Source organism: Rhynchophorus ferrugineus, unplaced genomic scaffold (assembly GCF_030347505.1).
Source record: "Rhynchophorus ferrugineus isolate W39M unplaced genomic scaffold, kcgeb_rfMv2 rfM5, whole genome shotgun sequence".
Taxonomy (NCBI): domain Eukaryota; kingdom Metazoa; phylum Arthropoda; class Insecta; order Coleoptera; family Curculionidae; genus Rhynchophorus; species Rhynchophorus ferrugineus.
Window position 1 is genome coordinate 18,347,707 of NW_027472584.1, and position 144,179 is coordinate 18,491,885.

At 30.2% G+C, this 144,179-nt stretch overlaps 2 protein-coding genes and 2 long non-coding RNA genes across 34 annotated transcripts in view; 2 read left to right on the forward strand and 2 right to left on the reverse strand.

The window, feature by feature from the left end:
- Positions 1 to 1,640: 1,640 nt before the first annotated feature.
- Positions 1,641 to 108,185, reverse strand: LOC143197042 (sodium channel protein para). 28 transcript variants are annotated; one of them, XM_076405105.1, is made up of 30 exons: positions 107,680 to 108,185; positions 79,098 to 79,142; positions 48,694 to 48,870; positions 46,743 to 46,775; positions 41,896 to 42,051; positions 38,435 to 38,640; positions 35,809 to 35,937; positions 33,162 to 33,253; positions 32,883 to 33,095; positions 28,046 to 28,251; positions 27,826 to 27,990; positions 27,536 to 27,766; positions 24,711 to 24,951; positions 23,719 to 23,918; positions 23,541 to 23,637; positions 20,541 to 20,606; positions 15,469 to 15,761; positions 15,240 to 15,413; positions 14,276 to 14,438; positions 14,030 to 14,217; positions 13,734 to 13,968; positions 10,184 to 10,567; positions 9,811 to 9,864; positions 7,852 to 8,417; positions 7,669 to 7,791; positions 7,420 to 7,614; positions 7,218 to 7,355; positions 7,041 to 7,148; positions 6,369 to 6,944; positions 1,641 to 6,310 (listed from the first exon to the last, which is right to left on the reverse strand). In XM_076405105.1, exons 3-30 carry the CDS (start codon positions 48,838 to 48,840, stop codon positions 5,531 to 5,533), a joined length of 6,159 nt encoding a protein of 2,052 aa, XP_076261220.1. In that variant the 5' UTR covers positions 48,841 to 48,870; positions 79,098 to 79,142; positions 107,680 to 108,185; the 3' UTR covers positions 1,641 to 5,530. The 28 variants fall into 28 exon arrangements, with proteins under 28 accessions (XP_076261220.1, XP_076261218.1, XP_076261212.1 ...); XM_076405103.1 differs by having other exon boundaries at positions 24,711 to 24,969; XM_076405097.1 differs by having other exon boundaries at positions 20,550 to 20,606; positions 27,479 to 27,766.
- LOC143197048 (uncharacterized) lies at positions 31,194 to 32,616 on the forward strand. Its single transcript, XR_013005915.1, has 3 exons — positions 31,194 to 31,378; positions 31,821 to 32,102; positions 32,265 to 32,616. It is a non-coding gene; the product is annotated as an uncharacterized LOC143197048 (long non-coding RNA).
- A 28,526-nt stretch (positions 108,186 to 136,711) lies between the features above and the next one.
- SK (small conductance calcium-activated potassium channel) overlaps positions 136,712 to 144,179 on the forward strand; it is a 237,333-nt gene continuing 229,865 nt past the window's right edge. For 3 of the 4 annotated variants that reach the window (XM_076405132.1, XM_076405134.1, XM_076405135.1), the window contains exon 1: positions 136,718 to 136,918. The gene's annotated coding sequence lies outside the window, so the exon portion shown is untranslated. Of the gene's footprint in view, positions 136,919 to 144,179 lie in introns of all 4 variants that reach the window. The other variant, XM_076405133.1, reaches the window with a different exon arrangement.
- LOC143197056 (uncharacterized) lies at positions 139,819 to 143,837 on the reverse strand. Its single transcript, XR_013005916.1, has 2 exons — positions 143,040 to 143,837; positions 139,819 to 142,839 (listed from the first exon to the last, which is right to left on the reverse strand). It is a non-coding gene; the product is annotated as an uncharacterized LOC143197056 (long non-coding RNA).

Below are 144,179 nucleotides of genomic sequence, written 5' to 3' on the forward strand. Positions count from 1 at the left end.
ATTATTTAAGACATTTTAAGTGTGTCACGTGTTCTATAGCATGTGACAGAGCACTGTTTTTCTTTAGCGATTTTAAATGATGATTTTGTTCGGTTACTTAAAGTAAATTATATACTAAATCTAAAACAGGGGAATGGTGCTAGATATATTCAACTCTATTGATGTAGTTTGACGTTTGGTTTTGTTACTCAGCAATTTTCTTCTATTATGTATGGAAAAGTTCCTAAACTGTATATTTCGCCGAGATTACATTGAATCGTGGTTAAACTTACATTTTTAATGATATATTGATGGATTCATGTCATTTGAGCAGAGCTACCTATCCTTTCCAGCCTTGGAATCAATTACAAATTGGCACTGTTCAGAATGATGAGGTTAAATTCCTCGGTGTCACTTTGTACAGTTCATATCCTTCTTGTAGTAATAATACTACAAGTAATAATACAATAGTATCCAAACAATTGAAGAAACAGTACTTGGAACATTTGCCGATGGTACAGTCATTTTGACAGAAGATATATCTCTGTCTAGGGCTATAAAAAAGAACAAATGACAGTCAATAAGATATACAAATTGACTATAAGTATATGTTATGGAAAAATCTCAACAACATAGTTAAATAAACTTGACGGATGGCTAATTCTTGAAGCTGAATCAGCGAAATACATTGGCATCATTGCTATGGTAGGTTAAATTGAAAACATCACATTAACTGAAAAGCTGAGTGGATCAACCTTAAAATTAAAAAAAATGTACTGGTTAGTAGGAAAATAGTCCCAACTTGGCTTAAGATCAAAGAGATTAGTTTATCAGTTAATTATAAAGTATATGTGGAGTGCGAATATATGATTGAACCAAAACAAAGTTCTTCGATTAATTAACAATGCTTATCGTTATGTAACAAATAAAGAATTGCATGATAAAATGAAGTTATCCAGTATTTTGTTGTAAAATATGAAAAAAAGGTTACAGCAATGTGGAAGCAATACAACGAACCAAACCACACGAACTTTTGTGGTGTATCAAGTGTTACTCTTAATTTTAGTTTAAGTTTGATATTTTCACTAATTTGCCTTAGGAACTCATCTTGCTTGTCTATTGATGCAAGTATAATAGAAAAATAAGAATAAATTCATTTGAAAATTAATATTGTATTGAGCATATATGACGTAAGATGTAATAAATGTTTTAATAAAATAAAAATAAAAATTTAAAAAATATTTAGTTTTCATTATTAATATTTATTTTATCATGCTGTTATTCATTTGTTTTACTAAATATTTGTTTTTGTATACATTTGAAATACATATTCAAATATATAGTAACTATTTAGTAATTATTTGGTTTTATTTGCAATTTATATTAACCTAAAGCTAGATATTAGGGTTATATTATATTATTAGAGTCACCCTTGCAGCAAAAGTCGTCTTAATGTCAATTAAAATTTTAAACGTCAATGTTACTGCAGAAACTATATGTTATATTTTAGAACGATAGTGTTTTGTTTCATGAAGAAAATGTTAAATCAAGATGCTCCGTTGGTGGTAGACTTGGAAGTGTTGAGGAAAATCTTCATCGTTGAGGGAAGAGTTGACACACAAGCAAGTATTACAGTTTGGTGTTAAAATAAAAGAGGGGTATCATTTTTTGTTTTTTATTCAAATTGATAACCAACAAAACAATAGAAATATAACAAAACGGTAGATGGACAATTCAATTATGTTCAAAACCGAAACCGCCTTAACTTCGCAAAGCTTACAAACTAAATTTTCTTTATATGTCAATAGCTACCCTAAAACAACGATTGCTTAGAAAAATTATATGTATATATTATGTTGTTTGTAATACTATGATTATTCATTACATGAATGAGTACGGTTTTAAATGTAGATACATTGTAATGAACACATATATAACATTAATAACGTTTGCATTTCATATTACATGTATCTACACGATGAGAGTTGAATGCAAAATTAACCAAAGCGTAATTCTTATACAGTCATATACGTGCAAAATGTATCTTTTGTGTCACACTGGATGCGTTTTAGTTTGATCAGTAAAATATTGTTGAAAAATTCGATATAATATGTGGATATCATATAACGACTGTATATTCTTTAATAATAGTACTTTACCACAATGTATCGACCAGTTACAAATCTGATTCTTAACATTGGTTGACTAACAGTATTCTTATATGCATAGTTAAAGAACATAAGCTTATATTTTTCGCCACATCAAATAAAGAGATTTTTTTTTCATTAAGGATTCCACTAATACTTAGTTACGCGATCATTTCATTACATAAACAAATATATCTATATATATATATATGAAAAAACTTTTAAATGTAATCCAAATATTTAAGAATCAAACACATTTTCAACTGATGACACAGACCAAGAACGATTATTTGGTTGTATAAACCTGCTTTCATTATTATTATTATTATTATTAATATTACTTTTGGAACGGTATTGATCCTAATCTTAAACTGCGTAAAGTAAACTAGGATTGTTTTGAAGCTAAAACATAACACCGATTATTCATTCAAACCATATTAGTCCATTTCATCATCGTCGTCATCATCGTCATCATCATCATCATCATCATCATTATCATCATCAGTTTTTCCCGTACCGCATTGATGAATTTTTAATTGATGTGTTGATGTTTCGGCTTTATAGTGATATTGGTTGTTTTTTAAAAATCTTTCATTAATATTCGAAGCCGTGCGCATTTATATTTTAAATTATTTGTAGCATCAGCAGGTATAAATATATGTTATCACTTTGCATATAGGATTTTGGAAAGCTCTTGACATTCAGTAATAGAATCTCTCTCAGATTTTTCACGCACATTTGACGGGCCTAGCTCGCGATTTTAATGAGTTTATGTCCACTTATTTTTATCCAATCGGGGTTAGCACTCAACAATTTCCAAGCAACGAAATTATTTACACTTTGGTCTTAAGCATTGTTTATTTGTTTTTACAATAACTTATTCTATAAAAAAATCTATCACAAAAAATCTGAGTAGATAAATTTTGTCCAGAAAATGGGTTCGAGTATTATTGAGTAGTATTGTTCAATCAGCTTCAGCTGTAATCAACGTATATATATTTGGTATCCTCATTATCTGGACACAATAATGAACAAAATATCCTATTTCTAACTACTGCTTGGGAATGACAATAGTTTCAAATAGGATATTTAAAATAAAACGTTAATCATTTAATTTGTTACTAATATCATAATCTTCCCAAAACCTTAATATTTATTATAAAATTTTAACAATATACGTAATTATATTAAGTAATATATAACGAAACTATAAAGAGCTCTTGTTCTTGAAATTTTGGATTCTTGTTGAGTATGGGTGACATTTCGATAATATTCGAAGCAAAACAGGAATGAACCTTGAATTTTGTTTAAATATACTTATTTTTGATGTGTGTTAAGGTGACGCAAATAGAAGCACATCTTAAGTTAAATATGATACAGTGTCACCACCAAACTAATCTCACTAAAGTCAAATAGATTTCGCTAATAATTTTTGTGCAAAACATTCAGTCAAATTTGTTTTTAGAGTGTCAAATAATCAACTGTGTTAATGAAGGAATTTAATGCTATTTTCTTATGAGATTTGGGTGGTGGATTCACATTAAAAGGGGTAAATTATTTATTGTGCTTTTTTATAGTTAAATAGTGTTTTTTGCATAAAAATGTCACACATACAGTGATGCGTAAAATTTGTTAAGTATTACACGAGGCATACAAAAATTTTATTTTATTTTGTTTTTTTGCGAAAATTATCCCTTCGCCCCTCCCAGCTAGCGGTCCTTGTAGCATGTGAAGTTAGCTTGAATATTAGCAGTTGAAGAAAGCACCATTTTTTATACACAATATTTTATAAATAAGTCCAGTGTATCATTTTATAAATTTAATATTATTAACTTCAATTTGTCGAAGCAAACTCGATATATTCCTTGCAGACTTGTTAATATTTGTGCGAAATTTTATATAACGCGAGAACTACACGATTTAGTTTTCTCTCATTTAGATAAACGAAACGTTATAACAATCCCAGTTGTACAATTGTTATAAATTCAAAGAAATATATATGAAAAGCTATAGCGAATATCGGGATAAACTTTATCGAATAATCACAATTTGCCTCGACTCATAAATCTTCTTTTTAGAATACTTTTCAACTTGACAGATTATATCGCAATATCTGCTAATTTGTGCATTAGTTTTTTTTTCCTCGAAAAAATGCCATTTTATTTAACTTTGAAAGCTGTATTCTTGAATCGGTCCGTATATAAACGGAACTTTATTGATGTTTGGGGATAATCTGGGAACAATCATCCCCAAAGGTTCTGCCTGGAATTTGTACTTTTTTCTATCACTGAAACAAATCGAAATTAAGCTGGACCGGTTCAAGATTCTTATTTAAGTGCTGTAGCAATAAATACCAAACAGTGCTAGCTGAACATATTCTAATCTGGATTTTATTAACAATATTTTTTTAATTATTATCAGTAGAATAACTCCTATAGTGATAAAACACTTTTTAGGAATATTTAGGTTATCCTCATAATTTCAAAGTTTTATATACTCTTAAGGGACACAGAGCAAAAACCTGGTGTGTCGTTAACTTCAATAATATCGTGTAAAATAGAACGGAAATATTTAATAACTGTAAATATCAAGTAAATATTTAATAGTTGTGCGTTTAATCCTAACGAACCAGCATTATTGTTTGAATTGAGTTTTTGCCCTGTTTTGATCCCTTCTATGATAAAAAGTAACAATAATATTCAACTAGATTTTTGTTAAAACTTAAGTAATGTATCTAACAACACTTTTCGTGTGAGTGTGTTTTTTCTTTTAAATCTATGTATAAACTCAGATCGACATGATTCTATTGCTATATAACTTGAAGCAAAATATAACAGAAGGTATAATTGCCTAAAAAATAATCAGTCTTCTAACAAATCACTTTGAATGATCGGTAAACGAAACGGTTAACATTATATTTTGAAATTAATAGGACACGTTATTATAAAATGAAGTTAATCGTCAACCGACAAACTACGAGAACCCAACTCTGAAAATGATCACTGTAACTGATGCGAACGTGAAAAGAACCATGCTGGGATCATGTTCCTTTTTCTAATCATCGGCGAGTGAGGCATTTTCGGTCGAGCGAGTTCCCATTGTAGCGAACAGCTCATACAACTCTAAAACTATCGATTGTAGTGTACATCTAAGCTAATACCAGTCCGTTTTACAGTTTGTATGAACGGCCTTGTAGTTGACGCATTAAATAAGATACCTTCTCCACCAAACTACACTTACACAAGCTGATCCACGAGCCCGTTTATCTCGATACTTTCACTAGACTATTGCGATAGTTCTCTAGGTTCAATTAAGCAAAAATGAAATGCCGAGATAACGAACCGCACCTTGTTCCATAGCCCAATTGATTGCTATGGCGATGTTAAGGGGGGGCGGGGCCAATCTCATACGTCAGCCGATCGTGAGCTGATGCTGGGCGTCCGACTGTGGATCACCACTTTGTGTCCGTTCCGTTCTACCAAGACCGCCGTCTGTCGCGCCTCCAATTCTCCGTCACCCTCACCGGGCTCCCCCTCATCGCCCGACTGGTCCGGTGCCCCTCTGAGCCTCTTGTGTTTCCTCCAGGCGTTCTGTATCAGCCTTGCGCAGTACTCCTCTCTTTGTCTCCATAGCGTTGAACTCACCGGCTCGTAACCGACCTCGTTCGGTTTCGGTTGTACCTCGCTCAATTCCGCTGTCTCGTCGATAGCGTTGCCTTTGCGCGCGAAGAAATCTTTGGTCAGCGCATCTAAGATATCGACGCAATACATCAGGTCTCCTTTACAAATCGGTATATCCATCGACACGATCTTGTACTTGTTCGGCTTGTGGATCTGCAGCGGCGGTTCCAGGACGTCCAGGAAATCGGATAACTGGTCGTAGCGGATGTACTGGGTACCGTCTGGATCGAACTGTTGCCAGATCTCGTAATACATATCGTAATCATCGTCCGTGAGACCCTCCTGGACGTCTTCGGTAGCCTGCGAGTAGTTCTCCAAGATGACAGCGATATACATGTTTATCACGATCAAAAATGATATCACCAGATAGCTGAGAAGGAAGGCTATTCCTATAGTGGAGTTTCCGCAATTCCCGGTTTCCCCGATCTCGTTGTTAGGCTGTTTACAGTCTTCCTCGTTTATTATGCCATCCAACACACCGTCCCAACCAGCTGACGTAGACATCTGCAACAATAACACGACAATCACCATCACGCCAACCTGATTTCGACGAATACTTTACCTGGAAAAGTAGAATCATGGATTGTCCGAAAGTCTTAAAGTTATAGACGTCATCAAGACCGCTCTTGTCCTTAACGTGCATGAAGAAAGACATGCCGAAGATGGCGAAGATGAACATAACCAAGAAGAGCAGCAAACAAATGTTGAAGAGAGCAGGCAGTGACATAGCGAGCGCGAATAACAATGTACGTATTCCTTTCGCTCCTTTTACTAAACGAAGTACTCGACCAACTTTAGCTACGCGTACCACCCTGAGCAACGTTGGCGATACGAAATATTTCTCGATGATATCGCTGAGTACCAGTCCCAGAATTGATAAAATTACTACGACTAAATCGAAAAGGTTCCATGGTTCAGTAAAATAGTGATAACGTAACGCAAACATCTTCATCAGGCACTCGGTAGTAAATATAGCTATGAAAATCATATTCAGACTGTCCAGAACTTTTGTAAATGTCTCTTTTTGTTGATAATGATCCATGGTCATCGTCAACATGTTCAGTCCGATAAATAACATGATGAACATATCGAATTTCTTATTTGTCACTATTTCGAACACTATTGCTTGTGGTCTCCACTGTAAAAGAACAATATAAACATTAATACACAGTTAATTATTATAAAGGAGGGTCACCAATACTACTAGTGACCCCCCATGGCGTCTTTCTCATACCCTTGGTCTTGGAATCGCTTTCATAGGCTTTTTAGAGCCCATTTTCTTCATCGCGTTGTAATATTTCTTCTGATCTTCAGTCATGAACATTTCCAAAGACCCTCCTGCTTAAAATAGAAATATTTCCGTTAGTCTTTTTCTTTCATATCGCTTGTTATCTAACAAAATAATACTCATCTTTTTCTTTTGTTCATTGAAGTTATCAATGATTACTCCTATGAATAGGTTAAGGGTGAAGAATGAACCAAATATAATGAAGAATACGAAATACAGATACATGTATATGTTGGTTTCTCTTATAGGTTGTTTGTTAAGCTAGAACAAAATGTTATAATATGTTAATTCAAATGGTTGAGTTGATATAACAATAGATAAATACTTCTCGCGAGTCAATAGCATCATTCATGATTTGTATCCATCCTTTGAAGGTCGCCACTTGAAACAAACACAGGTAAGCTTTACCGACATGATCGAAATTCATTCTCGAGTTATCCCATGTGTAATTCTCTGCTTTACACGCGTTATAGTCAGGTATAATTTCCCAGCTGAGGGTTGTCTTGTTGTTGTCAACGCACTGAAAAATATATGTTGATAATGAAAGTTTGAGTCGAACACCTTCACTGTTTACCTTGTAATATTTGCCAGCAAATAACTGTACACCCATGATAGCAAAAATTAACCAAAATATTAAGCACACTAGCAATACATTGAAGATAGATGGAATAGCTTGAACCAATGCGTTAACTACCACCTAAAAAGTTGATGATATGTTTTTTAAAATTAATCTAAAAATGTTTGTGTTTTAACTTACTCTCATTCCCTGCATTCTCGACATAGCTCTTAAGGGTCTCAAAGCTCTCAAAGTTCTCATTGTTTTAAACGCTTGAATACCACCGGCGCCACACAGCGAGGCGATGAAATTGATCAAAGACACCATTACAATGACGAAATCTAACCAACACCAAGCGTTTGTAAAATATTTTTGAAATCCTAAAGCCAACCATTTGATTAACATCTCGAAGAAGAATATTACGGTAAATATCCGGTCCATATAATACAAGATATCCTGTAATATCGGTCTCGATTGAAGATGGACATCCTCCAGAGCCAGAGCCAGACTACTAAGCAGAATCATTGTTATGACGGCAGTTTCGAAATACTTGTTCTCGATGAGTTGGAAGGTTTTATAGCGCAGATTGCCCCAACCTTGCCAGAATGGAGAATCTTCATCGCCAGCGAGAAACGGAAACTTTTTATAACACGATTCCGGGAAGCAGTCGGCTGAATACTCGTCTAAAATGATATCCTCAGTAGCAGCGTCAATGATTAAGTCTTCGTCCAGTGGTCCTTGACAGTCACATTCATCTTCCTCTATTTCTAAAAATAATTCTAGTTAGATATTTTGTTTAGTTCAATAAATCTCATTATATGAATCAAAGCAAGTTCCATACATTTCATCATAACAACAGAGCCAATTTTATTCTTTATATATATATGTCATATCACGCAATTGACTAGGTCCTGGTTCTTCTTTCTGTTTACTTCGTTCAATAACAAGTAGTTTAAAGTTAATTAAAAATATTTGATGTTTTAAACCTTTCACATTTTACAACTGGTCTTTTGAATTCATTGAATTACTTGGAATAAAATTGCTTATCAAGAAAAGAAGACAGATTGAATTGGCAATAATTCTGGAGTTAGTTGAAGCATTCCTTGGTGAAGTTCGGACAAAAGTATCGCAGCTGAAATTGTTAGATCACAAAAGGTGGATTGAAGCTGCTCAAATATCCCTAGCCGTAAACTATTCAAATTAGGAAACTTATATGTTTTGGAAAACATCCCTAGTTCGTGGATTCCTGATACAAGCATCACAGTTTTAGCGAATTAAAGTTTCCGTGAACTAATACAGTCCTCTGGAATTTGGACAGAATCTTGCAGTTCAGGCTACTCGGCCACCAAAGGTAGATTGCAGTAGTTCAGTTTCTCAGTTTTAGATTTGGACAGCAAAACTTGGAGGTATTTTATGGAGATTTGGATAAAAACAGTGCTATTCAGGAGATCATCAAAGACAAACTGGCGGACAAAGATACATGCAATGCTCACAAATAATTTTAGTACAACTATAAGCTGTTCAGATGGGACAATGACCATGTATATTTCTTTGGTCTTTTTTTTCAGCAGGGAAGTGTTATATCACTGGTTACGAGGACTGTGTCTTTATGTTGAAATATATGATGAGTGAAATGTCTAAACAAGGGGATTTGTTTGTATTTGAATGGGCTTGAGTATAGTATCTTTTCGTAAAATAAAATAGTAGTGTTGGGAACTATCGACTGAAATCGACTATCGACTGTTTAGTAATTGACTACTTTTTACTATCGACTGATTCAGTCGCTATTTTTGGTTCGACTGATTTTACTATTTTTATAGTAACTAAAAGTACACGACTGAAACAGTCGATAGTAAATAGTAATAAAATCAATCGGACTGTGCAATTGAGTGAAAATTGTAATTACTATTTTCATTCGCTAGTTTTTTGACTATCGACTGTTTCGACTGTTTTCAGTGGATAGTTCCCAACATTATAAAATAACTTTAAAGAAAATTAAACGTTTTTATTTCTTTAAACCTTTCACATTTTATAAACTTATATAATAAATATATAGATGGAATTTGCTTTATTATAATTAACAGTAGTACCGAATTGGAATGAATTAACTTGATGGAGAAAATTTTGAGATAAAAATTATTTTAGTTAATATGTAATTACTTTTTACTGCTACAGTAGATGTTGAATGTCCCGAATGATGGTCCTTGTGGTTAACTATTAAAACAGTTTTATTGATATTAGTTACCGATATTCTTTATTGAGCAAAGAAAGCCAAAATTTGATCTGGTGTGTTGTAAGTGAATAGAAGCACTAAATGGTGGCGGAAATTTGAACATATTGAATATACGTGGTTGAATTTTGAATAATAGAATAACAAAAAAGGTTTTTAAGTAAGTGAAGCCATCAACATGTTTATAAGGCAGTAGTAGTAACATGCAAAAAGGGTAGATTATTGAAGAAATAACGTGATTTTTAGTTGATATAAAAAGTCGTTGTTATTATTCGTCTATACTTTATCGATCTATAACTCTACCTTCGTCAATTCCCAATTCTTCCTTGCTGGCATCCCGTTTTTCCTCTTGGTCGTCCAATATATCGGCGCTACCTTTATGACTCTCTTCCTTAAACCGATTTTTGTGACTGCCGTATGACTTATTGCTTATCTCGTCATCATCTAAATGCCCGATATAATCTCCATGATCCAATATGGAATTTCCGATGGTTTTATTTTTATTGTTGATGTTATTCATGTTTTTGCCACGTTTTAAATTCGTTTTCGAATCACCGTGTATGGTGAATTCCATGCCGTCACCGATGGTTACTTCTAATTTATCCTTCGGACTCTTTTTGTCTTTAAACATTATGCCGTCAGCTAAAATTTCATCATCCGGTATATCGAGAACGCCATCTCGAGTATCTAAAATTGAAATTATGTTAATATGATCGATGATGTTCAACAGATGATTATATTGGTTTCATAAAGAATATTTTGAGATTTCTCTATATATATAGAGAACATGATTGTTGTAGATTCTTGAACTTCTATCATAGATGTATAGAAAAATCCCAGAGAAATATTCAAACAGTATTATAATTCATTGAAAATTTACGGAAATCTACCAATAAAAATAACACATAATATATTTATAATCAATAATTACCACCAAACTAATAAAACATTAAGGTTAATAATTCATTTTGTAAAATATCTATATCTTCGTTTAGATCTCATTAGTCCAACCAAAGGTAATTAAATAAGGGAGATATATATGTTCAAATTTGAAATAAATTGTGTGAAGCATTACTGGAAGGCGTGAGTGTATGTAAGTACAACAAGAAATAGGGCGTGCAGCTATATTTTATTTTATGAGAATCAATAGGATATAGCAAACATTAAATGTCTATAGGACCTACATACGCTACTATTCAAAATATTAAAGAATACTGTGTTTTATTGGCGGATTTCAGATTAACTATATATATAGCCCGTCCCATAAAACAGCCAATGTATGTCATGGATGACGTAAAATATACCACCAATTGTAGTTTGTAAAATTGTAAAATTCATTTTAATCTCGGAGCAGATTTTTCTTTCTCATATTATTTAGAATTAGTCTCAGAATCGATTCGGGTCGGTACTGGTCGACCATATTTTCAAATATTTACAAAAATATTAAATAGGTGATAATTTGAAGTTATAAATCAGACTCTCTAATCAATCACTTCGAGTAGGATCAAGATAACGGGACCCTCTTCTTTCCATTAAACTGCGATAGAGAGATAAGTATTGGTACCATTAAATATTGAGTTGGGTGTTTGTTGGAAATCGTTTTAGCGTGTTGCAGCTGCAATACTGAATATTAATATATCCACTGTAGTTAAAATCTCTCAAAAAATGAAAGATGATATAATGTTAATGATTCAATCAGCAAATAAAAGCGCCCTTGTTGCTCAATGTATGAAAAAAGCGAGTAGTTTTATAGATATAAACATAATTTAATACAATTATTTCAGATAAAACTGTTAGTCTGGGAAGTATGCTGCTCTGGAAGTATCCACCTCATTGAGGGATGTAGATCATCCCTTTATACACTGTTAGGAATCATAGTTTTTCAAATGGTGTAAAGAACGAAGAGGGCTAATGGACGTTCCAGACATTGCGGAATACAACTAATAAAATTAAAGAAGACACGTTATCTAAATCTATGTATCTAGATGAAACTTGGATATTTCAAATTGGAACATTGGACCAGTCATGGTAAGATGCTAATAAAAAGACTGTAAAGACCATTAAAGTTAGTGGAAAAAGGTAAAGGTTAGGATAACATTTGATTAGATTCATAGCCATAATTTTTTTAATAATTCGTTGCAGATATATCATTCTTCCTGCTAGTAAAAGGAGTGATTTTATTCCTGGAGCAGGGCTGGCGTGAAGACCAAGAGAAGACCATGAGAACCAAAACATCTTATTGTTCTGGTTGGAAAATCAACTTGGAGGAACCATCAGTTATTGTTAGGGATAATGTACAATATCATAGCATACTGGTGGAAAAGATCCCAACAAGTGGACGTAACTAGGTTTTGAAAGTACCATGTTGAAGAATGAACTATTTCGAATTGTTACTTGGTAAATGTAAATAAAATGTTTAATTGTGTTTTCTGTAATTTACTTTTTTAGAAATAGGTCTGCAAAACGATACATTGGTAAGGAAGTGTTATGCCTTCCTCCCTATCATTATATATTCAATTTAATCAAGTACCTATACCAACTGTGGCAAGAAATTACTACAACAGACCTGCAGGCCAGGAAGTATATAACAGTTTAGGGGAAAGAAGCATCATCTATAATAACATCTTTGATCTGGATGAACTCCATCAGACATGAGGAAATTGACAAATGGTGTAATCTTGAACAACTGTTATAGAGATTGGAAATTAACAGTGAGTGAATGAAAATTTCAGGATGTAGGTTTAAGACCCGATGACAAATTCATCAGGAGAATTTTATGGAAATATATTTTAGGGAAATGTACACATATAACGCAGGAAAATAAAGAGATGCCTGGATATTAAAATGACTAAAGTGACAAGGAAAGTAAGTTGGAAACACAGCAGCCAAGGAAATAAGAATTAAACGTAAAAAGGTAAATATTTTCTTTAATGAAATTAAAATACATTACTTGGATATATAGTTGTTAATTAGATGGATTAGGCTTTTAGCATATACCACTAGAAAGTGTTCAATGTTAATATAATAAAACAGCTCTACACTACAAATTATTGCAGTTGTATAATTAACTGTAGTTTAAGTCCTTAGATAGTAGATAGTTAAAATAAATTAGGTATTATTTTCTTATTTTATTTTGTTATATGCCAGAGTCAAAATAATCCAAAAGTCAAATTTGATTCGGCAACATTGCGGTGTGCTGACGTTATAAGATTTATGACGTGCATTGACTGTTTTATTGGGCGAGTTATATATATATATTTTTTTTTTTTGTTTGGTTATATAGTATTTCCAACAACAGTGTGTGACATCAAGCTACATATAAGGATATAGGTTATTCTGTTTGAGTCCCTAAATGCACCAGTTTTTATTCTATTAATATTTTCAGAAAAAGTTAGGTTATATTATGTGTGAATTGAAAATCTAGAGAAATTCTAATAGAGTAGTTATATTAAAATATATATGGTGTTGTAAACATTGTTTAATGTTAATTTAGTTTTATACTTATCAATTTTTGTTGTATTTTGTTTTATAAATTATTTATTTATGACATTATTATGTCCATTTAAACAACTTGTTAGTGATTTGTCTCAACACCATATCATGAGAATGACGTTTAAAAGACTAAATTAATCAAACTTCTACCTTTCCTTTTAGAATACGACAAACAACAAATAGTACTTTGATCAATGTGGCGTTATAATTTACTGAGAACGATTCGAAAGTGTAAACATCAGACAAAATAGATATCTATATTTTATGGACATGCCAAGAGACAATATAAAACTGATTTGCAAAGCGCTACGAATTTGGCTCAAGCAAGAATCAGCGAGCTATCAGATTGTTGGATAAAAACCTTGGTTCCAACTGTTGGACGGTCCCTCACCTGGAGGCTGATCAGATATTTGGTTCGTCAGTTTAAACCTCACTAATTTAGCGAAGTGCATGCAGTTCGACTTGATCCAGTTTATGAAGCGTCCTATCCGGTCGAAGGCTTCAGCGATTTTGTTCGTGTCGTTATCCGCGGTGGGGGCAGACAGACTCGATGAACCGAAGTTGCTCAAAAGCAAGGCCAAGAAGAGATTCAACACCTGTTCCGGGATAACGTGATGGCGTATGCTCCATTTGGTGTAGATTTTCTGCTTTACTTACCACAAGATTTCCTATGACTACGGTAGCCAGGAAGAATGGTATACAAGAGACGTCTCCGACGTGCATACAATCCCACATAGATTCTATCCATTCTCCACAAAGTACTCTGAATACTATCATAAAGGAATGCATAAAATCGGTGAAGTTCCATCTGGGCATTTGGTGGTCAGGGAAACGATCGACATTATCTGAAAATGTTTGGCTCTCATAGGGGATAGAGTTACAACAAAACTTCGTAATCATTACCCCAATAATTTTTTCCAAATAGTTGCATACCCATCACAGCAAAGATAAATATAATGATACATAACACAAATGTTAGGTTACCCAAGGCACCCATGGTTCTTCCCATGATAGATATGAGTAAATTCAACGTTGGCCATGACTTAGCTAGTTTAAATACTCTTAGCTGAAATGAAGATTAACAAAAATATGTTAGGTTATGTTAAAATATTCGCGAGAACATTTACAATAGGCATGTCGTGTTGTGCATTGATTTTAATTAAGGGGACATTCTAGTATAGAAGTTTGAAAAAATTCGAAACTTAACCCTTTAAAAATATATGCCCTTAAGATGATTTTTTAAAGGAGATATAACTGTTTTAGTGACTCGACATTTTAAAAAGGCGTTTTTCTCGATACTGCTTTTTTTTTAAATCGTTGATATGATATCTCTAGTTTTAATTCATTACTGATGCTGAATTGCTTCAAGTTGAATCGAATCAACTTAAAATTTGGCGAGAAGTGGTATAAACAGTAGAAACAAAAAATAATGGTAATAAAATCGTTTTGATCTTTTGGATTCCGTGTACTAGCCTTAATCTTCATCATCGGCCTACCATCAGAATACTTCATCAAAATGTAACTTTTTGGATTTTTAATGTGGATAGTAAGAACAATGTTATTTCACTTGAAAAAATTACGTAGTAAAATAATTTATGCCTCTATAGTAGACTACTCCCTTAATTTTCTATAGACAATAAATAGTATTTCATTAAGTTTGTACTATGATTCTGATTACAAACAAAATTAAAACGAAAATAGTCTAAAATTAATATTTCGCATAGTCAACATGCCTATTCTCGAAATTTTACGAAATCCCACAGGCCATCACACAAGAATATCTGTGGAATGAGAGAATATCAATAAAGCGGCATAACGGGAATTACATTATCGACACGAGGGTTTTTCGAAAAGTACTTAAACTTACCAATCTGAATGATCTCAATACGGATAATCCTTGAACGCCTTCTAATCCCAGTTCCAACAGTGACAGAGCCACGATAATAAAATCGAATATGTTCCATCCTTCTTGGAAGTAGTACTTCGGGCTCATTGCTACTAACTTGAAAGTGGCTTCGATCATAAATGTAGCGGTAAAAAACTGTAAATAAGAAATAGTATGATGTTGTCCTGTAGTTATGAACGAGGGCTCTTACATAATTTCCACTTTTCAGGGCCTTCTCTAGATCCGGATCCATGTTGTGGTGATCTAACGCCATGAACAACGTGTTCACTACGATACATAGAGTAATAAAAAGCTCGACGAATGGATCGAACACAATTAGGGCAACATATTTTTGGATTTGCAACCAACACCAACAGCAATCCCACACGCAGAATATGTCGATTATTTTCAAGGTGTTCTCTAAAAGGCGCTCTCTTAAGGTGGGCTCATCCGGCTCCTCTGGGTTGTTCTCATTATTATTGGCTGAGAAATAATAAACAGCCACTGTATAAAAGATAAGCGGGGGTGAGATTGACACACTCTTTTTTGGGGAAAGAGATTTTGTGCAAGATGCGACAGTGCGACTATCCTTAACCGATGCCTTGGTTAAGTTAAAAACGTCTTGTTCGGTTTTTCTTTATTATGGTCGCTTATAAAGCTGATTTATTTTAAGTTATATTCCAAAGAAAAATCAATATTTATATAAATAGTATTATGTAAAACTTAAAGCATTAAAATAAGTATTTCATGATACTGTAGATCGTTATGTTATGTTAATGTAAAAGCTGAGCCATCTTTTCGTTTCTTTTTAATGATTATTGCTTTATTTAAGAATTTATAATTTCCGATAAATTATACAAAATATATTGCCAGTAACTCATTCTTTTAATAAAGTTGGACAATATCAAGAATCAACTCAGTAACAGATGGGCTGAAAAATCCCGTGCGTAACAAAGAATATGCGTTTTTTTTTTCTTCGGTATTGGCTTTATTCATCATTATTCAACGAAATCTCCATCAAGGGCCTCACAATCATTTCACACATTCTCTTGATATTTTTATGATGTTATCTAACTGATACAACTTCAATTCTCGACCATTAAAAACCATTTTGTGATTTTTTTTATGTTTTCTTGTGTTACCAACTCATTTGGACGTCCACTACGTCCTGCATCATATAAGACCACGTTTGAAGTCAGCAAACCAACCTTTTATTGTTGTTTCTGATAGAGCAAAGTATATAATACTTTTAAGTCTTCGCTTGGACGGTATTTTTTCCCATCAAGAAGCAGTATAAATTAAAACACGAAATTGTTTAAGCAATAGATAAAATGTTTTGAATTAATAACAAAAGTAGTGTCACTCTTATTACAATAAATCATAAACGTATGAATATCATTAAACTTAACATCGTTCTTTTGAAGGTTAGTACTAAGTGAAAAGCGGCGAATGCAATAAAACTAGCGCTATCATCAAGGGCCCCAAAATCATTTCACACATTCTCTTGATATTTTTACGATGTTATCTAACTAATATAATTTCAATTCTCGATCATTAAAAACGATTTTGTGATTTTTTTTTATGTTTTCTGGTGTTACCAACTCATTTGAACGTCCACTACGTCCTGTATCATCTAAGACCACGTTTGAAGTCAGCAAACCAACCTTTTATTGTTGTTTCTGGTGGAAAAAATCATATAATACTTTTAAAGTCTTCGCTTGGACGGTATTTTTCCCATCAAGAAGCAGTATAAATTAAAACACAAAGAAATTGTTTAAGCAATAGATAAAATGTTTTGAATTAATAACAAAAGTAGTGTCACTCTTATTACAATAACTCATAAACGTATGAATATCATTAAACTTAACATCGTTCTTTTGAAGTTTAGTACTAACTGAAAAGGGGCGAATGCAATAAAACTAGCGCCATCTATATGTTAGGCCCGGGATTTTTCAACTTCTCAATGTGTTATACAAGGTGTTTCAAATGAAACTTTATAATTATTTAGCTTACTGCGTGAATGTCAATCAATTTTTGTCATTCGGTACCTGGCTCTGGAGAATTCAATTACTACGTTTCTCGAAGCATAGTGCATGAGAGATCTTAACGAAACGATGAGAGCTTTCCTTTCATTCAAAACTGGACCAACAAGTCTCAAGAAAGTGGTGCAATATCAGAGAAATCAAAGTACGGATGACCAAGGTCGAAGATCCAAGGCCCACGGTCCGAAGCTTCATCCCAAAAAATCAAATACAATCACAAAAACCCAAAGCTGCACTCCAATAAAATTTAATTGGCAAGAATTGAAGCCCCAGAATGCTAGTCAAAGACTTGTTTTTGTAAACCAGGCAGTTCAGCACTTTTAACAGTTATCAAAGTCTTGTTTTTGGAAGAGACTTATTTTCGTTTTAATAGACACGTAAATGGAATGCTACGAATTCGAAATGCAAGCACCGGAAAGCCAACAGTGAGGATTATTTAATTTTGATGTCACATCTTTTTCATTTTGATCTTCAGCCTCGCGTGTTGTCTTCAACCAGCTTGTTTATATGCTGTGTAAGTCTCCTCCTATTTTATGATATGCTGACTTATTTCCTGCTTTACTGTCCTGATGTTGAGATCCAGGTACATATATCTATTGCTCATGTTTGGGAACATGGCTAGATGTGTTTCTGTCAGGTTAATCTACAATCGAATGTGGTTCAATGTCAAGACCCAAGTATTTATCATGTTCTTCTTGTGAGATGTCTTCGTTATATACGTTTACCGACGAACAAGGGTCTCTTTTCAGTAAGTAAATGATATGGTATGACATGACAACATGGGTTGGCTTGCTCAATAGGCTAGAAGGCTATTTTTGAAAAACCATTTTGAAAAAAAAAATCTGAAAATTCTAAGGATTTACTTTAGCCGGAATAAAAGTTATTTCTGCAAAAAAAATCGATTTGAAAGAAAAATTGACGTTTGAAATAATTAAATGTCCAAATCTGCGCATGATCTATCTGTTTTGGTCGCACTGGACGGTTTGTACGGATACAGGTCTTATTTATACATTATTTTAATAATTTTGTGTTACAATTAGATATTCTGTTGTGCGTCGATAGTGTTAGGGACCCTATTGTAAATATACATCGTTAAAAACCCCAAATAAGTGGTGTATTTTCGTTCCAAGGCAGAAAAATATTGCAAGGCGGGAACCAGCCAGTACAGTTGAACATTCAACTTATTCACAACAATAACATCATTCTAACGTAAGTATTTATCTTTAATTTTGTGTTTGTTTAGTTTTGTCTGAAGTATAATTAACGTAATATCGAGGTAAAAACATTTTAGGTTAGGCATCATATGTTTTGTTTATTATGTATCTGATTGTCCAATAATTTTATTCTTTTTTAAGGTGCCTAATAATAAACAAAATTATATTCAGTACAGTGTGGCTCGTATAAGTGTATATGAAATTAATATATGTTTCTAAAATATTTCAAGAATGCCAACTAGATAGAAGAACATAGGTTTCTAACTGAACTCATTGAACATTCACTGTTGTTCCCTATGGGCCACATCAAATCATCGCCATCATCATTAAATTTATATAATTTAAATCTTTTTTGTGGTAGAGTAAATAATACTGTTTATATATTTGAGGGTGAACCTCATTTGTTTTCTTTATTGTGTATGAATATTTTAGGTAGCCCAGTCAAATACATTTGCATCTGTATCTTCAAATATTAAAAAAAAAATGTTTTAGTAGGTTTCATATCAAAACTATTTTTCAAACTGCAGTATATAAGATAAATAGACCAAATAAAATCGAAGCGCGCTAAAAAGTTCAAATGTTGGATTGAGGAAACGATGGTTAGGTAACAGTAAGTGACGTCAATATTTCGTAGCTGATATGTGTGTGACTTAGAATGGCGGATAATTACTATTAATTAATATTTCTTTGATTCATTATTACAGTCATCTGGCCTATTGCTTCAATTACTAATAAAGAATCTTTCTGATATACACCTTTTTATCATTAATTAAATAGAAACATTCTTTTGAGACACCTTGTAACCATTTGTCTTGGAAATAATATTGTATTTCTTCCTAACATTTTTCAAGAGTAAATATCGATCTTCCATGGTGAATGTTAATCACTAATATATGAGGGTCGAAATCATCTGTATTTAAAAAATTAACCAGTAGATGGCACAACCTATACATTATAAAATGTTTATGATATTATGGATTATTATTGTCTGTTGTAATAATTAGATAAGTAAAGGGAATATAACTTTAAAATATAAAAGAAAAAGTAGAAGAAAAAAGAGTTCACTTAAATAAAAATAATTACACCATCGGAATCGCTTGTAGTCTAGTGTAATAAAATTTGTATTTAATATTTCCAGGGACGTTATGGCATTTTTAAGCCCAAATATTTATTTTTATCGTCACTAGACTATTAGTATTCGGTTAAGAACAAGTGAAGCGGTGTCAGAGCTATGGTGCTCTAGTATACCTACTAGGCATCATGCCCAATTACATTTAATGGACACATTTAACTAGATGGGTATTTTATTCCACAACAATTTAGTGCGTTCATCTAATATTTCATCCTAATTGACGGGGTTTTGTTGAATGGGTAAATAGTTTACTTTATATATTTCGATTTGTTTCAAATGACACATGTCAAATTATATTATAGAATTAATATCGGTTTATATTTAGAGTTGTTAATGGTAGATTTGCGCATAATGAATCGAATATCGTTTCCATTAAAGTCATAAAATTAAATTAGAAATATTAGATGAAGTATTCTACTTGACACATAACGGTAATTCAATATACGTTTAATAATTTATAATCTATGTGATATATTCTAAAATACGTTATGAATAATGGGTTATATATATACGGGTATCACCGGGAGTAAATGATGTCGTAATATATCTGAAGAAGCAATATGGATCAATATTACCGTGCTAAATCAAAGCCTACTGTAGTCTGATACGAGGTTCTATATATCCAATCTATTTAGTGCTCTATAAACATTTAGAAAATCGGTGCTAGACGACAAATTTGAACATCATTCTATTTACCTAATTAAAAGTTTCTTGTTATTTTATCCTCCGAATGTTATAATATAGCAAAATATCTCGATTAGTTCACATTCTAGCAACAGTGCTAATTGCTGAGTTGCTAGTCGTGTCTCGAAGAGAAGCGTATTGCGATGGTGTGTTTGATATTTATAGTGAATATAATGAATGGAGATGTGTGTGGTAATTTTTATTAACTTACCGTGCTCACCATCGTTCATTTCTCTTCCTGCTGCTTGCTCGATTATATCGTTCAGTACCATTACATCTAATAGAAAACTTGATGTTATAGAGATACGTCATGGATTTTCGTTTTGGTGATTATGCAACTAGATATACTTTGAATTTATGAAAACTTCAATAACATAATTATAATATTACTTACGTAGTTCCTATATTATTTCAGTTTTTAGTTTTGAGGAATGTTTAAGCGTTAAATGTTGGATATACGAATTAATTTTTACAGATTTTTTTCGGAATATTCCAAAACTTTATTTGAAATAGAAATATTTTAAAAAATTGGTTGAGTTTATTTTGACATTAAGTAAAAAATGATTCTAAAGCGCGGAAATTAATTTGTAGCATTCTTGTTGGTTCTTGGTGTCTTGTGAAGCGTGTAATAATTGGTAAAAATGTTTTAAAAGTTATAATTTTGGTCTAATCCTTGTTGGGTAAAGACTTGGCGCAAGAACAATAAGAAATGGTAGGCTAGCTAGTAGTTTGTAAAAGTAATTGATAAATTATTGAACCAGAAAAGGTAATTTTCTCAACAGGGGAGTATAAATTACTTAATTTTACGTGGTTGTGAAATCTTCCATCAATTTAGGCTGCGAGCTTCACTCGCGTGCGTCATATTCAGCAGATTTTGCGCTACCTGACTATCACTTTTTTTTGTGGTATGAGAGGCTTAACAATTTTGATTTTATCTGCTCGAAGCCTACAAATTTTTCTTGTGTTACCAGACAGATAGCGTAAGTTCATAGAAAATAACGGACAATATAGGAGGCTTCCGGATCGGAAACCCGCTTGATTGACTAAAACAATTCACGGTTCGCAATCGTTGCTGATTGCGTATCAGAGCCGCCACCCTGAAAATGCAATCTGTAACAATTGCGAAACAAACAATGACGTGAGTCGACAATATTTCCAGGTTATGTTAATTGTAGGAATGCAGAAAAAATATCGATATTATTTAGACCGATGTATTCCGATATTTGTTGGAATGAAATCTATCGGTAGTCTTATAATAAAGTATTGAACTTTTTTTGAAAATTCTCTTCTTCATGTCAAAATAATTTTGTGTGAAAAATTAGGGTTGGAGTGAAGAAATATCGATCGAGTTTATTAAAAAGAAGTATTGTGGAGTTATCTGATATTTTTTGTTCTTCGCTATATGGATATTTAGTTAATTTCCTAGTTAATTGTTGCCTATTTTTTATATGAAGTACGAAAAATATCGTAATATATTTATGTTAGTTAGGCAACTTAATATACACCTAAGGTATTCGGATCGTTAAAGATGACAGACTGAAATAGTTTTATCATTTAGTTCCGTTTAAAGGAATCGATTGTAGTATTAAAACTGAACCTGGTTCTATAATTTATTTCATATTTTGAATAACATAAAACTAACTGATCTCATAGAGGTTGTCCGGTCTGAGCTGTTAATATTAGATTCGAATTGGAATACATATTTCTTAACTACCATAATATTTCTGTATAACTATGTTTATCACGTGTTAGTATATTAAAACTTATTAAAAATCGATATTAAATTAACAAAAAACCCATTCAACAAATTCAAAACTGGATAAACGTTCGGATCGGATTAACTTTGCACTATTAATTTAATATATATATAAATTTTTTATATACAGTTGTTGAACCATATTTGTCAAACTGTCACTGTTAAACGCGCGAAGTTTAAATATTCGTTATCCAATTTTCTTAATTTTTCTTTCCGTAGGAATATTCTACGAGGTATTAGAAAACTTAAAAAAAGAGACGAATGAAATCGGTAAAGTCGTTCTGAAGTTATGGCATGACCAAGGGAAATAGGGATTCATTTATATATACGAGGGCGGTCTGATTAGTACTTAGCCTCACCGCCAAATGGTGCTAATATCACTAGAGAAATTTACTATCGTGTAGTACATTCTCGTAGATGGATAGTATCGAAATTATAGCCGAATCGAAGTGGTAGTTTTCCTTTACCGCGTACTTTACAAAAATTGGAAAGGAACAATATCGGTCGGTGATCCGTTTCTTGGTTTTGGAAGGGAAATCGTACAGGGAAATCAAAGAGCACTTGAATGCTGTGCACGATGACTTTTCTCCTTCGATGACGAGCGTAAAATATTGGTTTAACGAGTATCAATGTGGTCGCACGTCAGGTTTTGATGATACATTCCCAGGTGACCGCCGACTGAAGGTGTGCGAGATAGCTGAGACGGAGGTATCTCAAAACACTGCGTGGATCATATCCTGTATGAAGTTTTGGACATGGGAAATTTATCGGCGAGATAGGTGTAGCTTTTGCTAATTTTGGACAACAAGCACAACCGTCTTGCACAAAGCAGTCTTTTATGCTGTTTAAGTGCAATCCGAAGGAGTTTGTGGGTCGTTTCGTGACTGTCGACGAAACATGGTACATGCGAAAGACCGAGGAACATTATAAAGAGTAGACTTCATCAGGTGAATGTGCTCCGAAGAAGGCGAAGACCGTCATATCGACCGGAAGGTGATGGCTACCATTTTCTGTGATTCATAATGTGTAATCTACATATAATACATGGAGAAGGGCAATAAGGCTACAGGGCTGTATTATGCCGAATTATTAGGCCGATTCGAGGTCGAATTGCAGAAAATCGGCCTCATTAGACGAAGAAAAAGTGCTCTTCCACCATGACAACTCGCCACGGCTAAATTGGTCGAATTGGGCTACGAACTGAAGCCATTTTCTGTATCCATGTATTTTCCAAATTTGGCCCCATGCGACGTATTTTTCAGACGGGTTAAAGAAGTTGGAGTATTGGTGGGTTAATCGTATCGAGCTAAAAGGAGACTCTGTTTAGAAGTAAATCGCTACTTCTCCAAAATTTTCGTTTTTCTTTTGTAGACTAAGTATTTATCGGACCACCCTCGTATGTAGATTAAAGAAAGAATGGATCAGTAATTAAAAAATAAAATAAAAATAAGTTACCTTTCATGTCCACTACTGTTTGTCGTTGGGTAAGGTTCTCAACAAACGGATTGTCCAAAGTTTTCACCTTTTCACAAATCTGGCTAGTTGGTCCATCCTAAAACCAAGACAAATACCCCAGTTATTGTATCAGTATCGTAGCTAAACTGGTACTAACTAATAATAAGACAAGACTTACATAGTCTCCCATTTTGGGTTTATGCGTATATTCAGTAATATTATTCCCTGTGATCGCTGGTCCATTTCTCATCGACCGCATCAGTAGTTGAGTTTCCTTCGTCATTACTTTTCCATTACCCCCGAAACCGCCCAAAAGGTCTCCGTGTGAGGTGTAAGACATCCGTGAAGCGTGCGAAGTGTACGATGAATGACGTGATCCTAATTTGGAATATCAAAGTTAAGAAACGAAAAAAAAAACAGCCGTTGAATAAAAAAAATCCTTCAGATATTTTTTCTTGTTCGAATTCATCCCCTGTTTACTTTTGGACGGGCTTTTTTGTTCGTCCGACTCCCCTAGCATTAATTTCTTCCTTTTCACACATTCCCCTATTATTAACCGTCATTCCATAACCAATTACGTCAGCTTATATTGCTCGTTCTTGAACGGTCCTGACAAAATGGCGGATGATGATTTAAATGTAATCATTCATTTCGAAATTAATACGTATATTAAATCGACAAATGTCCCTTTTCTCAATAATATTCAATACTGTCGGATATATTTTGATCTCACATAAAATTAACTAATTAATATAAAATATTCCGAAAATAATTCTTGGGAAAATTGTCATAAATTATGCTTTATATTTAGATAGTTATAAATAGAAGTTTTATTGATAAATTTAACGGTTATATTATTACTGGTAATAAAGACTTAATAAAATGTATTTATTAACAATTGTCGATGTTGTTTATAGTTTTTTCGTATAATAAAATTCAACTATTTTGTATTTTATTTCATAGTTTATTTGTTTTTGGTGCTTTTGATTAAATTTCCTACTTGAAAATAGTGGGATATAAAAGAAAAAAAAACTGATGGATTGTTTTTTTGTTATTCAACGACAAAGTGTCTTGTGCAAGTGAAGAGCAGCTCTGTCGATAATAAAAGCTCGACTTGAGATCGAGTTTTGATTATCGAAAACCAAATAAAATGTTCAAAACGATACGTACCTAGATTGGCATAGTACATGGGTACGACCATAGCGCCATTCTCTTCACTCATTGGTGTTACTGCGTTCGAATCGTCAGCATAAGGCAGGTGTTCCTGGGCATCGAGATAAGTGGAAAGTACCAGCGGTTTACGGTCACCAGGTGGTGCCACCATACGGCGATTGTTGCGCGAGGTGAACTGATGGGACCCTCTGGAACCTCGTCGAAGGTTGAACGGAGATCCAGGGAGACTCAGACTTGCCTGAACACGGGACATGGTCTATACATGCATGAGGCTTTTAAATTCGGATGATTGTATGTTTAGGCAAAAATACGTTCTTTTATCATCTGCCAATAATCGGTGTCTCATTACTAATAACAACTTTATTCGGTTTTATCGGAAACTAATTTTCAATGCAATATTGTCATCGTTATATGCGATACAATCTATCGCTTGATTTGAATTAATTAAAAATTAGTTACAAGTGTTATTGAAATATCCTATATCGTTTTCAAGAAATATTATCATTCCTATATGTATGTTTATTAATATATGTAATTCTATCAGTTTCGATTCAGTATCACTTCATTATTTAGCATTCCCGTCATCGAAAATCTCTGCAATAATGTTTATAAACTCTAAAATATACATGGTGTCCATTGGGAAATAACATTTAAATTCCGTGCCAATGTATAATGCAGGGCAAGGTTTATTTAACGCTCTGCCGTATTAGATACTATTAGAATGGAATGAAATCGGTAATTTAAAAAATTAGTTACAAGTGTTATCGCAATATCCTATATCATATTAAAGACATTTTAGTATTCGTATATATAATGTTATTAAATTAATACGATTATGTTATTCTCGATTCCGTACCACTTCACTATCTAGTGTTTCCATTAATAAATCCATGCAATATTATTTATAAACTCTCCAATATACACGGTGTCCATTGGGAAAGTTTATATTTTTTATTGTGATTGCGTGGAAACAGATAATGGGTCGTATTTGAGGCTCTCGGTTTGATATTGAGGGATATTTTGAGAGTGTTTATTAAGTACTAGATGCCCTCAGTGATAATTTGCTACAAGATTGGGTGAAACATTTAGGGTAGATTCTACATCTTTATCTCCGAGATAGTATTCGAAATGAAGTTACTTCTTTAATATGCGACAATCATTGCACAGTTGATAAACAAATTCATTGACGTAGATTACAATGGTTTGGAAATTTTTGTTCAATGAAAAACGAACCTATTCCTCACAAACTTCTGTGGCGAAATCGATCTTTTGGTTGAAAGATGCGACTTCCGAAAGACACATAGATGAATATCATAGAAAGCTATCTGAATAACAGAAGATTAACTTTGTCCGAGGCTAGAGCAGCTGCGCTCGATCTCCAACTCTGGCGAAATATAGTGAAGAGTCTTCGAAGTCCTCCGGTACCAACAGGGGAACGGTGAATTGATGATAATGATGATGATTAACTAAGGCCATTGATATTTCACTTAATTATAAAGAAAAGGTTCTATATACATTCTTAAAAAATCGCGAGTTAATTATTTAGACGTAATGTCCTAGACGAATTTTGGTACTCACTGAATAAAGTAACACATCATTCCAGTCAAAAGACTTAAAGACAAAAAGTTTTCTTACGTTTTAAGTTCGGTAACCTTGAAATCAGTCACACTGAAGGCCACGATCATAGCTCTGGTTGATATCGTTGGACTATTTCTTCAATGATACTTTCGTTTCGTTATTATTTCTATTATGGACAGAAAATGAAAGGCTTAAGGAAAATATTCACCCAATTATATGTAAAAGGGTACCACAAATATTGACTGAAAAAATTACGAGTCTGAACATTATCAAAAATAATGAATGTTATGACCCGCCCTATATATATTTTCGCATAACCAGTTATCGTATACATTTAAGTTATGATAATAAAGTTTCTTAATGTATTAAATAGTTTTTAATTGAGTTAGTTTTGGAGTTGTTTCCATACAGTTCCCGTGTTGTATCAATTATACATGCTGGACATCTAGAAAGTTCAAAGACAAGAAATGTCCTTCCTCCATATTTCATTAGAGTTGACCCACACCAGGAACATTTCATAATGCATTCAATTTAAGCGTGTTTCTATTCGAAAAGCCTTCTACAGACTACAATGGGAAATGTATAGAGTTAATTTTAGATATATCGATTCAATTTACGAGCTATTTTATCAAATACGTTAGCATTTATAGATTTCGCTTGATAAATACGAATAAAGTTGTTTTCGAAATAAGTTCATCTTACCATCCTTAGCATTGTAAGTGCGTGAATGTTTGCAAAATTTCGGATTAGTTTTCATAGAAGAACGCTTTTTGAACAATGAAGCTATACAGGCATAAAAAAAATTGAGTTTGTTTAGAAATCCAAAGTGTTACGGTCCAAATTCTGACAATTGTCTGATTATGATTAATGCTGTTGTGGGCCATGTCACGTGTTATATGTAATGTAACGAAACAATGCATATTTTGATGATGTATGGCGACTACTCACTAAGATAAAGTGGGCTTGCAAATGAAAGATACTTAAATGATATTGCGAAAACTAAAAGTAAAAGTGCAATGCGTTTGCTAAATACCATCCTGGCAGAGGCTTGGTGTTTATCAAACAAAGTCTGAACACTATAATTGTCATGATTTTTATTTACTTTTGGTCTTTCTGAATTTGGGTTTATCATTTGAAATAGAAACAGTATCAATCATGGGGCTCAAAATAACAATCAGGACACTTACAGCGCTGACTTTCCTGATCTTGGTGGGATTAGTGGGTATTCTTCTCTGCTCACTCACAGAATCTAGTCCTTCAGATCGGATGCTCATCTTTTCTTTGTTGTTGTCGTCTTGTCCTTTCGGTTGGTTCACGAACAGCTCGTAGCTGTGACAAGAAAAGTCGGATGGGGACTTGACGATGTCCGTGCTCCCTGCTGCAGCTCCTGCCGCTGCTGCCCTAGCCGCTTCTTCCGCTGCTGCGGCTCTGGCATCAGCTCGATCTTGTTTCGCTTGGGCTGCTTTCTCTGCTTCCTGCAAATTACAGTTTATATAAATTTATTGTCCACGCAGGAATATAATAGATAGCTTACTCGTATGGCCTCTTCTTCTGCGGCTTCTTCTTCCTCAGCTTTCTTTTGTAACTCATCATACGACATAGCGACAATAGCTAAGATCAGATTAACTAAATAAAATGATCCCAAAAATATAATCACAATAAAAAATAACATATGCCAAGGACCAGCCGATCGTAGAACCTGGAAAATTCAGCGTCGTAAGTTTTGAATGATTGAAGATTTTGTGATAACGTACTAGTTGGTAGAGATTTTCCCAATAATCCTGAGTCATTAATCTAAAGGCAGATAGGAAGGCCCATCCGAATGTATCAAAACTTGTGTAGCCGTAATTAGGGTTATCTCCGTAACCTTGCAGACACATGTAGCCAGGTCTACATTGGCCAGCGCCAGAAGAGTTACCGCATAATGGTATTTCACCATTTTCATCGTAATACCAGTTAGCTGAAAGAGTTACAGTGATAGTGTCTATATTTTTCAACACTTTTTTGCCCTAGACATTGTGATATATTAGTTTTGAAAGATTTTTTAGCGGAATTGAAATCCTTTAAGTCAAATTATATGCCAACGTATATTTGCTATAAGTAGACATATGTGGTGAACGCAGAGATATTGTTCATTCCGTTAGTTTACAGAGGAACGTATCAGATAGTTGTTATTGATTTTTGTTCTGCTTTCAACTATACGAATTATCCTATATTATTTTGGCCAACTCTGGAAGCTGAACATGTTTCCTCAAAATTATAAAAATCCTTCACGTGTCTTAATGATGGTTACGTTAGCTGAGTACGAGGGGAGAAGTAATTTTTTGAATACATTTGCGATCTTTAAACTAAAAGAAACGGTAACTGTAAAGAAGCCACCGAAAATGTATGACCTACTCCATAATAAAATGACCTATGGCTAAAGCATAAACCAAAACAATCAAAAAGAAACAAAGAAAAAAGTAGCAACCACCAACGGATTGTTGCTAAAACTCATAGAAAGGTGGGAAAAATCGAAAAAACTTATTGCATCGTTCTCTGAAGGAATTCAAAAATTAGAAAACAAAAAGCCTGTGGCCTCAATAACAGGAAATGACAAATAAAGACATTCAAATGGTAATTTGGAATATAAATGAAATCTAGCAACATCATGCTGATCTACAAGTATTCCTGGAATTGCAAAAAATGGATATTTGTCTAATACATGAAACTCACGTGATAAAAGAATCCTTTATGAAATTTAGAGAATATAATTTTTATCTCACCTTCCTGCTAACATTGCAAGGGGAGGAGACCCCATAATAATAAAAAAAAAGCACATTTGCCACTATCAAGAATCCGGGATCAGTTTAGAGAAAAGCAAGTAGCAGTAGTAACTGTTACATCAAGCAGCAGGATAACATTCATTGCAATTTACTACCCTCCAAGGTACAATCAAAAGAAGGATAATTATTTGATTGTCCTAAATAATCTAGGTGAAAAATTTATAATTGGTGGTGATTTTAATGTAGAAAATATAAGATGGGGATCTTGAATAACAACTAAAGGTAATCAACTTCATAAAGCGGTTGCTGAGCTAAGATGTATTTACATGTCAACTAGAAAATCCACTTATTGGTCGACTGATCTAGAGAAAACCTCAGACCTGTTAGATTTCTTCATAGTCACAAACATAACATCCAACTATATGGAAGTCGAAGAAAACTTTGACCTAAGTTCAGATTACATACTAGTGATTCTGTCACTTAGTGAAAACATAATAAGAAAGGAACAAAATCTGATGTTAACAAACAAGAGAACAGACTGTGAAATTTGCTGAAAAAGTGAATAATCAAATTCAACTAATGTACTCCTTAAAACAGACGAACAATTAAATTTGAAGCAGAAAAATTCCAACAGGCTGCTTGGAATAATACTCTAGAAATTAAGAGTACAATAAAAGAAATTGGAAAGGAACCTGAAAGAAATCAACAAAAAGCTACGACAACAATAGCAACAAAATAAAACGGCTGAAAATAGAAATATTTTAAACAATATAATCTTAAGGTTGAAAAGTGAAATACAGCAAACTAAAAACAAATTTATAAAAAGTATTATTTCAAAAATTTAACAGATTACAAGCAAACAGATTATTCGCTCTGGAAAGCCACTAACTACCTAAACTGTCATATCTACCCAGTCCAGATGTAAGAGCTACGCGAACATTGGGTACGTAGTTATCAAGAAAAATCTGAATAATTTGCTGACCATCTAAAAGAACCTTTAAACAAAACGAAATTGATATTGAATATAATTTGCCAAACATAGAATCTGAAAACTCAACGATGATGAGGATAATAATGTATTGATAAATTTAATTTCAGTATTATTTAGGATATAATACGCATTGAACGACTAACATATATGGCTTGACTATAAATGAAGAAAAGTCCAAATTATTGACAAATGAAGAGCAGGATTTCAAGAGAAGATAAGATGGTGATAATTGACATTTCTTCTGTATGGCTCTAGTACTTAAACATTGTCAGTTAGTGTTGAGGAATAAATCCTGAATAATGGAAGAAAAAACGAGCAGCAATATTTAAAATCCTGCGGCATCAACGGTTGATTATAATGACGGTAAATAGAATGGGTAACTTGGCACAATCCATATAATTACTTAATGATAACTGGCGTTATCAAAACATGTCATGTTGCAAAGCCACTTTATGATATTACTACTTGTAACTATTTTAGTTTCATTACTTCTAAATTATACTATTTATATTTCCTTCAAATGAGACGTAATGAAAATTGAAGTTGATGTTTTGAAACAATTATCTTTCTTTTTATTTCCAATGTCACTTCTTTAACGTATTTCAATTTATTTTACGGTATACGATATCATCATTTAAATTTAACATTGATAATAAAAACTTTGGTAAAGTTTATTATTTGTCTTACACGGATACCAAAGTGGGAGAGAAATATGAATTTCGAACAATTATTTAGAAGTTATGAGAAAAAACCGGCAAAACATTTGTGTACGCGTAATACTTTGCATAATATCTTTTTGAGGGAGTCTCAAAGAAAAGTTTAGTCTCTCTTACGTAACTTCGAATTTCTATTTTCATATCTAGATATTCGAAGACTTGATAAATTGTTGATATTCTACATAAAGTACATATAGTCTATTCAAGCTTTTTTTAGTAGTGTGATATTTGTGTCGTCGAAATATTACAATGTTGCCACACCAACTATGAGTTTTAGGTCAGTTTGGCTTTGCCATACAAAAAAATCTAATATAAAATAATTGAACAAAAATGTTATCAAATATAATTTATTTTAACATTATAGTATACCTAAAAACTACAGTTAATTATACAGCCACAATAATTTATAGGTAAGAGTTAAAACCTTTTATCACTGTTGCTTTCAAGAATTCTGCATACATCGTACAACTGGTCGCCGTCCGGTTGTCAGATAGAAAGAAATAGAATTAGAAAGAATACTAAGAAAACCCGTCTACATACAAAGTGGGTAACGAATCTTGACCATCTGCCATATTGGCTCAATTCGAGACCAAATATACGAAATGTATAAGAACAGTAAGTATACACACTATTTAATCGATATAAACATAATTTAATAAAATGATATTAGAGAATGTTTGGAAAGTACACATAAAAAAATTAGGGACACGCAGCTTTTCGAGGGATGTAAGACATCCTTTCATACGCTCTTACAGGGCGTAGGGTTAAAATAAATGATGTAAAGATAACCCTCGGAGAGGTTTAATGGAACTTCCAGATATTGCCTTAAAAATAATTCAATTTTTAAAGATAAAAATTAAGACCAAGGAAGATAAGCTATTTGAATTTGTGTATCTTGATGAAACTTGAATATTTTAAAATGGTTCATTGTGGCACTCTTGGCAAGACAGTAACAAAAAAGTGTAAAGACAACAAAAATGGATGGAAAAAGATAAAAGTTACAATAGCATTCGATTAGGTTTTGTTGGTTTTTATATTTATTGATAATTAATTGCAGATATATCGCTGGTCGAGACGGATTTCCATCAAAAACTGTTTGGATATGTGGAAGGAAGCATTGTCAACCATAACATCTTCGGGTTGGATGAACTCGATAAGACATACAGAGGAAGTAATTAATAAATGGTGAAGGGATTATAAATTAACAGTTTAGTGATTGAATTGGACAGTGAGTCGGAAAGCGACAGTGACTGAAGGAAACTTTCAGGATATGTGATAATGCTGAGGAATGCTGGAAATTCCTTAGACAGAGTGATGAAGTGATTGGAAACAACTAAAGGTATGCACATAATTTATTGAATATAACTGTAGAAAATAGTATTGTAGGGCGTGAAAGATTTGTGTGCACAGAGATGATTGTAATTGTTCAAAATTAAACATGAGCATTTAGAGCATTAGGCTAGAACGTATGAGGAGAGAATGAGTACCAACTGTTTTGTAGATATGGTAAATACATTAGACATAATTCAGTGATTAATTTTATGAAGAATGGTGTACACAGATAGTAGCAGAAGAAATAAAATATGCAGTGATACCAAGATGACACGTAAACACACCAGCTAAGGAAACCAGAACTAAACGTAAAAAGGCAAATATGCTCTCGAATGAACGTAAAATACGTTTCTCAGATATAAAATTGTTAATTAGGTGGATTAGGCCTCCAGGGCGATACCACTACATAAAAAAACGCGCCTAGAAACTCTACCTCATGGGTGGTGTGGAAAAGAGTTCAATGTAAACAAAACAAATCTAAACTACAAACTATTATACCTGTGTTCTTAATTGTAGTTTTAAGCCCTTCAATAATATATGTATTAGATATACTATAATGTTAAAATAAATTATATTAAGATTTTTGTTTAATTATTTTATTTAGATTAGAATTTCCTTGTATGTCAAAGCCAAACTAAACTAAAACTCAGAGTTGATGTGGAAACATTGCAATATTTCACAAATATCCATGACGCATTACTAAAAAAACTTTTGATAGGTTATAAGTAATATGAAAACTGATAAAACAATGTCTAGGGTTGAATCTAAATTTGACAAGAGTCCTTACTGTCATTTTGATTAAAGCGTTCCCAGTTTTCATCTGTAAGGTTACCCCATGAACCGTCCATTGGAAAATTCTTAATACATTTCTGCGTCAACACGCCCATGTAAATTTGTAATCCCATTAGAGCGAATACGGAAAGTGAAAACATTGTTAAAATTATCACATCTCGAAGATTTTTAACTGATTCTATTACAGCTCCTACAATGGTCTTCAAACCTGTAATGTACGGAAAACCATCGGTTTATTCTGGTCAGCGTGATAGGTAATAATATTGTTGCTTACCCGGTACAATAGCAACAGTTTTTAGAGCTCGTAAAACTCTAAACGTTCTTAAGGCAGCTAAATTTCCCAAATCTATACCCATAGTAACATAACTGAAATTTAAAATCGTTTTTAGATATCTATTGCGTAATTCGAATAGCATTATGTTGCTACTAAGTTATCTAAAAAGCATTAAAAATATTAGTAGTTAAACTAAGTAACGACAGAATTTATACCTAATGCATAGTTAATGATAAAATAGTGCCAAAAATGTATATTTCAATTTTAACGTCAAAAGTTAAGAAATAATATACTAAGAGGTATAGGTAGGAGGAATCTATAATTATTCTAACTCAAATATTATATCTATCGTCTAATCTAGGTAATTAAAATATATAAGGTCCTTTATATCTATCATCTGACTAACTTTATCAATTACATCATTAACTACTCACTTTATATCTACGATAATAAAACAAAGATATAGATAACAAATTTTCTTGAATAACTCACATAGTTTTGATTGCATTTTGCCAAAGAAAAAAATAACAAATAAAATATCGTATAGTTCTTTTTGCCATAGCTGTGGAGTAAAAAAGGGTAGTAAATTTTTAAAGTTCATTTATCGACTTTCACTAAAAGGCAGCAAAAAAATAATCGAGAGGAAGTTCAAAAGGAAAATAATGTGGCTACATTTTCCCAATTAGTGTTCCATTTTTATTATCAGATTTATAGTGCGTCGGTTTCATTTTTTTTTGTTCACTATCTCGAAAGATACATTTTCCCTTTTATACGTTGCAAGAGATTTTACGTTAAGAATTAGTGATAGAATTATAATAATGGATTAAAGCAATTGATTTGAATTAAAAAAATTCTAATCCATTTTCTTTCAAAACTTTTTAATATTAAAACAGTCATATAATAATGTGATGTATTTATATGTAAAATAAAATGGAGGAGGAGTTTTTGGTTTGATAAGTGATGTCTAAATAAACCATTAACTATCTTTCATCATGTTTGGTTGTTATTTAGGGGCATCTAGATATAAGACATGCTTTATTTTACGGTTAAATTATGGAGAAACCAATGTCCATTTTGGTACACCAGCTAATCTCTAGTAATAAGGTCCTTGCAATCTAAGGTTCTGTAATTTAAGTCTTAAATCTCTTAATTGATAAATTTGGTAATGATGTTGTTATCATAAGACATTATCATAAGCAGATATGAGATATATCGCTGGGCAAAAACATTGCATATTTATATAAGAGACGTTTTCCTGTAAGTTTATTACTTTATAGTGTTTTATAGTACATATTGCTTCAACTGGATGAATCAATGTGCATTTCGAACTATAATCCATAATATGCATTAAAACTATTAACTGTAACGTAACCAACTTAGAGACCAATTCTGAAAATACCCGGTTTACTCTTGCCTAGGGGTGTGCCTAGGGCTACCGAGAAAAATATCGATATTTTAAAAAATGTCGATATATCTTCGCAAAATATATTGATATATATCGCAATTTAAACAGTTTATAAAAAATATTAAATGGTTTTTATGATGTTTAAGAAATATAACTAATTTTTTTTAAATACTTAACTTAATTTTTGTAACAGTTAGAAGACTAAAGAAAATTGATTTCCTACTTCTCACATGCCAGAAAATTCCTATAATTTAAACATGAATTTGATTCAAGAATAATTATTTTCATTTTAAAAAATATCGATAGATCGTGTTTAATATTAAAAAAACCTATCGATATATCTATATATCGCTGAAAAAAAATATCTATATTTTTTTGCAAAATATTTTGATGTATACATCGCAATTTAAACAGTATATAATAAAACTATTAAATGGTTTTTATAATATTTAAGAAATATATTTTTTAAAAATATCGAAAAATATCGACTTACAAAAATATCGATATATCCATATATCGGTCCAAAAGAGATCTGCCTATTATATCGATATTTTTTCAGCATCCGTATTCCAGCCTAGTCACTGGAGGCAGTTTTGTAACTTAACTTTTGTAACAGTAAGAAGCCTAAAGAAAATTAATTCCCTACTTCTCACACACCAGAAAATTCCTATAGTTTAAAAATGAGTTTGATTCAAGAACAATTATTTTTCTCAACCATATTAATGCGAGTCTAGTCAAATACTACATGAGGTCAAAAATGTTTGGTAAAAAAATACATCATCACGTATCAAAAATACCTCATATACGTACACTAAAAATGCAAAATTTTTGTCCAGTATTTTAGAACCATTTTATGTGAAACATTATGGTTAAATATAATATAGATTTGCCATATAATATTAAAATAATGATCTAGTGATGAAAACTATCGAATTTTAGTTACTTTTTTGAGAGAAAATATTTTGCTGATTTTTGTTATATATTATCTAGTTTTGAGAATGTATGATGAATAGATTGTTGTATGTTATTGTTATTCTTGTTATTGTTGTATAGTGATACATTTTCTGCTTATGTTATGTACTAACGCGTGAACGATTTATTGATAACCAATACGTGTAATATACTAATATAATAGTCTATCACTTTTTCTCAAGCTGTACTCTTGCAATGTCTTAGCAGAGAGAAAAATAAACAAGAGCCTAGTCTAAATGAACTATCTAGTTTTCTAGCTAATCTACTCACGCTAAAGCTATGACTACGAAGTCGAGCCAATTCCATGCATCTCTAAGGTAGGTGAACGGTTGAAGAATAAAACCTCTCGCCATCACCTTCACAGCTGATTCGAAGGTATAGATGCCAGTGAATATTACTCTGAAAATCACAAATCGATCTTTCTACTCTAAACACACACACCAATTAAAGCTTCTAGCGCTATGTTGTTTTAGTTTTCTTCATTCGAAATGGAATAGCTTGGAAATAATGCTAAATATCTTGATGTTAGTGTCGGATATTGGTTTGATTAGAACCCTCTTTTTGGATTAGCTAAAGAGCAATATTAAAATAAAGCAATAAGATTGATATTGTTCTGTTTACTTTAATATTATTAAAATGATTTAGATAATTTCTCTGTATGACTGTGATATGACTCATCTCATGTCTAAAGGTGCAGTTTGAATTTTGATGAGGCCTTTGTAGAAGAAAAACTGGGAAAGTGATGTGAATAATGAGTATCTACAATGATAATCCTCATCGATTAAGAAATCTGGTGGAGAATGTTTAGCTGCAACTACAAGAGTGAAAAGAGTTGACAATGACATTCTTCCTCAGTGTCAGGCTATGGTTAAAGGAAGAAGAATATAAGAATTGATAAAATTTATTCAACATTATACATTAGAATATTTATATATCAAACGACGAATATTATATTTGTACTAAATTATTATTACCCTGTAGCAAATCCAATGTAAATCTTCTGCCAAAGCAATACATCCAATGATATTTTAGAGCGACTCGCCATACATAATTATTTAAATCTTCCCATGGAAAGTTAAATGTTATTTCTCTTCCTGTATCAATCGAAAGATAGAAATAGTCGAATCAATGTGTTTTGTTATCTTTTATCTTTTGGTTTGGTGTTTGGTTAACAACTAGCGATATGTTTAAGGAGATATTCTGGTCTAGAGATATAAATATAGGTGTTATATTTTAGGTTATTTATATATCTTCAAGTTTTCTTGAACTTAAAACAAATAAATATTAATTGGTTCACAGTTTCGTGAAACACCAAGCTAAATCAGTAGTTTTTGGGTCAATTATTTTTTCCATGAGATTCATAGTATTTTAAAATCAATATAAAGTTTTTAAGAATTCAAATATTCATTATTATTAGCATTGGGAACTATCGACTGTTTAGTAATTGACTACTTTTTACTATCGACATCAATCGTGTACTTTCAGTTGCTATTTTCGGACTTACTAGTTTCACTCGACTCATTTTTAATGTTCTGGCTTTGCCGTCCTAGCCGCGACCTTGAAAGTAATGTGCCGAATTTATGCTTACGCAGATTTATATGTAATATATATGGTTTTATGTTTTGTCTGTGGTTTGATTGTAAATAACAATAACAATGTACAATATACACTAATATAGCAGAATTTTGGAGCTCTATTTTTCAAAATTATTTAATAATGTAATTAGGTAAAATGAACAACATTTTAATTGATAAATAGAAAAATAATTTTTACTGTATTTATGTTGTCTTGGCAACTATTAGCCTTGGTAACTCTCGGCATCGAGCCTTTTGAATGTTAAAACTTCTTTTATTCAAGTTTCAACGAATAATAATATTACTAATAATAAAGTATTCCTTATTAACCATAAATAAAATTATTATTGTACTTAAAAAGGTTGCGATGGTTAAATCGTTAAGAAAGATTTATTGAGAAAATACGATATAATTATTTAGTGGTCATTACTCCATTTCTTTTTACAATCATATCAAATATATAAAATATAAGAATAATTTTGCATTCAGAATTAAATTTATTTTGGAGGTAATCAATTACGAATATAATACGTACATCTCCATCTCGCTCATCGTTCGATTGAAAAAAACATTCGTAATAATACGTTGGAATGATGTAAAAATAAACCAATAATTTTTATTTTATTAGGTCATTGTTATATACCGAATACTAAAATGTTATTAAATATATTTGGGATCATTATTCTATTCCTTTTTCACACTGACCCTTGCTAATTTTAACTAAAATCAGTTAATAAAATTACCTTAAATTAACTGATTTGAACAGCATATATAATCAAAGAATTATCTCCGTCTTTTCCTCTCTCAAAATTTGTATGGAAAGGAATTCGTACATATCCATCTGTTATTGTTAACTAGAAAAATAGTCGAAGTTTGCTTTTGACTGGAACAGTAATTACTATTGTCATTCGCTAGTTTTTTTACTATCGACTGTTTCTACTATTTTCAGTCGTTGTTTCCCAACGCTAATTATTATGTTGTGATTCTAAACCTAAATGTTCACGTAATAGGCAGTAATATTAAGACAGGTAGTCATATATTTCCAAAACTAATTGAGATTTCCAAACATACTTCTAAGAACATCTTTTTAAACGTTTGAACATGATGAATATATATAAAAAATAGATTTTTGTAACCAAAATTCTAGACGGGAATATCCCCTTAATTCTGATGATGAATCTTCAAAAATAAGGAGCTATATCTTTGTCAGTGTCACACATCTAGCAAACTATAGCTTTCACAGAAGATTGGTAGATAGGGTCTAAATATATAGAAAACTAAAATATCGAATAGTTCTTTTTAAGAAATAAGTTGGTACTTACTCTGTTGATTCTACGGTTGGTGTCGTTGGCATAATCATTAGGATACAATTGACTAGAATGGTAGTAATAATAAAAAGTGAAAATAATGGATGTACTAAAATATAAATAGCCACACGACGGATTGGGTTAAAAGGATCTAGTATCCATAGGGCGTTAGTTGCGCTGAATCGAAAAATATCTTTTCCTTTACTTATAACTACAAAAGTCTGAAACAAAATTACAAGTGTTAAGTTTATATAATCATACTATACTCTATTCATATTAACAGTGAACTCACGTCATCAAGGTGTATAATGCATTGCGTGCCGAAATTTGTAAATTTGTTTGGTTGTCAAATGTTTGCAAAATTCTTCAAAATATTCATTATAATAACTACAGCTTATAAATCGGCAAACGTTTTCACACTCTGTTTTAATAAATTTCAAATCGCTGTTTATTATTACTCTTATTAAAAAATGCCGAAGCCAGTCAGAACAGATTGGGTCTCTAACCAGTTACTTCGAACATGAATGAGATAATGGAAGCCCCCTTTTATCAGTAAAAATAGTTAGAGGTAAGCATTTTTACTGTTAAATATGAAGTGGCTGCGGTTTTTATTGAACATATTTTTATCCTGTTAACGGACGACGAATCAAGATCAGCTTGATGTTGCCTGTATCAGATACCAGTTATATGGAATGCATGAAGCAGTGAGTAGTTTTTTCATTATAAACATACTTAAATACAGTTATTTCAGAGGAAACTGTTAGTCTGAAAAGTATTCATAGAAAACTTAGAGATATGCAGCTCCTTGAGGGATGTAGCATCACCTCATACACTGTTGGGTAGTATATGATTTAAATGGTGTTTAATGGAACTTCTAGGCATTGCTTTTAAAATGATATAATTTTTTAAAGCATACAATAAAATCAAGGAAGACCTATTGCAATTAGTGGGGCCAATATACCAATGGTCACTCATGACAAGAAGATAATAAAAATGGTGTTAAGAAAACAAAAGTTGAAGGAAATAGGCAAAGTTTGGAATAAAAATGTATTAGGTTTTATTAAATAGTCATAACATTTATTGAAACAGGGTATGGTTGTCAGAAATCTAACTCATAGGTAGTATGGAATAAGAGTTCAATATAAATATAATGAAACACAACCTACAAATTACTACAACTGTATAATTAATTGTAATTTTATGTCCTTCCATAATATATGCATTAGATGTATTATAATGTTAAAATAAATTATATTTGACAACAGTATTTTTGTTAAAATATTTTATTAAGATTAATATTTTGTCATAAGCAATTCAAATGACGCGAGTTCACTTTTTTAATGATCGGATTATATTCTAATTTTGTTCCTAATTAATTAGTTATTTTAGGTATGGTGTTTGGTTTTAATCTTGAATGGTTTTTGGAGCTAACTCGTTATCCTGTTTGGGGTCTTATATATGAATATCAGACCTTCAGCATCATTTATTGATGCATAAGGGTTGCTACTTTTCACTAATGTATGTTTAGTGGTCTTTTACTTATCGCAGGCTTGTCAAATGCTGTGTAAAAGCGACTGAGGAATTCTTATTTTTTGAATCGGTATAATAAGAGTGCGTATAGAATGTGACATTAAAAATTGAATAACTTGTCCAATTGACCACTTTACGATCTATTCATTTCATTATCTTGAGACAAGTTGAATTTGACGAACTAATTGTTTAAGAGTTCACATATTCTCTTCTCTAATGTTGAGAACCTAAGGGTATTGCATCAGGTGACTATGACGGCGAATCTAGTAGATCATTCATGTATATGTTTCCACTTTCCATAGATGAATTTTAGGCAGATGGAAATAGTCTTCTTGCTTCAGATGTGGTTTTCAGGCTGGTACCTTAATTTCAGATTTAAGCAGTCTTCCTCCTTTTGGTCCTTTCTTCCTAGACTCTCTTAACCTCTTTTATCTTTTGCTTATGATGTAAGCGGCCACACCAGCTAGTTCCTTGTCTTCTATATATCCTTCTAATGGTTATATATCGATTGCGGGGTTTCTCATCGTTTGTTATTTTTCTCGCTCTTCTTGGATATTTCATTTCCACTGTCTGGATCTTTTTTTGGTAGTATTAATTTCAGGGAAGTTCGAATTATAATTGTTTCGTTATTATTTTACATAATTTGAAGTTAAGGGTCAGTAAATATCTTTTTATAGAATCATATGTCATACTAATTATTATTATTGTTCTCGAAATCATTTTAACCACGTAATTCTTTGTTTCTTTTACATCAGTCTTTGAATGGCTTTTAATTCTTCATGTATTTTGCATTCGCTCAGTATAGTTTCTGTCCATTTGGATACAATATATCATTTTCTAACAAAGTGGAATAATCTTGAAAGATAACTAAGACAGTCACACAAAACATCACAGTTTCTATTTACAAAATATCGGTAAAGATGCCTAACCAGATTCAGTATTATTTATTTTTTGTGCGTTTTAACTCTTATACAAAACAGGTTTATAAAAACAAATGGGGATTCAGAAGGAGACGTATAGATTTTTACAATTTTTGATTTCAGAGCGTTATTACCTTTTTTTTTGTAACAAATTACTTCATACACTTTTTCACATATTAAAGTTATGATTGACTGATATCACAAAACTATTTTTAAAAAAATCAATAAGATCTATTAATAATTATTTATTAATGTATCATAACGAATTATTATATAAAAATCTTAAGCTATGTTGACACTTCCATTTTTAGTTTCACTATATTGTTATAATGTATTCCGACAAATGCTCTTTTATAGATAAAAATAGATATGAATCGATTGAAGAAGTGTGGGATATACAGGGGAAATAGGGAATTATTTCCCCCCCTTTTTGTCTGGTCTCTGGAGTTTGCATCGATGCTTTAGGTACTATCTATTTCCTCGTCCAAATACTTTCTATATTATTTTGTCTGTGTTATATGTTAATGCGAAGTATATTGGTTGTGTACTCAGGATTAGTTCAATTTATTTTATAGGATGAAGTTTCCCCAACAATTTTTTTTGTTACATTTTAGAGTTTCCTTTATATTAACTAGGATTTATCTGAATTGAACCTATTACTTAACTTGGGCTCTGACCTTGGTATTCGGCATTAAGCTTACGGACTGGCGAGAACTTGGATAACATTCCATAGGAGATCCAGCTTGGTTACTGGCTTGACTGGGATCATTTTCCTTGTCAGATTTTGCATTCTTGCCTTTTCAATAATTGTAATTATGAATAATCACAAACATAAGTTTACGACCATACCCCAGCAGGATTCGAAACCGTGACTATAGCAACAGTAAGAGGACCGTCCTGTCGCTTTGACCACTGTGCCAGTCAAGACGGCCAACAACATTGTCAATGTTGTTAATGAATGTGTTAATGGTGTTTGATATGTAATTTATATTATTTATCAGTTGTTGTTATCAAAAATGAACTTACCATTTGGTTACTATAAAATGGGTCGATGTCTTCAAGTGGTGTACTGGCAAGTTCTGGAGGAAAATTACCCTGGAGCCGAACTGGCAGGGGCAAACCTTGCTCCAGAGTCTGGTCAGGTTGGGGGCCTTCATCTTCGTCCTCGTCTTCATACCGAATCTGCCACATTTCAAATGTCAGTCATGATCATTTCACAAGCATCGGTTTTTTTCACGTTGTTGAAAAGTGTTTTGAAACGAGTTAGTATTTTCTAGGTAAAAACGTTCAAAGCTGGTTTTATAATACAAGCTTAGGTACTATTGAAAAATAACCAAATAAAGTACTTTTAACATGAGGACACTACAGTAGTACTTTGCTATATAATGCGATGGATCATGGAGTTTATATCAATTGCGTCCAAAAATAATTTGATTCACAATCTCCAACATCTTAGAATTTATTTAATTTAATTTAAATACTAGGTTTATGACTTAATATTTACAGATTTCCAGCTTAAGGTTATGCTTAAGTGAGTCTAGGTCCTTCGTATCTCTAAGTGAGTTACGTAACTTCAGAAATAACAGAGTTTAAGCTTAAAAAATACTTGATTGATTTGCAAGTGTTCTTGAAACCGACAAGTGTTTTACAAGAGGCTATTGCAATTTTTCTCAATTCAAAAACATTGAGATGCGGAATTACACGCTCTGTTGGATGAAAATTCTGCGTAATCGTTTCTCTTCTCTCTCTCTCTCTCTCTCTCTCTCTCTCTCTCTCTCTATAATTACATGGATTCCACAAAGGTAACAAGTACATGGTCTCACAGGCGCATGGGAGAAACTGGAAGGGAGAACATCCATAATCGCCATATGTCCATACCTCACACAATTCGGTAAAGTCGAGGTTCTACCTGTTCCGCAACGGTATTTTGACAGAAAACAGAGAATATTAAAAACATGCTTCCAAGTTTTTATTTGATCAGCAGATGAAAAAGCTGCTTTTTAATCGGTTGAGAACTTAGGCGTGATAAAGACTAGCTTAAAAAGGACAATCTGATAAGGAAATCATCAGTATTAGAGTTCACGGCCTAAATATACGATCTATAATGATGAAAGGTTGAATGATGAACATGAAATTAGTTAGTTACAGTAGTATTTTATTACAAAGTTACAGAAAGCATTGGGTAATATTTTCTTGATTAAGTTTGTTTTATATTTATTTTATTTATAATATAAACCTGTGATATAACTTGATGATTTACAATCAACTAACTCTGGAAATACTGGGAGTTTGCCATCAAACCATGTAGAAAGTTTGTATCTATATTGGGTTGTGCGTTACTTATGTGTTCTGTTACTTCCAGTGAATTAGCAAAATACTAAATATTTATTGGAAAATTAAAGTTTTATGATACAAAGAAAAACGTAGTAAATCAGTGCTTCTCAATGTTCAAGCATTATATTAATAATTTTCCTTATTAGTCATATACTTAATAATTAAAATTAACTTTAGGAATAGTTCAGTATTTGTGTGTGTTTCTTAAATTTATTTTTGGATACAAATTTTGATATCCACCACACCCTTGCTATTAACCTACCTTGAAAAAGCAATCGCCAAATAGACATAATAAAATATTTTATCGCCCATTCAAAATATATCAATCTACATTGCAATCAAATAACATTTTATGTTAGAACAATAATCAATTGAACTATACATTAATTAATTAATAAATATACGTTAACCGTTTAACACATTTAAAAACGATACAAAAGAACATAATACAAAAAACTTTTCATGTTTTTCGTTGAATAAAGCAATGAACTCTTAAGGGGTTAAAACAATTCAAAGAAAACGTATTGAGGTTAAGCTACGTATTTTACCGAACAATATATGCACTTGTTTTATTGTTCTAGATCTGATTCCAGATAAAACGTTACAAATACGTAGGAGAATATATGCAGTTGTTTTTATCTCTTTATTCCAGATTACGTGAAAATAAAGAAATGGCGACCATGTTTTTGTGAATCACGGAAACCATTATAAAGAAGGAAAATATCCCCGTACAAAAGAACCGAGGAGATGTTTTGATTTCCGTAAACGTTACTTTGTTCGAATTAGGGCTTTATATTATTTTTCGATATACAATACTAACAAATATCATCTCTTGATAATATGTCGATATATTCATGTATTTTATTGCTTCCCTTTTATATAATTGATGTTTAGTAGCAATTTTCTAAATTATGATTTTGAACTGTCTATAATGTAACTAATAAATAAATAAAAAAACGTATTTTTTTATTGATTTTTTATCACTATTATATATTTTTCTTTTTTGAATTAGGATTTTGATTCTAGTAAGTGCAATTCAATTTAATTTTACCTTTTTAATTTTAAGATGTCAATACAGTATGCAAATCGATTGCTTCTAATATTATCTGACTTAAATGAAATAAGTTGTCGTAATTGGATTCAAAAGTTAAAGAACGGTGTATTTGAAATCCAAGCACCTAACGAAAGTCCCAAAGTAGAGCAAGACATATAATTGAAAGTTTTAATCCAAGTTTGAGTCAAGCATTGAAGATAGATGGTCATAATTGAAGCAAAAATGGAAACGATGTTTTGCAAAATAAAAATGCGAAAAAATAAGTGAGAAAACCTCTTTGTTCTCTATATTTAGCAGATGTTGCTCCTTCTGATTACTATTTGTTTTGATTGATGATGTATGGGCAAGTATATTTTAAGAAAAATTGATGAAGCTAAAAATGTTGATTCGACATAGTATAGGTATGCTGTCAGAAAGTAGTGATTGACATTTTAAAACATTTGATAAATAGAGCGTAAACTTATTTGTAGCCCCAATATGTCATTTTATAACAAAGTGATGATATCAATAATATATAATTTTGTAACAGTTAATTTGATATTTACTATTTATCAATCATGTTATTAATTTTTGATATTAATAATTGAAATTTTCGGTCTAAAACTATAACACAATATCAAGAAATAATTTTTTTAAAACTTTTATTCAAATGAACACATATATTATTCATTATTCACGTCTTGAAAATACTAATGCCATAAGAGACATTAGATTTATTATTAATATTCGCGATTTGAATAAATGAATATTATAATTTTATTGTAATACTAGAGAACATGCCAAAATGTCAATATTTAGGGCTTCTTAAGGATGTGGTTTGTTTTTGACAGTTGATCCAGTATATATTTGATAGGCTTTATTGATTTTTCGTCTCCTTATCAAGTGGCCTGGAAACAAAATTATTGGCGATGCGCATTTTTACTTTTTTTGTATATTCTAAAACTAGGCATTTTATGCTTAAAAATTATTCTACACTATTTCTATTGTCTTCATTTGTACCTAGAAAACACTATACATTTTGTATTATTATAGATTCTTTTGCTGTAATAACGAACCAGTTACGACAACATTAACCCTAGAATAATACAATGGAGAGTAAATTTAATAAATCGTGTGTTAGTGTTGATATGTGCCAATATCTTAATCCAACGAACCTACCATTTAAATTAGTAACGTGTATCAGGTATCTCAGTAAAAATCTACAGTAAATTTGGTAGATTTGAAATGTTATATACATCATGCATAATTCATCATAGCAATATGGTGTGTGTAATTAGTTTTGCACTTAATTAGTAGTCTTAACTGAAAAAAGAAAACAAGACAGTACACTTTCGATTCAAAATTAAATTTTTCATAGTTTGTTGAAATATGAAAAAAGATTCTTAACGTAATTAATTATAATGGGTTTTTCAATAAGGACACTAACTAGTTAGCGTCAGTTGGAGTCTAAAAGAATATGATACGTGGATTACCCACAAACTCGTAAACCTTTTATACTAATTTTATATATAGATAGTTTATAGATCAAAAATATTAAAGAAATAAAAATAAACCAAAACTGAGGCCTGAAGATTTTATGAAACATTGTAGCATTGAACAAGAGTGCATTAGTTTAAAATGATGTAACAGAGTATATATTAGGTGAGTTGTGAAGTAGTTGGAAGTAATTAATGAAAATAGAAAATTATTTTAAAAGTTGTCTGGATGTTTTAGTGTCCTCTAAGAAAAACCATGTATTGTAATTAATTTCTAGTTGATAGTCATTTAGTTTTAGATACAAAAAAGATATTAATAATGTGTATTATCTTTTCCTTTTGTCTGAGCTTGACTTTTCTAGGTTTAACATAATATACTTACGACTGATTACAGTTGAATTTTTATAGATAAGCTATGGTACTACAATATTTTACTGTAGCTTTTTTAAGTGCTTGAATTTGATTGTGTTGACTGTTGTTCAATACAGGTGTACTAAATTGTGGCTATCTACCCAAAGAATGGCAGTCATATCTAAGATATAAAAGCAGCCTTGAATATTGTCTAACAGATCTAGCATACAAAACATGAATTAGTTAACAGTCTAAAGAAAGTCTATTGTCTACATTGCCTCAAAAGGTTCGTAATAATAAAATTTGAATAAAAAAATAAAGTGTCTTCTGTGAAATATCGTTGAAGTGGTCAGTGTACGAGATATTGCTGTGTCTAAAACAGCTGTTGAACGCCAAATGGCGCTTGTTTCATCAATAATCTAGATATTGAATGTGTTTATCATTGTGTCAAGCTGATTCAAAATGCACTAGAGTGGCTTAAGCAGCATAAAGTAAAAAAGGAAGCTCGATGCGACTGACGATATGTCGAGATAATTTTGATTTGATTCACTTTTCCATATACACAAGACGGAAATGGAACAGACACACAAGATCGTCAGAGGCATGATTAACGGCTAAAAAGCAATTTTCTGTGAGCATTTTTATTGGAGAAATCTTACTTCTTTTTTCTTTTTCCTGCGTCCAAAACCGGGCTGTAAGGAAGTTTATATTTTTAACATTTATAAAGCCACATTGCCTTTACATTACCTATCTACTCACATCACAAGATCCAGAAAAAAAAACCGTATACATATAAATAAAGGGCTCGTAGTTATTAACGAATTGTTTCCGATTATATTCAATTTAAATTAAAAATACCGAAGAACGGGAATTTATTAGGAATATGTTACATTCTTGTGATATGTTGGAGAAAATGTTTTATGTTCTATGGAGAAATAAAATGTGGGAATATCGTTGTTTATGAATAATGTGAAAATCAAAACCAATGATGCTCTAATAATACATTTTATCGTGACATATTTATTATCTTGGTCGAAATAATATTATGAATGTTTAGTATTTTATGACCGCCAATGGTAGGGTATAGCCTTCAGTCTGTATTTGTCATTCTTCTTATAAATATACAACACATAAATAAGAGGCATATAATAGTTCATGCAAAATATCCTCAAGCAATTATTGGCAAAAGATCTAATCCCTGAAAGTATAAAATCTGTTAAAATTATAATATATACAAAACATAATGATATATTCTCATAATCATTCAACTAGAATAGCCTCAAAAGTATTTTTTTTTAATATAAAATAATTTAATGTAGCAAATTTGTTCCAGATTATATTAAACGTTATATTATATATATATATATATATATATATATATATATATATATATATATATATATATATATATATATATATATATATATATATATATATATATATATATATATTATATATATATATATATCTATATATATGAGACCGACATTTTAATATCCATATTACAAGGAAAAAAAGGTCAAAGACATTTTAGATAGAAAATCACGATATAAAGCTTTTGACAAAGTTATAAAGGTATATTAAAAGTTACAAATTCTTTTCAAAATTATATTCGTTTTTGATGAACAATTATTATGTAATTTTTTTTTCAGAAATATTTTGTTAAATTAATTAAAATGAAACGAACGACGCAAATTTGATTTTAATTTTATTATATGGTTATTATAAAAATTCCTTTTTAAAATTGTTATTTTTTATGGGGTATTATTAGGTAATTTTTGGGGGAGATATTTTATTAAATTAAATTAAAATGAAAAGCCGCTAATTTGATCTTACAAATAAAATTGTATAATTATATATTGTTTTATATCATATTTATAATTACGGTATGTTTTGATGAAAACATCTTTTGAAAACTTTTGTTAAATTAAAAAAAAAATAAAGCGAGGTAAGCCGGGTTTTAATTTTATTATATAATTGTTTAAGAAGTATATGTTTGAAACAAAAATTATCCTCGTGAAAGAACAGAACACAAACAGAAAAAACAATGAATCTGTATGAAACAAATTTGCCACTGTTGTACTTTCATATAAAAAAAGTTCAATAAATTTCATCCGAAACAATAACAAAGTCTTTAATTTTTAATAAAAGTTGATGTTGCCAACAACGGTTCTGTTTTCTGCTTTTATGAATTTCGCATAAGCGAAGGGATAAGTAAGACCATTCGTAACTTTTTAATTATTTAAGAAAATAACTTGTGAAGAATTTATCCTACGAAAAAACGAAGCTCTTTCGGAAATTGTTAAGGCTTTTTACTGAGAGCAACAATGCAATAATGTCTTACTCTAAATCAACAGAAAATAATCGAGGAATACAAAAGAAAATATATGATTGGTGACGAAATGTAGATATTAACTAAGAACACGACATCGATAATGAAGCAATAGAGGAAGAGGGGAGTGAAGTGTGATAGTAGAGGAGATAAATGTTAACACACATTAAAAAGTTTACTGTTAGCAACTGTCTTGGTTTTTATTGATATGAAACGTGACACAGTAAGACGGTTGGTGTTAAACTTTTCTTGTGTGATCTACTTGGTGGACTACGTACTTCTCCTTCAGCTCTCTTCTTTTCGAGCTCTTTCTGCTTGGCATGTTCTTCGGCAATTCTAGCTTCGATGGCGGCCAATGACTCGCGCGTGAATGGACGGAATAAGCTGCGCTCCTCCTCAGAGAACGAGTCAGAGGCGACGGACATGTCTTCTCGCGCCTAGGCCCCCACGATACCCTGAAATCACAAAAAAACCTCTATATATTAAAAACACTCACTAAAAATAGAACAATAGAACAAATTCTACTCAATATCTTTTAGGATTCTTTATAAATCAAATGTTAAGGTCCAGGTTTTTCATTATACACTTTAAGTCATCCTACCTTGATATATGCAAAATATTTCTTATAATAAAGCATCACTAAGTTTTTTTTATGACAAAATACTATATATAGAGCAAATCTAGAAAGCAAGTGTTTGTTTTAATACCTTACAACTGCTTCTAAACAGTAAAACATCTTTTTTAACATGTTGGCATACCACAGGAGAAAGAACTAATCTAATTAAAGCAAAACACTAATAAACATTCTATTTATGTGAACATTTATACACTTTAGATTTATAAGTAATGAGAGTAATGATTAATGTTTAGATTTCAGAGTAATGCTAGAATACAAAAAACCCTTTGTATATTAAACGCACTTACTAAAAATATAATAAATTCTAGTCAACATCTTTTAGGAATTTTTAGAAGCCAAATGTTAAGGTCCAGATTATCGTCATATACTTTAAATTATTCTACTTATTTATTATTATGAAGCATCACTAGTTATTTTTTTATGACAAAAATTGTGTCTAGAAAGTAAATATTTGTTTTAATAATATTATTAAAGAAAAATAGATGGAAGAAATGTTACGAGAAGAACACTCTTAAGGCAGATGATAATACGTGTAGTACTTAGCTGTATATTAACAGAAAGTTGTAAACAAAATCCGGCCGGCTTGGTGGCGCAGTGGTACTGTTGCGATAGCCGCGGGTTCGAATCCTGCTGGGGCATGGTCGTAAATTTATATTTGTCATCGTTTGAAATTTGTGAATGTTCTAGGCAAAAGTGTAAAATCCGACAGGAAAAATAGTCCCAGTCACGTCAGTAACCAGGCCGGATGTCTTCTGGGATGATTTCTAAAGTTGGTCACTCGCTAGTCGGTAGGCTCGTATTGCTGAGGACTATGGTTCGGAGCCCACGTTAAAATTTAGGCCCAGTCGAGATAAACCCATAGTTGGTAAAAGGAGACTTTAAAATATAAAAAAAAGAAAAAGAGAAAAATCCATTAACAACTTCTTCGAATCAGAAATTCTGGCTATACATGTCCAACAAGACTGAATATATGCTGAAAAATTTATGAAAATATTTCAGGACTTACAATTATGATAATATTGACAATATAACTAAATTATCAATATATATCTATCAGTATATCTCCAATTTATATCTAATATAATTTTATACAGTTTACACACTGTTATTGCCATTAAAGTTATCGAAAAATCAAAATCAAAGCTTTTGTTACTTAGAGGAATTGTCACAATCAAACGAATTTGGAATATTGAATGTGAAAAGTACACAGAGAAACCAGAAAGCCATTAAAGTGAAAAATTAATATTAAGACTAAAAGTCTAAAATGACTAAAAATTAATCAACTATCCTTATACATTCTAAGTATCTTCAAAATAGTATCTTCTTTGTTGTAAGAGAGTGTTTGAAAATGATGGAGAAAACCATTATATATAATAACAATACAATTACATTTTTAATATATATATATATGAAAAACATTTACTGAGATTTAAATAATTACAATTACTATTTTTCAACATTAACATTTAGTGCTTTAACAAAGAAGAACTTTTTAAACAAAATTTGTTAGAATTTAGAATTTATTAATTAATATACAATGTTTTCAGTTAGTTGCCAAAAGAGAAACACCCTGTAAGCATAATTAACAAACTTCCGGCAAAACATCTTGGCTAATATAATATTTTAATTTAAAAGTTTGTATTCTGGAATATATTAGATATTTAAATGAATTAATTATAGTTATCAATATCAATAACAACAACGTAAACATGGCATAGAATTTGAGATACTTTACTTAAAATTATAATCGAATATCGATCCACGAACAAAAGTAATATGCTAATTACTTCATTAGCATAGACAGCCTGCAATTAATAGTAAATATAATTTCTTCACTATTTGGTTAGACTCTATTTACACATTTCTTTGTCTGTTGATTTTAATTGTTACAGAGAGATAATTAATATATTTCAGTTAGTTGGTAATGAAAATATGCTTGTTAGATGAAATGATAATATTATTGTAGGCTTTATATTATAATTAGAATACCGTTGACAATTTTGTACTATATATTTGATGTACAAATAAGTCTTCATTGTCGAAGGCACCAAAACACAACTAATAAAGCGTCACAAAGTAGGATTATGGCTCCAGCAACATAACCTTCAAATATTACGATTTCTTTAGCAGCATTAGTATATAAAATTCAGCAATTGTTCTTAGAGGTCTGTGCTAATATTAAGATATAAGTGAAATAAGTTTTTGTGACTGGTGTAGGCAAAAAGGTAAAGTTAAAAGCTCAAATTAAACAAAACCATCATGGAAGATTGCTGTATGTTAAAATTGATACATCTCAGTCAAGAATCCAAGACAAACATGTTGCATTTAACTGTAATTTGTAATTGCTTGATTAACTGGTATCATAAACACTTTCTTTAGTTCATATTTCATAGAGACTAATTGAATCGAATAGTATTGTTCAAGAAGCTCGGGAATACGTAGTGGAGTTATTATTTCGTTAAAACTTATAATAGTATCATATTTGTTAATGTTCGTCTTTATTTCGAATGAGTTTTGCTAATCTGTGTTCATATTCACCAAATATTTCAGTAATATTTTAAAAACAAACCCAAAAACCTATGGTGGGATTTTGGATGGCGTTACAGTGCGGTACTGAATCTTATTATCAGCTGTTAGATATTGTCTATTCAAAGTTTTTTTTGTACATACGTCATCAAGATGTTTAATGCATTGCCTTCCGCAATTTGTAAAAAATTCGTTTCAGAATCAGATAATATTTTCCTTCTCCTTTTATTGTTAAAAAGAGACACAATGCTGTTTGATAAGTTCGAACATGTAATGGAACCAGCCTGTCAAAGTCGTCCGGTTGTCAAACGTATGAAAAATTCTTGAAAACAATATAAACAACTTATAAAGTATTGTGGCTTTATAAATAATTGTACTTTTTAAGTGTACTATAATCTTAAAATAAATTATATTTGTTTCATTAGTTAATTTAGATTAGAATTTTGTTATAGTTCAAAGATAAAATAAACTAAAACTCAGAGTTTTTGTGGCAACATTGCGACGTTTCGATGTCACAAACTTTGGTTGGTCTCACAACGTGTGAGCATTCGGTATTATTAATTCCGCATAATTAAGTATTATCATAATTGTTTTGATTTTTTTGGAACAATAAAAAGATGAAGGAGTTTTTGCATTATAAAAATCTATACGGTATAGCATAGAATTTCCTTCAATATCTTTTAACACCTAAGTTGTGGGTTCTTCTAAAGACGACTGATGCATTTGAGATCATTAGTTGTAGGAAAAATAATTCAATAATTGGAACAAAGAAACGACAAAGTAATTTTCGAGTAAAATAATATGTTGTTTATTGGTTTATCAAATGTATATAGTGTAGCTAATGTGTTAGATTCACTAGATACTGTTACGACTTTTAAACTATAAAAACGACTAATTTTTCAGAGATATTATTTAAAAAATAACATTCTTTGATTGATTTGATGGTCTTCAGAAAATCGACAGAAAAAAAAACTCAAAATTAATTCGCAATTCTAATATAAAGTAAAAAGTTCATTTATATTATATTACTCAAATGAATATTTCAACGAATAACTTAACAAATCCCATTCGGTGTAATCGAGGCAAATTACGTAGATGAAAAAGGAATTAATATTAAATTCCAGTGATATTTTCAAGTGTGCTGGGCACATATTTCTGATTTCTGGTTCCGGGATATTACGGTTTCGCACAGGAATTATATTGATTAAAAGTTGTTTTGATTTAATTGAGTGTAACATAATTCGAGGCCCTTTTTGGAACGGTCAGAATGAAAATTATTATCTAATCAAAATCCATTCGATTAACTCCGGTAAAAGTTCGTTTGGAGTGGCATTGTTTGCTTGGAAGAATTCGCGGTAGGTTTGAATGTGATAATTGCGTATTCTAGAATAAATACCTTTTATAGATTCTGTTTGGATAATGGGTTTTCATTTTAAATAATAGTATTTTGAGGATACATTGAAATGATGTTGGTGTTGAACGTTGAGTCGTGTAATAATACTGTTTAATTTCTGTTACACGGTAAATACAAGAGAAACTAGGTTAATTAACGAGTTATCTGTAAATAGTTTATTCGATAGAAATAGCATATACTCTCTGCTAATGTTATTCGATGTTTTCGACTGTTGTTATCTGCTATAATTTCGAATAACTATAGAGTAAGTTAATACATAGGTACATTCAAAAGAAACAATATATTTGTTATTAGTAAATCTGGAGAAAATACATGCTTTGCTTTATTTAAAATATAAATTACGATATATTACATTACATGTTTTGAAAATACAAAATTCAAGATATTTTTAAATCAGTTATTCCAAATATACAACACAAAATACAGCCCAATAATATTTTTTAACACAGAAATGTTGATTACAAATTACAATCAGGTGTTGGGTAATGTAACTAGAATAGAACTAACCTAGCCTATTAATCAGTAAAAGAAGAATTTATTTTCCCGAATAACATATTTGTAAATGCACTATTAAATAAAAAGCATTTTCTCGGAGACGGAATAAATCCTGCTAATTAAACAATCTTTCTACAGATCCTGATGGTATCAAACTTGCATTATTTTGTATGAACATATTTTATTATTTGGATAGCGATTAAGAATAATAAGCTTTATGGTTTTCTCCTTTAGGAAGCTGACTAACTCTAATTCCATTTGTAATGTCTGTGGTTTATTATTGTCCCTGTTAGCAAAAACATTAAAAACACCTTTTTAACTACTACTGCTATTTCTTTTGCTCTCAGGCATTATATCATGTTTGTGTTCCTATGACTCCAAAGCATGGATTGCAAGGATTGTTTCGCTATATATCATATTTGGATTTTGCAGCATGGTATGCATATGGATCCATTTATTTAAGATAGTTTAGAATAGTTACACTAAATCTTCTATAAAAGCTTTCTTTTATTTGTGATATTGAAGATATATGAGAACTTGGACAATTTGACGTACAGTGCAGGTGTAGTTTTTAACTACAACAATTACAAAATGTTTTACATTTATTTATCTTTAAAAATTGACATAATTAGAGATCGTCGTTTTACTTACCATAGCTATCGAACGTTATTTTCTACAAGATGCGCCCTTTAATAAGATCTCTAAATGTATTTTGAATCTATATGTAGTTGAAATACTAACTACAAAATCCCTCAGCGTCATTTCAGCACTTGAGATAATAATTACAATTTACACTAATCAAAATTTACATGTTATTCAAATACTGCACAACCCTGATTATTAGTAATTTTAATATTTCTTGTTTATGACAGAATTTATCATTACCATGTTATTTCAGTTTACCTTCTCGAATATTTTGATGTTTCGATATTGTTAAAAAAAAAAGACCTGCAAATATGGAACTTTCTGCTGCAGGAATTGGCAGTATTTCAAAATGCAGGGTATTTCAGAATTGCGGTGGTTGTTATTCGGAATTTTAAAACAACAAAGGGATACGGAAAAGAGGCGAAAACCTAAATGAATTGCTGGGAAATGTTTGCGGCTTCTATCGAATTTCAAAATAAAATTTTATGGTTTTGAAATTGTCAGGTTATAATCAAAATTATTTCTTAGATATGGCTAAATTTGCATTCTTTCAACCTTGGTTTAATTTAGCCTTATACATCATGCAAAATATAATTTTAAAATAAACTGGAAAAATGGCAGCATTCGTTGATATTTCAACCAATTTTACAAGGTTTTAGTCGAAAATAATGTATACATTTGTCAAACATAATTTATCGTAGTATTCCCCTTTTCTATTTTCAATTATTGGCGATTGTTGAAATATCGAAGAATATAATCAAGATAATACTGAAGATAATCGGGAGTCCGTTTCGTTAAATCATCCTAGAATATCGAGAAATTTCGAAACAAATGTACCAAAGAAAACATTTAAAGTTAATTAACATTTTTAAATTCATAATTAATAGTTATATTTACTACAATAAAATATTTTATTTATATATACATTAAACAGACAACTCCATATTGACGTACATAATAGTTAAAAGGATATTGTGAAATGTCCAACGTAATATCCATTCAGTAACTAAGTTTCCCATTTCTTATTATCTGGTTACGCCAGACGACATGACTACAAAACGCATTCTCATTTGGCATTCTCGAATTGTCGGATAAAAACTATCGTGGCTGTATATAATACGTTTCAAAGGGCTTTGACAGCCAGTATTCATAATTGTAAACTTGGTGATATGAGTGTGCATTTCACTAAATTCTATTGAAATCATTTGAGTAAGAATTATTTCATTATTAAAGTTATATAAACAATACGAAAGGTGTATTCTTATTTACACATAAAATAATGTTTGTATTTTTATTATTTTAGGTTATCCTTTGATTATTACAATATTTTCATATTGTTATTTTACTTGTTATTTTCATTCGTCATATATCTATAATTTTTTGTCTTTCTATTTAATATAGATTTTCTTATTAAGTCTACACCTTTATTTGAGTAAAATATTTACTAGTTAGTTTAAATATGTTTAAAACTGAAATAATTGATTGAATAATACAAATAATTATATTAGTATGTATATATTAGATGTACAAATGCATCTACTGTTTTCCATTACTAAATTATTTTAAAATTGCCTTTACAAAATAACTTTGAAATATTAGTCATTTTTGTGTCAGAATATTTAATAAAATCATATTGAGTTAGTGTCAAGCCTCACTCAATTCTCTTCTTTAATAAGAAGAATTCTGTGTTCGAACAAGCATGAATTAGTTGTAGAAATATATAGTTAAAGAACATGGAATATAGCGTCGAAGACATATATTATAAGAGAGGATCAAAAGTGTAGGAAGTCGTAGAATTTAAAGTTCATTTGGAATGAGAACATTATTGAAAATCGCCCTAGATTATAACTGAATCGAGCATTGAAAGCAATAACCATTTTTCTTAGCAGAAATGGGATCATGTGGTTTTAGAACATGACAACCTTTGACTCCATATTGTAAAATTTATGAAAATTTATACGGAAATGTTTAAAGGATATGTCCTACTATATTCTTCGGGAATTTCACTATTTGATTTCTATTGATCTCAGCATTTCATTACATCTAAAGTTACCAAAAGAGTCTAGATATTATTATGACAAGAGAAGATGATATTTGTCATCGAAAGAGGCTGTGAAACTTTGTAAAAACTTCAAGGCTTTGATTCTAAATCTAAAAGTAGCAATGTTTAAGCTTATATACATTAAGTCAATAATTTATGTGCATCATTAAGAATAATATCGTCATTGTTGTTATGATTAAAATATTTTTAATAAAATATAATGTTTTTTTATAATGTCTGCTCAATATTTTATAAAAAATATGTTAGATGATCATAGAGTATTTAAAGCATCAATTAAAATATAATTGCAAAAAACAACTTTATAAGCGTAAATAGTACTTTCTATTGCAATGCATTTTACAAATTGCTAACTACTGTTTTCCATCCTATTTTAATTATAGTTGCGTTGGTGATAGTGTTGACAAATTAGAAACGATGTATTAACAATGTTTATTGTTCGTTATCTAAATATTTTGGCTTATAGCAGATAAAAAACTATACAATAAAAGCGTTACACATATAAAGCAATAAATGACAGATAAACCATACACTAAAAATCCTTCCACAATATGTGTAGTTGGGATGCGTAGTAGCTACAACAATGACTAATCGATGTGAACCTACAGTGAAAAATAAACCAAAATATAGGATATATCTCGACATATTGTTATTAAAATTTATGGACGTTTGACAAAATTATATATGTTTAAACGTTTTACAACTAGTTATTTTAAATATAGTTGGCAGTAAACTAATTTTAAACACATGACAATTAGCTGTGGCATGATATAAAAAGGCGATTTTCACATATTAACATCAGAACAATTGGTTATTAAAATAATAACGCAGTAAATAGTTTATGATGTAGTTTATATACTAGAGTTATCATAAAATGACATTCGAATATCTGTGATGAAGCAATTAAAATACAGAATGAGTCCTATTACTGCTCGATATCGAATTTGCCATTGCGATTGCTTGTTTAGAAATCAGGCATAAATATTTATTTGGCACTCTGTTGAGTTTGAGGAACCGCCTAAAGGAATTTCCTTTGCCCTCGCACTTTTCTGAAATAAAATCAATATTACTTGACCTGATTGAGGAAGACATTTTCCTTTTACCAATGCGTTATATAACGGATGTTTTCACACTTGCTAATAATATCATACTAACAGTACATAATTTATTTATTGTACTTTTGTAACTAATTTAAAAATAATTACTTTCAATTTATCATTTTATTTATATTAATTTCATGATATTTCATTAAATATATTAATATAGATTATATCCTAGACATGATCTTGTTAGAATCGATGAAAACTCTAAAAAGAATTTTGATTAGAGTTACGAGAATAGTTGTTTTAAAAGCTGATTTGGTCATTAGATATTTAGTAAGATATCAATATTTTTATATACTCAATATCACAGAAGCCTCAAAAGGAAATAAATATGCAGAAAAATAGTATAATGTATTAAAAAGTGAGATATGATATTAGTCATCAATATCTTCAATCGAATAAAATTCACTAAAATGCTAATTTCCTTTTCCTAACGAGGGTTTATTTGGACTGGACCTGCAGTTTAACGTGGGCTCCGAACCACGGTCCTCAGCATCAAGCCTATCGACTGGCGAGTGACCAACTTAGAAATCATCCTGGAAGACATCCGGTCTTACCCAGCCTGGTTACTGGCGTGACTGGGATCATTTTCCTTGTCGGATTTTGCACCCTTTCCTAGGACAATCACAAATGTTAAACAATCACAAAAATAAATTACAACCATGCCCCTGCAGGGTTCGAACTCGCGACTATCGCAACAGTAGGTGGACCGTCCTGTCGCCTTTACCACTCTGCCAACCAAGCCAGCGCTATATAAATGTGATTTTATAAACAAAGTTCTATATATAAATGTGCTGTATTCTAAATTAAATGTTAATAATTTTGTCTTAATAAAATCAGTTAATGATAATAAATATAACAAGCGAATTTGGAATCTATAAAATAAACATACATATTTGTGTAAATATATATTATCAAAACATTTCTAAACAATTAAAAGCCGATACGTTTTATTCCACAACATTATATATTAAAATTTGAAAATAGCAGTCTCTAACATTCAATATAGAATTAACAATATATTAAATTGTTGTCAACTTAAATTATTCTGAATGAATGAAATCAAACTAATTGACTTTTATTCTATTTGATTTAATATTACGTGAATAATATATTTGATATAATGAATAAGTTTTCGGTCTATTACATTGAGTTGAAATGAATTAAATTATGTTTTCTAGATACCAAGTAAATGAAAAATAATTATCTTTATACTGTCGTATTATTATTATTGTCATGTATGAGTTAAAATAAATATCTGAAGACATTTTTAAAGTATATTGCGTTTTATAAAGGAAAACGCTCTTTTCATTCCAGCTTCGCGATATTAAAGGAATGAGTATTGAAGGATTTCAATGAATTTATTTCGATATTTCCGCGAGAATTTCCTTTTAAAAATATCAGTTTTATAAGAAATATCGCACTGGTTAGAAAAAAAAAATTGGCAGAAATAATGGAAACTTTGTTATACGCCAATGTACGAGTCCAATGGCTGGTCTCGTTTGTTGAGTCCTGCGGAATAATAAAAAATTGAAGGGCTTCGAACTACTGTACCCACATCAAAGTTATATAATAGACTGTGTTCGGTGGAATGTAGTAAATTTTATTTTTTGTGACTTGACAGAGATTGTGTTTATCTATATCGGAATTTCGTTGAGTTTCGATTTTATTACATTTTCCAGAGTATAAATAGATTTTATGTAACATTTTGCTATACTGTTTATAATAAAATCAAATTCCGCTGAATTCTTACTGCATACTTAGTATCAGAATTTCCATATTTTTTCTTTTTAAAGCATTTTTTTGATAATCAACGGTGACTAAGGAATAAAACAATTTTCCTGGCATATCTTAGTTGAATTTTCTTTTCTTATCAAGCCAAATCAAAATATGGACTAAACAGGGCCGTAAATTAATTTAAGGGATCTATAATATTTGGTGTAACTTCTAAGTTTTTTTATCATGTATTTTGTTATTTAGCCGAATTATAAATAACATTTTTACCTATCAACAACACTATTTGTAGACAGTTGGTATATTTGTGTAAATGACTTTGTTTTGTCACAAAATATTTTTAATAATTTTTCGCATGATATTCGAATGTATTTTTGTATCATTTATGTATACAGCTTTTTTTGAAGTTTCATTTAAAAGAATGTTTATTAAAGATAGGTCTGATATTTTTGCAACCAGTTCTAGTGTTTTTTCATGCTGTATTTGGGCGTAAAGTCCTCTTCAGTGCCTACTACTTTTTTTAAAGAAACCGTCCTACTTATCGACCATTGTTTTTAAATAATTTAGTTACTGAAAATTTTCCATTGTTAAAAAAGTACTGTCAAACTCAAATGTCCTATTATCAAAATGAAATTTTGGTTATGTTCTTATGAAGGATGAAGATAAATTACACCTAATTTTTAGTTCTACGTTGATGAATAAATGGTGCTCTACGAAATCATTGAATATTATGGTAATATTTTTTTGATATATAAAATTAATGCGGAATTCTTAATAACACTCCCCCATTTTCATAAATTTAACTTTACCAACACAGAAAACTTTTAAGAGGTATATAAAGCCAACGAAAATGCTTTGTCGGATTTTTATTCTCCCACAGCTATGCAACAAATTTATTTAAGCTGATTATTGGAGATCGTAAATCAATAAGGCTTATTGCTTATTTTTAAATAAATCAAGAATAAAAAAATTGAAATTTATTATACAAAATTTTATAAAGATATAAATAGAATTGTCATTATTAATTAATTTTACGTGACCATAATCAAATGTCCTTGATATTAATTATTCACTTCATTTCTTATTATAGAAATTAAGACATAATAAGACAATAATTATTATTGAGGGGAATTACAAACTTTCGGCCGATCTGTGGCTAGCTAATCAATAAAAGTAAACTAGAGGTATATATTGTTTTGGGGTAAGTTCTAAAGCGCAGGCTCATACATTTTTTTTATTATTTAATTAATATATTGTTACTAGTCGTTTCCGTCTAACCTACAATTTGTCTTTATGCTAACTTAAATCTAAATATATAACTAGGAGGATCACTGCTGAATTTTTTAATATATGCACCTCACTACACAACACTACACAAGATCAGATGGTTTGGTTCTTTTGAGTTTGTGTCCTGTTCTGGTGGTATCCAAAAGTTGCAATATTTCAATATTAGTATGAGAATGGAGTCTTTCCTCATGCCCCTTGCAATTCTCTTGATTTCTTGACTGACTGTGGGTATCTGAAGGTCTCGATGTAGGTAATCAGTCCTATAGTATTTGGGTTTGCCCACAATAACTCTCAGGACATTGTTCTGAAAAATTTGTACTTTATTAATGTTACTCTTTGCAGAACATCCCCATAATTGAACTCCGTATGTCCATATAGGTTTCAATATTTGCTTATATAATAGCAATTTATTATTTACTGATAATTGTGATTTTCTTCCAATTAGCCTGCACATTTTCCTATATTTCAATTCCAGTTCTTTTCTTTTCTTCTTTATATGTTCCTTCCAGCGAAGTTTTGTATCAAGATTCATTCCGAGATATTTAGCGTTGTTGCTATATGGAATGATAGTGTTATTTAACGTTATTGCTGCTTGTACGGCCTGTTTATAGGTGAACTGCACATGTACAGATTTACTTTCATTAATTCTTATTTTCCAAGCTTGTGTCCAATTATTTATATTGTCACTTGCCTGTTGTAATTTTCGTGAGGCTTCTTCACTATTGTTCCCGACAGCTATAATCGCGGTATCATCAGGCTCATACATGTCAGGCAATTGTTTCTTTTTTATTTTCGAGTAATCAAGTCAAAATTCCTTAGAATTAAGTTAACAGAAAAAACATAATTGTAATTACATACTTATGGAACCACTGGGAATTTCGTAAATGTAAAAAATTTCCTTGAGGATATTGTGTTGAGCCGATTGAGGAGATTAGAGCCGCGCAGAAGAGCGCTTTAACAAAATCGGACTCAGCTAGTCTCGAAAAAAGAAAATAAGCTTTTGCCATAAATGCACTGCATATCCAAGAGGAATTTCTTAAAGAGGATGAACTAAATCGAAAAAACTCATAACCCGTATACGTTTTATTCGCATTCGTCTTACTATATGCGTAAAACGTATTTTGTTTCCTTCAATGTAACTTCAAACATACACTCGATGTTATTTGTAGGATCTTTAAGGACTAACTTTCATTTTATTTTCTTTAAGCATTTTATTTTGAGAGACATGAAAAAATCACACGGAGTCATGTCAGGTAGGCGGGACTATTTTGTCAATTGTTCATTTCACATCACACCACAGCTGGTTTTATGAATTAGCTTATGCCCAAAATATTGGTTGGAGAAAAGTGAGTTCGTTCTTTTTTCTAATGGATACATTTACGCCGCATATTTCTTGTAATGCCTAGTCAATGAAGTCATATTATAGAGCATTTGAAGAGTAACATTCCATAGAACATTGTAGACGCTAGAGTTTAATTAGTCCAAAGTATCAAGTCAAGAAGTAATTTTCGTTATACTTTATTTATCATAAAAAGGTCATAAAATTGAGGGATGATTTATGGTGAAGAAATTTTAAGTTAATTCCTATGCCAGAGTTGGTTGGTTTTTGTTTCGACCAATCGTTGGAAAAATCGATTAAATTCTTTAAAATATCGATGTAGACGGGCCATGAAACGGATTAAGCTAATTTACTTGTATTTTATATGTACTTAATTTTTCCACTCTATAATAGTTTTTCAGGGGATACATTTCAGAATTTTTTACTTCTAGATGAATGTAACAGAAGAAATGCAGAAAAAATCATAAGAATTGATATGTTAGTATTAGATTTATCGAGCTAATGTTAATAATCGTTAATTCTCATTAACGCCCTTCATGTTTTATTATAATTATTGTTAATTGGAACTGAACAAGTCATTTAATAATATTTATGGTCTGGGATCATATTCGAGGCAATCGAATAAATTAATATTGATTAAAATGCGAGTTTGTTAATTTTCTAAAGTGATTTTAAGTCTTAATTGCCGCCTGCCATATAAATTATTATCAAAAGCATCAAACCTGCGCGAATATTTCATACGATACGGTCGAGCAGTAAAATGTTAAAGAAACTTTTCTGACGGTGAGCGCGATTACTTTCAGCGTAACAAAATTGCATCAATAAACCTTCTGTTTATGGATATTATAAAACTTAACTAGCGAGTACTTCAAAATTGGGTCAAATCATCAAATATTTTTGTTCTACTTATTATATACGTACGTATATTAATCAAAAAAAAACTACGGACTGGTGAGATTGAGAGAGGCAAATTCAGAGACGTAGATTTGTGACAATGGTTTGGACATGTCGTTCGAATCAAAGGTCTTCACAGACTTTCGGAAAAAGACATGGATCATTCAAAACGATATGAAAAATAGGAAAAATACAGCTGTGGCTGAGATTTACTGAAGTCCCGCAACACCGGCAGCAGCAACTGTTGATTTTAGAGTTTCACAAATTTACATCTACTGATGATACCATCCAGTATAAATCACATATATCTATAGTGTATTCAAAATAACATTTAACTCACGTCATCAAGATGTTTAATGTAATACCTGCCGCAATTTGTGAAATAATTTTAGAATCAGATAATATTTCCCTTTTCATTTTATTCTAATTAAAAAAAGACATAATGCTTTCTGATAAGTTCGAACATGCAACCGAACCAGCTTGCAAGTCCTCCGGTTGTCAAACTTTTGAAAAATTCCTCAAAATATTTATTATAATAACTACAGGTTATAAACCGGCATATGTTGTTTTAACGCTTGACTTGTTTTATAAATTCGCTGCTTATTATTACTCTGATTGAAGGACGCGGGTCACTGAAACGTTTCAAAAAATTAAACATATTATCTTGGATCCACCGAAAAGAAACCGTCGTCATACGAAGCGGGTGAGGGATCAAGATCAGCTTGATGTTAGTTCTATCAGAGATTAAATATATGAAATGTATAAAAACAGTGAGCAGTTTTTTAATATAAACATATTTAATATAATTATTTCAGAGGAAGTATATAATTAATAGAGTAGAAGGGAGTAAATAATTAATATACGATAACTGTAGGAAATATTATTATAGAGAGTGCACCGATATGTGTGTATTTTTTCAGAATATAGTATTTGGTTAAAATGTGTGACGAGAGAAAGAATACTAACTGTTTTGCAGATATGGCAAATGCATTAGGGATAATGCAGTGATGAAACCTAGCTTTATAATGAAATATATATACAGGTAATAATAGAATAAGCTAAGGAGAAATAGAGTGAAATTAAAACGACATTACAAGGAAACACTGTACCAAAAAAACAAGAACTAAGTGTTAAATGTAAATATGCTTTCTAATGAAAGTAAAATATATTATTTTAATACTACTAGGGGATACTACTTTAAAAGAAATGCACTTTTAAGTTTAATTCATAGGTGGATTGAAGAGCTCAATGTAAATATAATAAAACACAACCCTAACCTAGAAAATATTTTAAGTGTATAATTAATTGTAGTTTTAAGTCCTCCGATAATATATGTATAATAATTCTTTTATTTAGTTTAAAATTTAGTTGCATGTCAAAGTCAAAATTAACTAAAACTCAGAGTTGATGCGGTAATATTGCGAACTTTTGATGTCAGCAATTCAGATGACGTGAGTTCACTGTTTTATTGAACGGAATATGGTAGTACTTATTCAATGAATTCATAGTTTAACATATGAAGTGATTATTAAGTTATATGTGTTATAAGTAAGATTTTATATATTCCTATCCTATTATAGTCTCATTTGTTTGTTCAGTGCAAAGGTATTGTGCTTGAAAAATTGAAAACTTCCAGAAAAACAAAATGTAGCTCACGTTTTAATATCGTAAAGTTGCTTTTAAAAGAGGATCCTTGCATTTGATTTCATAATCACTGGGCTCTCAATTTCGTTAAGGCATCTCACATATTATTGAAAAACAGAAACAGAAACAGAAATTATTTTTTCCCCAACACATTTCATGGCTAACAATGTGATGTAAATTTCACACCACTGCAAAAAATAGTTTCACTCAAAATGTTGGAATTTTTACTGTTTCAAATAAAGTTACAGGCATTTAAAGCTCTTTACTGGTATGGTTTCAATAGGATTATCGAAGAAAACAATAGATTGCTTACCCTATATAAGAAATCTATTTTTTATAATGAAATGGCTTTCTGTCACCATCTTCCTTTTGTTTCTACAAAAAAAAATGTCTACGAAAATAACCCCTGATGATCATTTGCTATATACTACCGAGACCGATTTATTCTTATATATAGACAAGGATTTATTGCCTGTCGATAATGTCAATATTTGCCATCATATCAAAGTATATTTGTTACGTGGAAATATATTTGAAACATTTTTGAATGGATACATTTCGCTAAGTTATATTTGATTTAGTTTTACGCAATATAAATCAAACATGAATGAGATTTTTTATGAATTTTCAATTAACATTTTATTAATAACAAAAGTATTATTTATAGTTTGTATGTTGTCGTTTTTTTACGAGAAACTTCTGCAGTTTTAACGTAATTGTTTCAGCGCGACCAAGTTTAACCCTATTTCTAAATACCTGTACCTAAATATACACTCATACATCAAAAACAGATCACTCAAAGATTGTTGTTTTAAACAAATTTCTTCGACCTCGAAACTTTCTTCGAAATTGCATGAAAATGTTGTGAAAAGTGAAATCCGCCTAATAACAGGGGTTTGTATAATAATAGAGAAATATTTCATTCAAATTTAATTAGCGTACAAAGAAACGTAAAAAATATATATTTTTGTAGAATATAAAGGCACATGGGACATATATTTTATATTATTATATTTATAAACAACTTTAATGTTTTCAGATGAGAAATATCCAAAATGAGAGGCTATCATACAAGTTCATTAAAAATTTTATTTCGAACAGTTAGAATATCATGGTTTCATTACTTGAATTACTTGAGTTTTCTATGGCGTAACGTAACTGGCGATAGAAAATGAATCTACTACGTTAATCTAAGAACAAGAAGTCATGGATTAGTCTAGAGAAGGCACCCACATCGACATTGAAGCGGATTATCTATGTCCATAAGGTCTTGTTCTGCGTATAGTGGGATCAGCCAGACCTAGGGTATCATGAACTGTTAAAACTGAATTAAACTTTCACTGCAGATGTCTACTGACGTCAGTTGAACAAATTGAATGATGCGTTGTTGAAAACAGGCCAAAAATTGCGAATAGCAGTGGCAAAATATATACACTATTGTAGTTTGAATGGGAACTTCTGCTGCACTCAGCGTACTCCCCAGACAGAGTGACTAGTGATTATCATTTGTTGAGATCGGTGCAGTATGACAAGCACTTAATAATTGGAAATATCCATAAATATCCTTACAGCTGTTCTGATAATGGTTTTTCATCATAGTGAAAACATCTTTGAATTTACAAAACATCTATTGAAACTAATTTAAAATATTTATATATAGCGTCAAATGTTAAATTGAATTTCATGTTTTGTTTATATTAATAATAAATATTACATAAGTAATAACGTATTTATATAAAAAACATTTTCCATTCAAATGAATTTATTTATCAATAATTCGTTAATAAGAAAATCTTTTCCATATTCCGAATTACAAAACACTCACAGAAATTAAATTGAAGCCCACTCAATTGATATAATTTTCGTATAAAATAGAAAATCTAGTTTACAAACGAAAAATATTTTATCTGTTAAAATATAAATGTTCGTATTTCTGTACAGTTTCGCTAATACCAGAACTAAAATGAAAATATTTGTTATATCGGCAAATTCGAAACGAAATTTGATGATTCAATTTTGTTTATATTTAATTAAACATCAAGTTTAATTAAATTTTTAAGAAATATTATTAGTTAGATTATAAATATCAATTAATATAAAAACAAACATACGGATAGAAATAACTAACTATAACTAATTCCAATTAAATTTGAAATAAAACCTCTAAAATATTTTATCTAGCTTTAATTTCGTTCTAACATATAATAACTTTCACATAAACTACCACCATAATTCGAATTACCTTTTGCTATCCGAAACTAGCAACTAATTTTGTTTTTCGAAGTTAAATGAAGCAACTTCTAATTAACAGCGGCTCTGTTTAAAATCGGAAACTACGGAACGCTTTAATTAAAAATAAAAATTCTACCACATTTTATGGTACGAATTGAAAGGCTTTTCGAGTTTTATTGAATTAGTTTAGAATCACACCATTAATTATAACAATATTATAACTATAATTATAAGTATATTTTGTTATATATATAATGTAGGATTGTATATAAATATAATAATTATACAGATACTGGTGTTCTGACAAACGTTTCTGTATCGATATAAGGAGGCAATGTCTGCTGAATATAATGTGTAGGTTAGGACTTTCATATAGGTTTTTACAAAATTGTGATGTTGCTGAATATTGTTATAATTGTCATATATTGCCTAATAGCTTTGTTTCATTTCTGCTTTTACAAGGACCCCTTTAAAAAATGCATTTTAGTATCAATCAAGTGGTATAATTTTTATATCTTTATCAATCTTTTTTGTTATATTTGAGCAGTATTTTATCTTGTATTTTAGTCCAACTATAGTTTATCTGGACTGTTTAACGTGGGCTCCCAACCTCGGGCCTCGGCATTAAGCCTACCGACTGCCTAGTGACCGACTTGGAGAACATCCCAGAAGACATCCGGTCTTACCCAGCCTGGATACTGGCGTGAATGGGATCGCTTTCCTTGTCAGATGTCACTCCTGCCTAAGGACAAGCACAAATATTAAACAACTATAAAAATACATTTACGAACATGCCCCAGTGGGATTCGAACCTATGACTATCGTAAGAGCATGAAGATCATTTTGTCGCCTTTACCACTGCGCCAACCAAGCCGGCAGTATAATTTCTAATTGTGAGATCAATAATCACACGTTTTTATTTATGGATGATATTCACAGTTAAATTTCCATCACCACATTTCTTTGAAATATGTAATATATGAGATGTTAAAAAGTAAAAGCAAATTGGTGGGCCATACATAATAAAAATTAAAACAATAAGCATTTGGAATGGTGCTGGTAGTTATAGAATAGATAGATTGGTAGTTAATAGAACCAATAATGTGTCAGTAAGGCATGACCTTAAATAGCAAGATATAAAATTGTTTAACCAAAAACATGAGCAGTTACACTTCAATTTCAGCGAAATATATACAGAGCATCATAAATTTCAAAGACAGAGCTAATCGGCCTGTTATAGTTGTAATGTATTGCCGAAAATATAGAAATTAATGTATAAATCAAATAAAGATAATAATAGTTAAGAGAAAAAGCTAAAATAACCAATTTATTTAAGTAAATTTGCACAGTTTTATTACTAAATTTTAATAAACTATATTTAAAGTTAGAACTCATATAATTTGCATATTACAAATTATTTTATTATCATAATTTCGTTTTCAAACGGAATCCTTTTATTGTTGATATATAATGAAATACAGTAAACAAAAAGGTGTGTTATTTTATGCAACCGTTCCAGAATTACATTAACATATTTTTGGTATTCGGGATAAAAGCACAGAATACATCTCAAGACCCTTTTCGGAAGCATCTCACAACCCCCCATCTCTAAGGATATTCTCCCTTTTTACTGTATGAATATATATGAAAATGTATTAATAACCAGAGTTTCCAAGGTGCCACCATACAAAATAATTAATAATTAAAATGTTATAGCGTTTTAAATTTATTCAGAATTCGGACATTTTTAATTTGGTATTCGAATTTCTGCCTTGGTACGAATTAAGTTCATATCATGCTTTAACGGGCCCGTAACTGACAAATTTAACTGACATTGCTATGTCCTAAACGAATATGAATTCATCCGCCTGGTGCCATTTCCAAGATAATTGGTTTACCATAGCTGTTAATGCTCCACATGGTTTATTAACCAGATACAAGCGGCGTCAGAATTTAATGGGTTTACTTTTTTCTACCTTCGAATGACCAACGTGATAACTCAGAGTAGTATTGAATTGTTTATTTATTGGCTTATAGAACATTTGGAGTTACCCATTGTTATTATATATATATATATATATATATATATATATATATATATATATATAAACAATTCCTATATAAAATAATAGTAATAAATAAATAATAGGACAGGCTACGAACAAAACCAACACAAAGCTGTAAATATAAGATGAATCTTTGACAGTAAAAATTACATTTTAGATTAAGGCTAAAAAGGAAATACAAATAATATTAGCATAAAGAAAACTCTTGATTTCCGGGAAAATATTAAAGAAACTTTCAAGAAAAGTACTAATTAAGATCACGAACCTAATAAATACTTTATTCGGGTTACAATATGGACCATAACTGTGGAAGGTGGTTGATGTAATTATGATTCCTAAACCATGAAAGCCACTTTATGAAACAGCGTCATATCGGTCAAATTACTTGTCCAAATTATTTGAACAAATATCTTATTTCGGATCATCAATTTGGTTCCAGAAAACAACATACCACCATTGATCAGGTTCGCAGAATCACCAAGGTCATAAAAATCACTAGAAGAAAATAAAGTATGTTCTAAATATTGAATATAAAATATTTTTATAAAATATGTTGCTTAAGATTTCGATAATGTTTGGCATGAGGGTTTAAAGTATAAGCTTAAAATTAGTGTTGGGAACTATCGACTGAAAACAGTTGAAACAGTCGATAGTCGCAAAACAGTCGAAACAGTCGATAGTCAAAAAACTAGTTATATAATTACTATTTTCAGTTAAATGCACGGTTCGACTGTCATTTTCAATTCGTGATGCCAGACGAAGATGTACGAATCCTCTCCTGTATAAATTGTGAGAGAGGAAAGGCCAGAGATAATTGCTTGGGGCTGTTAATTTTATATGTGGTTATATTTTCCGACGGTAGTATAAACGAGATAGAGATGTATAAATTCCTTGACGAACTAACTTTAACAAAGAAAAGGAAAAAAAAAACTGAATACTACAATAATAATAATATATAACATGTAATTTATAATTTAATTTTAAACGAAGTAGAATTACTTTTACATTAGAATATTTTGTGGTTCTGTAAAAAGGAATGGAATAATACGCCACAAACGTTTTATTGTATTTTAATGTGTTAATTGCTATTTTTAAATGATTTACAATACAATAGAACTTAAACAAAACCTAAAAACTAAAGATGTACATTAATCATAAATAATATATAAAAATTAAACATATACCTAATCATAGAAAAAAAATCCATGACATAGTTAAAAATGATGGAAATATTTTTTAACAAAAGTCAAGAGATTAATAGAAATATTACCTATTATTGCCATAAAAACAGACAAAATATTATATATAATTTATAACTAATATACGACAGAGCCAAAAATAGTAACTAAAAGTACGACTGAAACAGTCTCTAGTAAAAAGTAGTAAACTCAGTCGAACCAAAAATAGTGACTGAAACAGTCAATAGCAAAAAGCAGTCAATTAGTAAACAATCGATAGTCGATTTCAGTCGATAGTTACCCAACACTACTTAAAATACTTCTGATTGGCCAATATTCCGAAGTTTTTGGAGTAATACATAACTCCTGATATTCTGATATAACTTCTGATATTGATACTCCAGAATCGAGCAAACAAGAAGAAGTTTACTCTGACTTCAGAGAAATACAAGCAGGTGTGCCACAGGGAAGTGTATTGGGACCAGTCCTTTATCTGCTATGCTTACATGTAACTTGCTTACATTCAACGAAAATATTGTAGCTAAATTTACAGATGACACTACAGTCATAGTGAAGTCATAAGTAAACTTCAGTGCACATTAAAGGCACTGATATAGATGCTAAATCATGTATATCCTTGAATACGTATTTTGTAATTTTAAAACCGCGATAAATTAGGATAAAAACAAATAAATTATTAGTGTTCATTCACTAGATTGTTATAATAAATAATAAAACAAATGTTGAAGCCAATTTACTTGAGAATGTTTGAAGAAGACAAGAAGTATTTTCCAGGTTAGAGGAAGGAAATATATTTTCTAAGGACGGGAGTAGGTTAAAAGCACCTTGTAGTTGGATATAGGAATACGCAAGTCGACAGGACATGCGAAACTGATAAGGGGTCTACACAATAGGGGGCATAATGGTCTGTCAGTTTGGTTCATAAAGAAATCATGTGAAGACATAGTATCCAATCAGCAGTCTATATAATTTGACCTGTTTTTTTTATCAAAAGATAGGGTGATTGTGTCATTTATTATAATTATCATGAACATCTCAGTCCAATTGTATAGGTTGTATTATTGTATAGGTCTATATATATATATATATATATATATATATATATATATATATATATATATATCCAAAGGAAGGACTGTCTGTATTGACTAGTTTAAATAAAGGTTAACATTGCTAAGGGATGTAGGAGAAGAGGGCTTAGATGGGTTTTAAGGAAGATTAAAGAAGGCAAGTGTAAGATAACAAATATCGTGAAGCAACTTTTTTAGATAATCTATTGAAAATTAAAAGTGAGGAAAGACTTATAATTTAGCGAACTGTTGTTTTATGATTTTTTCCTGTCAAATATTAGAACGCAGCTAATTAAAAACAATTACAAATGTAAACTAAGTTTATTATTATAAAAAATTTTCAGTTATTTTATCTTTAAAATGTTTACTTATATCATGAACAAAATGATTAAATTTAATCATCAAGATAGAAGAAAAACCATAACCATATTAAATAAATTCGCAACGAAATTATAATGAATTTAAGAAATTAGCTGTAGTCGTTGACTCTAGACTATGCAAATATAGCCTATCGTACCTCTTATAAGCTGACAAATAACATGCAAATCAACTTTCCATTTTAATTTTCTAGCTTGTTGATGAGGGTCGTATTTAAAATGATAGGGCCGAAAATGTCTGGCTTGTCATCTTTGAGTTTCCCCTTGAAAGGAATAAAATCGAAGCAAAGCGTTATTAGATTATTTATTACGATTATAGTCACGCTAATTTGGTTAATATTCAATTCAACGCGAAAATATTAATTAATTTTTTGATTAAATTAATATTTTTTAATAAACTAGTACGGAGATATAGATTTATGACTAAAGAGGTAAAAAGTAGACTGACTGACTAAACTAAAGATAGAAGACCCAAATGAATAAATGAAGATAAACTGGGAGAATTACAATATGGATTTTAAATCGAAAGAGATATTAGAAAGGCACTATTGCAAACAAATTATATTTATCGGTGATTTATTGGCTTTGAAATGTGAAATTTTTTATCAAGAGAAAATATGAACGAAATATTCTGAAGAACACCATTGAGGTATGTATATTTTTTTAAAGAAACTTTCTAATAATAATGTGAAAGGAATCAGTATGGGTTTGGTTTTTATTCCCCTTTGTCTTTGGCTTTTTTTGTCTTTTTATTTTTATCTTTTTTCTTTTTTCATTCTTATATTCTCTATCCCCTTCTCCGATTTTCACTCCTTACTGCTCTTGTATTTATTCTGACATCGACTCCTCTACATTTATAATAATTTTCTTATTTTTACTTCATTTCCTTGCCCTCTGGTCTATAGTAGATATGGTTTTAGTAATTTCCTGATTTTTTAAGTTCTCGGATTTAAACCCAAAAAATTCTTATTTCCCTTTATTTTAATATTTTTTCTTAAATAAATGGATTCTCTTTAGTTTTGCTGTTTTCTTGATCAGTTGTCCTCTATTCATAATTTTCTTATATCTGCTTCCTCACTTGAGAGGTCATATTACCAATATTTTTATCTATGCTAAAACGTAGGAACTCATATGACACATATAACTTGTTCCATTTATTCCTATTATTTCTTGTCTCTGTCGCTTTTGTTTTCTTTCTTTATTTATTAATTCTTACCTTACTTTTATAATATAATTATTTTACCTTATTTGTTACGCACTTCTACTAGTTTTATCTTTTCTTTCATTGAATTTCTATCTTTTATTCGACCAACATTTGCCACACCAGATTTGCAGAAGTTGATATTATAAATGTAGAAAAAATTAGCAACAACAATTTTAACGTTATAATATAATTTTAACAATAATAGTTTGATTATATAATAGAGAATAAATTTGAGGTTCTTAAAACAAATAGGTAGTAAAAAATAAAAAAATAATATAGAAACTTATACAATATGCTTTCAACCATTTTACTTTGAAAATATGATTAACAAATTTATTTGTTAATTTAAATAGGTTTAACAAAATCAACAACAAAATACTTAGTCAAAGAGCCTTTGAGTTTGTGAAGACACAAACGGAACTGTACATTTATCAATGGGGATTAGTCAGGTCGACTAGTATAGCAGGGTTAGATCAAACTGCTTTGAAATAGGTCGAACAAATATGTCTAGTAGTTTGAAAGCTTTGCACAATATATTATAATAAGCAAAATAGAATCAGTAAGTCTGAATAAGTATCGATTAATCATATCTATATGTACCATATGTAACTATAAATAGTTCTCCTCTCTATTATATATTTCTCTTTGTAAAACATGTTTATATGGGAATATCCCTGAGATATAGATTGTATTACAGAATATCTCATGTTACTAAATGATAATTTTATATATTCTAGTTTTCTGATGAAAGTTTATATACTATATTATAAACGAGTTTGATTAATATCATGAGGGTTCAGATACAATTATTCAAAGTTATAAAAGAGTTAATTGTACTCATAAATGAACATGTTCGCATAAATACTTATAGATATAGTAATGTATAAATTCTGGTTATTTGGCGAAGTCAAGTTTGTAAATTTATATCTATAATTTTTCCTTTAATAATTTTTGTTTAACCCTCGTATATACATTTAATATATTAATTTATAATAATGCCGATTAGTCCCATTAATTTCTAATATTATTTATAGGAGTTTTTTTTTTTTTTTTTTTTTATAATTATATACATTGTTACTAGTCGTTGCCGACTAACCTACAATTTGTCCTTATAATAGCTTAAATCTAGGTATATATCTAATAGGACTCATCAGTCCTACATAGTCTCTAACATAATAATAATTGTTTTAACACTTTGAGTTTTTTCTAATGCACCTCACTGCACTACACTACAACACACTACACAAGTTCAAATGGTTTGGTCCTTTTGAGTCTGCGTCCGGTTTTGGTGTTGTCCAAGAGTTGTAATACTTCGAAATTAACATGAGAGTGAAGTCTCTCCTCATGTCTCTTTGCAATTCTTTTAATTTCTTGATTGACAGTCGGTATCTGAAGATCTCGATGTAAATAAATGGTCCGGTAATATCTGGGTGCACCTACGATGCTTCTTAGGACTTTGTTCTGGAAAACTTGTATTAGATTTATGTTGCTTTTTGCGGAACATCCCCATAATTGTATTCCGTATGTCCATATAGGTTTTAATATTTGTTTATATAGAAGTAATTTATTATGTATAGTTAATTGAGATTTTCTTCCAATTAGCCAATACATTTTTCTATATTTTAACTCAAGTTCTTTTCTTTTCTTTTTGACATGTTCCTTCCACCGTAGTTTTGCATCAAGTGTCATTCCGAGATACTTAGCATTATTGCTGTATGGTATGACAGTGTGGTTTATGGTCAATGGTGTAAGCGCGGCCTGTTTATAGGTGAATTGAACATGCACAGATTTGTTTTGGTTAATTTGTATTTTCCAGATTTGGGTCCATTTATTTATAGCGTCAGTAGCCTGTTGTAGTTTTCGGGTTGCTTCTTCGCTATTGTTTCCGACAGCAAGAATAGCAGTATCATCAGCAAATGTAGCCATTGTAATGTTTTCGATTTGTGGTATATCACATGTATAAAGTAGGTACAGAATTGGCCCCAGTACACTTCCTTGTGGTACACCTGCTTTAGCTTCTTTTATTGTAGAGTAAGCTTCCTCTTGTTTCACTCTAAACATTCTGGCTGTGATGTAAGATTTTAATAGTTCGGTGTGTTGCTTCGGTAATATTTTCTGTAGCTTATGGACGAGGCCTTTGTGCCATACCTTGTCGAAAGCTTGTGCTACATCTAAGAATACAGCTGAGCATACTTTATTATCTTCATAGGCTTTTTCAATAACATCTGTTATTCTATGCACTTGATCAATCGTTGAATGTTTGGTAATAAACCCAAACTGGTGTGTTGGTATTAGGTTTTTTCTCTCTATAATTGGTTTTAATCTTTTCAAGAGGAGCTTTTCAAATACCTTAGCTATCATCGGTAACAGTGAGATAGGTCGATAAGCTTTTATATCATTTGGTGATTTTCCAGGTTTTGGAACCATTATTATTTCAGCCATTTTCCAAACGTCTGGGACATATTTCAGTCGAAATGCTGCATTGATTAAGTTAGTGAGCTTTATAATACCCTTTCTTGGCAGATTGTGCAGCAATTGCCCTGTTATTAAATCATAGCCTGGTGATTTATTTGGCTTGATGTTAGTTTTAATAACGTTGGTGACTTCTTTCGGAGTTGTTAATTGAATTGTCGAATTTTCGCCGTCTATGTCCGGTAAAGTATGTTCAATTTCACTTTCGTTTGGTTTGAAAGTTTTCTCTAAATGGTCAGCGAATGCTTCTGCTTTTTCCAGGTTGCTGCGTGCCCAACTTCCATGCATGTTTCTTATCGGAGGACTATGTAGACAGGATCGTTTTAGGTATTTAGTGGCTTTCCAGAGCGAGTAGTCTGTGTTCTTGTCATCTGTTAAATTTCGTAGATAGTTATTTATGGAATTGTTTTTAATTTCCAAAATTTCCCTCTTCAACCTTTGTGTTATGTTGTTTAAGATATTCTTATTTTCAGGTGTTCTATTTTGCTGCCATTTTTTCCGTAGTTTTCGTTTTTCAGCTACCATTTCCTTGATTTCTTTCGGGTAATTTATTCCTTTGGTTGAAGTTTTAATTTCTGGAGTGTTATTCCAAGCAGCCTGTTGGATGTCTGCAACGAATTTTTCGGTTTCATAATTTAATTGGTCTTCTGTCTTAAGGGGAACATTTAGTTGAATTCGATTGTTTATTTCTTCAACAAATCCTTCCCAGTCTGTCCTCTTGTTGGTTAATGTTGGATTTTGTTGTTTTCTTATAATGTTTTCACTCAGCGTCAAAATCACAGGTGTGTGATCTGAACTTAAGTCAAAATTTTCTTCAACTTCCATGTAGTTAGTGGTTATGTTTCTAGCTATAAAGAAGTCTAACAGGTCTGGAGTTTTCTCTGGATCGGTAGGCCAATAAGTTGGTTTTCCTGTCGACATGTAACTGCACCCTAGCTCAGCAGCTGCTTTATGTAATTCATTACCTTTAGTTGTCGTCATTCTAGATCCCCATCTTGTATTTTTAGCATTGAAATCACCACCGATTATAAATTTTTCTATTTATAGGAGTAATGCATCAAAAATGTACTCAACCTATTTATAAAATGTTATGTCATCAAGGGAGTTATAATGGGAGAAATACTGTACTACTAGAAAGGAATTTTTCAAAAGCACATACATACGTTATAGAAGATAAAATATGGTTGGTGTCACAATGAAAAAATAACACAGAACTAATGGTCCTGTAAAAATGGCTATCCCTTTTGAAAATGTTTAATTAATTTATCATTTTATTAGAGGTTTTTCTATTTTTATCCTTCTATTACAGTTTACTGACTGGACGAAATAAAATCGATAAATGAACCTTTTACGTTATTGGTATATTTATGTCTGTTTGAATTCACCTAGCTGTAAATGCGTCACTATATACAACCTATAAAAATCGAAGAACTATGAAAGCTAAGAATATAATTACTTTTTAAGTTCATAAAGGTTCCGTTGGATCGGTACAATGTTAATATTATATAAATTCAACAAAAGCACTTGGGATACATAATAAATTTCTTTGGGAAACTGGGACCTTATTACTTGAATAATAACGTTTCAAATTATATAAAATAAATATTTTGAAGAAAAAATGTATACAAGCTTTAATATTGTTATTAAAATCCTCTTATATAATAAACAACCTTTAAGGATCTCTCGAGGGAAGAGAAGACAAAAATTAAATGTATTTTACGAGACTTTATTTACATAAGAAAATTATATTTGACCCAATAATTATACAACTCAGTATATAAATTACATATTTGTTCGAAACGTATATTGTTTCTTACTTCAAATGCCAGAAATGATACTTGTTGCTAAATGAGCTCAGAATCACTTGTCTCGTTAATATTCTAAGAGCGGGTTTTGACAACTTTAGCCAAACTTCTATTTGGGGTTTTGACAACTTTAGGCAAACTTGTAAATTTCAAGTTGGCGAAACTGTTGAATCAGATTCTATTTCATAATTAATCAAGTTACTTTGTAATACCATTCTAAAAAGATGAAAGGAATATTGCCCGTATATTTTAAATTTTCATTTAAAAGTACTGATATATAAAAAATATATCTTTATTTTATAAACTTGGCGCATATTTATATCCACAATATTTTATTGTAAAAATAAAGCTAAAATTACAAAAATATTCTGTTGAAGTATTTTGAACCTTTGTTGTTGAACTAACAATTGCACGTCAATGAAAAATAGGACTGGAAATATTTACTATGCTATTTCAAGTATTTTTATACAAATTAATGAAATAAAATAATTGCACTTTGCTAAAAATACAGCTGAAAATAGAGGTAAACCAATATTGTGGATGTACAGTTTGTCCATAAATAATTTTATCCAATGCGAATAAAATATATAAATTTAAGAATTCTTTAATAGTAAATTTTGTGACTAGTATAACAGTTATGAGGAATACAGCTGAAATAAACTTTGATCAGTATAAATTTAATACATTATTTTATTTTAGTTCACGAAATAAAAGCCTATAGACCTATATCACTGCTGCCAGTAATATCTAAAGTTTTTGAAAAACTCCTGTTGAAGGGAATAAAACTCAAATCATTGTCATAGAGAGAAAAACCTAATACCAGTTTGGGTTTATTAACAAGCACTCAACAATTGACGAAGTCCATAGAATAACAGATGTTGTTGAAAAAGTCTACGAAAGTCAAAAAGTATGCTCAGCTATATTATTAGATATAGCACAAGCCTTCGATAAGGTTTGGCATGAAGGCCTTGTTCATAAACTACAGAAAATGCTACCAAAACAACACACCGAACTACTAAAATCATACATTACAACCAGAATGTTTAGAGTCAAACAAGAAGAAGCTTACTCTACAATAAAAGAAGCTAAAGCAGGTGTACCATAAGGAAATGTACTGGTACCAATGCTTTATCTACTCTAAACTTGTGATATGTCACAAATGGAAAATATTACGATCGCTACATTTGCTGATCATACTACGGGTATAGCTGTTGGAGACATTACTGAAGAAGCCTCACGAAAATTACAACAGGCAAGTGACAATATAAATAATTGGACACGCGGACGGATAAGCATGTAAAATAAAAATTAATGAAAGTAAATCAGTGTATGAATAGTTCACCGACAAACAGTCCGTACAAATACAAATAACATTAATTAATTAATACATTCCATATAGTAACAACGCTAAATAAAGAAGAAATGAAAAGAACTGGAATTAAAATATAGGAAAATGTACTGGCTAATTGGAAGAAAATCACAACTATCAGTACATAATAAATTGCTATTATATAAACAAATACTGAAACCTATATGGACATACGGAGTTCAATTATGTTATGCATGGAGTAACATAAATAAAATACAAATTATTCAGAACAAAGTCCTGAGAGGTATTGTAGGCGCACCCAAATACTATAGAACTGATTACCTACATCGAGACCTTCAGGTACCCACAGTTAGTCAAGAAATCAAGAGAATTGCGAGGGGGCATGAGGAAAGACTCCATTCTCATACGAATATTGAACTATTGCAAGTATCAGATACCACCAGAACAGGACACAGACTCAAAAGAATCAAACCATCTGATCTTGTGTAGTGTTATGTAGTGAGGTGCATATATTAAAAAATTCAGCAGTGACTTGTATAAACATTATTTCACCAGAGACTGAGATAGGGCCGATGGGTTCTCCTAGTTATATACCTAGATGTAAGTTATCATAAAGACAAATTGTAGGTTAGTCGGAAACGACTAGTAACATTATAATAATTAAATAATAAAAAAGTCTATTTTTCTATCCAGAGATTCCAAATCAATATATAATATATATAAAATATTTTTTAAAAGTTTTACTAAAAATGACATTGGAGTTGTAATATTTATGACATTTAATTAAAAAAAAAGACTGTGGGAGAAATTATTCTGAAGAAGAAAGAATTCTGATATCAGAACAGAAATCGGTATATTTAAATAAAAAATGACCTGAATCACTATATCAAAAATATCTGGAGCCTAGAAAATATTTAGTATTTCATTGTTTCGACGACATTATTAATTAAAGAAGAAAAAAGAAACATTTACAAAGTATAGCGTGCCAAGTATATTCACTATATACGCGTTTTATTCTAATATATCCCTAAAGTAACTTTATTTGACCGTATTATATGGTTCGCTTAATACAACGTATACATTTTAACAAATCGTTTTTAATGAAGTATAATATTTTAATATGTAATTAGGTGTTTCGTTAAATACTCACTTGATATCAAACTGGGTATATTTGGGGGCCAAAAACATAACTAACCTGAAAAGAAAACAGAAATTAATGGGTAAATTTTAAACAAAGATTAATTTGTTTTTTTAACAGGTTTATGTATGTGTTCGGATATTAATTTTATTAGTTAATTATATTTAATTTTTCCTTGTCAGTTAGAATTGTCTGATAAGTATAACTCATAATATATAATACTTATAATAATTTTATTAGGTGCTTAAATGTATTTTGATTGGTGAAAATGTGAAGTATCAATAAATTTGATGGTTGTGGCATTTCTATACATCCAATAGTAGTTTTTCTTTAGTATTGTTAAGTCATTCAGTGAAAACTGGCCCATTTTCAATATTCATTACTTCTGTTAGTTGTTTTGAAGAAAGCTGCTGCTTGATTTTGATTTCAATGATACACGTTTGGTGATTTTGATGTCAGTTATGAAGGAAGGGTATGGAAATCTAAGAAAGTGACGAAGAAGATAATGAATTGCAACACTTATTGGACAGAAACTCATATATAGCTCAAATGAGAATTTGACGAATCAACTATTTTATGTGGTGTGAATCTAGTACAGTTCCAAGCACAAAAAGTCATGGGTTAGACCAAGAGAACTTTCCTCATCATTATCGAAGGTGAATATTCATGGTCATAAAATATTGCTGGGCATTTGGGAATGAAACTGTCACTGAGGATATCTGTATTATTGAAAATACTCTCTAATATGCGAATATTCTGATGTCTATATTTTAGTAGTTATATAAGTAGAAATATCGTTAAATTGATTTTATAACCTAAAAAAGTAATTAACACACACGTCATAACTAAGCAATCTGGCTTAGAAATATTTCTGTTATTGATAAACAATCAAACATCAAGTGAGATTAAATACCAAATAATGACCAGTCATTATTTTTGATCCTTATTTGTATAGGTTTATGATGTCTGCTTGATGTGATAGTAATATGAAATTAATTTTTACGGTTAATCCAATGGTAAAGTTCGAATTTTAAAATATTACAAATATATAAAAATATTATAGATAAAATAAAAAGAAAAATATAAAAGGTATTCATACTTTTATAATATACTGAAACTCCCCAATACTCTTCATAAACCATTTCTGCGCAATCCTAATTTAACACATAAACATTCCCAACGGACAGCCTGTAGTTGACTATGACATAAAGACAACATCTTGATGATATCCATCTTATAATCTAAGTTATTCATATTTTGTCAATTTTGTCCTAAACTTTTAATATTTGTAGAAAACATAAAGAGTGTAATTTTGTGATCTAAATTTGTTTATTCATTATAAGTGTATTTATTTTAAATGGTTTGACACAGAATTTAGGAAAATTAAGAAAAACCATTTATTCGTAATACTCTTTAAAATATTGACGTATTTACTTCAATCGAAACTGTTAACATCAACAGTAAAGATATATAGAGTAGAAAATATTTCTAGATACACAAAACGGAATAAATGTTAAGTATTAACCATTTTCGGGAGGAAAATCTTCGAGAGATGTAAAGAAAATTTAATCGATATTACAAGAAATATTTTATTTTCCTCGATTTTAATATAAACATGAAAGTTGGTATTTTTTCCAACGCAAAAATCCAAGCTTTGAGGAAAATAATCATTTGGGAAAAGAGATCCCAAGGAAAAAAACTTGTATTCCAAATAAATAAATTATTCTTTTCGGTATCAGACTGAATTCATAATCCGGACAATATAATCCACAATTCTATATAAAAGGTATTATTTTTGAGGCAAAAAAAACAGAAACAATTTTCAGAAATGTTGTATATTTTGTGGATATATGGGATGCGACTTTCTTAGTTTAAATTTCGCTATCATTTCCTTAGTTATTTAGCCATTTTCTGTATTTTGTACTGTGAAAATACTCTTTAAATTTTTTATTATTGATACTTGCACGTATTTTGATCAACGATATCTATTCGAACAGAAAGTTTGAAGACATTGGATGAAGCCCTAGCTCAAACTCTGAAAGATCTTTCAGACAGCTTAGCAGTTGATAAATTAACTATTCCGAGATGTTTACATGCGATGAGAAATATCCAAAAGAGGGGAACATCTCTACCACACGATTTGAGTATTTGTGTTTCAACATCGCGGTTTCAGAAAAAGTTTTCGCAGCGTATTGTGACTGGTGATCAACCTCGAGCTCATAAAGTCATGGATGAGTCCCAGAATGACATCAATATTGGCCACACCCTGTAAAAGTTGTGAACGATATATTGTTACAGATCGAATGGGAAGATGTTGAAGAATGAGTTGAGTCAATAAATGATTGAATCACTGTCAAATTAACATCGTATTTTGGACATGGTATCACCATGTTACATATATTGTATTAATTTTTCCCATTAAATTCCTTTTTAAAGTGTCAAAATGATCAGAAAACATGCAAACAGTTATTATTTCTATAAAATGTTTGTGAAATAGTTTTGAGGGATTTCTGAGGGATATTCATGTTCTTTCATCCTTTATGAACAATGAAACGTTTGTTATTTAAGAATCGTTTCATTTTCTTCCTCTTCATAAACGTAGGACTGCGAATCTGTTGAAAATTAATATATTTAGTGAATACAGAAGGTGTATCAGCAATTATTTTTTCACTTAGAAGCCAAATGCATCATTGATAATTTTTTTTATTGTTGATGATTGCACAACAGAACGTACGTTCAGTATAACTGTCCAAACATTACTCTTGACGATTTTCAACAATCTTTAAGTTAAATATCAAAAATAAAACGTATAAAAAGTTATATATGTGTAAGGAATATATTTGAGTAATGAATAAAATAAATAAGAATCTGCTGCTTCTGATGTTTCATATTTAATAAAAGAAATAGAAGAACGCAATACATCCGAACATTTTGGTTACTATGAAAAACACATAACTTTCAAAACGTACTGGACCATAAAAGGCGACTCTAACACATCTTGCCATTTTATTTATGGGAACCATTTTTGATATCAACATAAAATTGCTGCCTGGTTCAATTTACAAGAAAATGTTTTCGTCAGATGTATATGCTCCCCAAAAAAAAAAACACTCGTAAAACTGTGGCTTTTTAACTATTGATTATTACCAGACGGGCAGATGATATTTTTATCCGTAAAACAGTCAGAGTGAGGAGAAAATTAAAAATTAACGACCTTTCCATAAGTTCATGTTTGTGGAATAAAAATGGCCCGCTAATATTAAAGGTAAGCCTTACCTTTGAAAATGTTAATACCATTACGTATTTGTTTGTTGTTTAATAAAATTAATGGCACAAAAAACCCTTTTCGAGCGTCCAATATTAAAAAAATTGCTTCATTTTGAACAATAAAAATGTATCCCGTTTAGCCGGTCGTTATTTGTTTTCGAATTTTATTGGTTTTCTGTAATGAAAAGAGACAAAAACACAAAACCGATTGTTTTGTGTCAGTTCTGTTTAAAAATTATTAAGGACGGAAAGACAGTTTACAACAATAATGTCTTGGCAAAGGCTGTAATTGGAACATAATGAAACAATCACACTGGAAGATATAAATTGCTGTAAAAATGAGATAAAAATGTCTCGGGCTTGGAGGGATTTAGATTTGCCACCGCATTCATACATTTCCCACAATAGGCTCAAGAAAGCACTTTGACAATATTAAATCATTATAGTTCTACGACTGGAAGTAAATGTTCTTTTCTATTCTTATTAGTCCGTTTATTCCACAAAAGGATGCGTGCTTTCGTTTAATTTTATCGATTTCAGGCGGGAAATAGGCCCCAATACATTTTTTTTCCATAAATCGATAGTACGACTATTCAAGAATATACTCAGAAAATTTCAAAATAATTTTCAAGCCGGCTTGGTGGCGTAGTGGTAAAAGCGACAGGATGGTTCTCCTATTATTGCGATAGCCGCGGGTTCGAATCCTTTTGGGGCATGGTCGTAAGTTTATGTTTGTGATTGTTGAAAATTTGTAAATGTTCTAGGCAAGAGTGTAAAATCCGACAAGGAAAATGATGCCACTCACGCCAGTAACCAGCCTGGGTAAGACCGCATGTCTTCTCGGATGATTTCTAAAGTTGGTCACTCGCCATTTGGTAGGCTTAATGCTGAGGACCGTGGTTCGGAGCCCACGTTAAACTTTAGGTCCAGTCCAGATAAACCCATAGTTGGTAAAAGGAGACTTTAATATATATATATATATATATATATATATATATATATATATATATATATATATGTATATATATATACATATATATTTCAAACCATTTAATAGCTAAAAACGTTTTAATGAGCGTCCTTCTGTCTAATGGTTGGAGTTTATAATATAGTACCAGGTAGTTCACATCGGGAAAATTAGCATGGTGGTTCAAGCCGTCATACTAGACCTTGTAAAATGTCATATACTGGAAATTGGTTACGAATCGGCAGTCAAATAACTGTAGTGAAAATAAAGAAGAAAACGACCAAAATGAAAGAAGAAGAATAAAATGAAGATTTAACGAGAAATGATTTACTCGAGATATACTTAAACTGTCATACTCAAGATGTAAATGAAAGCTTTCAATAGTTTCAGAAGTTTCAGTTCAAAAGATCTGAATTCTGTTTCAAAAATTGTTGAGGTCTCGTTATATTTGGCTGTGTGCTTTTTTAATTTTATCTTCCAGTATTTTAACCGTTCTGAACTAGCTTTATATTACCATTGGTAGCAGAAGTTGCAATAATGACCAAGAAGTTAACAATCAACGCATAATCCGACAAAATCGACGTAGCTCTCTGGACAGTAAAGAAGCTCGAAAAGCTCGAAAAGAACAGCAGCAAGCCGAAAATGACACATATGAAGCTGATGATGTACTCCAATATGAAGCTGGGATGGTTGATTAATTAGTAAGTTGTTTGAATTAATTAATTACTGTCGTAAACTTACCTCTAATGCTACTCTAACTTTCAAACGTGTTTTTCTTGAAAATATTTACATTCTAGCCCTTAGAATTTTTAATCAATCGAAATTTTACAAGTATCTTCTTAATTCGTATCTCGGTGAACAGGAAATTTTATTTTGGTTGCATGTAAATGTAAAAAATCGTAGTTGATTTTCACATTCTAAAAAAAATCCGTTTCTGATGAAAATTGGGATCTCCAGAATATACACAAATAACCTACCTGGATGAAGATCGATATATCTTCGTTATGTGATTAAAAAAACTTTTAAAAATTTGTTTATAGACTCCTAAATATATGTACAATATGTTTTCAAAATATGAATAAAACACATTCATTTTTAATTGGTTAAAAAAATTCATAAAAATGACCCGAGAAACGCCGTTCTAAACTTATTTCCCCCGTTAATTCAATATTCGTTTGAATTTTAATTATTTTGCGATAATAATTTAGTCTCTCTCCGTAATAGCCATAAAACAGGTCACAAAAATTATCAAAAGTATCAAACTCAGTTTACTGTAACTTTTCCTATAGTTTTCGTAGTTTCAATTATATTTATATTTACTTTATATCATGACTAAAACCTTTATAAGAACAGAAATTCTTAATTTTAGTTTGACACGGCATGGTACTGGTACACAATATGATATTTTCTGGTGATATATTTGCTGCGCTTGCGCTATATTTGCTTATATAGATATTGAAGCTTCTAGCATTCTTTATGATATAGTTCGAACTGTAGAGTCAAATTGGTTGATAATGAATGAAGAAAATACGAAAATATTCATAACTGATGGATCTCCTGCTATTGTAAATCTCAACCAAATCAAGTTAGAGCAGGTGCAGGATCCAGTTGGTGCAGGATCCAGTTGGTGCGGCCAAATTGCAGCAGCTGTGGTTTGTCTGATTATGATGATGATGATTGGGAGATGGTGCTTGTAGATGTAGAAAAATATTACAATTCAGACTAAAATTCACGTTTTTCTGATATTTGTAAGCTCGAGGTCTTTCAAATGAAATGTTTAAAGCAAATTCTAGATGTTTCTTTTGCAAGACGTATTTTAAATGATGTCATTCATCTAAGATGTGAGGAACAAATTCAGAAAAGTAAATTTGGACATATACTAACATTGTCCGAAGTCAGAACTGTTATGGCCAATCGTTAACTATGGCGAGATATATTGAAGGATGTTCTAGATTCTGAGACATCAAGCACCATATCGGTTCAGAAGTAGACCTTGGATTAATGACAATGATTAAATAACAACTAAATTAAGCATGAGAAGGTATTTTTGGATAAGATAACCAGAAATCCGTATTTACTAGACATTGTTCCATCTCACTTAGGACTATGGAAAAATATATTTGTTGTTAGAGAGACGAAATAACGTTCCTAATAGCAAGTAGTTATTTTTAATACAAAAAAGCTCTAAACTTGAACGTCATAACATAATATATTTGAAAGTAGAACATCAAATTTAGAATATGTAACAGTGTAACAGTATTACGCCGAATTATGAACTATAAAAGGGTAATTTCGCTATAAAAATGCGTGCTTACTTAAATTTATGATAGCACGACATACAGTTCGCATAGTAAATTGTTAATTATCTAGGGCAAATAACGAAAGCGACTCTAACTCAGGTGAACTGAAAACCCAATCGATAACAACGTTTCTCTCCTGCTCTATTAGCAAAGGCAAAACCTTTTCAAGGATTTTAAGGACAATTGCATTGAATGAAGCGTTCTTCTTAAAACTAATAAAATATATTGTTCCTAGTCGAAATATTAATATAGCGACGTAATATCGTACAAAATTATTAAAATAATGAAGAATGGTATAAATAATATATTCGAGCCAAGAGCAAATTTAATTTTATAATTAAATTACTCGAATAGATTACCGAAACGTACATAGTTAATTATTTAATTTTGTTTAAATACCTTTCATAATCCCTTAGCATCGATATGAGAAGAAATTTCGGATGTTGCTGTCCCGAAACTCTCTGAGCAGTAAATGTTTTATAGCCAGCCCAAATACCCATCTACATGTTTAAAATTAATTATGAAACTTGAGATTACAAAATAAATGTATACGGCAACAACTTGTTATATCCGCAAATTATCTAGAGTAAGTTTTTAATACTACCTTTTTTCTCTTGTAGCTTTTGATAGGCATAACTTAACTTAACAAATGTTTTAATTACCAAGAATACAAAAACTAGTTGGAAATTACTGTTGGTTATATAAGAGGAACAAAACGCTTTTGATAGGAATTGAAAACAACAAAAAATTGCAAATATTCATGACTATATGTATGAAAACGTGCCAAAAATCTCTCGCGGATAAAGATGCAACTGTCAAAGTACGTGTATTTTTGTATGAAAGAGACGAATATCTATGTTAAATTTCTGTAAAATATATAATTTTTAAGGTATGTGTTATAAACAGAAACTGATTTATTTTTTGATAATACATTTTTCATTGCATAACTTAAAAACTAAAGATTGTATGAAATTATTATAGCACCATTTGATTTAAAGCAAAATTCTTTATAATCACTGGTACTTTCATTAACTTGCAATTGTTTTAACGAAAATTACAACAAAAAACTTGAAAAAGGCAGAATATCTCCCTACCCGCATTCGCCAAACATTGTTCCCTTTGATTTCATGGCATGATGATTAGTAAAAAACCTTTCAAAGTTAAATCCTCCTTATACTATAATTTTAACTAAAAAACGGTGTCTTTTATAATAGCAAACATCGATAAAATATCATCACTGTTAAGTACAAAAAGAAGGATGGTAGAAAATAATCATTAAACTCTATAAAGATACTTTTAAAGGAACGTAGAAAACGTACCAAAGATAGATGTTCGAAAACTAGTTAGGAAAGTTAAAGAAACAACTTAGGAAAAAGTAAACTTCTGACATCATCTGAAAAGCATTGAAAGAAAACGGATATTTATCTGGAAAAGCGGAAGTACAATTTTATTAATGAGACGTATAAAAGACAATTTTTGTATAACCCTTATTGAAGTAAATTATTATTAAACCTTTGATTGTTGTTATGTGACATAAACAGAAATCCTAACATTTTCTGAAAATACATTTTCATTGTTTTAATTAAAAACCAAATGTTGTATAAGACCATTTATTGTACCTTCATTCGACTCAACGTACATTTCCTTGTATTTTCTGCTATATTCATTAAATTGTGAATATTTCAACGAAAATTGTAACAAAGAATATGAAAAGGGTAGAAAATTTACCTACCCTACGCATTCGACAAACATTACTCTCTTCGATTTCTTGATATATAATCTTAGTAGATCAAAGATAGTTTGTTAATGAGATATATAACACATTATTTTTGTATAACCCGCATTGTAGGAAATTTTCATCAAACTATTGGTTGTGTTGTTGTTATGTGAAAAATTTTCTGAAAATACATTTCTCACTGTTTAAATTAAAAACCAAAGATTGTTTAAAAACTACTGTACGACCATTCGAGTCAACGTAAATTTCATTGTAATAACCACCGCATTCGACAAACATTGCTCCTTTTGAATTCCTGACATATACCCTCGTTATATACACCACAGATACAAGTATGTTAATGAGATATATAACATACCATTTTTGTATAACCCGCATTGTAGGAAATTATTATTAAACCATTGGTTGTTTTTTTTTGAGTTAACGCGATGTATGTGTATATGTACACAGAAATATTCTACGATCAATAATCATTCACTAAAAATACATGTTGCCAGACAAAAATGTAATCATGTCTCTTCATACATTCATGTTCCCATACATATTTAACAACATTCAATACAACAGCCATTATAATAAAATTTAATCATCACGTAAATCAATAAACTTTTAAAATTGATTGTAGTTATTAGAACGACTTTAATTTTTTATTTATGATCGGTATATTTTTTAACGAGCAACATAAAACGATTATTTCTATTTCAACTATGAACTTTCCAGCAACATCATTTATTTCCCGATATATTTACAGGATGTTAATTTTAAATTCTGTTTGCTCCAGGAATAAACGATATAACAGGAATAGACAGCTCTATTTATTATATCAGAATAATGTTGAAGGCAGAAATATAGCAAAATATTTTATTGAAAATGTTTATTTTATTCTCTTGAAAGTTTTTATATTTATTTAGTTATTGCTATATTATATTGTAAAGGTTTGTATTTTATATCCGAAATTTTGTTTATCGTGATAAATGAATGTTTTTACTAGACATTTGTTATTTTAGAAGAGAAACCTTGGGAAAATATTTTTTTTTAAATTATATCCCCTTTAGTTTCCATCTTCTTAACTATGATTTATCAGGACATGATATTAGTTGTTGTAACTAGTGGTGAGGTGACCGACTTGAGAGATCATCTCAGAAGGCATCCGGTTTTACCCGGCTTGGTTACTGGCACGATTAAAATGGTTGGTCTTGGATTTTATTGGGCGTTGTATGTATTTTGACTGGCGGCATCTATTAATGAAAATGCGAGGTATAGATGAATACAATTGTGAGAAAATTTTAAATTTGATAGTTTTGATATTGATCTATATAAAATACGAGTGAATGCTAACTATGAAATGCTCAAAAGTGCCATTCCGACGTTGTTGTTTGATTTTAACAAATATGCTAACGAACTGTAGCAAATGCTTTTAGAAATGTATGGTGATTCTTTTACATCATACCTCAATTGTCCGTTTTGGTTTCAACTATTTAAAACTGGTGATTTAAAAACGACCAGGAGAGGTAGCAAGAAAAGAAGAAACGGTCATAGTTTTATCCAGGAGGGCCAGCCATATTGACACAGAAGCGGAATATCCATGGTCATCAAGTCTTGCTGTACATATGATTGGATCAGAAAGATGTAGTGTATTATGAGCTACTAAAATTTAATGAAATTCTTTCTGCAGATATCTGTTGACGTCTATTGAATACAATAAAATAAAAGACCAGCATGAGCGCTTAACGGACGCAAAGTTATCATCTTGCATGACAACGCACTGCCATATATCGAAAAAGTTGTGAAAAGTGTTGCATTCAAATGAGAAGTTGTGCCAGACCTAACATACTCACCAGATAAAGCACCTTCTGGTTACCACTTGCTCAGATCGATCGATGTAGCATAGCTTGGCTAGCATAGGGTTTTAAAGTGCCAAAGAAGTGTGAATGTGGATCGATGCTAGACTGGAGAGCATCATCTTCTCAACATCATGTCGCCATGTTGCCAGGAAAATGGGAAAAAGTTGTAGAAAATTGTGGCAAATATTCCGATTAATATATATTGCACCAATTTTTCTCAATAAATGCCATTTTGAAGATAGAATATTATCAAAATGAAAAAAAAAACATATAGCATGATTAGGATTCGAACCTAGGTCCGAATTTTTAATAAATATTATTGTTTAATGGATATTTCACGTTTCAGGAAAAAGATGAAGAATTATTATTGCAATTTGCTGGTTTTTATCGAATAAAATTTGCTAGCTTTCTAAATTAAGCCGATTTCTTACCAATGTTTACATAATATTTAATAAACAAATTGTAAAAGAATGCATTAATTGAATTATGGACGAAGCTTTTATCCAGTTTGGTAATTGTGTGGTCGTAGAGATTGTGTTCAATTCCATTATACCCTTCTAGTTTCATTATCTTGATAATACCCTGCTTGTTTAATTAATAGTGAATAATGTTTTGAAGTCATAGGTTGTAAATGCTGGCAAAGAACTTGTGAATAGCGTAGGTCGGCTTTGGAGTTTCCTCTCCGTTTAACATGAATTTTGGTAAACGTGCCATGTTCAACATTACATGACTACAAAATTTACTTTACTAGTTTAATAGAACCATAGTTTGTTGGACGGAAATTATTTATGATAAGCATAAAAAATTATCAATTAACTGTTTAAAATACATGATATAAATTTTAAGGTAGTGATATAAATTCTAGCCTAGAAATTAAAAATAATCGATTTTTTTTCATACCTTCAAAGATTAGTCTCTTAAGAATATCCCTTTAAGAGGGTTTTTCGAAAGTTAAATTATTTTTGGAGATATAGCTTTTTGTTTTGCTACCCAAAGGTTGAAAAAAGGTATATAAATCGTAGTATATATAGTATATAGTAATCGTAGTAGTATCTTTTTTTTTAACATACATTTTCTGTTATTCGGTTACACCCAGTTCGGTTACCGGCGTGATTATTTCTCGCATCTTAAAAGCAGCATTATTTATATTGTTTCTTCAAAAAATGAAAACACATGTTTATATAATTTTACTGATAATCATCCGATCTTCTATAAAATATAAAAATAAAAAACAATTTTGATGCTATGAAATTAGTCTTTAAGTCTTTTGCTTTTCAGTTGATGCGTCAGCTTGGGGCAATATTAAATGTTGTATGTCTATTTTTGACAGGTAAATTATTAGGTTTAAAAATATGGAATTTATATTAAATATTCCGTCAAAGTAATATGATGCTTTAGATCTTATAGGGTGATAAGATTTTGCACGTGAAAGGATATTACGTCAGTAGGGAGTTTATAAATATGAAGAAAACAAAAAAAAGGCATTGAGAAAATTTTACAAGTTTTATGTTGGTTAAACTGCTGCAATATTATAGGGAAACGTCATTAAAATGATATTCCTAAAATATTTCAGTACTTTGTGATATACTAGATTGTTAATTTTACGTTATGTATTTTATAGTTGTATTTTTAAAGAATTAGAAGAGATAGATGTCAGCGAGAGTTAAGGAGAATAAGTTAAATTATGTATTCTCTGTTCTTTTATAAATTCGTATGTTAAATATGTTTTTATATAATTGCTAGCTAATGAAGTCTAATTTATAGAAATAAAATGACGTATATAGTTTTATTTTTTTAAATCGTATTCAAATATGTTTTTGTTTTGTTGCTTGCTTGTATTGAAATTAAAATTAAAAATTCAAATTTAATTGAGATATAGAATTTTGGTTATATATTATATATTCTTATGAAAGATGAAATATGTCGACATAATATGTCGAATATTTAATTCTAGTTTTAATGAATACATGGTTCTTTTGAACTTATTTGTAACATAATATTGGTGTAATAAAACAATTATAAAGCATTCTGCTAAAAAGGGAAAATAACAATGTACAGAGAATTTTAAAAAGAAATGATTTTAACAGGGTTAATAAGCCAGACATAATTAAAATTCATTGAACGAAAGCCACAGTAGCAATTAACTGATGATTTTATCATGAATTAAATATATAATTAATGCTGATTTATCTTTGGCGTTCGGTTATATTGTTTAATATTCGAGATCCACTAAAATGTTCGCAGGAAGCTTTCCAATTTCGGACGCTTAAAATAAACAATTTTCTCTATTTCGCCGAATCTGACTTTCGGGATTTTCTAGCTTCAGTTCGATATTTCTCGAGTCTTTCACCCTGGAGATTGCTTATCCGAGAACGACAGCTACGTCCTTTTTCGTTAAAATTATTAAGCAGAATTCTCGGAACTAGGACGGCAGAACTTGTCCAATAATTCCGAGTTTATTTGATTGCAGACAATGGGCTACTTTTCTAACAAAATACAATGTTACGGATATTTACTGACGTTGTTAAAGATGACCACAAGAAACTCAATAAAAGACCGTTAACTAACTTTTTTGTAAATTGAAAGCTTCCTTGAAAAAAAGTTACACATACTTTTGATTTTGTTAATGCTCTATGTCGATATTTTGTTATTTTTGAGCTTCCAGTTCTTCACATAGTTCGAATAACGCAGAAATTGCAACAACTCGTATTCTAATTCACTGATTTTTTGAATTGTGCGGAGATATAAATAAATAATTTATTGCTCCTGGGACAGAGAATAAACAAGAAATATTTTTTATCCTTAGTCATCACATATTACATATATTTTAAAGTGTATTTTTCTTTGATGATTCACTAGTTTTTGGTGGGATTTTCTAAGTCTTATTTACTCTTAGTCTCGCATCTAAGTATTTAATTTATCTTGTATTTTGATCTCTATGATTAGATATGTCAAATAACTAATTTTTCGTTCCTTATAATATAGTTTTTCGTTTATTACAAAAAACTTATTAGTCCAATTGATTTTCAATTTGTCTAGAAAGTCAAAGTCAAACAAAGTCTGATATGTTATTATAAAGTATGGTTGGAAACCCTATATAACGTACCTAAATCGTCCTTTTAAATAATTTTGAAGTGTCTTGTGTTAATTGTGTTAAAAAGAGCAGAGAGCTTTTTGAAACCTAAAGTAGTGTTCACTGTGCCTGGTGAAATACCTACAACCTCTGCTAACTTTTTATTTGTCAATTGGTTTTTTTCAAAATCATATATTTTAGTTTTAGGACGATTTCTGTAGTTAGTACAAGTTTTTGGACACCTTTTTCGCGTGAATTGAATTCGAATTACCTTAGATTCAATTCAGTATATTCTTATATCAATTATATATGTATATAGATTAATAATATAGGATAATAATATATGAGATATTCAAGTGGCAATGTGTTATTAGTTTTACTTAGACGAATAGATGGCATACCACAAATTTACGAAACAATCTAGTAGAGCACTCAATAACTTTCTATAGCAGTTATTTTGGATTAGAATTAAAAAAGTCAAACAATCAAGTCAGTAATAGTTAGCTCATTATATGATGAGTTCAAAACAGAAAAAAAATTGCCCAGCAAAAAAAATTATGAAAATTAAATCTTGTCATATCAAGCTACAAGTTTAAACTTAATTAAAAGTTTCCTGTATATTCCACACAAATATATTGACTATATTATACGAATTCAATTTAGAATTTTTAAACAGAATAAAACAATCTTTACCTCTTATACGTTACACATATTACAAATGTACATTGGAGATATCAATATCGGCCGATATATAATTTAATTTCGTTATTAAATAATTCATTTTATGTTCGCAATTTGAGTACTTGATAATTTCGATTTATTCAATCGGTTTAATTTAATTAACGTTATTATAGCAACGATATAATGTGTTTTCATGACAAAGGGAGTTGATGTACCATCGCAAATGTTTTACTGGCTATTGAGATGTCTCGTATAGATGCTTTGGCTTCAGTCTTACCAGTTCTGTCAACTAGAAAGCATCAATATAAAATGTAATCGATGTTAGATTGAATTGCAATTTGCGAGATAACTTTCTGATATACTTAGAAACTTAAATATGTTTACTGAGTGTACTGAAGACTGAAACATTATAAAGAAGAATCAAAAATATAAAATAGAGTAAACAGCATTAAATTACAACAACGAACTCAAAGAACAAAGAAATTAGGGACACAAAGAATTAATTAATGATAATGTCAAACTCGAATTAAAAGACATGATATTAGTGCTGACGGTAACAGTATTAGAGATAAAAAAAGAAGAAATTAAAGAAATAGCGTAAGAAATGAAGAAATATTAAGAAGACAGACTGCAAAAAAACAATGAAAGAGGAAAGAGTCGTTCACAACATATACATGCTGTATGATGTAATATATGATCCGTTGGAGATATGAATAGGAGAGTTTGAAAAATAGAATAAAGTCAAATAGGAGAACATAAATGGTGTAAACAAGACTGGTCCATTTTAAATGTACCATAAGTTCTCTACAGAATTTTAAAATGCTTTAAAATAAATTAAAACTCTAATGAAACTAATAAATCATTATATATCATATTCCATCGTTTTCGAAGAATTTTTCTTATACGTGTGTTATAAGAACCCAACAAAATCACGGGTGTCTACATTATAAATTATTGATATTTTTATTGGCTTCCCATCAAAGGATGGGGAACGAGTCATAGATGAAAAAATAACTAGGTCAAGCCCTTTTTGTGGCTTGCTGATACTGCAAAAACTTGGAAACTGTATTAAAAACACTTTTGAATAACAACTTCATTTCAATACGGTTAAAAGGTAATTGTTTAAAGCGTTCCGCCATCATTTTGGAAGTTTACCAGAAAAATAGGCCACGTTTATTAAAAATGAAAATAAAAATATAAGAGCTAATGTAGTAAATCTTTAAAATATGTCACATCAACATTATTTTATTTTTATAATAAAACTGATAAATTTATTCAATATAACATTATATTTCTTTTAGGGATTATACTTATGTCATATGTGCTTTTGACTGAATGGTTTGACATAATATATTATATTTGCCACCTCCCAATGTCTTTGTTGTTAGCTTGCGGTGATATAAATAACCTTAATATTATGTCCTTTTGTATTGTGCCCGGACAAAGAAATTTGGCATGTAGCATCAATTGCTTCAATGAACAGTAGTACAAAAGAGGTTAAAAGAAATATATACGACAATAACTTAATAAAAAATATACCAGAAGTCTTGCAATAAAACGAGCGCGATAACTTTCTTGATAAATAAATATCTGGGAGCTAATTACATTGCTATTATTCAATTAATGTTGCTAATAAGAATTATTACTAATTAACATACTTGAATTAACTGTATTTCTTCACATTCTAATTTATTAAATTATTAAACAGAAAATATGAAAAGAAGCGAGTATTTTTCTTGTTTTTGGTCATTTTAGCTTCTGATTTTATTTTAATATGAATAATATAGTGGAACATTAAATATTTATCAAAATCATAAATCACCACGTTTCAAATTGCTTTTCGTATTCCAAGAATCTCCATTTATATCTTACAGGCTTTTTTAAAGGCAGCTAATAAAACCGGGGGTGGCCATTTTTATAAAATATTGATGTTTTTACATGCCATTCACTAGGGTGGCTTGAAGGTAAAAATCTAGTCATAGATGAATAATATAACTAGGTCACATCGTTTTTACAACTAGTGAAGCTTGATAAAAATATATTAGCCTTTAATACATTCTGTTAAATTGATTAAACTGTTTCCGTATTCTTAGTGTCTTTGTAATTTATTGTTAGTTTTATTTATTATATATTAATTAATCTAAAATACATATTAAATCAACACAGAATATTTTTTAAATTAACTTGGTAAGTAAGAGCCATTTAATTCGCTAGTTTTAGTTTCGTGTGATTTTTAGTTATTCTTAAACTGCTCAAAGATTTTTTGGAATTCTGGTTTTAATATCAGGGATTATCAAGAAGGGTACTGGAACAAATGTGCTTAAATATTATTAGAGTTGTGAATTTTAAAGGACTTATATTTGATATTGAAGCGTTTACAACTTCTGTTTAATTGAAAGACAAATATATCTGGAAGTCATCTAATACTCTTGGAGATAATCTATAGATTGAGAATATGTGTATAGAGTATTGATTTCAAGGTTTTAACGGTTGCAAGTTCGGTATTATTGATAAGGAACGCTTTGGTCTTCCGGAAATGTATGAAGATGATGAATCGGGGGTTTGAAACTAATAGAAGGATCTGTGGTTACCCCGTCATCAATTGCAGTAGGTACGTTTGATCTGACTAATCAAAGGAAAAAGAAAAAAATTTGCAAATATGTATGAAAGGTCAAATACTCAAAATTCTTTATGAAAATCTTTATGACATTGTCTGTATGTATTTTTGATTATTCTCTGGTTGTCGCCTTTTTTGCGTGAAAATGAAAAATTTACAGGAAAATGGGAAAAATTATGAGCAATACTTGATGAAAAATGATATAATAGATATTTCATAGTAAATCGTTTAAAAGCAATTCACAACATTAATTATGAACTTAATGTAGTAAATACATTGTATTAATCGATATTGTAAAATGAGTTAATTTTAATTTTATTACAATACATGTTAAAATCAATTCGGTAAATATTTTAATAATATTGAATAAACTCAGACAAGTTGCTAATTTTCGTAATAATAACAAGATCGGTGTTGATTTTCTTCAAAATTTTAATTTAGTCTCTATTTTATCATTCTCATTTAATCTTTAGTGCAACATTAAAAATAATATTATAGAAAATCTTCATACGATTAACAAAATAGCTTATAGAAAGTTTTTGATGTTAAATCTGTATGGAAATGTCGTGAATAATTGAAAGATATTTTGTTTCAAGCTGAAACTTTATATTCTCTTTTTTCTCGGGTTATAGGCTAAACCTCCAAGATGACTGTAATCCTTGTCTTATAACTTTTCACGTATAAATCACTCTGGAGTATAATCAATCTCTGAATATATAATGCGTTACATCTCATTTAATATGTAACGCCTAACCGAAATGCTTTGTTCGGTTTGATAATTTTAATGATATGGCTTTATGTTTAATTAGTTTTCGGTCTTTCCAGAGAAAGATCAGATTAGTCCAAAAAACATAAACGATATTAATATTGAAAATATTTTGATATGTTCAGACAAATTTGTTTTATTCATACAGAATCTACAGCGACTTGAATTTTGTGAATTGCAGTGAATTTTCAGTGACTAAATTCCTTGGAAAGATAAATGTTCTTTAAAATAAAGGTCCTTTAAAAATATCTGACAAAAATACAGAACATAAATTTATAATATTGTCAATTGATGGAGTAAAATTTAATAGGAACTCTAGGTACTCGAAAAGGTTCACTAAGAAATATTTGAAGTAAAGTTTTGAGCATCAAAAAGCTTGGTGTAACAACATTCTCTAACAACGAAACAAAAACTACTTCAAATATTTTTAGCATATTTTATACGTCATCTAGTTGCTATGGATGAGTCTTGGGTTTGTCGCTATTATCGTCAATCAAAATAAGGGGATATGAAATGACGTGAAAATAGCATTTCGACTTCTGGAAGCTAACTAGTCTAGATACTGGCTAAGAAGGTGTTAGTATGAGAATCATTTATGTTTTTGGAAATTTGGACTCAATTTTTGTACTAACTAATTGTAACATTTATTGAAGCACAAAAATCATGCCTGAAATCAATGAATCAGTTAAGATAATTATGGTTTTCATTAACTCGATTTTTTCTCGATAATTTTCTAAAATATCATCCAATATATTTATGAATTAAAGTTTAGTATAGAATTAAATTAAAAGTAACGTTTCAAATTGATATTTTATAACTTCTAATAATGTTCTTTATAGAATATAATATAATAAGACACTAATTATCAAGAAAATAAAGGAGCTTAATTAAAATGAAATTAACCGAAAAAAAGGGATATGTGTTTAATTAGTGTGTAATATGTGATTTTGTTGAAGCAATATGTGATAAATGAAAAAGCTCTTTTAAAAAAATCTTTCGAAAATAAAAACCGATAGGATTATGCGATAAAGTTGATGGAGTGTTATTAACAATTTTGCTTGAAGCTCAGTGCGGCTGCGCAATCATCCGTTAAATTTAAACATTCAACTAACATTTTGTGTTATGTAGAACAGCGTTGTATCAACGTACTTATTGGAGAAATGGTCTAAAATAAGCCGATTGTTTTAATATTAACGGTTTTTTTCATAGCGCACTGTCACTTCTCTATCGATCCTTACAATATAGGCGGTAGTAATACTGATAAAAAAGCCATTTCCAAAATAGATTTTTATTTAATTCGTCTACACCACCGATATTTTATTTCAGGATAGTTGATTACGTAACAAATTTTGACTGTTAGTGGAGACATTATGCCTGGTATGGAAAAAATAAAGTTTTTTCGGTTTTATTTATATTTTAATAAAAATAGCAATAATATAAATTGAAAAAAAAAATTATATTGGTATTTCTAGTATAAAAACTCAAATTCTGTAAAAATTGTGCATACTTGTTTTAGTTATGAAACCTATTTATTAGTTAATTATTTTTAAATAGGTTAAATAAAATTTTTGCTTAACAGTAATTTAATTTTTTGGGACCGTAATAATAATAAATGGTTTTTTTGATTACTGGTGAGGATATTGAAAGTAATATTTAAAAAAATTATTAAATTTGTTTAAATAAATTGTTGTTTTGTTTTGGTTATTTTTTAATGTGGTTGGTGTGGTTAAATAGTGATGAATTTTAATTAAAACTATAAAACAGACATGCATAAATACCTTTACTTCTTTTCTTATTCATATTCTCTTTATGTAATGAAGTGGTGACGCAAAATAAGGCCGAACGCTGGATTCGTAGCACTGAAAGACCACTACCCACTGCATTTAAACTTGTTTTTGAAATATTGACGTCTTAAATGAATGTTTTTAAAATGCGATAGAAGGAAAAAAATTGAATGTCGTGTATACTACGGGACCGTAAACGCTATAACTACTATTGCCCTCTGACTGTTGTACGCGACTGCTTGAGCTAGAAACGGATCGAAAATCCCTAATTTCGTGCCAGAGAAGGATTCGCCCTCGACTCTGCGCCATACGGGGTGAGAAACTTTTCATTTCCCACTGACGGAAACTTGGCACAGGCATTCGCTTTTATCTTTTCTCTTTTTTTTTTCGCAGTATGAAAAGCAGTTTTCGTATTCCTGCTATTGTTTGTTGGTTTCATAAAGTCTTTGTTAGACATTTTTGATATTGTTGATGGTATTAGGAAGTTATTCTGGTCCACAGTCATACGTGGTTCCATCTCTTTCTCGGAATACCGCAAACTGACCTAGATAAATAGCGGTATTGCTTCAATATGAGCGTAAGACAATTTTAACTCAAACGTGTTTGGTTGTTTGTACAGCGTTTGCTTCAAAATATGTATGGTTTAAATTTATTTGAGCCTTTTTCACGGTTCTGCCGGATAATTTTTTCGAGAACTTTTTCATTTTTTATTCAGTTACTTAAAAAATATGAGTTAGTTATGGTTAAATATTTCAAGGCATGCAAGAGATTCTTATGTGAGGATTTGGTATTTATTTTGAACGATTTTTTGGACCTATATGTTTCCACCTCTGTTTATGCTACCGTAAACTAGCATAGATAAATAGCAATATTGCTTCAATATGAGAGTAAGGTAATTTTAACGTAAAACTGTTTGGGTTTTTGTACAAAGTTTGCATTAGAAATATTTTGTTTAAATTTCTTCGAGCCTTTTTCATTGTTCTGTTAGATAATTTCCTTGAGAACTTTATCATTTGTTATTTAGCAATTTGTAAAATATGTTTTGATATAGGTAAATATTTTAAGGACTGCAACAAATTCTTATGTTTTGATTTTTCTATTTATTTTGACCGATTTTTTGATCATATATGGTTCCCCTTCTATTTCTAAAACCGTGAACTGGCATAGATAGATAAGGATGTTGCTTCAACATGAGCCTAAGACAATTTTAACTCAAACGTGTTTGGTTGTTTGCATAAAGTTTGCTTCAAAAAATATTTTGTGTAAATTTCTTCGAACCTTTTTTTTGTTCTCTCAGATAATTTCTTGGAGAAAGTTTTAATTTTTTATTCACTAACTTATAAAATATTGGTTGATTTATATAATTTTTTTAAGGGCTTTAAGATATTCTTATGTGAGGTTTTTCTATTAATATAATATAATAAATAAATGTTAAAATATATTTCTTTTAAATTTATTAGAGCTTCTTTAATGATTTTAGCGGTTAAGCTCTCTGAGAACTTTTTCATTTCTTATTCATCAAATTGTAACATATGGCGTGACACAGAGCTGCCAAAGATTCTTATGGGAGGATTTTTGTACTTATTATGACAGATTTTTTGTAAACTCAAAATTTTATTGTAAAAATATGTACCTGATTATTTTTCAAAATATCGCCCATCATTTTGGTAATTAGCTACAAGTTATATCATTATATCAGTATATGTGATCTATAAAGTTTGTAGGCGACGGAAAGAGCAGTATATAAGCAGTATTGAGTAGATCAAATGAAAATTGGAATGATTAATGTTTGGTGAATATGGAGGGTGACGAAGGATTTCATGTAGATTTTTACGGACTTTGCAACATGTAGTAGGGAGTTTTTCTGTAAACGCTTAAACATATAGACAACAACCCCTCCTTTTCTGTTGCTACTCAAAGCATTCTCTATGAATTTTATCGAAATCACAATATTTCCCACAAGTTTCCAACAGTACCTGGTAAGTATCAACAGCACCTTTCTCTGGAGTTGTGAAAAACTGATAATGAAATAATAGAGAAAATTATTGGAAATTAAATTAAGTCCGCTGTGATAGAGCTATCTAGCAGTCACTCTATCTAGAGAAAATCCGTCAAAATTAATTCACAGTAATAATTTGCAATCATATAATAATAAATCTTTATTGTATTTGTATTTCTGTTAGCTATTTTCGGGGATATTTCTTTGGTTTTAGTTCATGTTACATTACTTACATTTACCGTGTATTTTATGATATTTTCTACGGTTAGTGGTCTTAGATAACCTATTTTCTCTCTTTCGATGGACTGACCTAAATAAACAGCAATTTGTTTTAGTCAAGAAAAATTGATGACTCTCTTACAATGAATGAAATGGGGGACCAAACATTATTCTCGATCAACTATATAAAAGGCTCCTCTAAAATAATTAACATATTCTTACTCAAAATTATATTTAATATAGTCCTTTAATGCATTTCATTGATGCATTGATTTTGTTTAAGGTAAAGTAATATATTAATATTTTTCTCATATAGTTTGCTTTTATTAATATTTGATCTGATTTATTAAGTTCAGGGATTTGGATATTTGAATATTAATTCGCTTTAACATAAAATGACTAATATAAAATCTTCGAGTGTCGTTCATTTTTATTTATTATCTTTTATTGGAAATTGCTTTTTTCGATGAACTACCAGCTAAATAATGGGTCAATATAATAAAGATAAACTTTTTAAGGTTTATTGAATGATTCGCAAAATTAAAAACGTAGAATGGGACTTGAGTTTTTGTTGATAACATTTGAGATTCAGGATTTTTAATATCGCTGATTTAAAATCGGGAAATGCGGAGAATTAACTTCAAATTTGAATCTATTCTTGTTTTTATTTTTATAAAGGATTATTTCGAATTTTAAGAGGATTTATATCAGGATAGTAAGCCAGCAACCCGTTATATTTCTGAATATTTTCGGCTGCCGTCGATAATATTTCCTTGACCGATTTAGGCACCGACCCTACGGGTGTCATGAAACAGTTTGTCATGCAATCTCTTGTTGGGAAATTAATATTTTTCGTTTGTGTATTTTGTTAACTTACGATACTTGTTTCTTATAATGAAAATGGTAATATTAACCGCTGGAGATATTTATTCTTTTAAATATAATAACAGAATGTTTAAATATATTTGTTTGCCAGTAGCGGTTCTTCTTGAGAAGGAAACTATTATATAGGTTAGGTTACCTGTTGAAGTATGTATTTTTTTGGTATTGGAAGCACTACTGATCTTAAGGTTCACCGTTATATTAATGTTAAACCATTATATTAATGTGCACCGTTAAACTTGCCGTGTATGAAATGAGACAACTTGAAAAGGATTTATCGAAGAACATTTTCGAAAATTAGTTTTTGTTTTAAGTAAAATTCATTTACAACTTCTATCACTGCATGTGAGTCCATTGCGTGCTGTAATACTGTCTTGTGTGGGTCTAGGAATGATGGTACTATTGGTTTTAAATTATTTTATGATAAAACAGGTAACAACGTTACCGCAACACCAATACATTGCTTTTTTGTGGATTTTAGTGGAGGATATAGATTTGAGGCAACTTTTATATCAACACGAAAACTCAACATGCCAAACAATATTATGAGTATTGCTTAGTCAAAGAAGCCATACTCTAATATGTTGAGAAATTGTTGAGCTTTCAAAATTAATGTTCCAAATATAAATTTTCGTCATATATTGCTTCTTTACTTACGAAAATAGAAAAATGCAGACTCATTGAAATGAGGGGGGTTTATGATGACGAGCGACAGGAGAAGAGGTAGACTGACATATTTCATATTTCGACATTGCTACGAAATCAAGCACCGACCACAAAATAGTTTTGAAATATTTACATAATACTGGGCACCAAAAGAAGCTCGACATTTGAATTTTACAGGATATTAAAGTAATTTTTCACTTAATGGAATAATTTCTACGTAACAATAGAGCCAGTTAGCAATAATCTGCGAGAAAGATCTTAGTGGTGATCCGAACAAAGTTCTAAAGCAATTGTAAAGTTTGAATTGACGCCAAGGAAGATGATACTAAATGTTTGCCGGTACTGGAACCTCAACAAACCATTAATAGGTACCACCACTAGGGTACAAATGGTCTTTGGTCACTCGAAAATAGTTTTCATGTATCCACCATCAAGCTCGGACGTTTCCTCTTGTGACTATTTACCAGAATGTTGGTCAAATATATGAAAATTAGATATTTTAGATGTTTTAAAAATACAAGTATAAAGCTTCCCACTATATCGTATAATATTGAAGTAATTATGTATATATATATATATATATATATATATATATATATATATCAAACTAACAACTAATTACTCTGATCGAAAAAATCACGAGTACCCTCCTGAAAAAGCAATAAAACTCTGATATCAATGGAAACAAAATATAACCTAAAATTTCAAGTTTTCATTATAAAATTAATTTTTTGCGCGTAAATTTACTCTTCCCTTCGATAAAATTTCGGCCCTTTGTACTTTTTTTTTGTTGCTGTGTCTTGGTCATTTATTTTTAAAGCGTGTTAATGCTCCAGCGCGAGGTGTTTTGATTTGGCATCAGTATTCACGCTTCAAGAGATTTTTTAAATTAAATTCTTTATAAGCGTTATCTGGTAGAGATATTATAGCCGGAATTTTTGAGCAATTAACTGTTTAATCTGAAACAATAGTAGATTATTTGATTTGATGATATTTTATATCAATTTCAGATTTAATTAGATACAAAATTTTCGGTATATTTATGATTTTAAGGTAAATTTTAAATCATATTAGTGGACGTGTAATAAAAGACAAAGAACGTTCATCAAATTCGTGTGATTGTTAATCCAATTTGATCCTGGACATATTACCGCGACACGAAGGCTATTTTAATTACCTTAATGGTTTTTAGGGTCTTAGTTAATGAGTTAGTAAATAATGAATCATGATTATAACGTCTAGTGCACACCTGACGTTTTGAGGGCCATCGAGTGAAGAAATCTAACAAATCTATATAATTAAAGTTATTGTTTTCTTTCATATTAGTTTGGATTATTTGTGCGAAATACGGATACGACGTATTTGTTTTATTAAAGACTGGAAACAAATGAATTGTCGATAGAAATATGGAAAAAATATATTACGGCATGCTAGGTTATTTGATGAGTTCCAATTCCTTTACTAAACAACTAAACATTCGTTGCTACTTTAGTATTACATCTTTTATACGAACTTAACCATATATTCATGATTAATCAAAATTTTAATCTCTTGCGAATCCATATTCCCGTATTATGGAATACACATACAGTTGATTGCAACTTTAAAAATGCTTAATGCTTAAAAATGCTCCAGGATTGAATTTAAGAAGCTAAGGAATGATGCACTAAATTACTTCCAAAAACAAAGAACTTAGTTACAAAACATTACTAACAATCAGTGAATTAAATTATCAATTATTGCAACTCATCATTTCAACCAATTTATTCGCCAGATCTGGCTGCCTGAAAATTTTAGCTCTTCTCACACCTGAGATGATTTAGTAGTAAAAGAGAATTTGGAAGATCCATAATAAGAAGAAGTGGGATCCACACATTTGAGAATTATGATAACAGTTTGAGGGAGAGATATTGAAATACAATGTTTTTAGAACTATTTATCCTTTTTGGGAAACCTTATTTTTATTTAATATCGATTGCCCTAATAAATAGGGCTCATTTATGTACTTTATATTAATCAAGGTTTGGTGATCTGTACATTTCTTTCATTTATTATTGAATAACTTAATAAATAAGGTTCAGTTATGTACTTTATATTAATATTAATCAAATAATAGACAAGAATCGTGATAATAAATAATGAAATTTTTGATAAAAAACAAGGGATTTTAAAAGTATGTATATTTTTTTCGAAACCTAACTGTTATTTGTTATTGAATGGGTTGTGTAAAAAAGGCTCACTTTTGTACTTTATATTAACATTAATCAAATAAAGGCGATTCATACATTTGCGAATTGTGATAATAAGTTATTTAAAGTTGAGTGAAATCACAATGAGAAACAAGAATTGTGATTATAAGTAAATTAAATTATACAGAAGAATAAGAATTTTATATATTCTTTTCCGGAAATATCAGATTGACTTATTATTGAACAATTTAGCGCATAAGGCTCCCTTATTTACTTAATATTAATATTATATTATTATTAATCAAGGAAATGCGGTCGATACTTTTGATTAGACATTTGAGAGATATATTTGAGAAACGCGTTAATAATTAATTTAAATTTGAGGGGAATTATACTGAAAAACAAGAGTTTTAGAATTATATATCTTTTTCGAAAATTTCATTTTCATTTGTTATGAATAATTTATTAAATAAGACTCACTTATGTACTTTATATTAATACTAATCAAAGAAATGCCATCGATACATTTGATAATCGTGATAATAAGTAATTTGAAATTGAGAGGAGATATACCGTAAAACAAGTATTTTAAAACTATATCATCTTTTTTAGAAATTTCTGCTGCATTAATTATTAAATAACTTAATTTATATACTTTATATAAATATTAACCAAAGAAATGCGATTCATACATTTGAGAATTGTGATAATTAGAAGTTTAAACTTGAGTGAAATTATACTGAAAAACAAGAGTCTTATGTCTTACAATATATTTTTTTTCGGAAACCTAAGTTTAATCTGTTATTGAATGACTTAGTAAAAAAGGCTTATTTATGTACTTTATATAATACCTTATATTAATATTAATCAAAGAAAGGCGATTCATATATTTGAAAATTGTGATAACAAGTTATTTAAAGTTGATGGAAATTATACTGTAAAATAAGTGTTTAATAATATCATAAAACCATATAATCTTTCTTCGAAATTTCTATTTGATTTGTTATTGATTAACTTAGTAAATAAGGCTCACTTTTTTACTTTACATTAACGTTAATTAAAAAATTGGGATTCGTACATTTAAAAATTGTCATTTATGATTAAATTAAACATTAGAGTAATTATATGGAATTATATATCCTTGTCCTGACTTCAATTTCACTTGTTATTCTACAATTTAGTAAATAAGGCTTATCTATTTACTTTGTATTAATATTAATCAAAGTATAATTGAAACGATATTACTACAAAGGATAAAAAAATAATGACGTACAAGGAAATTAAATTGATTGACAGAAAAGAACGAAGAACCTCTATAATTCCAAGTATTTCAGAGCTATAAATAACGTTCAGTAAAGTATTTCTTGTGGGCGAATGGAACACCAATAGATAATGATAATTACGGATCAGTATTGATTATGTATTAGTGTTTTATTTCTCGTTCTCTATTAATGTTTACAGTTCCTAGAACATCGCTTGTATTGGACTTGAATAAACAACAGAGTTATCCGCAATAGCGTAGTTGACAGGACACACTATGTCTATAGTGGAAAAGTCCTTCGGTCGCATTTCGATATTACATGTCACTCTGCACTGTATTAGGATACAATGAAATATTTTTTTTATATTAAAACATATATTATTTTACTTATTGTACGTTTTTACAAAAACATATTTTTCAGGTTCAACAACGATATACGTTTTTAATATCAGAAATATAAGAGAAATCATCTGTTATATTCACAGGGTCTTTTTAGAGAACTTTCAATAGGATTTGAAATGGCGATCCTCTTGTTTTGATATTTCAGAAAGCGTTGAAAAATATTTTAGAGAAATTCACGTTATAACAAATATTATACATTGCGGACTTTTATTTTTGGAGTAGTTTATGAAATTTAACAAACACTTTCTTTATTTTAGGTATTAGTAACTGTTTATGTAAAGAATTGTCGAATTAGGAGTGAGAATAATCATCAAGACGTTCTCCAGGTATTTATTTCTTTACATTACATATCGAAAAATATTTTGAAAAAGTGCTGAAAAGTGTGACGTTTAAAAAAATTTGGTTTGGTTTGGTTTCAATCTCAATAACTCCAACAAAACCCTTTATTTCATTTTAGTGATTTTGACACGCTTCGTACGGAAAAAACAAAGAACTGTGGAAATATGGCATTCGCCAAGAATGCATGACATTCCATAAACGATAATTAGCATTCCAATTAGTACTGTTCCGAATGAAATCGTATTTTTTTTTCATGCGTTCTTTTATTTCATCCCATCTCGAGTAAATAGATAAAATTCTTACTCTCCCTTGTACGAGATTGAATGTTTTTTACAATTCTGTATTTATTATTAACTGAATTGTTTTAAATAAGGTCTAAAATTCTATTAATAAATTAAATTAGACTCTTCGGAATGGAAAATAAATCTAAAACATTTCCAGTAAGAGGGAGCATACATGATTCATGCTGTTATTTAAGAGGATAGTGTTTTTTTGTGGGGATAAAATAAAATTTATCTAGTTTCCAGACATAAAAATCGATTAAAGGAGCTTAGAAGCGATTAAAATGGTCTTATAACGCCAGAAAGGCACGTGATTCATTGATTTATCCGTAATTTTTATTATATATTAGCTAGAATTCTAATTGGGAAGCGATATTTTGTTTATTATATGGAAATATAATTTCGACTGGATTTACGTACGTGACATTCTACTAATTTCAGAGCTTTTTTCTTTGTTTTTTTCGTGTAAGTGCCGCAAATTCAAGGAGGAATTTCTCGTCGAAAATAATTCTTTCCAGGAATCTTTTGGGAGTGATTTGAATAATGGTAATTTCATATTTCAACAAGGAACAATACTTAATCGAAAGCTTCGATTCAATATCTTCTTTTAACGGCTTATATAACAATATCAAATTTACATACATTACTTAATAAACGATTTTATTTGAGTTATTGATTTATCAAGTCAACGGATATGGTATTGTTGGTCTTTTATGCTTTTAAATAATAAAGCAACTTGCCCAAGTTTGGATTATGACACTGTTCTATCCTCAAGTTGAATTAAATAGGTCAGATGAAAAAATCAATATTGGTATTTAGTACAGCGCAAAATAATAACCATGTAACCTACGTGAAAGTTTTATATAGCATTTTGTTTTTCTACTGGCAAAGGTATAATTTTAAATTATATAGCGCCTGGGTGAAAGATAAATTCCTCTTTATGTTTATTAAGGGGTTGATGTCACTTTGTATTTGTCGTATTATTTCTTGTATAATAATCAGTGTGATATTGTTGAATATATATTAATAATGTCAACTATTATAAGCAATGCTTCACTAAGGAGCATGGATAAATTCAATTAAACTGCAGTGAATATAAGTTGCTGTTGCACTATTCAGTAATCTACGAAGCCTTGCAAATAAAGCTAAGCAACAAAATATCTGTGCCAAATTAAAAATAATAATATCGCTGAACTATAGACGCTATATTAATCTAGAGCCAATAAAAGCTACTTTATATTGGTTTAAAATTAAAAGAAAATTATAAAATAAAATGCTGAGTGGTGCTGATACTCTTTTCTTTTAATGTTCTACACACTTACATTAACTAATGTTCTTATTTGGTTGTGTTTGAGAATGCCATGTATTTTAGAGATAGTTTCCATTAAATGTGAAGAGTTGATTAACATAGACGGAGCCAGAAAGATCACGAAGGCACCACATACATGACTGGCAATGAGTGACCGTCAATTTTGTCATATTTTCTATTTCAATATCTAAGCGGTAACGTTTTGAACTGTTTTTGCACGGATTTTGTCTCTACACTAGTTCGCCATTTTGGTTGGAAGCTCTCAACGTCCTTCTGAAGGTCTTATGGGATTATTGTGCCTTTGTTCGACGTGGTATATCGATGTAAAACAAACAGAAAAATGTTCGGCCCATAAATAGCGGTATCGAAAAATAAATGTCGGGACTGTGTTAATCAGGATACTAAACTCTAATGTTGTGCAGGTTAGAAATTTAGGACCACGTGGATCTTCATGGCGACTGCGTAGAATTTCGTGAATGACACAGAAAAGCCTTCATAGACCGAATCGTCCCACATTGGCCAGACTTACTGGCTATACTGACGTCAGACGACACAATATTGCGGAATACATCGCCATAGCAACCGAATATCTATACTACTATGACTGTCAGCCTGATCAATAACGAACAACTACCTCATTCGCCACGTTGCCACGTCAAATCAATTTTACCCAAATATTACACCGAATTCATATCGTAAAAGAACTACACACCCCATCTTGTATCTGTATGAAATTATCAATTGACATACAATAAACGGGTATTAAGCAATTACGGGAGTAAAGGTTTCTGCTTTATCTACATCAAATCATCCGCATGAAAGCGAAAAGAATCGATAATAAAATTATGTTTAACCTCTACTAGTACTAATTATATATAGTTAATGATCGTGTGCTAATTAACAAGGTATCTAATGGAATAGAAAATGTGAAGCGCTGATATGGATACTTTAAATTAACAAACATTACTGATACATACTTTACATAATTAACTAAAATTTGTAGTCCAACATACAAGAAGATTGGAAGTATTGTGGAGGTTTTAGCGCTGCTATATAAAATAATTAGTATTAAAAGACAGATGCCTATATTGCTATAATATATTTTAATATATATTGTAGCAAAACATAAACTAAATAGTTAAAATTATGATATATCTTCATAACATCTATATTAAATTTGAATGTTATCCCAATTTATTGTACAAAATACCCAGGAAAAATCTTAATAAACAGAACAAGAAATTTACTTGTGTTCTTATATAACATACATAATTTCGGTTAATTATTTAAATTTCCAAACTGTTAATACACGCAATCCCCAGTTTGTCGCCACTGTACAGCACCAAGGGGTTAAAACGATAGTTTCCTTCTATGTATAAAAATTATATTGATCAATATTATACCAGATAGGAAAGAAAACAGTACCTTTTTATAATTCTAAATATATCAGATAAGAGCAACGAAATATTTAAGGAATGCAATAGGTTATAAAAATGGGGCCAAATATATGAACTCATTAATTAAAATATTGATTTATATATTATTATTAAAGTATAAGTGCAAATTTATGTTTGGAGAATCCTGCAAAAACCGGAGTAATACAAGAAACTCCCGATAGAAGTCTCCGATATTTTATATATCTTCATTTGCAATGTTGACCTCTATTAGCGTGCGTTGGAACTTCATACAGAAATCTGTAAATTTTGTTGGTATATCCTTGTATCGTTTCTGTGCCCCTAACACCTAACTGCGGACATTTTATTGTATTTCAACAGTTTTGATGACATGTCGATTGATCGACCCCAGACCATCTGTTTTTTTATATCGGTAACCTTAAAAACAGGTTCCTTTTATTAACGAAAAGTATTTAAAAAATTTTCTTGGTCATTAATTTTATAATAAATTATTTATGAGGTGTTTAAGCCTTTTTCTTTCTTTATTCGTCTTCAGTTTGAAAATAATAAAATAATATATATTATTGTTATATTATATAATTAGTTGGTTATATTTTTTGTACCAGATTATAATAAGTCTAGTTTTTGACATTTTCGACTAGTTTTCGTTGCCATCTAATTAGAACTAATCGATAAGTTGTTGTATTACTGTCCTACTTTTCGACTTCTCTAAAAAAAAACTATGTTACTTATTTTATGTAAAGGTTATGGATGATGGTAGCCTTTTCATTTTTATATTTACCTATATACTAAAGAAAAAGAAAACAGTTTGGAACTTGTTATATGAATTATTTAAATGTTAACTTTAATATGAGAAAAATGCTTTCCCAAAGCATTTTGTTCTTTCACCGAGCGGTATCAATATTTTTAAACTTCAATATATAAACTCGTTGTAAATAAAAAGGTTCATTGTCATTAAGATTCAATTTTATTTCAAGAATAATTAAATTAATTTCTCTAAGGGTTATAGGTTGCATGTTGTATTTAATGCATTATATTTACCATTACGTGGTACATAATAGTAATTTCTTTGTGATATACCGTTAATATTTTCCCGTCCTTGAATTTATTTTTAGATAGTAAATTTGTCTGATTACCTGCCGTATATGTCTTTTACGCCATTTACTTCCGCAGGATCATGTGTCATTTAATGACCATACGTCGTATTTAATTAGTAATTAATTGACGTTATATAGTTTGATTTTGTATTAAATCTGCGATGTCGAGGATATACGTTGGTGGTGTGTTTTATTTTAGCTAATATTTAGTTAGTAAATGAAGGAATCGCTAATGGACAGGTAATTAATTATTACGACTGTTTTTTCTGGATTGAAGGTTGTAAATAAGCATTTTGAATTGTTATATTGTTAAATAAGTCAATCGAACCCTATCTGTACCTCAACAATTAAACTAAACATTTCATACCATTTTAATATCTCCTTTATAAAAAAAAAAATCAAAATTTCATGATTAAAAATTAATATTAATATTTACACCTTGTATATAGAGATCAATTTTCTGGAACCTTTTGTTATAACCCTTTGTTTATAATGTCTGTAACCTTAAATTATTGCTAAAATAACATAACGGAAGTAAAAATCAATAGACAGTCAATTTCCCACATTTAGGTTACTGTGGCCCCTGACTCTACATATATTTTTAAAAATTCTTTCGTGAAAAACTAAAAGAGAAAAAGCTTCCAATTTCCAAAGTTTGTTTAGTTAATTTCGTAGCGTTCTTTATCAACAGAGCTTCTAAAATGAAAATCTAAAAATATAACTGAAAGCATTATTATTATAAGCTTTCGGGAATATTTACCCGTCTAATAAAACAACCAATGCACGTCATAGATGACGTAGATCTTGCAATATAATGAATATAAGTTTATAATAATGTAAAATTCGTTTAAAACTCAGAGTGAATTTTTCCTTCTCGTTTTATCCTAGTTAAAAAGCGGAAAAATACTGCGGATATTTCGAAATATGTAACCGAATCAGCCTACATAATTCGATTTGGGTTGGTACTCGTGGACCATGTTGCCAAATGTTTATAAATTTTTTAAAAATATTTTTGATAATAATCGGGGGTTATAATTTGATGTTATGTGCTGAATTTACAAAATTCAACATCTAATAATTAATTACTAATCGAATGGGAACATTGGAGATATAGTTAGAGAGTCATCTATTCTATAATTAATTTAAGACATATCCAAGATGTTTTTTCATATTTATCCTAAAACATTAAAAAGTTTATATGGTTAAAAAATAAATACGATATTTTCGAAGATGTCTTCCTTTTATATACATAAAATATTCGTGATTTTTCTTTAGGCTTGTATTTTAAAAGTCGAGCTATATCCTTATACAAACTCAACATCAATTTTTTATGTTGTTTTAGCTTAAATACTTAGCATACGACCTACACCGAAGAAAAAACTTATTGATTGAACAAATATTTTTGTTGCTCGTTGCCCTTACAATATTAAAAGCCTTCGACAACATTCTAAACTATATTTTTAACATTATTTGATTCTCTTCAATCTGATACCTTTCAAAGTTCAACACCTTTCCGATATCACGTTTGACGATGGTGTTTGTTTTAGTCAGTTCCCCGGCGGACATTTTTGTAAAAGTCTTTTAAATACTCAGTTCACCCGAATAAACAACGCTATGTGTAGAAATATTTCCCCCTTTTGTTTGTATAGTTTCATTTATGCCAGGGAAAATAAAAGCTTTTAAAGGTCATCACATTATATAATAATATATTACACAATGTATATACATCAATACTGGAAATATTCCTGCTTACTATAGAATAAATCAAGATTTATTTTTGTTTCTGTTTTCAGGTCATCGTAATAGTTTTTGTATTTCTAATTCTCTGTGAACTATTTTTATACGTAAAGTACTGGCCATATATGGAAAAATCAAGGGATTTATAGAAAAATACAATTGCTTCACCATCGAGCATATTTACCTACAGTTTGTAGTACTAAAATCTGGAAGAATATTTATAAACTTATATTATGTTAAAAAGTATAATTGTTTTATATAAAATGATGCCAAAAGTATCGTTTGGTGCAGATTTTAAAAATGGAAACATCTGTATCCAGTAGATCATATAATTTGACTCTGCTAGACTTCTTGATGGTTTTATAGTGTGTATGTCAATAAACCTGAATCGAATTGTACTCACTAAAATCCATGACACTTTGCTAGATATATGAACGATGTTTTTCTTAAACCATAAAATATAGGTTTCTTTTAAATGAAAAAAGAATGTGGCTTATATCTCAGATAGAGTTTGGTTCATTTCATATCAAAATCGACTTTTATTAAAAAATCCTATATAAGAAATTTTTGGATGATTAGAAATTATAACCTATATATATTATTTTCTATATTATTTTGACAGCCTTTTTGCTTATGTATCAATAATAATTTGAAAACGTCCTGACATAAAGCACTTATTAGTGAGAAAACCTTAATTCTCTTGTAAATGCAAGTTTATTATGTAATGAATGCAATATTTTAGATATTGTTCAAGCTTTTGATAAAATTGGCATGAGGGTTTAAAGCATAATATTAAAATATTTTTCCAGTCATTTATAACTAATCGATACTTCAGAGACAAACACAAAGATGTCTATGTAAATTTGATGAATTTGTCAGGGAAATTTATTAAGACCAATCCTTTATCTTCTGCACACTGCGGACATTCAATGAAAATGTACATTTGCAGATAATGCTATAATCCTAGCCACTGGAGATAACAACACTTAATTAACCCAGATACAGACACACATAAAATCGCATATCAAAATGAATCAAAATAAATCAGTGCATATGGATTTCACTAATAAAAGAAACAAGCACGAGCTAGTATCTATGAATTAATTAATAGTTCCGTATAGATATACAGCAACATATCTTGGCATGAAGCTTGGTGTTAAATTCACGGGGAAGCCACATGTTAATAAAAGTGTAAAGAACTTATCTGAGCGTAAAAACTATGCTGATTGTTGGGTAGATACTCATGCCTGTCAGTATATAATAAGACTTTACCAACAAGTCTTGAAACCAGTGTGGATATATGGTGATCAACTATGGTGTTGTATCATCCAAAGCAACAAAAATATTATACAAATGTTCTAAAACGAGGTACATGATATATTTGTAATGACAATCAGCATAAGGATCTGAAGGAAGAACCTCTCGATAACATTATTAAGGACTATGCCCGAATATAATAAACAGAAGCTCCATAAGCACATCAATGTTGAGATTTTCCACCTCCTCCTAGATAATATGGCTTAGTCAGATGTTTAGAGGTTACAGCCATTTGATCTAATTCAGTGAAGTTATTAGTAAAAATTCAGTGCATATTAAAAACAGTGACATAGATGTTGAACCCAAAGTATCTATCGTGGAACAAGTACTTTGTAGTTTTAAAACACTAGCAAATTATTTAAAGAAAAACAAATAGTTTATTAGTGTTAATTTTCTAGATTGGTATAATATATATGAATGATTAGTGTGATGACAAGCTCAATTTTATAATAATTCTATAAAGCATGATGAGTATTAAAATGTAATTTAAGAGCAATATGAATATAGAAAATATATAAAATACCTTTTTTTGTAAGATTACCTTGCTTTTTTAAGATATTTATAAAATATCTTATAAATATTTATAAAATTTATTAATTATTTTATTAAGAAAATACATTCCCTAAACCTTTTCTGATCAGTTTACTAAGATTATAATTTTTTTGTAGTCTTTTCGTATATATCAAAAATATAGATCCTATATTCTTATTTATCAGGACCTAAAGAAAAATTTTGTTTATTATAAACACCTTTAAGTAAAACGAGATTTTCTGTTATAAATAAGTTTGGAACCGTTAATACCTAACCTTTCAACATTTACAAAAAAAGCTCTTTGTGTCTAACAACAGAAGAATTAGGGTAGATTATAGAATTTAATTAATTTTTTTTCAATTTAATTTAAACCCGCATAACAATACTGTTAAAATCGTTGGGAACAAGGAAATCTTTGGACGTTCTTTACTTTGTACCGATTTTTTTTTCACCAAAAAGCAAATACAAAGCAAATATTTGGACATGATGTTTTTATCAGAGCGAATCCTAAAAGCTGGGCTTCTCCTTTGCGAATAATTTGACTATTTTAAATAATTCCACCGCACAATTAAATCTTGTTTTCGATCCTTTTGTAATTTAATTCCGGTTACAATTTCAGATAAGTGTATTAGGAACATTTGTCCGGTCTTTGTACTAATAAATTCAAGCGTGAAATCTTACCGTTTTGTCAATTGTTAAACAGTAATTAAGGACCTCTCAGCTTTCTGAGTTACGAATTGAGAAATTTGTTGACCGTATAAAACAACCCGCATGACTGCGACCAAAGAGCCTCTCGGTTATATACGTTTCCTTCTCATTAAAACTTAAGGACAGCACTTATATAACGAAACGTTAATCGGAACAAGGTTCATTTAAAACTAATTTGTTTAATTATTACGGATCAATACTAGCCAGAATTGCTATATTTTGATCTATATAGGTGTTCGTTATAGATATTTCTATATATATATATATATATATATATATATATATATATATATATATATATATTTTTTTTTTTTTTTTGTGATGTAGGTTAGATTATGTAGGGTGGACAATTTGTAATTTGTTTAAAAAATCGATTTTCATTTCCGCCACGACCCTTTAGGTCACCAGGAATTCATCAACAACAACTACAAAGGTTGGCAACGCCGGTGGATTGGAATCATGCAGTTCCTGGCTATAAAAGATCATCACGACGACGTCTTGTTCTCTTTTCTTTTCTCCTCCATCCGCTTGTAATAGTACCACTTCCACAGCGCTACCGTACTTCCTCTACCTAACCTAATATCCTGTCAATTCTCCCGTCGACCACATGTATAATTTAATACTAAAATAAACAGTATTTCGTCAACCGGTGTTTTCAGTTCTCGTACAAATTCCTTCCAAAAATAGTAGTGAGTGTTCTGACAAATGACTGACCGACCCGACGAACATTCCTACAATTTTGTTTTTTTTTTCACAAACATAGTATAGCAGCCCGTTTTTTAAGTTTGTTTTAGTTTTTGACATATTTAATATATTCCATACTTTACTATGTTTGACTCTTAGCGGTCATTTATTGTATAAGTACCGGAAGGCTAGTTTTTCGCGATTTGCAATGGATTGGAGATGGCTGTCCTTATGTGTAGCAAAAGCAGCAATCATCTACATGATTTTTCTATTCTCTCTATAATGTTGGCATAGAAAATGAAAACTATACATTTACACAAAGTTGTACAGTTTCTTTCTGCACGCATTACAATACAATTTCGGTACCAGCCGACTTCACTGGCGCAGTGGTTAAGGCGACAGGACGGTCCTCCTACTGTTACGATAGTCGCGGATTCGAATCTTGCTGGGCATGTTCGTAATTGTAATTGTAAATATCTTTATAGGCAACAGTGGAAATTCCGATCAGGAATAATCATCCTAGTCACGTCAGTAATCAATCTGGGTAAGACCGGATGTCTTCCGGGATGGTCTCCCAATTGGTTACTGGCCAGTCGGTAGGCTTGATGCCGAGGACCGTGGTTCGGGGCCCACGTTAAACTGTACTTAAGATATAAAAAAGTATTAAGTAGTAAGATATTAAAAAAAAATCATAGTCAGTTTTTACTATTGCAGAATCATAGTACTGCAAATACGCTTCTTTCACTGCATTTGCCATGTTTTTCCGCGTTAATAGAGCATATAAGATCCACAAATGTAGCAAAAACTCTTTGAATCGACTTTGTAACGTTGTATATTTCGAAGCAAAATCAGTTAATGAAAACAGGTTCCAAATAATGTCCAATGCAACTTCGCCAGCTGAGAGCCATTATAAGAGAGCAGTTCTGCCACTATGTGCGAACTTGAAAACTAGAACCAATCTTGACACGTGATAGGGGTCACCACTGTCTTGTTATGGTTTTTAAATATTACCAAGCTTCTTAATTTTTATGTATCTAACTAGTTGTAACAATTTTATTGTTTCAAAATAATGCATACAAGCTATTTCGGATGTTGATTAAACGTTAATTTTGATGGAGAAAATTGACATATATTTAAATATGGGTATCAGGACTATATTCTTAATCTTCAACATCTTTTCACGACTAAATGTCGAAGTTATTAACATAATCGTCGAATATATATAAATCGAATATTTGGATAGTTTTGGATGGTACGGATTCGTCATCATTATTTTCTCCAACTGGATTCAATTGAGATTTACAACAGCAGGCGATTAGTCAGTTGTTAGTTTTCTTCATTAATTCTCAAGACATATTGTATGTATATATGTATTAGAGAATATAGCGCTATCATCAGAGTGGTTAAGTAGTTTATAGTATCATATTGAATGCCATATCTGTTAAAAAAACTTTTTGCATTATTGCAGATCATGAGTGGAAGTAAAATTTGACTTGATGCTTTAAAAAATCTGATATGAGCTTCAATAGTACCCTAAACCAAACTAAACCAACCAACGTAGGCTAAAAAAATCATTATAATGATAAAGAATATGTTTTTATTAAAGCAAGAGATAATTTATCTACCTGTACAGTGAGTAAATACACTAATTTAATAACATAAGAAAGGAACCGCTAACTAAGATTAAAAGGTTTTTTTTAACGTAATTTATTTTAATGTGTGAAGCGTTTTCGGTTGCCGAAATGTTTTACTGCAGCTTTTCCGCCATAATACATCCTTCTCGACTCCCCAAATATTTTAACAATGGAGATTAGGAAAATGGTTGTTATTTTGATTGCTGCATATGTGGTTCCTAAACGTTTGAAAATCAAATGTCGAGAAATAACTACCACAAAGACGAACTTTAATGTCTATATAAATGCTAATGTTTCATAGTAGGAAAAAATACATTAACATATATTGATTTATGTTATTCGATGCGAGTTTTATACGCTTTCATGTTATTTCGTACAATTTACAAGGTAAAACGACCAAGTTTATGCTTTCTGGGAGTAAAAACAACTAAACGATGGTAATAAAATTAATAAATTTCCTTTAAACCTATTTGTGTCAAATGTATTAAAATTATTAATAAATTTGTATAATCATTGAACTATAAATCTATTATGAATATATAAAATTTAATTTAAAATAATTCTGCATCAGAAATATTAGAGGGAGACTTGAAGGCGACAGATGTGGTTCTACTAAAACATTTTTTGTTTTTTGATAACATCTACGATAACACTATTATGAATATTTCGCTTCAGTGTCACCGTGGATGGCTCTCCACTCTCTACTCTCTCCACAGCTACGATACACCACAAAAAACTCCTTTTTGTCCCGCAACTCAAACAAAACAACGCAAACTTATTAACTGTTAAGCTGTATGCTGTAAGTTCCTTGAGAGTTTCAGTCGGATTTTATTCTAATACGTCTCACAATTCTTTGCCTTCGAACTTATTTGGTTTATTAGGCTTTCTTTGTCACTGACATAAAGAAATGTCAAAACCATCGAATTTAGCGGTCAGCCGCGATCGAAGACTAAAATATAGCTCTTCGAAATGTTTATTTTCCTAATTTTTTTCCTATTGCTTCGAAACTTGGACAGTTTTATCATATTCCTTTGATATAAGCTTGAAATATTTAAATTTCAAATTAATTAATTCTTAAATTCTATGCTCCAGATCATATCGAAAATGTTCATATTGAAGAAATAATTCCAAAGACGCGATTACTATAATTTGAATGTTTTCGCCAAAAAGGCATGCGTCCAGATCATAGGGGGTGATTTGCAACTAACTACTAACAATATCTTAGGCCAGACTAATTGTCATATATATATATATATATATATATATATATATATATACCAATTTATTATTTACGCATATCTCATTTATCGATAATTCTTTTGAAAGATGATTTTACCCAAAAAGTTTAATATACGAATAGAATTTTTGATATGATGGCCATTCTGATTAGGTTTTATGGATTTACCAAGAGCATTAAACTTGAAATCGTTTCACGTTTCTGGAAATTAATCGATATTCAACTGTGTATACATAATTTTCAATAATTTGTCTGGTGTTGGTGATAAGACCACTGCATTACCAGGAAAAGGTTTCCATGCTTCACTAATTAATTTTTCCTTCTTTCATTTCATTGCTGGTCTTAGATCAAAATCTTCGGTTTCAATTTAATATCACAAACCTCAATGGTATAGAATATATATGGATTATAATTATTAAATTTCTTTGAATAGTTTAATTAATCATTACTATAGTACATGAATACTCTTCATCAATATAATTATTAGGGATAATAGAATTTATTAATTGTGATTATAGTAATTTTCCGGTTCCTGATTTAAGAAATAGTTAAAAATAGATAATGAAAACATAAATATACAAGAATCATTGATTCAGCATGCAAATTTAAATGTTCTATGGTAAAGACCATTCATACATATTGATTAAAGTTATTTTACGCTAATTATTTTCAGTTCTTTTGTATGCCTGGAAATTTAGAAAACAAAGCCCGTGTTATTACAGAGAAAAATAAAGTTCCATACAAAAAAACCGTATAATAAAACGTTGACATTCATGAAGTCATTGATAATGAAATATTAAGTTGACACTTCGATATATTGGACGAAATTTAATGAGAAAATAATATTATACCTAGCGAGTAGTTATTCATGGGCGATGATTTTTTATCGTCATATATATGTTATCTGTAATTACCATAAAATTGATGCTATAAATAGGATAAAATTAGATTAATAATTCTATTTACATGCTTTCTTGATATATCTATATTAAGTTCTCATTTATCTAAACGGTCTTGTTGTAAATAATCAGTTAATTGTTAACAATTAATATTTATAAACTTCAGATTGATGTTGTTACTCGAAATTAATGAAATCATCATATCATATCAGTCAAAAATAATTTTCACAGCTGACTCTCTGAAGAAATCCCGAAGTAGTTTTGTTTTCGTATAGAGAAAGTCTCGATGGAGAAAAATGCGTTTAAATTATCTGATCGAGATGAAAGGTAATTAGAGTAATGAATGGAAAGGATTCCGAGGTAGACAACTCCCATGAATTCAATTGATGTGATTTAAAAACTCCATATCGACAGTTTTTTTGCTGGGATTTTTTTAGTTTAATTAATTTCCGTATGTTGGGTGCGGCATGAACTATGCAAATACGTTTAATGGCTTGAATGAATTTTCTGTTTTCACAGAATATAACTTACTGTAATGTCATTAGGATTAAATCTGAGAATTTAATATAAAACTACTAACTAATGTTATTAACGATAATTCAAGAAATAAACTCTAATGAAACTATATTACATTAATATTAAGAAATTAGACATAATAGTCAATAAAGCATATAATTAATTTTTGAAATTAGCTTTAATTTTGTAGGTCAGTCATTATAAACTAAAACAAATAAAGCTTATATTTTATTTATATATAATATACCGTACTATTTTCTTTTCATTTATACCGACGACATTCATCGAGCAAAAGTAACAATCATCTGCATGCTTTTTCTATTGTTGTAAAGTTTCTTTCTGCACGCGTTACAATACAATTTTGGTACCAGCCGACTTCGCTGGGGCATTGGTCAAGGCGTAATAAAACGTTGACATTCATGAAGTCATTGATAAAGAAATATTAGGTTGACACTTCGATATATTGGACGAGATTTAATGAGAAAATAATATTATACCTAGCGAGTAGTTATTCATGGGTGATGTTTTTTATCATTATATATATGTTATCTGCAATTACCATAAAATTGATGCTATAAATAGGATAAAATTAGATTAATAATTATATTTACTTGCTTTATTGACATAACTATATTAATTTCTCATTTATCTAAACGGTCTTGTTGTAAATAATCAGTTAATTATTAACAATTAATATTTATAAACTTTAGATTGATGTTGTTACTCGAATTTAATGAAATTATCAGTAAAAAATAATTTTCACAACTGATTCTCTGAAGAAATTCTAAAACAGTGTTCTTTTTCAAAGAAACTCGATGGAGAAAAATGCGTTAAATTGTCTCATTGAGATGAAAGGTAATTAGAGTAACGAATGGAAAGGTTTCCGCGCTAGACAACTCCCATGAATTAAACTGAAGTGATTTAAAAACTCCATATCGACAGCTTTTTGCTTGGATTTTTTTAGTTTAATTAATTTCCGTATGTTGGGTGCGGTATGAACTATGCAAATATGTTTTATGGCTTGAATGAGTTTTCTGTTTTCACAGAATATAACTTACTGTAATGTCATTAGGATTAAATCTGAGAATTTAATATAAAACTACTAACTAATGTTATTAACGATAATTCAAGAAATAAACTATAATGAAACTATATTACATTAATATTAAGAAATTAGACATAATAGTCAATAAAGCATATAATTAATTTTTGAAATTAGTCAGCTTTAATTTTGTAGGCCAGTCATTATAAACTAATACAAATAAAGCTTATATTTTATTTATATATAATATACCGTACTATTTTCTTTTCATTTATACCGACGACATTCATCGAGCAAAAGTAACAATCATCTGCATGCTTTTTCTATTGTTGTAAAGTTTCTCTCTGCACGCGTTACAATACAATTTCGGTACCAGCCGACTTCGCTGGGGCAGTGGTTAAGGCGTAATAAAACGTTGACATTCATGAAGTCATTGATAAAGAAATATTAGGTTAACACTTCGATATATTGGACGAGATTTAATGAGAAAATAATATTATACCTAGCGAGTAGTTATTCATGGGTGATGTTTTTTTATCATTATATATATGTTATCTGCAATTACCATAAAATTGATGCTATAAATAGGATAAAATTAGATTAATAATTATATTTACATGCTTTATTGATATAACTATATTAAATTCTCATTTATCTAAACGGTCTTGTTGCAAATAATCAGTTAATTATTAACAATTAATATTTATAAACTTTAGATTGATGTTGTTACTCGAATTTAATGAAATTATCAGTTAAAAATAATTTTACAGCTGATTCTCTGAAGAAATTCTAAAACAGTGTTGTTTTTCAAAGAAACTCGATGGAGAAAATGCGTTAAATTGTCTCATCGAGATGAAAGTTAATTAGAGTAATGAATGGAAAGGATTCCGAGGTAGACAACTCCCACGAATTCAATTGATGTGATTTAAAAACTCCATATCGACGGTTTTTTGCTGGGATTTTTTTAGTTTAATTAATTTCCGTATGTTGGGTGCGGCATGAACTATGCAAATACGTTTTATGGCTTGAATGAGTTTTCTGTTTCACAGAATATAACTAAGCGTAATGTTATTAGGATTAAATCTGAGAATTTAATATAAAACTACTAACTAATATTATTAACGATAATTGTAGTAATAAGCAATAAAGAAACATTATATATTACATTAATATTAGGAAATTAGACACAATAGTCAATAAAGTATATAATTAATTTTGGAAATTAGTTAGGTTATATTTTATTTATATACAATCTCTAACTTGTGTTTATATATATATATATATATATATATATATATATATATATTTTTTTTAAGAATTATTCGTTAATTTAAGAATTTCCTGGAGGAAGGAAAAAATAACATGGTAAGAAGTGACTGCGAGGAAGTTTAAGGTAGTGTTAGTGTAATAAATGTATTTAATATCGTACTAATATCAGCCTATAAGATAGGTAAAATGCCCAGGACTATGCAGTATCTTAGTAAAAGGCCCTGATTTGAATATTGATTTTTTATGATAATACTTATTAACAATACTAAATAGATAATAATGAACACTGAGATCTAAAATTGAAGTATTTTTAACAAATGCATATTCTATTATATCACACCAGACACATATATAGATTCAGAATGTTAAATTGCTTACAACATATAATTTTTCAGATATCTGGCATCAATAAAAATCAACTAATTTTTTGAAAATATACTTTTGATTTTATATTTTAGAAAATAAATGCTGTATAAAATCTATAAGCTACCATTGGATTTCATAAAATATTCTTTATAATTTCGGACACGTGGTTTACACTTAAAATCGTTTCAACTTAAATGGCGACTGGAAATATTAAAAAATTGCAAAAAATCGTATATTTTCACAACTGAGTGCAAAGCGACAATATACCAAAATTTGTTTCGTCTCGTATAAAGATAGAACTCTCAAAATATATGTATTTTGTGGTAACAGAAATGAAGATCTATATTAAATTTCTTGCGAATTACATTTTTATGTAGTATATGTATTTTTGAGTGAAAAAAAAAAACGAAAATCCATATGAAACTGCTATAGAATTTATAAACTTTTAGATATGTGGCATGAAGAGAAATTTACTCGTTTTTTGAAAACATACTTTTCATTATATAAATTAAAATTAATGGTTGTACAATCATTATTATAATATACATCGATTCAACGTAAAATTCTTTAATAGAAAAATATTTTAATAGATTTATATTGCACCAATTTGTCTTAATAGGTCTTTTTAAACTTTTAAAGAATAATCAATATAAATTACTTGGATTGGTAATATTACTAGCGGAATTAACAACAAAAAATATATAGCGTGTCAGACAGCATATATAACATGGTGTGAATATATATATATATATATATATATATATATATATATATATATATATATATATATATATATATACCCTTTTAAAAAACCCTCTTAAATGGACGGGGTTGTTATTTTTATATATTTGTGCTGTGATAAAAATTTGTATAAAATGCTTTATTGTATTTTATAATTGCCACTGCTTTTATTAGAGCTTAATTTAGACTTTTTCACATAGTCTGCGGTATGCCACAAGGCAACTTTATTACAACATTTTATTTACAACATATAGTGTTACAATGTGTTTATTGTATCGGGTATATTTGTAATAAACTTTATGTTGAAGCCTTACTAACACGCTTCACTTTTCGGTATGTGTCCATTTTGTCGACGAAGTTTGAAAGAATATTCTTGCAGTGCAAAAGTGTGCAAAAGTTTGAAAGTGCCTGAATTTGTACCGAGTAAATGACATTTACGAGTTTTATTTTTTATTGATGATTTTGACATCGAAGACAAAGAGTGTTAGCTAAAAAACTTTTAAGACAATGACCCGATTCGAATTACTCCATAAAACTCTCGACCACATATTGAAAGAAATCGGCGAAAACCCACCTGGAAACATTAAAATGAGAAGTATCTACCCACCCGCTGTACTCTCCAAACCTTGCTCCCTTTGATTACTACTTGCTCCCCTATATGAGTCGTGACCTGCCTAAACAGCGCTACACTTCTTACGATGGTAACAAAAAATGAGTCGATTCGTAGATAACCTCAAAAGATACATCGGTCTTTCGAGATGGATTCGATAAATTGTCAGAAATATAGGATCAAGTAATAGCTATCGATGAACAATACAATGAATAAAATACATTGTATCGATTTTTTGCAATAAAGATTCAAATTTGATCGACGATATTATCACTACATAGTATAAAACAAAGTCGCCTTTTCTGTCCCTATATCCCTATGTGCGCTTAAATCTTTAAAACTACGCAACGGATTTTGATGCGGTTTTTTTCAATAGATAGAGTGATTCAAGAGGAAGGTTTATATGTATAATACATGCATAATATACTAAGGCAACATTGCTAATTTTAGAGGTTTTTAACGTGATGTCGTAAATTAACCTATTTTTTTAGGCTTATTTAGCAATTAGCAAAAACGCTGCCTAACCCTACGAGTTAGATCAAATTAATGTACTACAGTATTGTACACCATAAAAAGGTCTACAAAATGTCCGCGATGGTATATGTTTATCTTTTAGGGATAACCCACATTAACCATTTTTATTGTTTACTTTTTACGTGAGAAAATGGCTTATTTACGAAGCTATTTTAAGCAATACGGCATTAATCCTTATCGAATTAAGTACCTTAAATACAGTGTGCAATTAATATAGATCAATATGGTTCCTTACAGCATGTAAATTAAACAAATATTTTCGGAGATATTACAAATTTAAAATTTGCGTTTAAAAATGTGTAATGTAATAAAAATTGTATGAATTTAGATATTCCAAAGATAGCAGGAAATCTTCATAGTAAGTATAGGGGAAGAGGAATTGTTTTACTCCAAATTTAATGCGTGCAGGCCAAGGGCAGTAATGAATGAACCAAAAATACTGGATCGATTTTAATCATGTTTTCATTGAGTGACATAGGCATATATATTTTATGCCCGTGCAAAGTCGGAGCGGGCCGCTATGTTTTTATATACAACGTTCATATTTTTTCTGTAGTGTATTTAATTTAGTATCAGCATTGCACCCGTGCGAAGCCGGGGCGGGTCGCTAGTATACTTATATGTGTTAAAAAATTATTTTGGTTCATGATTTCTAAGAACTCTGCTAGTCTTGTCCATGGTACTTTTTATGTACGATATGCAAGTATTTCCAATGGTTTTTCCAGTTCTTCCTCTTGTGCTCTCGGGCATGATCTTTGTGGTTACTTGTTTTATGTTTAATAATTCTGGGGCACAATTTTAACTATAGTCACTATATATATATATATATATATATATATATATATATATATATATATATATATATATATATATATATATATATATATATACTTCACCCTTATATAATAAACGTAGCTGGTTACTATCCATTCGTTATTCAATGCAGTAATAATTATAATAAATAACGTATATAATGCTTCGCTGATGATTAACTTTAATATTTATTGCTACGCAATTTTATTGAGAGACTTATTACTCTGACGGGTATATTTTAAAGCATATAAATATTTATACGATATATTACGAAGTTCGTTTTATCTAACTATATAACGTGTGGCATATGATTATTTCTATTCGTTATTTAATAAAGCAGTAAGGAGATCTTAACTTGATAATTGAAGATATATAGTTTAAAAGTATCGTAAATTATGATAATAACAGCAATGTGCATTTTTAAAATGTTGGCTTTTTTACGAGCCTTATATAATACGTGTATGTAGTATCGAAAGTTTCGGTATAAAATATTAAAATTGAACATTCGGTCAGCAGGTAAATTGATCTTTTCCATATCGAATCGATAAAACTGGAGCAAACACAAACGAAGTCGAGCTCTATATCAAGTTGAAGAAAAAAAATGTTTATTTCTTTCGACTTTCTATACCTTTCGGTACTTAATATTTTAAATAATATTTTATTAGTGTTACTACTTTAGTTATATATATCTGAAAACTAATAATAGATTCTCTATTAATAATTAATTATGAAAAATAATAAAGATGTTATATTTATTACACAAGCAGTTATTATTTATTTAAATTATTTATTGTCATATTTTGATTATTTCAATGATAAATAAATACTTGAAGCACATTTGTTAATAGTATGAACTCTGGGCATGTTAAAACGCATTAAAAGCTTTAAAAGCTATAAAAATTAGTCTGTTTATTGTAGTATCAGAGTGTTTAGACCTATTAACGAAATAAGTGAATAATCTTGAAAATCGAATTTTGGCGTTCATTTCCTCTTTCTGGTTGGTAAGTAATGGAACCTTTGATTTATAAACCTAGATATTTAAATGCCATTACATTTTTGATTTTTATATATTCAATTTGGATATTTATTTCAAGTTTTCCTTCGCCGGTAGAGCGATATAACAAAATGTATTACAGTTTTATGTTATATTATCTTATATATTATTGTTAGAATTGACCATAACAAAAAAAAATAATGTCAGCAAAGTTTTTGAACCATCGTTGTTATAAAATTTTGCGGAGACATGTACAAACACTTGAACACACATCAAAGATAAGTACTTTGAAATGATATATGTGTTGATTCAAAAAAACATCTACATTACCCAAAGCCATGAGAATGAGGTACAAATGAAGATAATTAATGTCTCTTGTATCATTTTTAAGACAGACAGACAGTTAAACGTATAATTGAGTAGAGTTGAAGCAGAGGTCGTGATAAAATAAGTTCATTCAAGTATCCCAATACCTGATCTGTTGATAAGTTCACTCTGAAAAATTCATATAGCCAATGGATTCCCGATAGAATCATCCTGGTTTAGGGTGGAAATTCACCAAAGACACCAATATTAGAGGGACATCGGGTTGGCAGTATTGTTGGTACCACTGATTCAACAAGTTTTTTTGTTTGTTGTTTGACATTGTAAATTATTGACAAGTTTTTTTAACTCATCAATTTCATAATGCATGTATTCTGGTCATTTTGTGGATTTTTTGGATTTTTCCGTTGCATGTAAACGTCTGGAAATACTATATTAATCAACTGCTTAGCAGTCTGACAGTTCCTTGAGGGTTTGGTTTGAGTTTTCATCCAATAATTTTTATTTAAAAACTGTTTGCCTTTGAATGCTGACATCAAAATCGCCACTTTTAAATCATTGAAATAAAAACTGACAAAGACGATATGACGTGGAGGTATCACCATAAGTTTCTAAAAGATACACAACGAGGACATCCTATTGAAATTCTACCTACATTCCATGCATAACAGCTACAACTCTATGTGGAAAAATCGGAATATTTTGTTGCGAACTTTTTCATTATCGAGAACATTTCATAGAATGTAAAGAAAATATCCATGTGGAATGAGAGAATTTACTAGTAAAGTGTTACTCTTCACAAACGAACCTATAGCCGAGGCGATAAGCAAAAAAAGAAATACAATATATTCGAGGAGATAATAAATATTTCATGTTCAGAAATCAACGATACCAAACATTTTGAAAGAACATTTAAAGATTTACTGCTACTGTCTGACAACAAAACTGTTTACGGATGCTCTATAAGTAAGCTATAATTAATAAAACAAGTCAGAAACCTCTGCTATGGCTTAGATATGTGGACGATGCTAATTTCATATGGACGCAAGTGCAAGAAGCATTATAGGGATTCTATGAACATTTAAATAAAATGCATCTGAATTTAACACTCACTATGGAGTTCCAGTAGGAAAATAAATTCCCATTCTTGGATGAATTGGTGTAAAAAAGAGAAAACTGAATGCTTGGATACTCAGTGTACAGTGAAACAACCTATTCGGTTTCTTATTCTTATTTATTAAAGTGTAGTGAAGAGGTCTTCTTAATCGGAGGATCAGAAAGGCAAATGGATTCACAAAACGAACAGCAGAGACTATAGTGAAAATTGTGCCCCAGAATTACTACACATAAAACAAGTAACCTCAAAGATCATGCCCGAGAGCACAAGAGGAAGAACTGGAAAAACCATTGGACATACTTGCATATCGTACGAAATCATGAATCAAAAGAATTTTTAACACATATAAGTATATAATATTGTCGATCAAATTTGAAGCTTTATTGCAAAAAATCGATACAATGTATTTTATTCAATGTACTGTTCATCGATAGCCACTACTTTTTCCTATATTTCTGACAATTTATCGAATCCATCTCAAAAGACCGATGTATCTTTTGAGGTAATCGACTCATTTTTTTGTTACCATCGTAAGAAGTTTAGGCAGGTCACGACTCATATAGGGGAACAAGTAGTAATCGAAGGGAGCAAGGTTTGGAGAGTACAGCGGGTGGGTAGGTACTTCTCATTTTAATGTTTCCAGGTGTGTTTTCACCGTTTTTTTCAATATGTGGTCGAGAGTTTTATGGAGTAATGCTATCGAATCATTGTCTTAAATTTTTTAGCTATCCAGAATACTCTTTGTCTTCGGTGTCAAAATCATCACTTTTAAAACATCGAAGCCAGTATTTTAACACTGAAATCGATGGAGCATGATTTCAGTAAGCTTCACACAGCATTCTTCATGACCTCCAGTCGACTTTTTCTTCACATTATAATAAAAAATAAAACTCGTAAATGTCATTTACTCGGTACAAATTCAGGCACTTTCAAACTTTTGCGCACTTTTGCACTGCGAAAAAATTCGTTCAAACTTCGTCGACAAAATGGACACATGCCGAAAAGTGAAGCGCGTTAGTGAGGCTTCAACATGAAGTTTATTACAAATATACCCGATACAATAAACACACAGTAACACTATATGTTATAAATAAAATGTTGTAATAAAGTTGCTTTGTGGCATACTGCGGACTGTGTAAAAAAGTCTAAATTAAGCTCTAATAAATAATAATAAAGCAGTGGCAATTATAAAATACAATAAAGCATTTTATATAAACTTTTATCACAGTACAAATATATAAAAATATCAACCCCGTCCATTTAAAAGGGTTTTTTTATCCGCATTACATTAAATTTGCTTTTATTTCCCCTAAATTGTTATGCCGACTTATTCTTCAGCGCCTGTAATATATTTTATATATATCCGACATATTTTTTTCCATAAAAATGCTAATTCAGATTATAAAATTCCGGGATTCCGCTAAGATAAACAAAAAAACTACCTTCACGGTCCTGGTGAAATTGTCCTCGCATCTTTCTAAAGTTACGTACCCCATTTCCTCGTCGAAATTGAGTTTATTATTGTTTGATCCTTTTTGTTTTGAAGTTGTCGGGCCCAGTCTTGGAACCAAACCACCGATATAGACGTTTAAATCCCGTTCTATTCACGAACAGACGCTTTCCTTTTAAATAATTATTAATCGTGCAGTGCATTTGTTAAAAACGGATGATCAAAAAAGCGTAAAATTAAATTTGTAATGCTTTATAGCTCATAAGTTCGCAGCGTCATTAAAATCTATGATGCGTTAAAAATAAAACTTCATATTTCATCACGAAAAAGATCAGTCTAAATGAGTTTCAATGTATTATAGGATCGATAAAATAAATTCTGTATTATTACGGCGGATAGAAAAGAAAAAATGTGGCCTGGTATTTTGGCGTTGGTTAATTTAGATTTTTTTGGGGGGGAAAGTTCATCGATTGTAGGGTATATCTACGGGTTTTTTCAAAATTCACCCCAAATTTCATTATGTAGCTCAATTTGGGTAATATATAATTGATGAGATATGAACACAATTACAGAATATAGAGTTATCGATGAAATTCAACATCATTGAAAAATCACGTGAAATTATATCCCGTGTCTGAATAAAATATATCCTGCTGTATATACGAGGGTTGATTTTTTTTAATAAGATATGACACTGAACTATTAATTTCATTTGCAAATTGGAACTCCTATATTAAAATTTACCTTTTTTGGCCGTATTTGTTCTGAAAATGTTTTAGGTGCTTTTTTTCATTTCTCTTCATAAAAGAGCGGTTTTCAATTTAGTATTATTGAGTTATTCGAGGTAGACGAAATTGGCTTTTCAATATTCATTACTATTGTTGTTTAGATTGAATAAATCTGCTGCCGAAATCTATCAAACACTTTTAGAAATGTATGGGGATGTTGCTCCGACATATCCCCACTGTCGATTTTGATTTATGTGATTTAAAAGTAGTGCATTTGGTGTCAATGCCAAAAGACCAAAAAATGTTCAAAGCAATCAGTAGAAAAACTAATTATATATAAACTCAACATGCGATGAAAAAAATGAAAAGCAGGAAATATTACACGATTTGGAGGAAAATATATTTCGAATTGGGTCATTGTTCATTGTTCAATTTGGTTTCATTGCGAGTTATATTAAAAAGAAGACGTTTTTGTGACGTGTTGTAACTAGCAATGAAATGTGGAACTGCTAAGATTATCCTAAGTACAAAAAGCCATGGATTAGCCCAGGAGCTCTTAGAACCAAATAATACTATACTGCAAACTGAAAATTTGTATGGACGGCAATTGAATTGGAAGCTCTGTGCCACCCAGCATACTCACCAGATCTAGCGCACTTTGATTACCACCTATTCAGATCGATGCAGCATGGCTTGGCTAGCACACGGTTTCGAACCATTGAAGAAGTGCAACAATTGATCGATGCCAAATCACTATGCCGGACAATATTTTGATTAATATATATTATACCAGTTTTTTCAATAAATGCCTTTCTAAGTCACAAAAATGACGAGAATAGTTGCAAGCACCTAATAAATGTTATTTATTCAAACATTCCATTGCAAGCATAGTATTTTCTCTAAATAATGTTTTATTTTTCCAATGTTTGTGATCATTTGATTATAAATAACCATTAAATAAACAATCATTTGTTTATTTTAGTGTCTTGTTTCACTAGAAGAAGACTGTTTATTATTACTACTAATTTATTGTGATTTTTATTACTAATTAAAATAAAAGTTTCGATCAATTAACTGTCTTAAATTTCAGTATATATAGTTAAAGCAATTTCATTTTGTGCATGAATTTTGTTAACTTTTATTTCAACAATTATTAATACATTACTTAAATTTGAGTGGTACCTTTTTGTTAGTTCAATCTGCAATAAAAGCATGGGAATGTATTAATTGGAATTTATTTATTTGTTAGTTGGTAGAAAATCACATTATTAGTACATAATAAATTGATATTATCCAAGATAGTATTAAAACCTATATGGGCATACAGAATACAATTATGGTGAGGTTTCGCGAAAACTAATATAAATGTAATAAAAGTATTCCAGAACAAACTTCTAAGAAGTATTGTAGGTGCACCGAGAGGCAACAAGACTGATTACTTGCCCCGATATCTTCAGATACTAACTGTCACTCAGGGAATCAAAAGAATTGCCAAGGAGTCATGAGCAGAGACCCTATTCTTATATCAATATCTAAGCTATACAACTTCAAAAGAATCAAACCATTTAATATTGTATAGTCTAGTGTAATTAGGTGCATTTACTAGAAAAATAGCAGTGGTAATACATAAACATTATTTCACCAGAGACTAAGATATGGCCAATGGATTCTCTAAGATATATACTTTATTTAAGTTAATATAAAGACAAATTGCAGGTTAGTCGACAACGGCTAGTAATAATGTAATAAATAAATCTAAAAAAACGTCTTTAAAAGGAAGTTACATATACATAAATATATTATAACAATTACTTACAAAATAGTAACTTTAAAAATAGATATTTTATTTTTTATGGGTTTACGAAATATTAAAATTAAAAAAAAAATTCTCAAGAATATCTAGAAACTAATTTGTTTTTTTTTTAATATTTTCTGCTAATTACTACTATTATCAGAGTTAATACTCTGATCTGAATAAGATTTCAATTTATATAAAAAAGATAAAATTAATCTGACAATGAAAATATGATAAAATCAAAATTCGAACATTATTTTCTCCTTTAAATCTATTATTTTATGGAATAGGAACGTTCGATTAGAGTTAAAAGGACGTCCACTGTTCGGCGTGGGAGTGAATTGAAGGACAGCGCCCTCTAAATTGAGTAAAATCGGATATGCAATAAGTTTACTGTCTACTTTGGCTTAGGAAAGTGCCAGTGGGGGACTTGAAGGCATTAATGTCTCGCCTCTGATGATTACCAGTACATTAGGTTTATATATAAACGAATTAAGGATATTGTTTATGTTTTTATTGTGTATTATATTATTTTGGCTCTAGTTTTATATTATTATTATTTTTGAGAACCATATGATATATTAATTGTTTTTCTATATTATTTAGATTCAACCGTGTCGAATTAACGTTTCCTTTTGCTTTAAAGAGCAAAACAAATGTTGCATAATTACGGATTTTACTATTAATTGTAAATATATTGCATTTTTGGATGATATCGTTCAACTTATTCAAGAATACTTACTAAAATCGATATGCGTGACTCTCTGGGCAATTGTATTCCTGCTATAAAAACAGGATCAGTATGAAATATGTTCACTGCTCGGACTGCGAGACAGGGCAGTGTCCTTTATATTGAGTAAAATCGGAGATACAGTAATAATACCATCTAGTTTAGGAAAAGGGTAAAAAAATATTTTTCAAAATATTAAAATTCATTCGCTATATAGTAGTTCGCTATATATATGTCTCCGGCTAATTATATTTAATTGAAAATGTTAAGAGACAGAAATATGCATGGAGAAATCAGGATAGTAACAATAATTTACTAGTGATGGCTATCAGCATTTAAAACGTTACAATTTTACAAAAAAACTTTGGGCCAAGATGATGAAATACTAAACAAGAGGAATGACCTCGATTGAATCCAACATGATCGAATTTAGTTTATCATGTAACATCATCGCATTCCTAAAACTACAGAATAACAACAAATTGCTTAGAATAATACTCCAGAAATTAAAAGAATACTTAGCGGGAGGTTTAAGGAGAAATATTATCTCAAAATGAAAATATATTAAATAATATAAAACAGTGGTTGAAAAGAGAAATATTGGAAAATGGTAGCAAATTCCTAAAATGTATAAATAACTTTCCAGATGATAACCTTCCTAGAAAAATGACAAGGAAAGGGATTACTCGCTCTGGAAAATGAAAAATGGACAGGTAAAAATAAAAAAAAGCTAAAGGATTTACTTATCCTTATAGCCAACCTTTAGATTAAATAAAAGTGAATTTGAAGGTATGTCAATGAATTCGATGATCTAACCAAAAGTCACGCCAAAAAGAAGGAGTATAGAAACTAATATTAACCTAAAAAAAGGCACGGGAGTTATAAAACTCACAACTTAATTAGTGAAATTATAATGTGCGTAAAACCTGAAAAGCCACCAGGAAGAAAAATTAGGTATAATCGAACGACAATGATTAATACATAAAAATATTTAAAGACTCAAACTTCATCCAGAATCAAACAGGAGTAGTTCTACTCTACATTGAAAAAAAATAAGACTATACCACAATACGACCAAGAAATGGAGAATAAAACTTAATATAAAGCAGGCCATATTGAGTTCACATCTCAAACATCAAAGTTCACGTACACCAGCAGCAATTAGTAATATAATTATCCCATATAGCAACAAAGCTAAATATCTTGGATGGAATCTTATGTAACCGAGTAAGAGGTGTATATGTAAGAGAGCGTGTGTAGTTAATTCATTAGGTGGTAGTGAGTAGGTGTACCTTCAAAAGAAAATAAAAGGCTTAAAACATGGGTATATATATATATATATATATATATATATATATATATATATATATATATATATATATATATATATATATATATATATATATATAGACAATGATGGTACAGGCTTTATAGTATAGTTCAAGTGCTTTTTTTTTAAATTAACTTATTGTTACTACTCATTATTGTCTAACGTACACTTTTTTTAATATTAATTTAAAAGTCGGTCATTATTTGGACTCTACAGCAATCCATTTTCCTTGAAATCCTAAATGTTAAAAAAAGTGTACGTTAGACAATAACGAGTAGTATCAATATGTTAATTTTTAAAAAATACCCTTCAACTATACTATAAAGCCTGTACCATCATTGTCTATATTTAAAATATTTATAATTGCAGTTTAATATAGAATATTGTTATTATTATTATTTAGAACAAATGAAAGTGAATTTGAAGATATGTCTTCAATGAACTCGATGGCCTAACCAAAGGTCACACCAAAAAAAGAAGTATAAAAACTGACATCAACCAAAAAGGGCACTGGAGTATATCAAAAAAAGGAATTGAAGTAATGGAATGGACAGAATAGGAAGAATAGAAGAAATGGAGAATAAAATTTAATGTAAATCAGGGCATATTGTATTCACATATCAAACATGAAAGTTCACGTACATCAGTAACAATTAGTAATATAATCATCCCATATAGCAACCAAGCTAATAGTAACAATATATTAATTTTTAAAAAATACCCTTCAACTATACTATAAAGCCTATACCATCATTGTCTATATTTATAATATTTATAATTGCATTTTAATATGGAATATTATATAAATATTTGACTCTATATATCCGTCAATCAAATATAAATTGAAAAACGTATTAACGTTTTCATATTTATCGGTATTAATCGTAATAATCGGTATAGCCAACATAAAATATAATTTATTTTCTCGCGTATTTATTGGAGTGGTAATATTAAAATCTAGTATTAAAATATTGTTTTTGGAGCTCAAAACAAACTGTATACCGTTGAGCATTGGAAATAATTTACGCGGAATTTGTGAAGATCAAATGAAAATTATCAAATTTAGAGTTCGGAGACAAATACAGATTATTAACAGTATGTTTTTACTAGTTTTATAAATATATTTAAATAAAATTGGAATATTTTTATTTGAATACCCTAATTTCAATTTTAATTTTGAACATTGTTCAATGGTTATAATTTTGAGAAGCTGGCTGATTTTTAGCCTGAAGTATAATTTTAAGATGATTTAGTTGTTTAGGCTTAACTTATAATGCTGTAATGAAGTCATTACATGAACGAGGGTTTAAATGAACGTAATATACTTACATCTAATGAGTCACTAATAACTATTTATCAATCCTTACGTTTCAATTCGTATTGGGTGGTTTAAAATTACCCATAATAAATCATTTTGTATTCAGTACTGCATGCCTTATCGAATTATAACAAATAGAACGACTTTTTATATTACCAATCTTTAAAAATCGCTTTTGGACCAGTATTCACAAGTTGTAATCGATGGAGCACGGTTTCCGTAAGCTTCGCGCAGGATTGAAACCTTCAGCAACCTTTTTCTTCAAATGTTGGTTCATACTTTGACTAAATGACATATACTGATAAGTGAAGCCTGTCGGCGAATCTTCAATATTAAGTTAGTTACACCTATGTACCCACTGCGATAAAATTAACGGGTCTGAAGTATAAATTTAAGATGATTTAGTTGTTTCAACTTAATACATTTTGTACTAACGAAATTATTAGACGATCCAGGGTTGAAATGAATGTAACATAACTATATATAATGAGTCACTATAATGAGTGTTTAAACTGTAACTATTTATCAATCCTTACATTTTAATTCGCATTTGGTAGTATAAAATTACCCATAATAAATCATTTTGCATTCACCACTTTATTCCTTATCGAATTACACCAAAAATAAAAGCGTTTCCTTATATTACAAACCTTTGAAAACACGAAAAATCGCTTTTGTACTTTTTGTTACGGAATTGCCATTTGTTTGGCTCCGTACATAATTTTTCTATGGCCAAAAAAAAAAACTGCAGTGCTTTGGCGGAATTCAAAAGACACTTTTAGCAGTTCGAAAATTGTGGAAGCAGGAACTTTACCACCATCTCCATAATGGAATCATGAAAGTTAATTTAAATATCGAAAAATCGTGTTCTAATTTGCATTCGAGTTTTTTTTCTTCTTCTTCCGAGAAAGTTTCCGAAGACTTTACCTAATCAACATCGAGACCGACTCTATTTTGTGATTTAAATTCACATTGTATTAATTAGACTGATATTTAATTATAATCAAGCGGTACTTAAAATGGAATTTTAATTCCATAAAAATGACAAGAACTGGACAGAAAGCTGAGTCATTATTTAAAATACAATTGGAAAAATTAATATTCTACCACCATTAATAAAGTCAATGTAGATACATTATTTTTTTATATAATATTTAGATCAAGACTCACACAATTATCCCAAACATTACCGAGAAGATGAGGCCGATTGGTCGATGGTAATTTGTTTACTTAGTGACTAATCTGTTTACAACTACATGCAAATTTTGAGAGTATAGTGCGTTGAATGCTATGTCATCATAAATAAATTAATGTCTATCAACTGCTCTATAACTGATATTTAACGACGATTAATATTATCGAAAAGAAAGAAACTACAATGGAAAATGCGAAAAAAGAGAACAAATCTGATATTGTTTCATGAATCTGTTGAAAAAACAATCTAACGAGACTGTCACTGTGTTTTGGATTTGTAAGATTTGTGAAACAGTCATGCCCATCCTATTCAAACTTAATGCAAGATAATCGCATACATTTTGAGAGTGCAAATGTGAATATATATGCGACTATTCGTGATTGTGAATGTTCCCAACTGGTGAGTGTGTTATTATTGGATGCCCTTTAGAGTTATTACTTTATTCTTGCTAAGTGTTATACTGATGCCGTTTTTACTTGATGGTTTTCAATATTTTCTCATATTTTTTTGTGTGCCTGGAATACTCACTCACTTCTATTCTATAAACGTTAAAACGTCGAGATGCGGAAATGGAAATGAAAAATAAAGTGGTTAGGAAATTTTAAATGACGTCATTGTTTCTTGATTAGTGCTTGACTTATCATGACAAATTTTGATGTTTAGTGTTTTTATTTCTAGAAAAATCTTGTTAATCCCACTTTTACTTTTAAAATAAATGTATTTCTGATGATCTCTCTGTAGTATATTTTTATTATTAATCAGTATTTTTGGGAATCGTTATGACATTCATCTGGCCTATTATTTCGATGCACAACATTTCGTATTCGAGTCCGTTGACGGACGCCACTGGGTTCGCTTCACGAGGCGGCGCACATCGACGCTACGATGCCGAAAAACCGACGTCCAGAACATCAGCGTGTAGTCTAGTCGGTGAATTCACAAAGAACGTTAAGCCGATGCCGGTAGTTCACAGTCGTCTTGTCCCTTGATAAACCGTGTTTATCCAATTACCGAAAAACGATGACGACTTTTTGACATGTTACGCTTGTTTCTAGTGCTCGTCCAATACATCGCTTGGCAGAGTCCCAACTTCCTCGTCCTGATTAACATCATGATTACAGGTAAATCATTTTTATTTAATCAATCACAAAAAAAATATTTATAATCACGCGTTATTGAAGAGTTTTGACGTCTTGACGACAACTTCAAAAACTTTTTAAAAGCGCTCACGTGTCAACCCCAATTGGCTTATCCCACCACCACTAACAAACCAGCCCTTATCCCCACCCTCCCCCCTGTTTTCTACCTTTTCACTCTTTCATAACCTCATCTTTTATCACGATGGTTATATCGGAACGATAAAATATTAAAAACGTTCCATTTTTAATGAATTTTTACCTATTTCCCGTTTTACCGTTTTATTTACTACGGTATATCTGGATTTGATTAAAACCGCTTTTAATAAAACATGTCCTTCGTATTTTTGTCGTTTTTATTAATAAGCGCACGAAGCCGTTATTAGTCTACATAAAAATCCACCATCAGGTCAAGTTTATATATTTTATTTGTGGAATGAATTGATGATTTTTATTGTTTTTATAACGGACGTTATACAACACATGAAACTATTTTACGACATTGATAACGATGATATTTTCCTGCTAAACAATCGATTGATAACAGAAATTAATTAGTAATAAAACACGCCAACAGAATAATATTAATATGGTAGCGCCATGAAAATATATAATGAATCTTTTTTTCATAAATATCATACTAACATTCATTTTTTTTAGTTACTCTGTTCAAAATTAACAAAATTATTTAATCGCATTAATTAAATTTCTAGCATAAAACAGCGATTATTTAATAATTGTATTATCCTTTTTAACTGCACATTTTTCACGATATTGAAACTTAAAGGGTATGTTCCAAATCGAGCTTTACAGATGTCTTTAAATAGAATTTTATTCTGAACATGTCGGTAGGAATGCACTGATATTTTTAAATAATCCGGATAAATATGCTGTCTGTTTCTTAGCATCCATAACAGCTGTGCACATTTCCTTACCTTGTAAATGCATTTTCAACAAACCCGTCTGTTTAAACATCATTATAAATGTAATCATTAAAGTTTAATCGTATTAAATAATTTGTTTCTACTCTATTTAACTGTATAATTATAAAAAAAACGTTTATATATTATTAATAACTAATCAGCAATATTTATTAATAATTTCAATAGAAACAATTTGTCAAGTATTAATTATATTGAAGTAGTCAAAGAAGTAGGGTTACCATTGACCGCAGTAACTTTTTCATATTATTATAATTTTAACGTATAATAATAGCATCAATTCTCTTTGTGTACTACCCTGTAATCTTCGACAATATTCTAGCTAAAAATTATTTCAAATTTCCTGAAGTTTCTACTTCAACTCGGAAATAGTAGAGCCTGAAGAGGTTTGGAGTACTTTCGGTATTTTGTGATATTATAGAGTTTCATTTTGAAGTAATGCCATAGTAGTTGAATGTGATTTTAAAATATAAATATTTATTTTTTACAATTTTGTTGCAGCATTAAGTATGCCTTTAATAAAATCATGTGTCCTGATGTTAACATTCTGTATAATATTCCTCTACTGCTATTCTATTCGAACTTTAGATAACAAATTCACATTAATATCGCATCCAGTTGCTTGTTTTTTTTATCGAAAATATATAATAAGTCTCATATTTCTTTGTTCTAGCATTTTTGCTTTTACAAATCTACATCTAAGTTTTTTAATATCCTTTTTATTTAAGCACATATTTTTTTGAATGCTGCTTAGTGATTTTCGTTAACAATTATCTGAGGTAAATTTTGAGTTTTTCTGATTAATTTCACATAGTTTAAGTTGTGAGATATTTCTTACTATTTTATGATGATTTATACATGTTGCTGATGCTGTTCCACCATATCCCAATAGTTTTCGTTTCAACGATTTAAAAGTAGTGATTTCGATGTCTCTCCTCAAACTCCCAAAGAGCTCTCAACCAGTTTATCAGTTAATTAAGTAACTGTTTTGATATGTTTATATATGAGGGGAAATATCTAAAAATAGGACTGCCATACAAATTAATTGAAAATGCCATTTCAAATGGTTTCAGGATCAATATTTTATTGTTTATCAATCAAAATTAATGAAAATTTCATCTAATACGACAATACCAAGTACGAAGAGTCGTGGGTTAGTCCAGAAAAGTCATCCACATCGACACCGTACAAAATATTCATGGCTATAAATTGTTACTGTACATATCGTGGGAGTAGCAAAGTGTAGTAGTACATTGCGAGCTGCTAAAACTGTCGTCATCGATGATATCGATATCAATTGAACACATTGAAAGACATCATTTGAATAAATTAAAATGTAGTTTCTCCTATTCCCAAAATGAAGATATAAGTTTCAGTTTTCTTTGCTAATAACATTTTACTTTGTACATCTACACCTCAGCGTCATTTGTTAGCTCTTGTACCAAACGTATGTGATCATTTTAAAGCTATTTCCTTTGATGATACTTGACAAACTCAGTTTAAGCTTCCCTAAATAGTTTTATAATGTTTAAGTTGGCAAGTGATGTTTTTACTGCTTCATGAGGATTCATTCTTGTTTAGAATATTATATTTCTGTGGCTAGCAACAGTGGTATTTGGGATATTGTACTATGGGTTTCTCATTAAGATTAGGTCTTCCAAAAAATGACTTTAATCAGATCAAAACATTTTTCGATCAATTTAGATTGTTGATTGGCCGAAAGAGATGTCGGTACATATATATTTGAGTTGAGGTTTTGAGATGCAGAAATATTTACAATAGAATAATGAGTGTCACATTTAAATGGAATAAAAACACTTTTGTGGCGATTTTGTGACAATTTTTTGTTTTTTTGAGTCGTAATAATAAGCTAAGTAGTAGTGTGAATCTGATATTTAGGATCCCAAATGGGTTAAGAATAGTAATTTGAGAAGAAAACCTTGGTTAATTACGCAAAAATCGGAGAATATGTCAAAACAATATGATCTTCCACCAAGGCCCTCCTACACAACTCAAAAAAATACCAGAACAACGACTAATTAACCACATTGAGCTTCTCCTGACTTCTTATTGTTTTTATATCTCCCACAAAATGCATACGAAAGTCATTTTCTCAAGGATTTTCCATTTTGAAGTAATACAATTCTTGTAATTTATTTTAAAATGTAATTCAACCCATAAATTTGGTTCATTACAATTGTTTGTGTTGTCGTCTCTAATATAAAAATATAAGTAATATTTAATCAAAAATATTACTTATATTAATATTAATAAATATAAGTAACATTTTTGATTGTTAATAATACATTATTTAAAATAAACCTGTTGTTTTTAAATTTTAACTGCTAATGAACATCTAGAATAATAAATCCCTTTTGTTAAATAAAAATCTTGAAGTATATGAAATCATAAGACGTTATATGTCAATATTATCGTCCGTAAGCAATCGATTAATGGAAGAAATTTAATTGGTAATAAAGCACGCCATGGGAAGATTATTAATTTACTAGCATGATAGAAAAGTTTATTAAGTTGACGGCAGCCCTTCTGATTCTTGCAACTAAAACATTTCGTGCCATATTTGATGCTAAAGGGCGCGCTTTCCAAATATGGACGTTTTCGCCTTCTTAAAATAGAACTTTTATTCCTAAATTGTCCTAAATTCATCGATACTTTGCGACTGTTCATGTAGATCTGGAAACTGTTAAAAGGATTAATGGCAAAAATTGACATGCGGTCGAAAAAATATATATCCTATTCCGTAGTTCGTCCTAAATTCGCTGATATTTATCGACTATTGAAGTTAAGCTATTGGATTAGTAACAAGAAAGGTTCCAAAAATGTTGATATTAATGTATCGATACAAATCTAATTTATACCAGGTGAATCGAAAAGTTATGACCCCATTTTTTTTCAGAAAACACTACATAATTTTCAATAAAATGTCAAAATTGACTTATTCAAAGTATTGACCATTTGATTCTATACATTTTGTTCATCTTTCAGGTAATTTATGGATACCATCCCTAAAAAACTGTTTGTCCTTTGAGTAAAGCCAGTCATCGAGCAATTTTCTAACTTCTTCGAAATCGGCGAAGTGCTGCTATGCAAGCACGTGTCCCATTGATGCCAAAAGTCGATAGTCGCATGGGGCAAGGTGTGGAGAATATGCTGGATGCAATAATACATCTCATCCAAGTGCTTTCAACGCTTACTTGACCGGTCTTGCTTTTTAAGCAGCATTTCACAGACGATTTTCCGATTTTCTATTTGACTGTTATTCAATTGATGTGTCTTTGTAATTTGATCGTTAATTTTTTATTGGGCCACATTTAAAGCATCTGCTAACTGTTTTTGAGTTTGGGTGGAGTATTCATTCAATAGTTACTGCAGTTTTGCATTTTTAATCTTTTTTGTTCTGTCAGAAGGTGCCTTGCACATCGAAATCACCACCTTTGAATTTCCCAAACCAGGCCTCACATGTTTTTAACATTAGAACAGACTCACCATAAGTTTCTACTGGCAGATACGAAATTTGACATATTCAAAAAGGTATAAATCTATGGCCGTGTTACTTTCGCAAAATATAACATGTATAGATTTGAAGCTTGATGTCAGTAGAATAAAATGACATATGTGTCAAATCATAATATTCCATACTTAAGCCTAGCGATTTCTGTTAGAAAACCTGTTAATGATTTTCTTGTAGACCTATAAAATAATTAATTAATCAAATTCTTTGGGTCTATTTACTGTTATATTATTTTAACTTTTATTTGATATTTTTATGTCACTTTTTTATACATTATCTAATATATATTTGCTGTATTTAATAAGAATTTTCATGGTGTTCACGAAAGAGATGTCATCTCTCTACTGCTTTTTAACATATTTTAACATAGGTGCAACTATGCGAGAAGTTTTGAACAACATATATAGTGTTCAATATGATCATACAAACTCCTTGACCGTTCTTAAGTTCGTATTCCTTCGATGATAGCTCTATATGATACATATGTTGAGGCTTCTAGCATTCTTTTTGATATAGTTCACACTGGAGAGTCATATGGCTTGAGAATTAATGAAGACAATACTAAAATATTAAAAAATGGGTTTCCTGCTATTGTTAATCTCAAAAGATCAATAATATAGGAGAAGAGAGTATCATTTTCCGATGAAGTAAAATAAGCCCAGTCGGTCATGCTATAGAAGCTTTTACCATCTCAGGATGGTGACATCTATAAACTGGAGGTTCTTTAAATCCGTTGGTTTAGGTAAATTCTTTACATTTCTCTTCGAATTCCTATCAGAAATGAGTGTACATTTTAGGAAAAAATTCAGAGACACAGATTATAATGGTTTAGATATGTCTGCTGAATTAAATGTGAACAAATTTTTCATAGACTCTGGAGCAGAATCAACCTTTTGGGTGCAAGATCCAGCGAACAGCTCAGAAAAAGATGGAATCATCGAGAAAGGTGTGTTAATAATATAATCTTCGAGTATTACCGATTATATAACGATTTATAGCATCATCATATACTTTCTGGTATAGTTTTGCAAGTTTGGTGCTGAATAATAATGACATGACATGTGGATTGTTTTAGAACCACATGATAAACTTCCGAACGGAGAACTTGGCATCAGTGAGGTACAAAAAACGTAATGAAAAGCTAAAAATATATAAAGAAGCGGAAAGAAAGATCACATGGAACAAAATCATCATGGAGGAAGTTTGACTTAGTTATTGAACACAAAATATTATTATTGTAAAAGTAAAAATTCGGCCATATTCAGTCACTGCAATATTTCGTTTTTTTTCTTTGGAACTTAAACTTCCTATGTATGTATTTATCATTGTAAATTCTATTTAATGGAATGCTTATTTGTCTTCTCTGTGTTTAATTTCTTATTATATTTGGTGTTCGGAGAGACGGTCAGTGAAACGAAACAAAGGTGCAACATCTGTGTCACAAATGCGGCATTAAAAAAAGTCTAACAATAACATTTTACAGACTGGTGAAAAAGTAAAAGTGCAATCGGAAAAGAAGGTCAGTACAGTAGAAAATAAATGCAAAATGCCATAAAACGTTAAGGGTCGAAATCTGGACCACAAATGTGGCGTAGGATAATTTGAAACATCAAAATAACAGTATTATTTCAACAATATATAAAAAAATATGGAGAAGAACACTGCACAAAAAACAGATAAAATGGAAACATCGACATCAGGCGTATCACATATTGCAGTTTTAAAATGTAGAGAACGCAACTAGAACCCAGAACGAACAGGCACTGTACAATGCGTGGATGAACGAAAAGTCGGCGCGGTGAGTCTTGAAATTGCATTAACCAATATGCAAAAACAAATAAATGCCCTCCAGCTACAACTAAATAAACAAAGCTATGAGGGCAAGGACAAAACTACGATAAACCACCAAGCCAACAAAAGCAGTCCAATTGTTACATACGAAACAGATGAAGAAGAATTGTAGAAAGAAGTAGGCTGGATAACGCTTAAAAATAAAAAAGAAAAGCAAATAATTCTCCAGTATCTTCACCACAGCAAATAAAAATAAAACAATATAATAAACAAAGTAAAGAAATTAGAATGCCCAGGCCACCCTCAATTATCGTAAGTAATGTTACCGACTTTTACATGCTATACGAAACACTGAGGTCCAACTATATAGTATTCAAAGCAACGGTACTAAACTATGGACAAATTAAACTGAACGCCGAATGTCGCACAACATTCACAAAAATAATAAATTGTTTAGAGTTGCTGAAACTGCAATGGCACTTTTATTAAGACAAACAAACCAGCGACATCAAAGTTATGGCAAAAGGGCTTCCATCAACAGCTAAAAGTGAAAAAATTATCGCAGAACTAAACTAAAATGGGCTTAAATGCTTAAATGCGACAAATATTTTAAAAAAATAAAAGACCAAAAATAACAAAGGAGAAATTTTAGTCCACAAGAAGCCATTACCTCTATTTATGTTAGCCTTTGAACATGATGCGCATACAAAAACCATTTTTGGCATTCAAAGAATTTTAGAGGTTGAAATAAGAATCGAACCTCTAAGAAAATCGAAGTTAATACCGCAATAAAAAAGATGCCAATTGTATGGACACACACAGAAATTCTGGAGAAGAGAACCTAAATGTGTAAAATGTTCAGGTAAACATATCACCACAGAGTGTAGAAAACCCAAAGAAGCTAAGCCGAAATGTGCAAACTGCAATGAAGCACATCCGGCAAGTTGAGCAAGTTGGAAAGCAAGAGGATGTGTAGTTGCTA

Coding starts and splice junctions, on each gene's coding strand:
- LOC143197042 (XM_076405095.1), bottom strand. CDS start 48,840: ATGTCCGTCGCCTCTGACTCGTTCTCTGAGGAGGAGCGCAGCTTATTC. Junction 35,938..38,434: donor CCAACCGTAGAATCAACAGA/GTAAGTACCAAC, acceptor TGTGATTTTCAG/AGTAATATTCACTGGCATCT. Junction 7,356..7,419: donor ATGCTATTGACTCGCGAGAA/GTATTTATCTAT, acceptor ATTTTGTTCTAG/CTTAACAAACAACCTATAAG.